Below are 140433 nucleotides of genomic sequence, written 5' to 3'. Positions count from 1 at the left end.
TAATGTGGTTTACCCAATTAGAGCCGGGTTCGATCAGCAATTTCGACGAACTATCAGCCGTATTCTTAAAGCATACTCCATCCTTATGGATAAAAGCGTTTCGGATGCCGATCTTTGGAACTTATCGCAAGGATCTAATGAGTCGCTTCGAGTTTTTATCACCAAATTCAAAAAAGTGCTATCAAAGCTCCCAAGAATCTCGCAGCAATCAGCTTTATCTGCCCTACGAAAAGGATTGCGACATGATTCAAGGTTTAAAGAAGACTTAATACTTCATAAACCAGACACAATTCAGGATGCACTCTTCCGCGCGAATAACTGGATGGAGGTAGAGGACGAAAAAGAAAGTTTTGCCAAAAGGAATAAACAAGAAAAGCCGGCAATCACCGTCCCTACCAAGAAGTTCGAGTCTAGGGAGAGCAAAGGACCAAGGAAATTTGGGTCGCACCCTTCAACAGTACCGTCGGAAAGCAATTCCAAGGGAAAGGAAGATCAAACACTTGGGTCCGTGATGAAAGTCTATATTGCGATATTCATAAAGTAACCGGGCATTTAACCAAGGATTGCAGCGTTCTTAAAAAGCACCTCGCAGAGCTTTGGGCCAGTGGAGATCTTTCCAAATTCAATATAAAAGATTTTGTGAAGGAATACAACGAAGCGAAGGAAAACTCCAAAGATCAAGATTCCAAAAGACCAAGGTTATCCAACGAGGAAGAACCAAGGAGTTCGAAGGGTAAGATTAATGTGATTCTAGGAGGTTCCAAGTTTTGCGGAGATTCGATAAGTTCCATCAAGAAACATAGACGAAATATCCTACTCAAAGCAAGCTTAAACGAGGAAGTCGATTTTCAAGGTGCATCGATATCATTTAATGAAGAAGAAACGCGGTACCTCGAAAGGCCGCATGACGATGCTCTAGTCGTTACCCTTGACGTGGCTAACTTCGAAGTATCAAGGATCCTTATAGATACAGGCAGTTCGGTCGATTTGATCTTTTTAAGTACTCTAGAAAGAATGGGAATCAGCCGAGGAGACATAGTAGGACCCCCATCTCCATTAGTTGCGTTCACAAGCGAGTCAGCAATGTCTCTCGGAACAATCAAGCTACCGGTCCTTGCCAAGAAGGTATCGAAGATCGTGGACTTCGTTGTCTTCGATAAACCCGCAGCTTACAACATCATCCTTGGGACTCCCTGGATTCATCGAATGAAAGCAGTCCCCTCTACATACCATCAATGTATCAAATTTCCAACATCAAATGGGGTGGAAACAATTCGGGGAGATCAAGAAGCTTCACGGACGTGTTACCTAGCTAGCCACCGTATGAAGATTCAATAGCAACTAACGAAGCCCGTAAAAGAGGGACTAAGAACAAAATTTCCTAGCGGGCAGAAGAAAGATGATGTAGTAATCGAAGTGGTGTTGGAGGAAGACAAGCCGGACCGGAAAATTCGAATTGGAGCAACTCTGACTGGCCAGATAAAAGAAGCTTTGATCGAACTTTTAAAGAGAAACAAAACATCGTTTGCATGGTCAGCAGCAGACATGCCTGGTATAGATCCAATTATAATTTGTCACGAGCTAAATGTAGATCCGAGCTTCAAGCCGGTGAAACAGAAAAGAAGAAAGCTCGGAGTGGAGCGAGCAAAAATAGTAAACGACGAAGTGGATAAACTTTTGAAGATAGGGTCCATAAGAGAAGTGCAATATCCGGAATGGGTGGCAAACACTGTCGTTGTCAAAAAGAAGAATGGGAAAGATAGGGTTTGCATCGATTTCACAGACCTAAATAAAGCATGTCCCAAAGATAGTTTCCCGCTCCCACATATAGATCGCCTTGTAGAGTCCACCGCTGGGAACGAGCTGTTAACATTCATGGACGCCTTCTCGGGTTATAATCAAATAATGATGAACCCCGAAGATCAAGAAAAGACGTCATTCATCACTGATAGAGGTATCTATTGTTACAAGGTAATGCCTTTTGGTTTGAAAAATGCAGGAGCAACTTACCAACGTTTGGTTAACAAAATGTTCCACAATCACCTCGGGAAGACAATGGAAGTCTACATAGATGATATGGTTGTTAAATCGTTAAAGAAAGAAGATCACGTTAAGCATTTGGAGGAATGTTTTGATATTCTCAATAAATATCAAATGAAGCTGAACCCGGCGAAGTGCACATTTGGAGTCCCATCTGGAGAATTTCTTGGCTATATCGTGACAGAAAGAGGGATTGAAGCCAATCCAAATCAAATTAACGCCTTTCTAAACATGCCGTCTCCAAGAAACTTCAAAGAAGTACAACGGTTGACGGGGCGGATTGCGGCTTTGAATCGTTTTATCTCGAGATCAACAGATAAGTCGTTACCTTTCTACCAAATTCTAAAAGGGAACAAAGGATTCCTTTGGGATGAGAAGTGTGAAGAAGCTTTTGGGCAGCTTAAAGCATACTTAACCACTCCGCCTATATTGTCCAAGCCGGAAGTGGATGAAAAACTTTATTTATACGTGTCGGTTTCGAACCACGCGGTTAGTGGAGTCTTGGTTCGGGAAGACCGTGGGGAGCAGAAACCAATTTACTACGTGAGCAAGTCAATGACGGATCCGGAGACCAGATACACAATGATGGAAAAACTCGCACTCGCGGTGGTGATATCGGCTCGGAAGCTGCGCCCGTACTTTCAATCCCATCCGATTGAGGTATTAACCAACCAGCCACTCTGAACAATACTTCATAGTCCAAACCAGTCCGGACGATTGGCGAAATGGGCGGTGGAATTAAGCGAGTACGACATAGAGTTCAAAAGCCGGATCAGTATGAAGGTTCAGGTCTTAGCAGATTTCCTGACCGAACTACCAATACTTGGAATGATAGAACAACCGGAGAACCAAACTTGGAAATTACACGTAGATGGGTCTTTAACAAAACAAGGATCCGGAGTGGGAATCAAGTTGGAGTCTCCAACGTCAGAAATTCTAGAACAGTCATTCCGGTTGTTATTCAATGCTTCCAACAACGAGGCAGAATACGAAGCCCTGATTGCCGGACTTCGATTAGCACAAGGAGTTGGAGCTAAGGAAATATTGGCTTATTGCGATTCGCAATTAGTAGTTAACCAATTTAATGGAGACTATGAAGCCAAAGACTCAAGAATGGAAGCGTACCTCGAAGTGGTGAAGGATTTATCTAAAAATTTCTCGAAATTTGAACTAATCCGCATACCTCGGGGAGAGAATACAACTGCGGACGCACTTGCAGCATTGGCATCAACATCAGATCCTGAGTTGAAAAGAGTTATTCCAGTAGAATGCATTTCGGAGCGAAGCATTCAAGACAGCAAAGAAACCCTCGTCGTTACAAGGTCTCGAGCAGCGGCACGCGACCGTGGCGAACCAGAGATCGAACCGCCACCCAATAAACGGAGGAAGTCAAGGGGATCAAATACATCTAATAAGGAACCCGTTGCCTCAACTGAAGATGTAATTCCAGAAACAATATTAGAAACCGAACCGTTAATCGAGGAGGATGTTCTTGAACCAAACGAGCATCCCGAACCAGAGCCACGAGTATTTCACAAGGTTCACCAAATTCCGGCTAAAGACTGGGGGGCTGACTGGAGGGAGCCAATAAAGCACTACATCATGACAGGTGAACTCCCAAAGAATAAATGGCAGGCCAGGAAAATGAAAGTCGTTAGCGCGAAATTTTGTCTGTCAAAGGATGCGTTATATAGACGAGGCGTCAGTGACCCTTACCTATTATGCATTTTTGGGCCCGAAGTCAAAATCGTCATGAGCGAGGTGCATGAAGGATTATGCGGGAGTCATTCATCAGGAAGAGCTATGGCTTTTAAAGTTAAAAGAATGGGGTATTTTTGGCCCACTATGATCACAGATTGTGTTAAGTTCGCCCAAAGATGCAAGCGCTGTCAACTCCATGCACCATTGATCCATCAACCGTCGGAATTATTCTCCTCCATTTCCGCCCCATACCCGTTTATGAGGTGGTCAATGGACATCATTGGACCATTGCACAAATCAACTCGAGGTGTACAGTACCTTTTAGTCCTTACGGACTACTTTTCAAAATGGATTGAAGCTGAGGCATATGTTGGTATCAAGGATTCGGCGGTGAAAACCTTTATTTGGAAAAACATTATATGTCGACATGGAGTTCCATACGAAATAGTCACTGATAATGGACCACAATTCATTTCACACGAGTTTGATGCCTTTTGTGCGGACTGGGGAATCAAAGTTAGCTATTCTACTCCACGATATCCGCAAGGAAAAGGTCAAGCTGAAGCCGCGAACAAGACAATATTAAGCAATCTCAAGAAACGCTTAAGTCATCTAAAGGGAGGATGGTATGAAGAACTCCAACCCGTCCTGTGGGCCTATCGTACAACCCCTAGGCGACCTACAGGAGAAACTCCATTCTCTTTGGTTTATGGCATGGAGGCGGTAGTACCAGCTGAACTCAATGTGCCCGGACTTCGCCGAACAGAAGCACCGTTAAATGAGGAAGAAAATTCAGCAATGCTTAATGATTCACTAGATACCATAAATGAAAGGCGTGATCAAGCTCTAATTCGGATCCAGAATTACCAGCAGGCAGCAGCCCGGTATTACAATTCCAAGGTTAAAAGTAGGCCGTTCTTCGTGGGAGATTATGTATTAAGGCGCGTCTTTGACAACAAAAAAGAAGAAGGTGCTGGTAAACTTGGTATTAATTGGGAAGGACCTTACATTATTACCGAAGTGGTTCGGAACGGTGTTTATAGGCTGAAAGACTTAGAAGACAATCCAGTCAAGCGACCTTGGAATGTGATCAACTTAAAGAAGTTTTATGTTTAAAGCTTTATGCATTGTTTTTGTACATGAACTACGGTGTGGCTTGATCCCGAGATGGGTACGTAGGCAGCTCGGAAACGAGTTCAGCTATTAATAAAAATTTGTTTTATTTCTTTATTAAAGGAAAAAGGTTCGATTGTGCGAACAAGTGAAGCAAATAAAGGTTCGGCTATGCGAACATACAAGAGATTGGAAATAAAGCGTTATTTAAAAGACGGAATGTCCCTCATCGTACACTTCGGATTATGGAAATCTTGTTGACGAGCAGAACACTTCAACTCCTTGACCAGCAAGATCGAGGATCGGCATCATGCAGTCCGGAATTCGAGCAAAGTCAGAAATTCCAAGCTCAATCCACTTTCCGGGGTGAGATTCAAGGATGTGAAGATCTCTTGACACCGTAGTAAGCCTGCGTTGCATCCGGTTAATCCTCTTCCGAAGTCTCCTCTTTTCCGACATAAGCTTCCGGTGTTGAAGCTCAAGTGTCTCTATGAACGCCGTCGCTGTTCCTTGGTCTCTGATTGGGAGATCCCTGATCAAAGCACATGGGGCTCGGATCTGAGATCTCAAGAAACCGCGAAGTGGAGGAGGCTGCCTGCTTGGCTCATTTGGAACATCTTCGTTTATCATTCCGATTCTGGAGAAGTCGGGCATAGATTCTGAACAGCGAAGATTGAACTCCATACCTACTAAAATGAAAAGAATGGTGAGAAGTAAAGGGAAATTGAGACTATAATTTATAAGAACGTCATATCCCTAACAAGCTGCGGATTCTATCCAAGGAATGGAGTGATTCGCGGAGAGATTTATGCCCTCGAACGGATCCTGCATTAAAAGGCGCATCTCCGAGAATATTTGAAAAGAAAGGAAAGTTGTAAATATTTCCATAAATAAAAAGGGGCCGAAGCCCATTACGAGTTTAAAAAAAAAAAAGAAAAAAAAGAGAAGAAGTGAAGAAGTTAAAGAACATTTATGGGAGAGGCTCAGGAACAGGCTCCTTCATCGCCGGTTTAGTCTTCGAAGTGGACGCCTTGTTCTTGGCATCCACTTCGGAACGATCCCGAACGCGTTTCCGGCAGTTGCTGGCCTCCTCCTCCAAATCCTCTTCCTCTTCACTGTCAGATGGAATGGCGCAGACAGGGGCGTTCACGGGACCCGGGACTCCTTTAGCGCGGAGATACATCCGAAGCATCTTCGGGATCTCAGCGACGGAGTCGAAGTTCCGCCACTCCCATTGAAAGGGATCACTCTCCAAGGCCCGTATCTTCCTCTCCACCCGAGCAATGCGAGTCTTGAGTGTTTGTCTTTTAAGGCCCAGCCGTTGCCTCTCTTCACACAAGCGACGGTGTTTGTCGGCAACCTAGCATAAAGATGAATGAATAAGATGAAACAAAAAGTTTCTAATCAAAAACGACAGATATTTACCTTGTCGATAAAGTCGCAAGCCTCTTTCTTCTCCTTTGAAGGAAAGTGAAAGATGGCGTGAGGGAAGAGAACGCCGGCCGGTTCAAAGCCGTCGCCAGACAAGAAGAGTGGGCTGCCGGGATCGATGGGGGCTACTGTTTCGTTTTCCATTCTCGAAAATATTTCTCAAGTAAGATTCTAAAATCGTGTTTAAATAAAGCTTGGAGGTAGGTAAGCCTTTATTTATAATGATTTAGGGTTTGTCTTGGAACCATAAATCCATTAATGGTAACGTGTCCGAATGGTTTAAACCATTTTTGGAAAATCGAGAAAAGGCAGTTATTGCATTAAAAGATGAGCCGTTTTCCTTAAGAAGGGAAAGAGCAACCGTCGCATTAACTACAAAAGTTTCTAAGGCCCAAGCCCAATAAATTTATCGAGTTGACTAAACCCGAAGTGGGGAACTCGCTTTAAGCCGAGCTCAGTTCTCGCATTCTAAAGAGAAAGGTCTGATCAACCTAAAAATCTCAAAAGCATAACCACAAGGCCACAAAAGGTTAAAAAGCGGACTTTGCAAACCCGCATTCAAATTTTAACCAAACCCCCTTGGGTCGTAACCTAGAAAGGTTTAAAAGCCTCCTCAGGCAAATATCTTGTTCAAAAGAAATTATAAAGCCTCCTTAGGCCAAAAAACAAGTTCGAGATTGAGTTTAAACTAAATGGGACAATCCCCAGTTTAAAGTGGACACAGCCACTACGGATTGACCTCCACCTCGGATCCCGGCTCAGCTTGATCAGATGAAGCTCCCTGACCATCCTCCGCGGTACAACCAACCTCCGGAGTAACCTCAGGTACCACAGGAGCTACGGGCGGGACAACGCCTTCCGTCTCACTTAAGCCTAGAAATAATAATTCCAGTTAATCAAAGGTACAAGTTAAGAAAAAGTAAGCGTCAGGAGCCAGGCGTTACCTGCCCAGTCTAAACCCGACTCGCTTATAGGAGGTGATTCAGTAAAGAATTCCTCGAAGTCAAGCGGGTTGAAGGTCGAAGTGGGAAGAGCTGCCAAGCGACTCCGTTTTTCAGAAAGATTAGTTGACAGTTCGGTCCTTTCTTGCTCCTCGGAGAAGTCTGCTTCATGGAATTGATCCAACAGAATCAGGTTGCTCTCATGCTCCTTGATGTCTGACTCCAATTCCGACTTAGCCTTCTCAGTTTGCATGAAGCGAATAGCCCCTTGGATCAACTCCATCCCGCGTCCCTTAACCTCCTTTCTGGCCTTCGATGCCGACCTTGCTAACTCGGAATCACGCAACTTGGCTAGCGCCTTGTACTTCGCGTCAAGCTCGATAAGTTGGTTGTTCAGGGTATCGGCGGATGATTCGGATTCATGAAGTCTACCCTGAACACCAGAAAGCTCATCCTGGAGTTTGTAATTCCGGTCGTAGTAGTCTTTCAGCTCCCCCTTTACCTGCGCTAGCTCGAATGTTAAATTGTCGACTTTGTCCTCCAGATCGTGCTTGGAGCCAGCCGAAGAATTGAGTTCAGCCTCAAGAGCTGAGAATTTCTTCTTCCACATGTCAATCTCCTTCTCCCGTCCAAGGACCAACCCTTCGTAATGTTCAACCATATCATTAAGTTCGCTATGAGCTTGGCATTATAAACCCGGGATGGCGAGTCAGTTTAAAAAAAAAGACAGCGTAAAAAAAAAAAAACAAACGGAATTAACCCGAGTTGAATGATAAGCGTGAAGCAAATAGCTTTCACGGATCGCAGGGCGCCATTTGTTGAAGTCTAGCAAGATCGAACCCGATCGGGTCTTGAAGCATCGGAGGACATTGCCTTCTTTCTCCATAGCTGCGAAGAAGGAAGGGTTGTAAAAATTGGAATTTTAATAGAGACAAAAAGTTTAAGTATGTATAAGTCACCAAACCTGAAAGCGATTTGACTTGAGGGACAAGAGCAGGCTTCAACCTCGAGGAGGCATCTCGAGATTCAGAATCTCCCCTTTTAGGGGATGCACTCCGAGCAGTCCTTTCGCTGACGGGTTGGGAAGAAGAAGACATGTCAACAGGTCGGGGAGGACCCATTGGTTCAGTAGGAGGGAATGATCGAGGTGAACGGTCAGTCCGGGCCCTTGATTTCTCCCTTCGCGAAGACGAGTCATCACGGGATGACTTGTCCCTCTTCTTACGAACCAAATTCTTAAGTGGTTCGTTGCTGAAATCGTCTCGGGGAGGACGAGGGGAATCACGACGAGGAGACCGCTCTCTCCGAGGAGAACGTTCGTCACGGCGTTCGCGACGAGGTGTTAACCTGTAAGCAGCAACGGATCTGGCTCCCTCGGAGCTGTTGTCATCAACCAGCAGGGTCCTGCTGTAATCTTTCTTGTCGATGGCGGCCGCAAGGAACGCCTTGTTTTCATCACAAGCCTCTGCTATAGGCTTGGAGAGTTTCTTACGCTGGGCAGCGAGGGCCCGAGCTGACATTCCCTGAGTTGAGGGAGGAGGCGGAAGACGATGAAGTAGATTGGGAGGACTCATCCTGAGTTTCCGGTTGGCCTCGACAAACCGGTCGAGGGTGAAAGAATTCCAAAGGGTTTCCCCTTCAAGGATTGTTTTGAAGAACTTGACAAATTCTTCGGTCGGGAGAGTTGAAGCGATGAGAGCTGCGAAATGAAATAACGAATTTGGTCAGTAAAGAAATAATAATGAACAATAAAGGAATATACGACCTAGTCTCTACCAGGTTTCGCAGACCACTTCGATGGGAGTATATCGGAAAGATTCCCAATCGAAGCAGGAGTTTTCTTAATCAGAAACCAAGGATGGTGCCAGTTCTCATCCTTGTTCGGGAGATGCGAGATGACGTTTCTATTGGCATTTGGGTACCCCGAGAAGTACCCAGTTTTCTTTGATGAACTCCTTACGCTTAGAAGTTCATTCAGCTCAGGGACTCCAATGACGTAGCTAGCCTCCGCCGCAACGGTTATGATCCCGAGGATGGTTCGGAGGAGATTGGGGGTTAATTGAGGTAAGGCTATCTCGAGAGCCGCCAAGAATCGAACTAGGGCTTCGGGAAGGGGGAAGGTCAATCCGCAGCCCTTGAAGTAAATTTCGTAAACACAAAAGTAGCCGACACGGTGGCTCTCCGGAGATTCCGTAGGGTCGGCTATTTGTGCTTCCGCTATGATTTCAGGAGGAATTTGACAGAGCCCCTTTAATCGCTCAAGGGACTGAAGAGTGCAGGTGGATTTATAATGAGGACCGGCAATATCGTTAGGACGAGTGCATTCATCGTTACTAGAGCGCCTCTCGTCGTAAGAAGGAGATTCAGGTCTCTCGGAATCGGAAGCCATCGGAGAAAAATGAAAAATTCAAGATCCGGCGAAGAGAGGTTTTGTGAAGAAAAATAGAGAGAGGTTTTGATTAAAGCGCAAAAGTAAAAGAAGAGAGTAATGGTGAAAAGAAGTTACCTCAAGCTAATGATGAAACCGCCTCGGAAGTTGTGTGGAAAGTGGGAAGGTTTTTCCCGTTTTAATAGTAATTAATCAATATACGGTCATAATGATGACAGATGTCACTCAGTTAAAAAAGGCTAGTGCCGAAATTAAAGGAGTGATGAGATTTTCGGCGAGAAATCAGAAAGATTCTCGAGCGCAATCTTTGGCCACTTGAGCATTTAAAGTCCTCCGAATTGGAATAGCACTTCGAAGAACTTGGGGGGCTAATTGTTGGTGTCGGATCCCGCACCAGAAGTACGAGACCAACCAAAGATTGCCACGTAGTCAAGATAATGGCCCATAAAGAATGAAGCCCATCGGACCCATGAGCCGAAGGAACGGTCGAAGTGGTTGTCACCACTTCGAGAATCCGAAGTGATTGCATTGAGACATGAGTTCGATGTAGAAGGCATGGGTAAGATGGTTCAAGGACACTTGGGCCGAAAAGGCGAGGCCCACGAAGATCAGAGTCAACTCAAATTCAAACGTTGAGCATTAAAGTCAAGGAATCAAAACGGACACATTTAAGAAGGAATAATTGTACTTAATTACTCATTTTAATGTCGTTTCTCTAAGTATAAATATAAAGGCCAATGGCCATGTAAAGGGGATCATCTTCTCAAAAAAAGAAATACTATAGCAATTTTCGTAGCAATTTACAAACTTTTACATATTCATTTTGTCCCTCAAGAATAATTTTTCCTACTTAACAAAATACTTGAGTGTGTGAATCCGACATCCACAACTTTGTCTTTCTAAATTTTTTAATATTTTTTTTATATATTTAATTTTAGTTTTGTTGTATTTCGTTTTGCTTTGACAAATTAGTTGTTCAAATAAAATTCTAATATTTGCCTTGATTATTAAAAAAAACTTTTTGCCTTTGGGATAGTAACTTAATAACATGTATTTCATTAGTAAAAAATATTTACCCATAATTCATAACTATAATTCATAATCTACACTAAACTTAGATTTTAGTTGGTTTTAATTATAACTACATAGTAAACAACATCTGTATATTATTACTTTATCATAATAAAAACATTACAAATTTATGTTTTTAAAGCAAACTTTTAAATTGATTCGAATTATATGTTTTTAAAATAAAAATATTAATTCAAAAGAAATATAACAAAATGATGTTTAATTTCACGGGACGGAGTTATATGGTGGAACGGGTTTGGATCGATATTAATCGGGACGGTATACTATGGATGAAATCCTAGAATTAACAATCAAATACAATTATATAATCTTAAACACTAAATAAAACATACAATATTAACAAAACAAATACAACTTCAAATTAAAAAAAATTAGTTATAAAAAAATCGATCAGAGGTGTACCGCCGGATATAAATAGTATAGGATATACATATATAAATACATTTAGTCAAACAAAACTATAGATTATATCTATAGATAATCTTCAAAAAAATTAATTGTCAAACTTTTTTTTTAGTATTATAGCCCCGCGGTGTACCGCGAGTTAAAATCTAGTTAACTATAAAATTTAATATTTTGAAATAATTATTGGTGGGATCTATCATATCCCCTTACTATTAGAAGGGAAGTACAAATTGAAAAATGGTCAAATTTGGCCTCAATTTCAATTTCAATTTTGGATTTTGTTCTTTGTTAATCAAAATCGTCAAGGGTAATTTGGTCAAAAAATTTCATTAAATCTTATACGATCCCCGTGTTAATTACTCGGGTGAGTTAGGAATAATTACTCTTAATCACATATTCAAGTTCCTAATCGGGTTTAGCATCCAAATAATTCAATCTTAGCCGTTCAACAATTTTTGTAAATTTAGCTCATTTTTGGTATCTAAATATGAGCATATTCGATCCATAATAACTATATATTCGATCTCTAATAACTGAACATTCGATCATATATTGCATAATCCCTCAAAAATCGTAATTACTAATTCTCTTAAAAATAATCCTAACCATAACCAACTATACAATATTCACCATTTATCTAAATATAGCCAATCATTCAATTCTATTCCAAATTCGAATATATATTGTAAATAGTATCTTTGATTTTATGCTTTTTCTCCAAGATATTTTTCTAGATTTTCAAAATATTGGAGCCAAAAACCCTAGCATCCTTCAACGCTATAAATATCAACGTCATTCTCATTTCCAATTCATCACTCAAATTCCTCTTAGCTTAGCAACTCAATCGTAGTATTTTTCTTATGGTTGTGAGATTCTATAAGAAAACAATAAGTTTTTTTTGTTATGTCTTATTAATTATCCATATAGGATTTATTTCTTATAAACGTTGTGTTTTAGCTTCATTGTTTAGAGTTACGAATTAGATGGATGAAGCCATGAAGGTGATATAACTAATATTTGATTTCTTTTGTTGTTGTTGGTGTGGTTCTTCTTTTGCGCAAGTAGCTTTAGTTCTTATTACAAGTCGGCTTTTATTGGTTATGTTCATAGAAGAAGTTTGATCATTTGTTAGACAATTATTATTTTTGAATTTGGATTATCATGTTTTCCTTTTCATTGATTATGAGTTTTTTCTTCTTTGTGCTTCCTTATCGCTTCATTGTCAATCAATGGTAGAAGAGTTTCTTCATTTATCTTTACTTTGTGATTGTTATATGACTGTAGGAGTTTTCTCCAGCTGCGGGAAGGTACCATGTCATGTGGGTATCTTTCCTCGACTCGCTAAAGCTTCTCCTGATTCTATCTTGATCATTGTTTCTTATCATGTCGATGTTTTGACTTATGTTGCTTGAAAACTCTCTGGTTTTCCGGTGAATCGAATTCTTGGATCTGGTACTAATCTCAAATCCTCTCGGTTCCGATTCTTAATTGCAGATCATCTCGATGTTAATGCTCTAGATGTACAGGTCAGTTCCAACCAAAATTAGGGATTTGTGTAATAAAGCTGTGCTTTTTTTGGTTAAAGATTGCGATTAAGGAGTGATTTTATATGGTTTAGTTTGATAAAAAATCTATGCTTTAGTGGTTTAATACTGCAGCTAAAGAAGTGTAGAGGAGTTTCACAGAGACTTTCATCTCAAATACTGATGGTTCTTTGCCTTATTCGTTTGCAGGTTATCTTTTTTTTTAAAGCTAAGAAAGAAGACAGAGATTTTGTAAACGAAAAGACAGCTGCTAAATATGGTTTAGTTGCAGCTCCTATTATTGTGGAAAAGACTGCATCTTCCACAATGGTTGCCGAGCCAGTGGTGGTCAAGGCATGTGAGCCAATTCTGGAGAAACAACAACGTGAGCTCTTCAAATAGATGTTGGATGAAAAAAAGAAAAGTAAATTCGAATAACGCATAAGAGAAGAAACGGATTGACTAAGAGAAAGTGATTATGGGCAAGGTTAGTCAAATTTCAGCAAAGTATGAGTTCAAGTATATGAACATTTGAGTCCCCCTTTTTTTATCTCTCCACATAAGTATAGGCTCAAGTATATGAACATGTTTTATGTGTTCAGTTTTGTTCAATATTTATTTTTTATGAGTTTGAATTCATTTTGTTACTTATGTTCTTGAACCAATCTATATCACATCATCCTCTTATTGTTTTATTATATGTAGTTATGTTTTTTAGGTTTTGGTTGTCTAAGTTGCAAGTTTTGATTAATTAATTTGCAGCTTTTTATTGTCTAAGTTGCATGTTTGGTTTGTCTAAGCTATAGATTAAAAATTTTGGTGAATTAATTTGCAGAATTTGGTTGTTAAGTTACATGTTTTGGTTTTTAAGTTGAAGGTTTGGTTTGAGAAAGTGCAGGTTTTGGTTTGCTAATTATTAATTGTAGGTTTTGGTGAATGAATTTGCAGATTTTGGTTTGAAAAATTGCAGTTTTTGATTTTTTGAGTTATAGATTGCAGGTTTTTTTTTTTTGAATTGAATGTAAAATTTATTCAACCAAAAAACTTTTTACAATAAACGCATCTGTTTGTTCTTAATTTTTTGAAAGGAAAACAGAGTGTAAAGTTCTGAAAAGAAATGCAGAGGAGCTTTGACTAAGGTGGAGGTCGCATGGAGAACCAGAGCATTAGGCATTCGTCGTAGCTATGGTCGCCCACGTCTCTGATCGAACTAATTCTGTTCCGCACATTCTTGTCGATAAGCTTTATAAGGCGAGTTGAAGGTGAGCTGATTTCACCATGTCTTCTCGCATTTCTCTCTCGCCAAATATGATAGAGTGAGGCTTGAAAGACGTAACGGAAGAGGAAGAGAAGATCCTTGGTCAGAGTTGAGTTGCAGAGCAGTGCTACTAATTGATCCCAATCAGTTGTGTAAGCATTGGAGAGGAGCCGTCGGGTAAGATTTTCCCAGATTTCAGAGGTGTATTGGCAAGAGAAGAATAAGTGGTTCCTTGATTCCTCGACATTGCCGCAGAGAATGCACGTAGCCTGTTGGCCGGAGCTCCATGCTTTAATACGATCCCCTGTGGATAACCTGTGCTGAATTGCTAGCTAGCCACGATAGAAAGGAGTATTTAGGTGTGGAATAAGAGAACCAAACACCTTTAGACCAGTCCCTTTTTGGATGGTGAGTTCGAACATTGTTCAAAGTGACTTTTGTTATGAACATTGTTCTTGAATTTATCGCCAATGCGAGACGTCATTACCTTCCCCTCTCACCCTTTGACGTAGATTCTGAATTTCTGTCTCGATGGTGTTAAAAATTTCAGCTCGATGTCTACGCCTCCTATGTGTATTCAAGACTGTTTCCACTGTTGCTTCTGTTGGTATCCCCATCTCAATGACTCTGCGATTATTCGTTTTGTCAATAAGTCGACCAAGCTTTGACCAATGATCCTACCAAAAAGAAGTGGAACTTCCATTTTTAACTTCTACCTTATGCATTGTTTTAGCCACTGTTCTATACTTGAGCAACTTCTTCCACATCCAAGATCCCAAGCTAGATTTTTCATTTGCAGACCAGAATGAACCTTTCCTGATTAAATATGTCCAAATCCAAGAAACCCACAAAGATGATTGCAGAGAAACAAGTCGCCATATCAGCTTTAAACAACAGACCTTATTAGCTTCCTTAAGAGACTTAATACCCAAACCTCCCTCTTGCTTCGGTTTACAAATTGATGTCCATGCTATTTTTGCTTTCTTGGGGTTAAGGTCAGGTCCTGACCACAAGAAAGCAGAGCATAGTTTCTCAATCTCTTTGATACATCCTGCTGGTAGACGATATGCAGACATCCAAAAATTCGACATGCTTACAATTACTGAATTGATAAGTGCTAGACGGCCTGCGTAAGAGAGTGAACGAGCTGTCCATGAACTTATCTTTGATCGCACCGACTCTAGGAGAGGGGAGTAATCTGTAGTGGTCATCTGTTTCGTTAGCAATGGGAGTCCCAAATAACGGACCGGTAACTGACCGGTTGCAAAGGGAAAACTAGAGAGGATTTGGTTTCTTTCCGGATCAGGAACACCAGCAAGATAAATAGTTGATTTCTCCAGACTTATTTGCAGCCCCGATCTGTCTGCAAACTCATGGAAAAGATTAATGATCCCTTCAATCGATCTCTTCTGACCATCAACGAACACCATCAAGTCATCAGCAAAGCACAAGTGAGTTAAGCTGATGTTTTTACACTTCGGGTGATAACCAATGTTTCGACGAACTGCTGCAGCATCAATGTGACAGGACGTTCATGCAGATAACAAATAAATACGGTGAGAGAGCGCAACCTTGTCTCAAGCCTCTCGAACTAGCGAAGAATCCCGCCAATTCACCATTAACTTGAACAGAAAAGGTAGCTGTCGAGATACACAATTTTATCCAGTGGCGGAATTTTTCCGGAAAGTTTAGAGCTTCTAGCGTGTTCAGTAAGAATGGCCATTGTACAGAATCAAAAGCTTTAGATATGTCGATTTTCATAGCACACCGGGGAGAGACTGTTTCTTTGTGGTAATCCTTTACTATTTCTGTGGCCAATAGCACATTCTCCATCAAGAGCCTTTCTCTAATAAATGCAGACTGATTTTGCGAAATAAATCCGGGCAACAAAACTTTAAGTCGATTGGCAATTATCTTAGAGATTACCTTATATATCACGTTGCAGCATGAGATAGGGCGGTAGTCTTTCATCTCAATAGCTTCATCTTTTTTCGGGATGAGTGCCAGAATAGTTGCATTTAGCCCTTTTGGGAGAAAGCCTTTAATAAAGAATGACTGAACTGCAGCGATAAAATCTTTACCAGTTATTGACCATGTTGCCTTGAAGAATTCACTTGTATATCCGTCAGGACCCGGAGATTTATTGTTTGGCATGGCAAACAAGACTTTTTGAATTTCCTCTTCAGTGACCTCTTTTGTGAGCATATCCTGATCAGATGCAGAGCATCTAAAGGACAACAAATTGCTCAATTCTTCCACAGACATCCCCTGAAAGTCACTTGGCTTGTGATTGAGAAATGCGTTGAAAAAACGCTCTGCTTCTCCTTTAATCTCCTCACTCGTCTGCAAAGTTTCATTATTAGGACCCTTTATCTCTCTTATAGAGTTCTGCATTTTCCGTATCTGCGCTGCCTTATGGAAATATGAATTATTTCTGTCACCAACATTCAGCCAGTGTAGTTTTGATTTTTGTTTCATGTAGCCTTCTTCCAAATCTGCAAGCTATTGCCAATCCGCGTATGCTCTCAACTCCTCTGCAATCACCTGTTGTGACGGATTTGCTAATGTGTTCGTTTGTTTTTCACAAAGTAACTCATGAGCCTCACGTGTCCTCTTTGGTAAGTCCCCCAATTTCTCCTTTCCAAGATTTCTCAAACACGGTTTCAATGTCTTTAGCTTCTTCGAGAAACGATACAAAGCTGAGGTAGAGATGAACAAAGGAGCAGTGTCGTTCCAATGGTTCTCCACTACGGGTAAGAACTGGGGCAGCTTTGTCAACACGTTGACAAATTTAAATGGTTTTCGACCTCCCACTGCTGCAGCCTCTAACATTATCCGTCCTCTAGCATGATCTGAACAACCACCAGCTTCAAATACACTATAGGAATGCGGATAAATAGAACACCAAGTATCGTTAACCAAGAATCTATCAAGTTTCTTACAGATTAGACCTTCCTCCCGTTTGTTACACCATGTGAAACATGGGCCATGGTAACCAAGATCAGTAAAAGAACAATGCCTTACAACCTCCTGGAAATCTCTCATCCCAAGAGGGATGAATGGAGAGTTATCATAATCTGAGTGCTCTCCACCTTCAAGGATTTCATTGAAATCACCACAAATCATCCATGGTTTATTTCGAAACAATGGTGAATCATGATGATATCTGATATCTTCCCACAAAACTCTCCTTTCTTCTACAAAATTTGAAGCGTAAATAAAGGAGCAAAAGAATTCTTCCTCCCTTCCTTCCAACAAAATCGAACAGGTTATCATTTGACTACTCTTGAAAACAGGGGTTAGCCGAACATTTGCACTCCACACTACCCAAATGCGGCCCAACCGATGTGATTCGTAATTAGTTAATGATGACCAACCGTTATAAATAGACGAAATTATGTTTGGTGATCTTCTTTCTTTGACTCGCGTCTCCAAAAGACAACCAAACTGCATAGAACTTTGATTTATCCAACTCCTAATGATGGAGTGTTTTGAAGATTTATTTAGACCGCGGACATTCCAAAAGAAACCCGACATAAAGATTATTTCTTTTTGGGGACTCTGTGACCTGAAACACTAGGATTTCCCCTAGTCTTTTGATTAGCAGAGCCTTTGATCACCTTATGCTTAGACTTGGAAATTCGCGGAATAGATTGACGAGTCCCCTGAATCTCAACCAACTCCAATTGCGTCGCAGCAACAATTTCCCCTTCTTCATGATCTGTCTCAACCGTGTCCTCTTCTACGGCTAGAATCGTGAAACGGGATGGAGAGACATGATCCTGTAACTTTTGATTTTTAGGACTTCTCTGCCTTCCTCCCTTAGCAGGTGAGACCGAGTGCCATTTACCTTCGTCTTGCTTCTTTTCTTCCATAACATCCACCACATTCTTCTCCTTATTTTGCAGAATAACCAGACCTTCCTCTGAAGCATTCTGGTTTTGGGATTCATCTTTTTAAGAATATGAAGCACTACCTTCTTTCCATTAAATTAAGGATAATGAAGATGGATGTTGAGTTGTAGGTTTCATGAGTTGCAAAATTTTTAATGAGTTGCAGTTTTTTTGAGACTTTGAGTAGTTGCAGATTTTTGAGACTTTGAATTCATGTATCAATGTTCCAGTTTGTTTTTGCAATGTAAGCCATATCTTAACAAAGTTTAAAAATCTTGAGGTAGTTCTTTGTGAGGCAGAGTAAGTATTTCGACTCAGATATATTATCAGATGCAAAGATGGCTCCAAATCTTTCCCTAGAGACCGTATCATGATTTTATTACACCATTGGGTTGTTTATTAACAAAATCAATGCAATTTTTTACACTATTACAACAATTACAAATATCAAACATTTCAACTTTTATTTTTAACATTTGTTCAATACTTTTACTATAGACTCATAATTTAACACAAAAAAAATACACATGTAAGTTTTAACACTTTTATCATACCAACTTAAAATGGCTACTCCTAACTAACACTGTGTGTTAAAATAATCACTTATACATTGTTAAATATATAAAACGCAAACCGAGATAAAAACCAACATCCGCGGTTTACCGCGGGTTGAATCCTAGTTAATTTGGTGATGATATGGACACCCCAAGAGGAGAGAAAACTTTCCAAATATATAGATTTGTTGACATATAGATTTATTGGGGTTTTTTTAATTTTTAAGAAAAGCCCATTTTTGTTTCAAACGACAAACCTAAAACCAAAAAACCCTAATGTCTAATTGTAGCCGACCTCTCGCATTCTTTAACTTCATTTGAGAGATATCACAAGAGGAAACACAGAAAATGGCGGCGATGTCAGATCTTCCACGTGAATTGTTAGAGGATATCCTCTCTAGGATTCCGTCCGAGTCTCTAAGAGAATTGAGATTTACATGCAAACTATGGAACGCTTTATATAAAGATCGAGGGTACATAAAAGAACGCTTCCACAAAAGAACAGCAAGGGAACTGATCACCGTCGTGTTAGATGGAAGTGTTTATTCATTGGACGTTGATTACCTTGATATCAATGAAAGACTCGACAGCGACGTTATAGGCGGAATTCAAGTCAGCCGCTTTAATCGTACTTGCGATCTTGACTTCGATGATATATGTGTATCTGATGTCTTTCACTGCGTTGGTTTATTGTTGCTTCGTACCGAAGTAACTAACATGCTTCTTGTTTGGAACCCATGTTCGGGTCAAACCGGTTGGATCCAACTTATGTACCATCAAACGACCAGCATCTTTGCCCTTGGATACCATAAAGAATTGTGCGATAGCTACAAAATCTTGAGTATTGAGGAATATCCAATATTGGGATTTTCAAAGTTTGAGATAGGCCTGGGCAAAAAACCCGGACCCGATACCCGAACCGATACCCGGACCGAAAAAATTGGGTTGGGGCGGGTTAGGGTATTAGAAAATTACCTCATTGGGTAGAGTATTGGATTACCCATGGGTATCGGGTCGGGTCGGGGATTACCCGTTACCCATTTAGGGTACCCACAAAGCCGAAGAAATACACATGTTTATATATGTATATAGATAATTAGATATATAGTCTTATATAGTTATATACTTATATATATGTCTAGGTTTTAGGTTTTGTGACTTTTGACGTTTGAGTTTATATATGTATATAGATAATTAGATATATAGTCTTATATAGTTATATACTTATATATATGCAATACACATATATATGTTTATATATGTATATAGATAATTAGAATCTACTCTTAACACTTAAGAGTGAAATAGTCATCTTTGTTATTTTGGATTGGATTTAGTATTTAAATGTCATGTTTGATGTTCTATTTTCTTTATTTGATCATTTGAGTATGTAAAGTGATTTTAAACTTCGGGTATTACCCAAACCGACCCGAACCCGACAATACCCGAACCGGACCGGAACCGAAACCATATGAATACCCGAATGGACCATAAATTCATTACCCATTCAACCCAAACCCGAATGGGTTTTACCCGAACCCAAACGGGTTACCCATATGCCCAGGCCTAGTTTGAGATCTATGAGTTGAACTCTAATTCATGGAGGGCTCTTGATGACGTCCTCGATGATGTGACCCTCGGCTGCATCATACAATCTCGTGGGATGTCTTTAAAGGGAAATACTTATTGGATTGCGTCACAAGTCAAAGGCTTTGTACTACTAAGTTTTGATTTCACAACAGAGGGAATTGGACGTCTTAATCTTCCCTCTCAGAGTCTTGGCTATGAAGTTTTGGCACTATCTCTTGTTAGAGAAGAGAAACTTTCGATTTTGCAACAGAATCAGGATGCGTCAAAGGTGGAGATTTGGGTGACAACTAACGATGAGATTGATCAGACCAAAGCCTTGTCTTGGAGCAAGTTGTTGGCAGTGGATTTTAACTCTTGTTTTCACCTTAAACTTACGTGTGATGTAAGTTTCTTCATCAAGGACGAGGAGAAGAAAGTTGCCATATGTTGTGACAATAAAGGAATTGCATACATTTTTGGAGAGAATTGTGACTTTGGAAAAGTCGAGATTGGAAGTATACGGGCCTTTAGATTTGCAGCTGTGTCCCAAGCTTGGTTCAAATTCAACCTGGAGGCACTAGGCAACATTAGAGTCCTATATTCTAAACCAGTATGGAGAATAGTTAGTTAAAAGGATATATGTAGTAACTAACTACAAAAGAGAAAACAAACTTAGTAACTATGTTCCTATGGCTTCAACAGTACGGGCGCACATGGATTTTTGTACAAGATAATATTACATCTTTTTCCCTCGGATACCATAAAGAATTCTGAGATATCTACAGAGTCTTGAGGATTATATAAAAAGGGTTTTCCAGAGTTAAGTATTTCTGCGTTTAGATCTGATTCATGTGGGGCTCTTGATGAGGTCACTCTCGGCTGCGTCATTCTATCTCGTGGGGGTACTGTCTTTGAAGGGGAATTATACTTATTGGATTGCTTCAAATTATAAAGTAAAAGAGGTCAAAAAGAAGAGAAAATTAAAAGTAAAGTAGAAGATTTCTTACTACTAAGTTTTGATTTCACAACAGAGATTTCGACGTATGTGTCTTCCCTTTCAGCCTCTCAGTTCTTGGCAGTGGGTTTGAAACCTAATTATGACCATAAGTTAACGTGTGATGTAAGTTTTTCCATCGACGAGGAGAAGAAAGTAGCCGGATGTTGTGACAAAGGAGATGAATACATTTTCGGAGAGGAGTATGATTACGGAAAAGGAACTGCATTTTGGAAAAGAGCGTCACTACAGAAAAGAGTCGAAAGGCCGTTTGAGAGGAATTGGAGGCAAATCCTTTTGTCCCAAGCTTGGTTCAAATTTAACCTGAAGGCAAGAGGCAACATTCCCAAGCTTTGTAAAATTGTAAAGTCAAAACTTAACTCAAAAACATGGAAATTTTCATGAATTAAAATTTGGTAAGTCTAGATTTTAATTAGAAGAATAGATTTCTTTGTCTTAACTCAATTTGAATAAAGGGAGAAAAAGTTGTAGAGGAGATATTCGGCGTCAACTTTGAGACTGTTTTACAATCTACTTGCAAACGATGGAACGCTTTATTCACGATTTTTACAATACTCAACATGAGATGTGATAGTGATAGTTGCATATGATGGGCCTGATTGGCAAGTGTTTTAGAGTCTTTACAAAGCAAAAAAATTTCTAAAGATTTGAAATACATCCAATCAAGCTTTAGAAGCTTTGGCTTTCCTTTTTTTTCTCACAGCCAAAATATTTCCTTAATTCATTTTTTTGGCTGTAGAAAGCCTTTTTTCTTAAAGCACATAATTTTCAACTTTCCAAAATTTTAAATTCTACAGCCAAAATACTACAGCAATAAAATCTACAGCCACAACAAATAAACCTACAGTCATATCTCTACATCAAAAAATGTAAAGCTACAGCTGTTACCAATCAGGCCCGATATATGTATGCTTTAAAGTGCTAACTAAGATAGTAATTTTCAAAATTAAGAACATGACTGAAACTCTTTTAACTAATATTTTTAATTTGCAATATTCGTCAAACTCGAAATTCAAAGTTAATATGTACATCGTATACGGTTTCACAAATATTTTATCTTTCAAAAAAATTTAGCAAAAACAATGTGTCCTTTCTTCTTTTACCTTCTTTTTTTACAGATAGAAGTACCTTGTTGGAGTTGGATCCTTGATTAAATCCTACGACAGGAAATAAGCATCAAGCGAGAAGAAGAACAAAGCGAAGCAGAAGTGAAGAAGAAGAAGTTGTCATGAAGTGAAGTCAACGACAAAGAAGAAGGAAGCAAAGTCAACAAGAAGTAGAAGACTAATGGGCTGCGGATTATTGAGGCCTAAACAAGGTAATAAGAAGACTAATGGGCTACGGATTATTGAAGTCTAAAGACTAAAGTATAACCTTGCTTGTGAGCTTGGTTATAATCTTAGGATAATGATGTCTAGAAGTATGGTCTAAAGAAACTGTGTAGTTAGTAGTAGAAAGTATGTGTGAGTGTTGTAATGAAAAAGCAATCCAATGTTATCAATGTAGAAGATTAAAGATTTCTCTCTTCTTATTTATGTCTTTGTTAGACCAAGAAACTTAACAAAGATAAAGAGAGTTGAGAGAAAGGAATCAGAGATATACTAGAGAGAGAAGAAACAAACTTCAAAGAGTGAAGAGAGGTCAGAAATGCAACACACCTACATGGAGAAAAGGGTCAATTTCAACTCGAACAAATTACAAAGTGCGTTTTTATACCTCAACAAATACACAATGTCATTTCCAACCCTAACGCTAAAATAATTCAAATAAACTATCCAGACTATTAAATTTGAACGTAAAACTACATTGACTTAAACAAAATTAGTCAACCGTATGTATTCGCTCACTTAGACGACACGATGGCGACGATGTATTATGTTATCTTAATCAAATGACTTTTTTGGTCATTTGAGCCCATAAACTGAGCCGAACGACGTCATTTTGGTTATTTGAGTCCATAAACTCAACAAAACGACGATGTTTGGCTAAGACAAAATAGTATTGGTAAAGATAAAATGACACCTTGTTATGACCGTGTTGAGTTTATAGACTTAAAATGACCAAAACGATGTTACTCTTCGTTGTCATCGTGTTGTCTAAGTGAGTGAAAACAAACGGTTGACTATTTTTAAAAAACTAATATAGTTTTATGATCAAATTTAATAGTTAGATGATTTATTTAAATTATTTTAACGTTGAGGTTGAGAATGATATTGTATTTTTGTAGAGATATAAATAAAACACTTTTGCAATTTGTTTGGGTTGAAATTCATTCTTTTTATGAAGAAATGTAGCACAATATTTAATTAATTCAGATACCTTTCAATGAAACTGTAACATTTTATAATAATTGAGTGCACAGGTGAGTAAGAGCAGGTGCAATGTGTCCTTTCTTCTTTTTACCTTCTTTATCTTTTGTCTGAAAAGTGATGATTGAAAAAGAGAAAGAATGTAAAAGAAGAAACGACACATTGCACCTACTCTTACTCACGTGTTGACCTCCTCTCTTTGTAGGGGTTTTAGTTTTCCTTTTGTCAATATTTGTTTTTGGTCAAGAGGCAATGTTATCAATGTTTGTCCTTGGTGTCTACTGTCTACACTAACTTTTAAAGTTCTTAAAAATCAAATATTTTTACTATTGAAGATGTGTAGAGTGTTATAAAAAATTTCAATTAGTATAGAGAATTTACAATAGTATGTGCATTAGACTAGATAAAAGATTACCCCCGTTTGTCCAAAAAGGAAAAAAAAAAAAAAGATAAAAGATAACCCCCGAAATATCAATCCTTTTGGTCCAATTTTATAACAAATAGTCAAATACCATCGTTTCGCCATTTTGGAGTTGCTAACTACTTTGTGTTGGCATTTCCATCAAACGAAAAACACAAAGAACAATATATAAGATATCGTGAGAGTCAAAAACTAAATGAGTAATCTATATTTTTTTTAGTGGATTTTGTGTCGTGATTCGAATTAATTATATCCTGATCAATGGTTGAAAGTTGAAACTCTTTACTAATAGTAATATGTCTTAAATTTTTGGAAGAGGACCAGACAAGATTGGAATTCACAATGCTGATGTTTGTACCGTGCTAAACCAGCACGTTGAAGTTATCCCCATAATGCCATGAGACTGGTTTAGTCATTTATCGTCAAAACCATCGAATAAAAAGTCAATTATTAAAGATCAGTTCATTATTCCACCGGTTTAGATGGTCTTAATCAACTTTTCAACTAAACCAATTTATTGAAGATCAAATAACATACATAATGAATATTGGTTTTGGTCTAAACCAGGTTCAGTTATCCAATCCAGCAATCCTCAGTCACTCAACTTATACGCACCGTTTGGCTCTTTACTCTTGCACAACTCCTTAAGAAGCAAATCTAAATTCTTCCAAGACGAACCAGTCCCTTCGACCAAAGCTGCTTTTGCCATTTTTGAGTATTCTTTCACATTTTTTCTTGCGGTTTTTCCCGTTTTTCCTTCCATTAGTTCTTTAACCTGTAAAATTAAAATATTTGTAAGACTTGAAAACCCAAAACGTGGTTAGTTACCATAAAAATTAGTGTAACAATATTTCATATTCACTGATAAAAATAAAATAAAACATTCATGTTGTTCTCGATACCTTTCGACTTAGTTCCTCTCTTGTCACGAAACCTTTTACACTCCCATCTTCCGTTTCAACTCTTACTCCGACCTTGATCTCCTCCACAACCATCTTCGCATTGAGCGGTTGGTCGGCCATCATCGGCCAAGCCAGCAATGGGACCCCAACGCATATGCTCTCTTGAGCTGAATTCCATCCACAATGGCTCAAAAATCCTTTGACACTTTCATGTGACAATATCTCCCATTGGTCCACCCAATCTCTCACTATCATCCCACTCTCTCTTATTCTATCGTTGAATCCTTCTCCAATAGTCTCTTCCACGTCTTTTCTAGTGACCCACAGAAAGTTCACCTTTAAGGAATTAAATACGTCATGATATGAAACACTTATTATTGACTCGACATGTGCATACCTCACAATAATGCCTAACTTGTAATAGTTAACTTATTGTATAGTTTTCCGATCCATTCTAGACCATGTATTTAGGTCGACGGAAAACGTAACGTAACGGTAGAAAACAACTTGCGTAGTTAAAGTCATTATATCATTTCAATATTAAAGTCATTATGTCATTAAAGTAATTAAAGTCATTATGTCATGGACATGGCTCCCCAATTTCAATATTAAAATAAAATGAAATATGGTCAAAATCTGTCATATAAGATTAAAATAAAATAAAATGATAGAGAAAACCAAAGTTTTCGACTAAAAAAAGATAGAGAAAACAAAGTTTTAAATAATAGTGAAAATGTTAAGTATTGGTTGGTAAAGACTAAAGATAAATAAGTTTGTTACCAAAAAAAAAAAAAAAGAATATAAGTAAAGATTAAGAGTATTAAACATAGAGTTTGGACGCCCTAGCTCTCGTGGCCGACACAATGTCTTAAACTAAAATATAACACCTAATTAATGTCTGAAAACCTCCTTGAACGATTCAATAAATTTCATGTGGTATGGACTACACATAATTACTTATTATTTATGACCTTTATTTCTAGTACGTACCTTGGAATCTTCCAAGCCTAAAGCTAGTTCCTTGAGCTGCTTGTCCGATATCTCTGCCTGCGTTCCAAACGCCACGTACAAAACCGGACGCCCCTCTTCTCGCTTCCGGTCCAACCAATGAATCCAAGCCGGTTTAGCACTCTTCGATTTAGGAGGATCGGTCAAACACAGTGGCCCAACACACCACGACTTTGGTCTACCAGAGTGGTTATTGTTGTTATCAACAAATGCTGACTCGAGCTCGTAGAAACTATTGACTAAAAACCCATGGCTTGTGGTGGTCGAAATCATTTGGTCTACGAATAGTTCGTGCGCTGGACCTGATTGTTTTGGATCGGTAAGAACATGGTCGAGATCACACTTCTTAACATGGATCCATGGAAAGTTCGGTACAGTGACCGGTTCGGTATCAGATTTAATTTCCGGTTCGGTAAAGAGTTTGTGTTGGAAAGTAGAGATGACGACGGCAGAGGCGTAAGAGTTAATACCGTAAAAGACCAACCTAGGAATCTTGAACTTAGCTGCGGATTCTGATGTCCACCAGAGGAATCCATCGGAGACCATGAAAGAAACTTGAGGAAGATTCTTGAGTGTTTCTTCGAAGAAAGGTTGGAGAAGCTTCGTGGCGCGTGTGAAGGGGACGTAAAGTGACATGGAAGGGAGCTTGTCGGTGCTCTCGACGCCGGGAGGGATTCCGGTGATGTTTTCCGGGAAAGGGAGAGAAATCACTTTGATCTCCGGCGCGTCCGAGAGGAAGTCTGAGATGAAAGGTTGGTTCTTAGGAGTGGTGAAGACGGTGACGGTGAAGGAGATGGTTGGTTCTTTGCGGTGGTGACGGAGGAGGAGACGACCGAATTGGAGGAGAGGGATGATGTGGCCTTTTGACATGTAAGGGAAGAGGACCACGTGATGATGTGCTGAGACTGCCATGGAAAACTATAAGTTGTTTGTTATCTTAGATGTGTAATACTATGTGGGTTCGGCTCGCAAGTCTCTATATATAGGAAATTAATACTAGATAAAGAACCCGCGCTCTGCCACGGGGTATTTTTTTGTAAATTGGCTTTGTTTTAATATAACTAGGTTATGAACCCCCGCGACATCGCGGAAGAACTCATTTTTAACAAATATATTTGATTGTGTTTATGTATTAAATTAATTATTATGATAATATATTCAAAAATTTGAATTATTACATAAAATTAACTATGTTTTAAAGCTATATCGTAAATATTTTCCAAAGATGTTAAAACAATTTATGAATAAAAATGTAAAAAAGAAGAATTATGATTAAAAACACTTTTGAAACAACTTTCATAAATGTAAAATTATTTTAAGCGACAATATACATAAAAAAGAGTTATCATATAGAGATGAGAAATCTAGCGGGTCAAAACCCAAAAATTCGGATGAAATCGGTACTCAGCACGACTTGTGGGTGACTAAGAACGCCCAAGAATTGGTGTTATTTGTTTGTCCACCGTTCTTTAAATATAAAATTAATATTAATTTTATTATATATTCGAGAAGATATAAAATTTGATGACGTAAATTACATCTATTACAAACAAATAAGCATATACACGTGCTCATAAATTTGTATTGATTAATTAACTGAGTAAAAAAACTTCTTCTTTGAACATTATGTGACGAATTGAAATTATTGCTTTATTCCTAATAATGAAGATGATTTCTGGATTACTATACTATTTGAAACTGTTTATTTGACGCTTACCACATTTAAAGCGCCCAATCACAAGCGTCACATGGAGATGTCTTCTGATATTCGAACTTTGTAATAGTGCTAAATCAGAATCAATATTTCGTTCTATACAACCCATATATATTGCTTTAAGATTAAAAAAAGACATTATTGTTATCATATAAATAGCTAAATAAAAAGTTACTGTATACTCAGTCCAATTCTAAGAACAAAATTGTCGGTATCTCCATTAGAATTTTATATTTAATGTTGATTAAAACTTCTCTCTTTTTATAATCATTCCAAAAAACTTTGGTCAAATAAAAAATCGGAAGAATTTTTTTAATATTAAAATGATGTATGTTTAGAAATAGTTTATAGAATTAAGAATTTATAGCCATGTTACAGATTTTTTTTTTGATTCATCATGAAACAAATAATCTATGTTAAAGAACAAAAATTTGGGAACTACTTAGAAAGAAAGACAATTATTTAGAGTTCAGAAGTCACGAACATTTAAATAGACAATTATTCATACAAAAAACTTGTGACGAAAAAATGCAATGAAATATAGTGAAAAAACGTAATTTTAAATAAATAGATGCAACTATAAAGATACAACCTTTGTCCGCGGCATCTCCGTAAACAGAAAAAAAATATGACTATAATTGAAAAAATAGAACTGTCTCAAAAAAATAACCGTCACTATTTCAACGAAAAGATGCGATTTTAAAAAATACAATTTAGAAAAAATAACCGTCAATATTTTAACGCAAAGTACCGATAAAAAAAACATAAAAGAAAAGAAGTTAGAGTAAATATTTTAACGGAAAGTTGCGATAAAAAGACACAACCTAAAAAATAACCATCCCCGAAAAAAAATAACGGTCAATATTTTAACGAAGAGTTGCGATAAAAAGATACAACCGAGAAAAATAACCGTCAATATTTTAACAGAAATTTTCGATAAAAAAAAATACAACCGAGAAAAAATAACCGTCAATATTTTAACGGAAAGTTACGATAGAATGACATAACCGAAAAAAGTAATCGTCAATATTTTTAACGGAAAGTTACGATAAAAAGACACAACCGAAAAAAGAACTATCAACGAAAAAATATAACCGCAATTATTTTAACGAAGAGTTGCGATCAAAAAGACACAACCGAGAAAAAATAACCGTCAATATTTTAGCGGAAAGTTGCGATAGAAAGACAAAAACAAAAAAAGTAACTGTCAATATTTTAGCGGAAAGTTACGATAAAAAGACAACAAAAAAATAATCGTCAACGAAAAAAGTAACCGTAGTTATTTTAACGACGAGTTTCGATCAAAAAGACACAGCCAAGAAAAAATAACCGTCAATATTTTAACGGAAATTTACAATAAAAAGACACAAACGTATAAAGTAACCGTCAATATTTTAACGAAAAGTTGCGATAAAAAATATACAACCGAAAAATAACCGTCAATGAAAAAAATAACCGTCAATATTTTAACGAAGAGTTGCGATAAAAAAACTTAACCGTGAATAATAACCGTCAATATTTTAACGGAAAGTTGAGATAAAAAGATACAACAGAGAAAAATAACTGCAATATTTTAACGGAAAGTTGCGATAAAAAGACACAACCGAAAAAAATAACCGTCAATATTTTAACAGAAAATTATGATAAAAAGACACAACCGAAAAAACTAACCGCTAATATTTTAAATGTTACAATAACTCAACCAAAAAATAACCGTCAATAAAATAGTAATCGTCAATATTTTAACGAAGAGTTGCGATAAAAACACAACCGAAATCTCGATGTTAGCAGAAAATCAAGGAAACACTACTTTACTATTATTTTATAACGCAATTACACCGTATAAACGTAGATAAAAATACAAATATTTGTTATCATTAATTTTTTTTATTTTTTATTTGATATACTCAGTTAACATCATTATTATGTTTATAAAGTCAGACTATAATTTACAAAAATGAAATATCTAAAAATAATATTGAACCAAATCAAACAAAAAAATGGAATAGACAAGCTTATTTAAATATATATATTTGTATTATTTAGTGATTTAAAAATCCTTACAATTAGGAAAATGAACTATTCGTCCAATTAAGATATTTTATAAATTTTATTTAATAAATTTTGTTAATGTTAATAAAAGCTGATGTGTATATTTATTTTAATTTGATTGATTTTACTTTTTAAATGAAATATCAGCTTCTAGTAAGACATAAAGTAATAAAAGTGATTAGTGGCTTAATTAAGAGTATAATTATTAAACACAAATTCTAGTAGTACAAAATCAAAATTTTGGTAGACGTAAATATCAAAAAAATTATGTGTAAACTGAATCGGTACATGTTGATTGTTGAGTTATATAGTAATTTTTTTCTTATAAACGTCTTAAATATAATTATGTTATGTAAAAATAACTATAGATATAAAGTTTATATTTAGATATTTGATAAATTCCGTCAAATAATAATAATAATTTTTAATGTGTCAACATTACATAAGCTAATGTGTATTCATTTTATTTATAATTTGATTATTTTTTCTTTGAACAAATTAGAAATCCATGTATCATTATTATTTAAAAAAAAAGTATGGGCTTTTGTAAAAATCCCACTTTTTCAATGTCACTTTTCAAAAATACCCCTTTTTTAAAACCTTATAAAAAATGCTCTTTAAAATATAAGATTTACCCAAATATGTATGTAATATTATTAAAACATACACAAACTACATTTCTATGTATCTAAAATCTTATAAATACTTTATAAATACCTTATAAATGCATTTTAAATACCTTTAAAAACCTTTGAAATATCTTGTAAAACCTTTGAAAAACCTTAAAAATCCTTTAAAATAACTTGTAAAACCTTTAAAAACACCTTATAAAACTTTATAAATATTTGGATCGAGTCTTCAAGTAGTAGTTACAATCCATAAGTACCTTATAAACCTAATAAAACTTTATAAAAATTTCAGATTTAAAAAGAGGCACTTTTGAAAATGGACATCTAAAAGGAGCATTTTTGAAAATGGGCACACCAAAAGGGGTATTTTTAACAATTTCCCAAAAAAGTATGTGTATTATATGTTTTAATTTGATTGATTATCTTTTTAAAATGATGTATTTTTTTTAATAGATAGATGATGTGGCATGGAAAGCTGATGTGGCATGCTGGAGAGATGAGTTGTATCAATGTTATGTTTTGATTGGGTATCATTTTTAGTGATGTGTCATTGCTGGAAAGACTCTTAATAGTTTTATTGTATTGATTATATATATAAAAAAAAGTAATAATATTGATTACGTATCAAATAACATATATATCACTAGATTTAGTGCATAAAATAATGTGTGACACAAGTCCCCCATTTGCTCACCTTTTTTGCATGCAAGAATCCAAGCTCGCCATTACTAGTGTTGTAACCAATTATGACATCTATATGAAAACACTTTTCAAAGTTTCTAAAGCGATAATCCGTGCATTAAAACTAGTGTTCTATAAAATGGTCTAGTTGGTCGCCTAGGTCCGTCTAGATGCTAGGCGCTCAAATGACGTTTAGTCGACCGGACGACCGCTTTGTCTGTCTAAAATTACATAAGTTCCGCTTTAGTATATATATTAATTTTTAACTATATAAATTTAAGTTATAAGTCTTCACTCCATATATATTGTTTGATATGAATTAAATATTTGTTTTTGTCTAATTTTTGTTTATGATTTCACATTTTTATTTTTCTAATAAATAGTTTTATACGATTTTTATCTTTAAAAAGTATTATCATAAGAATGAGAATTTAGGTAAATGAAATTAAATTAGATGAAACAGAGAAATGGTCATTTTGAAAACTACCATGTTTTTGAGTTATACTTTGAAAAATACCCTCTTTTTATCTTATATCTAACTAGAAATTTGAACTCTACACCATCATTATAAAATTTTTGAGATATATCTAATTTTGATTTTAAAATTATATTTTTACCCTTTTAATAATTAAAAATCAGAAAATATAAATAAGCTAATTTTTATATCTCTACTAATTTATTCAAAAGTTTCGAAAATATATATATCTTCAATTACAATTTGTATATACATATCTTAACTTAAGTTAATTGATAATTTGAAATCAAGATAACTGATCATTTAATTACACTAAATCTTTTCATACTAATTATGAATATAATTTTATAACCAAAATTTAATTTTTAACTTAAATTATCAATTATCTCGATTTCCAAAAAATCAACAATCCAAAAAAATCTATAATGTTTAAAATCAATTAAGTGATGGAGAAAAAAATTAAATTGACAAAACTAAAATATAAGTCGATAGTTCAAAAAGTACACCTTATTAGTTATTAATGAATCAACATAAAATAAAATAAGTCTAGCAAGAATAAACAAGTCAACGGAATAAACTATAAAATCAATAATCAAGAAAAATAAGTCGACATATTAAAAGGTCGACTATGTTAAAATTTAGTCAACCTAAATATAAGTTGAATGTTTTAAAATAAGTCGATTGAAATAAATTTAGTCGACGAAATGAAGTTTAATTCTCGAGTTCAAACAATCGACCTTACTAATAAGTCCATGTAGAATGAAATAAGTCTACGATCAATAAACAAGTCGACTGAAAAAACTATAAATCGGATGAAAAAAAAATAAGTCTACGATGAATAACTTGACGGGTGTTTTGTAGCTCAATAATAGACTTACGAGTCCAGTGGAACTAAATAAGTTCAAAGGTCATGGGAGATGATCGAACCTGGTTTTGATGTGGAGATCTTGCTATGGCAAGAATGAGTTTTGTGTTATAGTTTTGCATAGTGATGCAAACTATATGAATGTTGTGTCTTTTTCTATGTGATAGTTGTTTGTTGTTTAAGAGTAGAATCGTGTCGTCATCGTGTTTCCAGTGGGCGGAAAGGACCCTCTCACTGAGTAATTCTTTACGCACCCTTTTTCCCTTTTTCCGAGATCAGGGTGAGAATCGTGAGTAGTCGCGCAAGTCTGTCTTGCTTGTCGTGTATTTCGGGAACCTCTGATTTATTTGGCTTTACCTTTATTTTCGTATATTTCTAAACTTTTTTTTTTTTACGTTCTAGCAATGGTTTTCAGCTAATTATGATATTATTTTTAAGACAACTTATTGAGTTTTAATATTAAAAAAAAAAAAGATTTTCGGAAAAATATGAAATAATGAATTAGAAAAGTGGAATAGAGGAAAAGATAAGTAAGGTGAAAGCACGCCGTCTCAATGTTGAGAGAGACGGGTGTGACACTTGGTAACAAGATATATATAGTTTGATGTATAATATTTCTATATATTAACCTTAATTTTTTAATTTTTACAAGAAACATTTATCTCTTAATTTTAGTCCTTTTAAAATTGGTTTTTGGCACTTTATTCAAATTTAATTAATAAAATAATTATAATTCAGATTAAAATATTATTAAAAATTTTTTTTAAAAAAACTATATTCGGTTAAACCAAGTGTGTTTAAAGTATATGATTTAAAAGTTTCCAAATTGTAGTCTAGTTCATCTATTTTTTTTTAACGTATGGACTTATTAATTGCAAATTATGAGAACTGTTACATAGAAGATTCTACAACTGACAATTCCGACCCTTACTAGATCCACGACAGGCAACACTTCCTTCTTCATGTTCTTAATGGACACCTTCAATGATACATGACCTGACGAGACTTCCCTCTCTACATAGAATCCTGGCGAACGGCTACACTTTACTTTTTGCGTAGAATCTTGGCGAACGGCTATAATTGTACATCGCTGGAGATCTCCTGCACACTTGCCTCCATTAATCTGCAAATTTGTTAATAAATTGCAGTATCTGGGATTCGAACCCCAGACCTCTTGATGTAGAAGCATTAATTAACCCTTGGTCAACCATTGGGCCAAGAGGGCTTTAACTCTTGGTCTAGTTCATCTATTTTTTTGGACAGTTAAAAAGTTCTTTTTATTTTGGTGCAATAAATGTTGTGAATAAAAAGATTTAGGAAATTATTTCTCTATTATTGATGTATTCCATAAGATATAAGATATATACATATAAGGATACAATATTAGAGTTTAGCTTGAAGATCAAGTAATATAAAATATTCTAGAATTTACTAATAGGCCAATATTAGGCATCCCTATAATACACATAATATTCATAACATTAGATAAATTGTTTGTCAATTTACACAAAATCTTTTGGAAGAAATATGTTCTTAAGTACTGGGTGGATAAAAGTTAATTTTCATAGTGCTATGTTATTTTGGTGGAAAAAAAAAGACATAACATGTTAAATGGGTAATCGAACCCATCCAACCATAATCTTAACAGATTAATTAATAACGAATTATGAGTTCAATGTTGATATGTTAGTGGAATACCCTTATTTGCGTTGGATTCCAAACTTCCAAGAGCCGTTGAAATTTTCTTCTCAATTTTGATTCATCTTTGGTTAGATTTGAATATAAATATATTTCCAGTTTGATGTTGTTGATATTTAGTGGAATAATTATGGATTTACGCTTAAGTCCAAAATTTCCAGATATACTAAGATTTTGATCTTAATTTTGATTCTTATTTTGGTTATATTTCAGTATTCTGAGTGCATTGAGTTCGTCAATGGACTTTTCCTAGATTTGTGATAAGTCTAGATTTGTAAAATGTTAGGAAACTGATGCTATATATAGGTCTTACTTATCTCGCTAAAAAGAGAAAAAAACAAATATCTATCTCAATCATCCTAATGGATTTACAGGCAGTGAATTGGGAGGTGGAGGTAGTGATGGACAAATTCTTTATAAATTACCTAACATAGAATACATAATCTAATTCATTTGGAAAATAAAGTATAAAAACTTCAAAACTCAAAAAGAGTTGATTAACCACCAAAATGTTTACTTTCACGAAGATAGAGAAAAATATTATTTTTATATCAAATTTCCTTAATTTTAATTATTCTTTTAAAAATCACATAGATAAAGAAAAAAAAAATACAAACATCACTTTATTCGGAAAGTTAAAAAAGCACAACATATACACAGGATCCATATTATCAGCCATCTAGATCATTTTACTTCTATCAGTCCAAAGGTAAATATGATATGATAAGTCTTTGTACAACATAAGCACTCTAAAATCTTGCACATCATGTACCACAAAAGTAATCTATATGTTTCTTTGATGTAGAGAGATTTGAATTTTGTATTTTGTGGTATCTAATTTGAATTGGTTTTGATATGTGTTCTTAAATTGTATTCTAGCTCTTGATCTTGGAACTTGTGGATCGAGTAATTGGATTTTTGAGGGGAGAGTGTTCACTGAAACTGAGTTGTTCATATGTGTGGGTTGAGCAAAGTTACAAATTAAGGAACTTGCAAAAACATTGGCAAAATAAAAGGTTTTTGCAATGTTAAAAAAATTGTTAAGGAGTAGCTATGTGTTTAGTAGTGACCTATCGCCTAAATAGATTAATCGTAATTTAGGCAGGGTTTAGGTGTTAGTAAATTATTTACTTGTTTTTAATACTAAAAATGTTATGTATTCGAACTTGTATATATATCCACACCTACTTTATGAGAACTAAAATACCTTAGTCCCATTATACAAAACAAATTACCACTAAATAAATCATAGTTTACCATTTTAGTAATCAAGCATCTTTTTCTAATTAATTTTTCACTTATTCAAAACGATAATATATTATTAAATTGGAGATAATAAATTAACCGATTTGACCGATTAATACCAACGTTGAACTTGTACACCAATAAACTGATTTGAATCAACGATTTAATTAAAATCAGGACGCTTGAAAGATCATGAATCCTTAAGTGGACACCTAATCGCCGCCTAAGCTAATTTGTGACAAAAAAAAACTGGATAGGGGAACTTTGTCTCCAACTCCATGTGCACATGCTACATTTAACTGGGCAAAGCTTCAGAAAGGAGAAGCACCGGATTATTGTCAGAGGTATTTCTCTACGAGACCGATTCCTTGAGAATTGATCATGATTCTGCCTCTCCATGGAGATTAAATCGCTGCGATATGGGATTCTAATATGTTGCAACCCAATCTCTTTCTAGATCTACGTGATATGTTTGACAGTCTAATTGGAAGACTTAGAACTATAAACCCAAGTTATAGATTTTGCCTTGGAAGAATTTGGTGTCTGGAGATTTAAGTATGTTTACTATCTCATAGATTGATATCCTTAATGAACACGGTTTCAGGAAACACAACAGTGTGGACAGAAGGAAGCTCTGTAGTTCTTGTACAATTTACCATGAACCAATTGATAAAGGTGATGCACCTGAACTCATCATCAAATCAACAATACTAGGTAATGCGTTGAATGGGTTACTACCGCGTACCCTACTGCTTTTAACTGCGGATGCCAATCTCGAAGCTGTGATGGAATATTTAACAAGGCCAGGTTTCATTTGTACAAAAAGTGTTCCTTCTTATGCTTCTTGGAATTTTGAGGATCTATAGAGAAGAGAGGCAATAAAGTAAAGATAGTTGGGAGGTAGTGATATTGTGTTTTTTTTTCTCTGTTTTCATCGGTGAGTGATGACTGCTTAATTTATACTAAAAGGTAGATCACATAATCCATATTTACATATCTGTTTTATCGTCATTAGTAAATGTATTGAACATTTTACCATCATAAGTATATGTATTGAATCTTTTACCGTAAGCTTGTTCCCACTTTCACGTTGAGAATCATGTGCTAACGTAAGTAGTTTTTGATTCTCTAGAAAGAGATGTGGTTGAGAACTAATAGGATTGGTGATGTTAATGTATGTAGCTAAACATTTCTTAAACTTTCAAGAACTTGTGCTTATTGGTGTTAATGCAACACATATGAGTTTAGCAGCAATTGCTTCAAACTGGAACGATTAGCCCTTAAAAATATTTTCTGAAAAAATGATAATTTGGGTAGATACAACTAGATGCAAAAGAAAAAAGAGTCACAAAGATTTTGGACAGCACACTTTCTCATTGAAGCGAAGTCCATATGTTCTTCAAAATTCTTTTTTTTTTTTTCCCTGAAAGATTATATATTGAGATTGAAACGGGCCAAAAACCATTACAACATACAGGTTTAGGCAAGGAATGTATTCATAGAATATACCATTCACCAAAAGAATATAGACAAGATTGGATCGAAAATGAAAGAAACCAAAAAGAGCTCAAAAAGCTACAGAGAGACACTTTCCTCAACAAAGAGTAAGGACAGCCATCGAGGAGGACCAATAGCCACATATGACTGAAACATGTTCTCTTTAACCACAGTTTTTGCAATCAATGAAGCTCCCCTATTTGCAGCAAACTTCTCCTCAACCACATTCCAAATCACAATCTTTTCCAAAAAATGATGTAACTCCGAGACTTGGTAGCTAAAGGATGGCCAAGCTTTGGGACGGCTGAAGGCTGAAGATAAGTCTCCTGGCTCAAAGGCAAACAAAACACAAGAGAAATGATGGCTTTGCATCGCTTCAATGGCCCATTTAGTGCAGATGAACTGAGCCTCATTTTTACATTGCACATCACTAAAAGCTCTCCGACTGTGCAAGAGCACATCACCCGCCGCATTTCTCAGAACCCATGACCCTCCTGCAGTCCTGGTTTTACTTGACCAGAAGGTCCCCACATTACATTTTACCCAATCCAACACCGGAGGCTCCCATTTACAAGAAGTAGTTTTAACACATATAGTTGCCTCTGATTCTTCTGAATGAATCTGAGATTGTGCTAAAAACCACTCATGAGCATCCTCCTTAACCTTTTCCACTGTGTTTGAGGGACAAAAAGTAACACCATCAAAACACAACTTGTTCATGTTTTTCCACAAACGCCACAAAAGCCATGGCCACATCTGCCTCACTTGAATGTGGATGATATTGTTCTTCTTTAGCTCACAAAGGTATTGAAAGTTAGCAAAGAAGGAGTTGTTTTGAAACCCTTGTTCAGGAGTGGGAATCCCAGAAAGAGCCCACACTTGCCTAGCAACAGAACAAGTAAACAGGACATGGTTACTGGACTCACCATCGTCTCCGCAGATTTGGCAACGATTATCACACTTCATACCCCTGTGCAATATCTGATCTGCCACTGGTAAGGCAGCACTTAGGGCTCTCCATAAGAACATTTTGATCTTTGGTGCTGTTTGAATGGACCACACCTTCTCCTTTAATCCATTAGTTGATGGTTGAAGATTAGATTCTTTTATTATATCAAGTTTGTTAACTTGGAACGCTAACTAGTAACATGTCCTAACAGAATATTCACCTGATTTGGTATGCATCCAAACCCAGAAATCATCCTTATTCACCACCGGTTTGCGCCTTAAAATGATCTCCACATCCAAATGATAAAAAAGATCATCCAGCAACTCTCTATTCCAGCTCCTTGTCACCACATCTATGAGATCTGCCACCTTTAAATCCAAATTTACAGAGAAATGCCTTACCAAAGGCATCCTCGGGCCATTGTCATAGATCCATGGATCCATCCAGACACATAAAGAGTTGCCATTGCCTACCTCTTTCCTTAGACCTTTCATTAGGAGATCTCTTCCATGAATAATACTCCTCCAAGCATAAGAAGGTCTAACTCCTATATCAGCATCCAAAAACTCATCATTAACAAAATATCTGCTCTTGAAAAACTTAGCAAAAAGGCTAGAGGGATTATGCAGCAAGCGCCAAGATTGTTTTGCCAAAAGAGCTTGATTAAAGCTTTCAATATCCCTGAAACCTAGACCACCGTGCTCTTTGGAAAGACACATCTTCTCCCAGCTAACCCAATGAGTTTTTCTTTTATGCTCTAAGGCATTCCACCAAAAATCAGTCATCACGCTTGACAAGTTTTGGCAGGTGGTTTTAGTTAACTTGAAGCATGACATCGCATACACCGGCATGGCCAAAGCAACCGCTTTCAGAAGAATTTATTTCCCTCCCAAGGACAGTGATCTAGCAAACCAACCAGAATGTCTTGCTTTAAGCTTATCCTTGATATAAACCAAAATCTGTACCTTGGAACCACTAAAACATTCAGGTAGCCCAAAGTAGGAACCCACTCCTCCCTCATTGGTGATCCCAAGTTCATTTTGTATCCAGCCTTTGCAGTCCTCCTTGACTTTATCTCCAAAAGTGATGGAGGATTTTTCATAATTCACTCTTTGGCCTGTAGCCTCTCCATAAACCTTGAAAATATTCTTTATGATGGCCACCTCCTGTTTATCAGCCTTGCACATGAACAGACTGTCGTCGGCGAAAAGGAGATGATGAATAGCCGGACCATCAGGAGAGAATCTTATACCACTTATCAGCCCTTGATTCTCAGCACGGTTCATCAAGTGTGTGAGACCTTCTGTGCACAAAACAAATAGAAATGGTGATAAGGGATCGCTTTGGCGCAGTCCCCGTGTTGGAACTATCTTCCCATAAGCTTTGTCATTGATTAAAACAGTGAAAGAGACTGCTGTAATCGCAGACATAATCCACTGCACCCAAATAGGATGGAATCCCAGAGCCTTCAACAGGGCCTTAACATAATTCCACTCAACCCTAGAAAAAGCTTTTGATATATCCGACTTTATGGCCATGAAGTCCTTGGAAATGTCTTTGTGAGTGCGCAGCCCGTGGACAACTTCATGTGCAATGAGGATGTTGTCTGAAACCAAACGCTCAGCAACAAAAGCAGACTGATTAGGTGCAACAAGATCAGGGAGAAAAGGTTGAAGCCTCCTAACCAGAATCTTGGAAATGATCTTATAAAGCACAGAGCATAAACTTATGGGGCGTAAATAAGTCATTTTAGAAGGTTTCTTGGTCTTTGGCAGTAAGCTTAGCTGAGTGAAATTCCAATCAGCAGGAAAAGAACCAGAAAGAAAGAAATTTTGAACCTCCACTGTGACTTGTTGACCAATGATGCTCCAGTATTTTTGAAAGAAAAAACCAGTGAAGCCATCAGCTCCTGGAGCACTAGAACCCTTGATAGCAAAAACAGCTTCTCTGATTTCATTCTTAGAAACTGCAGCAGTGAGAATTTTATTCATACCTTCAGAAACTCTAGGCTGAAACTCATCAAAAATACCTTGGAAAGAACTGTGATTTGAGGATTTAAAGAGTTCAGAGAAATAGGCCACAACAATAGCTCCATTTGAAGCTTCATCTTTAAGTTGAATACCATTGATATCACTTAGCTTTTCAATGTGCTGCTTCCTGCGATTGTCCTTTACTGAATCATGGAAAAATTTCGTGTTTTTGTCACCACCATGATTCCACTTAGCTCTACTCTTTTGACTCCAAAAGGTTTCTTCATCCAAATTTGCCTTACACAAATCGTCTTTTAAGGAATTCACTACCAAAGCTCTTGGAAAACCAGAAGACTGCTCAATTTCCAAAGCTGCACGAGCTTGTGTAATCCTTGTGAGAGAGTTCAAGTTGTTTTCTTTCTTCCATTTGCTCAAAGCCGATCTGCATTTCTTAAACTTGTCCAGCACCTTCAGATTATTCCCATGATTACTATTCCAAGCATTAGCAATGGCTTGCTTCACATTTGGTTGATTGAAAAGCCTTTTATCAAATCTGAAGTTTCCTCTATATTCCTCCCTGGAATTAGATAATCTGACCAAAACAGGGCGATGGTCAAAACCTCTTTTATCCAAAAACTGCTGGTTAGACTCAGGAAATAGAGAAAACCAACTCTTATTGCCAAAACAGCGATCCAGCTTGCTTTGTATCCATAGGGTCCCTCTTTTTCCCCCCAGGTGAAAGGATTACCTTTACTAATCAGCTCTGTCATGCCACAAGTCTCTAGCATATCTTTGAAAGGTAGAAAGGATGCATCACCCCTCCTTGGACCTCCAAGCTTCTCACCATTATGCAATATAGCATTAAAATCTCCCATCATGCACCAAGGAACCTTCCTTTGAATCCCAATCCTTGAGATTCTTTCCCAAACCAAATGTCTAGAACTATACACCGGGTCTCCATAGACACAAGAGACATAAAATTCAAAAGAACCAAATTGGATGTGAAAATCAATAAGGTTTTTATCCGCAAACTTCACCTCAATATCTACACCTTTCTTCCAAAACAAGGCTAAACCTCCACTAAGCCCTTCTGGATTCACCGTAAAAACTCTCTCGTACCCCAACCATTCTTGCAAATCAACAACAACATTCCAACAATTTTTTGTTTCCATTAAGAACAACACCTCAGGGAAATGATCACGTCTCATCTCCATGAGTCTAGGAATCGTCAATTCATGAGACCGTCCCAATCCTTGACAATTCCAACTGAGAAGACTCATTAGATATTGGACGGTCCCTCATTTGGGACCACCAATTTGGGGTTAAGCTTTGTATGTTTTGCAGTGCCTTTACCCTTATCATCTGTTTTCCTCTTCTCTTTTGTACCAAAATCAGAACCTTCTTTAAGACTCTGGACTACACCAATGTTGTTCCCAACTCTAGGCTTCGTTTTTCTAGCATTCTTTGGATGTCTGCCTCTCTGCTTAACCTTTTTAGAGATAATTCTGGAAGGCCCGGCTTCAAAGAAACCTGGCTTGTACACCGTAGAACTATCAGAAAATGGTTGCGAGAGAGCTAAGAAATTACCAGAACTGCTAATGGAAGGTGTAGCCGTAGGATCCGTTAACCAGTCTCTATGACCTTCAATTTCCAGACCAGACATCCTCTCAGTAGTCACCTGAGTCCCATCTTTTCCTTTTAAACTTGAAGATCTTTCACTTGCATAACCAAAAACTCTTCCTTTTTCTTTATCTAGATCTAAGTGCACTATTGGAAGAGGCTCCAACCTCAAAATAGTTTTCTTAGCCATTGGATCTTTTTCTACTTCACCCACAGATTGAATAACTCTGTCAATCCTTAGCAGCCTTTCTTCATCACTTGCAACTCTGAGATACTGCCTCATACCTTCAAGCACAACAGGAGCTATTCAGGGTCTTCCCGTATTTGGATCAACTCCCACTTGACTTTCTTTTAGCACACCAAACAAGGGATCAGATTCACTCAACACCTTGACAGGAGGAGGTCTAGCCTGAGGTTGTCCCTTCCTTCTTGCTTCTGCTTGGTCCTGTCTCGCTTTGATCAGAATGGGACATAAATCTTTCTCATGGGTAAGACGTTGACACTCATAACATCTTTTCTGTACACGTTCATACTAAAACCTGACAGTGGCTTTCTCTCCATTGCGAAGGTTCACTTCTTTAGATCTTCGGAGAGGTCTTGAAACATCAAAGATTACTTTGACCCGCACAAACTCCTGAATCTGTTGCACATCAGGATTGAAAATAAGCTGAGTCTTACCGGATTCACATCTCTTCCGATAAGACTCAGCTTATTTCTTTCGCAAGACATGAATTCAGGAAGGTCGGGCATGTCGAAAGGTTCATCTTTATCTTCCAGAGACAATTCCATCAACGCTCGATCCATTGCTGATGACATTTCAAACTTCTGAAACTTTCCTTGAAAACAGAAAACACCGAGACATGGGATTTAAGAACTCTAATCTTCCGCAAAGCTTCGACCAACAAAACCAAAGAGAACCCGACTCCAGAAAGACTATAATCAGACAATAAACGAAGAAAATTGGACCAAACCCTAGAAAGTTTGAAGATTAGATCGAGAAACTTGAAGTACACAGTGAAAAACAGTGAATTGCGGCAAGAGGGAAAGAGGAATATTCCAGTCTGAAGCTCTATTCTACCCTAGTGGAAGACACTCAGAGAGAAAGAGGGTTCTAAGCCCAAAAGAGGGGAAATTTTTGTTCTTCAAAATTCTTCTAGAAAGATTATTATATATTTGAATAAATATAAAAATCAAAGAACACGAAAAGTATCCAAGATTCTCTTCGGAATCTTTCTGATTATATCATCTCTATATTATTAAAAGAGAAGTACAAATAAAAATGGGTCGGGTTAAAATTAGAAAATTGACCCGAAATTCTGAAATCGGATCTTTGAAATTTTTTTGGAATATAAATTCGAATTAATAATGAAAAATCGAAATAAAATCAAATATTTATGGAAATAAAATAAAATCTGATTGTACTTATGGTAACTAATAATAAAAGCATATTCCGAACAATATTATACATTAATTACTTATAATAAATTTGTTCATATATTTTTGGGACTAATTCCATAACAATCAACGTTTTTGTCATTAATTTCGCTCATTTTAGCCAATTATCATTAATTGAAAGATATTTTATTTGCTTCTAAAGATTTCTAGAAAATTAATCACAAATAACCCATCTGTTTTATAAATTAAATTGATATTTTTATTTTGGTCGTGTAAATTAAATAGATATGAAATCCATGTAACTAATTTTAATTTTTAAATCGAAATTATGATATTTTCATACCTATAGCTTACCAAAGAAGTTTAATTTTCAATTTATAAAGATTTTTTGAATATGATTTTAGAATTATTCAATAAGATGATAAGTATTTATTAAATTTTGTGAATCATGAAAAATAATAATTAATTTTTAATCATTATACTTCATCTTTCAATCTCTCATCTAACAAATAAGATACATATTCTATTATTACTATGTCCAAACTTCATTTTGTTGTATGACTAAATAACATTCCCATTAGAACTGTCAAAGCGAGTTGATTCGTCCCGTTGAGTCCGTTTTGCGATAGACAAAAAATATTTTGACTTGTGTTAGTCGGTCCGCACGACCCGCGAGTAGCATATATGAAATACAAACCCATCCCACGAATGTATGCGGATTTGCGGGATTGTCCATGGATTTTGTTTAAATAATTTTAAAGTAACCAAAATTTAAAATACTACTAAAATAAATAAATAAATAAAAATACTATTAAAAGTTTGTTTAAATTACCACATGTTGAATAAATTATAATTTTATCAATAAATACTAATATGCGGGCTGATCCGCCAACCCGCAGATGAAAACCGATTAAACCTATGACCCACTGCGAATTAATCCATGTGGCCCGCTTATTTGCGGGTTTAATATATTTTCCCAAATCTGCCCCATAGTGAGATGATGTGGGCTCGACCCGCGGTTTTTGACCTATTTTGACTGCTCTAATTCTCATGAATCATCTAATTTTAGAATTTTAAAACACAAAATTCTATTTTGTAAATCATAATTAATACGATGGGTATATTTATAAACAATTTTACATTTTCTCTACAATTCGTTATTATGAATATTTATAAGTATACTACACGATTCGTTCTACTAAAAAACACATACAATATTAAACGCAACGTATGTAAACCAATATTCTCCCTGCGGTGGACCGCGGATCCGATCCTAGTTAGCCTTTAATTGGATACTAATTATTAAATGAATGCATTTACATGACCCAAATGGCCAAATCTGCTCACTTTCGAGAAATTATGCCCATAATGGCATGATGAGACTGCTTAGCTTCATCGGTAAATATTAATCATAGTCAAAATTATCAAATGAAAGTCATTTATTGTAATCAAGATCAACTTTTCAACTAAACCATACAAGACTTACACATAGTGTATATTGGATATACTGGTTTTAGTAAGCGAACCGGTCTAAATCCGGTTCAGTTATCCAATCCTTAATCACACTCTACTCATTAGCACCGTTTGAATCTCTACTCTTACATAAGTCCTTAAGAATCAAATCTAAGTTCTTCCAAGACGAACCAGTCCCTTCGACCAAAGCTGCTTTTGCCATTTTTGAGTATTCTTTCACATTCTTTCTCGCAGTTTTTCCCGTTTCTCCTTCCATTAGTTCTTTAATCTGTGAAATAAATAATACTTTTAACCACTTAAAAAAAAAAAGAGCATGATCTTGAACTTACAAAATCAATTTTTTTTGTTTGTATCTCGATACCTTTCGACTTAGTTCCTCTCTTGTCACGAATCCTTTTACACTCCCATCTTCCGTTTCAACTCTTACTCCGACTTTTATCTCCTCCACAACCATTTTCGCATTGAGCGGTTGCTCGGCCATCATCGGCCAAGCCAGCAATGGGACCCCAACGCATATGCTCTCTTGCGCTGAGTTCCATCCACAATGGCTCAAAAATCCTTTGACACTTTCATGTGACAATATCTCCCATTGGTCCACCCAATCTCTCACTATCATCCCACTCTCTCTTATTCTATCGTGGAATCCTTCTCCAAGAATCTCCTCCACGTCTTTTCTTGTGACCCACAGAAAGTTCACCTAAAGGGTCTAACACGTCATGATTGATATTTCATATTTGATATAAAAGTATATTTGACTCGATATGCATTTATAACCATACCTTTACATTTATTTAATGCCTAATTTGTTTAGTGTCGAATTATAGACTTAAAGTCAATGAATTAGGTCGACGAAAGTGCGATATGGCATTAATATATTAGAGTATATGAATAAAAAATTTATCAATCTCTTTTTTAACTATTTCATTGCATTGATTAAACTCTTAAATTTTAGCTCTTTTACGCCTGTTTTTGTGATCCACAAGAAGTTTACCAAACACGTCATAAAATAAACACTTTTTACCTGCACCCAAAAGCCAACTTGTGTAGTCACACTGTAAAATAATCATGCATGTAATTAGGTTGACAAAAATACTCTGTCTGCTTAAGTGTATAACACCTAATTTATGTGTCGAAAACCTCCATGAACGGTTCAATAAAGTGCTTTTATCTAAATGAATACACATCTAACTTTTTACTTTTGTAACCATTTCATTTGGTTTGTTGTGGTACATACCTTAGAATCTTCCAAGCCTAAAGCTAGTTCCATAAGCTGCTTGTCCGATATCTCTGCCTGCGTTCCAAACGCCACGTACAAAACCGGACGCCCTTCCTCTCGCTTACGATCCAACCAATGAATCCAAGCCGGTTTAGCCCTCCTCGGTTTAGGAGGATCTGTCAAACACAGTGGCCCAACACACCACGACTTTGGTCTATCATAAGAGTTGTTGTTATAATCAACAAATGTTGATTCGAGCTCGTAGAAGCTATTGACTAAAAACCCAAGGCTTGTATTGTTCGACATGATTTGGTCCATAGTTAGTTCGAGGGCTGCACCTGATTCTTTCGGATCGGTAGTACCATGGTCGAAATCACACTTCTTAACCCGGATCCATGGAAAGTCCGGTACAGTGACCGGTTCGGTATCAGATTTAGTTCCCGGTTCGGTAAAGAGTTTGTGTTTGAAAACAGCGATAGAGACAGCGGCAGAGTAAGAGTTCATGCCGTAGAAGACCAACCTAGGAATCTTGAACTTAGCTGCAGATTCCGATGTCCACCAGAGGAATCCATCGGAGACCATGAAAGAAACTTGAGGAAGATTCTTGAGTGTTTCCTCGAAGAAAGGTTGGAGAAGCTTCGTGGCGCGTGTGAAGGGGACGAAAAGTGACATGGAAGGGAGCTTGTCGGTGCTCTCGACGCCGGGAGGGATTCCGGTGATGTTTTCCGGGAAAGGGAGAGAAATCACTTTTATCTCCGGCGTGTCCGAGAGGAAGTCTGAGATGAAAGGTTGGTTCTTAGGAGTGGTGAAGACGGTGACGGTGAAGGAGATGGTTGGTTCTTTGCGGTGGTGACGGAGGAGGAGACGACCGAATTGGAGGAGGGGGATGATGTGGCCTTTTGACATGTAAGGGAAGAGGACCACGTGATGATGTGTTGAAACTGCCATTATTTTATTTTTTAGTTTGCTTGTTTTCTTGGGTGTTTCTTAGTTCTCACGATATGTTCTGTCCGCAAGCATATATATATAGGAAGTGAATCGTGATATTGATTAATTATTTGGATATGATCAAATAGCATAACAATTGAGTTGGTGCTTTAAATAACATTTTTAATACATACGTACAGTACACAGTTTATTTTCAACGACGACATAAGTTAAAACTCGAGTTTGAAAACCAAACCGAGGGAAACATTAGTGTCAAACATTAATCAGCTGAAGGACTGAAAAAAAAAAAAAAACAATCTTTCGGAAAAGAGAAATGTCATCGTTAATGTTAAAGCTTTAAACAAAAAAAAATACATATACATAAAATTCATATTAAGTTACAAGTTATTGCTTGAGTTGAGTTGTCATGTATTAGGAGATAAGATACGATCAATCTGTTTGTTTATTATACTTAGGATATTCCCTTGTATCTAGGAGTATCGAGGAGATCTCGAAACAGTTTGTAACTGTAATGTCTTTATATTCAAGTGAATACACAACGATCTCCTCAAGGGAGACTTTCACAATCTTTCATGGTATCAGAGCGCAGCTCAATCTAAAACGCTTCTCTAAATTATCTCTTTTTCTTCCTCTTCTTCTTCCTTCTCTTCTCTTCTCTTCCAACCTTCAATCTCTCTTCAATGGCCGCCGCAGCCAACAATTCCGACAAAATTTACGGAGTCAATAACATCAAGACTCACATCCCTGTGATTCTTGATCTTGAAGAGAGTAACTACGATGCGTGGAGAGAGCTTTTTCTCACCCACTGTCTCAGCTTCGATGTCCTTGGCCACATCGATGGCACTCTGCTCCCAGCTAACGCCGACGATGTCGCATGGAAGAAACGTGATGGGATTGTGAAGATCTGGCTCTATGGAACTCTCACACCCAAACAGTTTCAGGGTTCCTTCGTCTCTGGTTCAACCTCTCGTGAGATCTGGCTGCGGATCGAAAATCAATTCAGGAATAACAAGGATGCTCGGGCCTTGCGTCTTGACAACGAATTGAGAACCAAGGAGATTGGTGACATGAAGGTAGCTGACTACTGTCGTGAAATGAAGAAACTTGCTGACTCCTTCAGTAATGTCGACGCTCCGGTGCAAGATCGTACGCTTGTGATGTATGTGTTAAATGGCTTGAACGCTAAATTTGACAACATCATCAACGTGATTAAGCATCGCCAGCCCTTTCCCAGTTTTGATGATGCAACAGCAATGTTGCAGGACGAGGAAGAACGTCTAAAGAAGGCGATCAAACCGAACCCTACACATGTTGATCACTCCTCATCGTCAACTGTCCTGGCTGTTTCTGAAGCTCCACCCGTCAACAACTTCCAACGATCAGGAAATCAACAGTTTCAGAACAGAGGCCGTGGCAAGGGAAACAACAAGTTTCGTGGAAGAGGCCGGTCGTCATACAACTCACCACGTCCATCTTACCAGTCCACTCCATTCAACGCTTGGAACAGTCCATTCTACCCGCCACCATACCCGATGTGGCAGCAGCCGTGGGGGTTTCCGCCTCAACTAACAGCTGCAGGAGGCAGTGGTTATGGGGTTCTTGGACCACGACCTGCTTACAACACACCACACAACAACACTCAAAATGTTGGAGGGAACAAGTATGAAAGCACAGCAGATTTTGCCCAGGCATTCAACACGCTGACACTGCAAGATCCCACCGATTCCCAGTGGTACATGGACTCCGGAGCTACCGCTCACTTAACGTCAGGCTCAGGTAATAATCTCCAAACTAATTTTAATCCTAGCATCAGAAAGTCTGTCATTGTGGGCAATGGTGGTTGCATACCTGTTGCTGCTACCGGATCCTTAACACTTGTTAATAAACCTCGTCCCTTATCGCTTCGAAATGTTCTTGTCACTCCCGATATCATCAAAAATCTTGTTTCAGTCCGTCGTTTCACTAAAGATAACACCTGTTCTATAGAGTTTGACCCATTTGGTTTTTCTATTAAGGACCTCCACACCAAGGAGACACTTCTCCGCAGTGATAGCACGGGCGACCTCTATCCAGTTTTTTCTACATTCAATAAGAGCCAAGCTCAAGCTTCGGCGTTTCTCGCTCAATCGTCTGAAATTTGGCATCAAAGATTAGCTCACCCTAGCAATGATGCCTTAAGGACGTTAATTTCCTCTTCTTATTTTCAGTCAAATAAAAAGACTCTCCCTTTGTCTTGTAATGCTTGTCAGCTTGGAAAACATGTTAAGCTTCCTTTTTATTCTTCCACATCTTCTGTTTCTTCACCTTTTGAAATAATACATTCGGATTTGTGGACCTCATCTATTCCTAGCATATCGGGAATTCGTTATTATGTTCTTTTCTTGGATCAATTCTCTCATTTCTTGTGGGTTTATCCTCTTCGTAACAAGAGTGATGTCTTCTCTAAATTTTCACAATTTCATAGCTATGTGAAAAATCATTTTAAGACCAATATTCGGTCTCTCCAATGTGACAATGGAGGTGAGTACAACAACTCACAGTTTCATGATTTTTTTGCCAAAAATGGTATCACCTTCCGCTTCTCGTGTCCATACACCTCGCAACAGAATGGAAGATCCGAACGCATGATTCGAACTATCAATAACGCTGTTCGAACCTTGTTAATTCAAGCTAATCTTCCCACTTCTTTTTGGGTGGAGGCCTTAAACAATGCTGTTCATATTCTAAATCTTCTTCCATCTTCTTCGATAGACAACAAAATTCCCTTCTCTGTCTTGTTTCAAAAATCACCTTCTTACACTCATCTCCGAGTTTTTGGATCTCTTTGTTACCCTCATACAAACTATCAAAACAAACTCGAGCCACGGTCTACACCATCAGTTTTCCTCGGCTATCCTCTTCTTCATTCAGGTTACAGATGCTTTGACCTTAAGACAAGAAAAATTGTGATCTCTCGTCATGTCACGTTCAATGAGAAAGTCTTTCCGTTCAAGGCCTCAAACACTCAATCAAGTTCTGTTTATAACTTTCTCCAAAACGAAACAGAACCTTCTTTAATACAAAAACAAATCCTTCTCTCACCATCGTCTCTTTCTCCTTCTTCTTCCTCCGAGCAACCTGCTCCTCCTCTAATAGAGCAACAAACGTCTCAGCCACCTGCTGCAATTGAGCCGACACCACATCACATGGTTACTAGGTCAAAGCAAGGTATTAGAAAACCAAAACAAATTCTTTCCTTATCGGTCGAATCTGTTTCTTCAATTCCTAAAGGTTATCGACAAGCTCTTTTGGATCCAAATTGGAATCCTTCAATGACGGATGAATATGATGCTTTGATTAAAACTAACACTTGGAGTTTAGTGCCTAAACCTGCAGGTACAAATATCATAAACTCAATCTGGCTCTACAAACACAAGTACAACGCTGACGGGTCTTTAGCTAGATACAAATCAAGGCTGGTAGCCAATGGTAAATCACAAGAACAGGGTATCGATTTCGACGAAACATTTAGCCCCGTCGTGAAGCCTGCTACCATACGTGCGGTCCTCAATTTTGCTGTTGAAAGGGATTGGCCGGTTCACCAGTTAGATGTTCAAAACGCCTTTCTACACGGGACTCTTACCGAAACAGTTTACATGTATCAACCTCCCGGGTTTGTTAGCAAAGAACACCCAGATTTTGTTTGCAAATTAAACAAAGCGTTGTACGGTTTGAAGCAGGCTCCACGGGCTTGGAATGCAAGGTTTGCTGCCTATGTTAAGACGATGGGGTTTATTCAAAGCAAGAGTGATACTTCGCTATTCGTGTATAGGAAAGGATCGGATATGGCATATTTATTGTTGTACGTCGATGATATAATGGTCACGGCTTCTTCTTCACAGCTGTTGCAGTCCATCATCTCGACATTGAAACAAGAATTCCCAATGTCTGACTCGGGAAAGCTAAGTTTTTTCTTAGGCATCTCAGCTACCTTTGATAAAGATGGTGTGTTCTTATGTCAAGAAAATTATGCAGCTGAGATTTTACTTCGGGCTGGAATGCAGGATTGTAAACCATGTCTCACTCCCGTCGATCTCAAGTCTAAGCTAGAAGAAGAAGCTGGTCCGAAAGTGAGTGATCCAACGCTTTACCGAAGTTTGGCGGGTGCGCTACAATACTTAACATTTACGAGGCCAGATATCTCTTATGCTGTCCAACAGGTTTGTTTGTTCATGCACGATCCAAGAGAAAGTCATTTTCATGCCCTGCGACGCATTCTACGGTACATCCAGGGAACAAAGAAGCAAGGATTGCATATTACTAAGTCACCCTCAACCAAACTAGTAGCTTATTCCGACGCCGATTGGGCAGGCTGCCCGAACACTCGCCGATCAACCTTAGGGTACTGCGTTTTTCTTGGTGATACACTGATCTCCTGGTCTTCAAAACGTCAAGGTTCGGTGTCACGTTCAAGCGCAGAAGCTGAGTATAAAGCAGTTGCCAATGCCGTAGCAGAAACTTGTTGGCTACGGAACCTATTACTCGAACTGCATTGTCCGTTATCTCAAGCAACTTTGGTCTTCTGTGACAACATCAGTGCCGTGTACCTTTCAACAAATCCCGTGAAGCATCAACGCACAAAACATGTCGAGATAGACATACACTTCGTCCGTGAGAAAGTGGCAAAAGGTGAAGTTCGCGTGTTTCACATTCCGGCAACACACCAGTACGCTGACATTTTCACTAAAGGCCTTACTTCTTCATTATTTAATCAGTTCAAGTCCAGTCTTGGCGTCGTCACAAGACCGCCGCTACAACTGCGGGAGGGTATTAGGAGATAAGATACGATCAATCTGTTTGTTTATTATACTTAGGATATTCCCTTGTATCTAGGAGTATCGAGGAGATCTCGAAACAATTTGTAACTGTAATGTCTTTATATTCAAGTGAATACACAACGATCTCCTCAAGGGAGACTTTCACAATCTTTCATCATGAAATTCATATTAAGAAATAAGAACAGTGTAATCTTATAATACTTTATGTATGTAATGTTCAACTCATTTTAGTTTACGAACTTAGTTATCGACTTGAATTTATGTGGAGAGACATCGATGATGATAGCCAAAACCATTATACTAGGGTAAATTAAAGTCCAATATCTATGTACTCTAAAATCAATATACATATAATATAATACACATATCATAATGTATGTATATGAAATTAATTTAAATTTGTGACAAAAAAATGAAATTTTGATTCAAAGATTAACATTTTAAAATACTCATTTGTTACATATCAGTGAAATCACCTTCAAATCAAATTTCATATGATCATCGTCTTTTTCGCATGCAAGAATCCGACCTTCCCATTTAATAGTTTTGAAACCAATTATGACCATTTAATTTATGCAACACAGTAAAAAAAAAAAAGTGATAATCCATGCATCAAATTTAAAATCTAAAACTAAAACATTAAGTAATTTCCCATATATTAATAATGCTTAGAGCCTTATATATAAATATCACTCATACATGCGTATGTTATTTTATACTTCAACATTATATGAAAAGAAAAAAAATCACGAAGATTTTTGGACAAGACAGCTGGTGTTACGTATCACTTTCCAACGGAAGCAAGTTTCTTCTAGAAACCAATACTCTAGAAAGACTATAAATTAAACAAATACAAGAGAGAAGATATCCAAGATTCTCTTTGGAATCTTTCGTATTATATCATGAAAATTTGGATATACTGTATTCATAATTTCATTGAACAAATATATGTACATACTTTAAGAGAAGAAATAACGTACTTATTATATATTCAGTTAATAAAAAGATTATAAGTACGATATTTCTTCTCTTAAAGTATATATAGTTGTAAAGAATTATGATTTTTATAAACTTTATGTAGTAATCATAATTTTTTTTTTTTTTGAGTTTTTCTTTTATAACTTTATAGAAAGGAACACTATGATGATGCAATTGACATGGACATAGGTCACTACGACGGTTTATCGTTTCACGCGAAGTATTAGCCGACAGTTGGTGTAGGAATTAGCACCTCCGACAATATCGATTTAAACCGGACGAATTACAAATTAATCTGAGAATTCAGTTAAATCGAAAAATTCTGGTTACGCCTGTTAATGGGCTAAAAGAGGAGATTGTCAGGCGAGCTCGGTCCAAAGACGGGAGATCGCCTAAACCGACTTCTTCATTCAAGAAAAAAGAGATTTTCCTAGGAAGAACAGGAGAATCCCGAAAGGAAAGGAAAATCAAAAGATTCAAACCCTAAAAAGGAGGAAATTGAACTTATCTTTAAACCATCTTAGTTTTGTATAAATAGGGAGGGGGGGGTTGTCCTCTATTCAAAGGATCCGCAACTTTATGTAAAAACCCTAATTGTTCTTGAGCAAAACCCTAACTTTGTCTTCAAGCAATAAAATTCATGTTTCTTTCGAGTCTTTGATCATTAATAACAAGAGAGTTAATTGAATTTGTTTTTCCCTTTTAAACAAATTTATTGTGTGATTTTTAGAATCAACACCAACCTCTTGCCGTGACAATGTCGTTCTAGGCAATGTCCCGCCGTTCGATTTTTTTTTTTTTTTCATTTTATATTTTGAAAATTTGTTTCTTGTCTTTTTCACTTTTAGTCTTTAGACTTACTTTTTTGCACTACATCAACACCTATCTATATGATATTTTTGTAGATACGTATAAACTATACACTTATGACTTACTTGTTTTTCTAGAAGCTCAATTTATAAGCAAGCATCTTAGCTTCATGTCATGTTGGCTCGTTTCGTTGTCGTCGACATATAATGCTTCTTCGAAACTTAGATTATATGTTGCTCAATAATTGAATTGTAAATGCTTATATTTGGGTCGTGTTGGGCCTTGTTAATATGTCTAGCCTTATTAATTGTAATTAGGTTAAGTATTGTCTCATGTAAACACTTGTATATAAAACTAATGCCTTCAATCAATTAAGGCAAGAATCCTATTCATAACTACTAAGGCTACTTAACATGGTATAAATATTAATTTACCACGGACAAAACTTATAATCTAGTGGTTTATACAACTTTGAATTTAGAGGTTGATACAACTTTGAGTTTAGTGGTTTTGTATTCGTCGTGTTGTTATTGTATCATCATCGAATCTAAATGCAATAGAGTTCGTGTTTGTGAATTATAGTGATAAATGAAAATTTTACTTATTTATAGCTTAACATTTCTCAATCGTTATGTTGTAAATTATAATTAGGGATGAAAACACAAATGCAAAAGTTACTTTTTGTTGGAAAATAATCATTACATTTCTCATCTTTTTTATTATTTTCTAAATTGTTAAGTAGTAAATTATTTTTTAAAATTTGCGTAGTCTATGCAAAATAAGGTTTTGGAGAAATATCAATGTCATACGGTAAACATCTAAATATTGGGATCCGTACAATGGAAAACGTTGTAAAGACTGCGCTGCAGATCAAACGGAAAACCGAAAACTCTACATAGCTAGGAAGCAGCAGTGATGGAACAGATCCCTTGAACCTGCCATAGTTAATAGCGAAATCTATTTAGTTGTTTGAAAAATTGTTAGGCGCTAGTCGGACGCTCGGTATGGGCCTAACGATTAATCGGAAAATAATTGGATTAAAATCGGGGATTAATCGGGGGCTAGTTTCAGGGTTATTTTAATATTTTTAAAGCATATTAATCTAATATTGTTTTCAAAACTGCGGTAAATATATAAATATATTTTTGAGATAATTTTTTATGATTTTTATTAAAAATTTATGATTTTTATTAAAATTTGAACATAAGTTATTGTAAAACATCACAAACTCCCAATTCAAATGATTGAATAACAAAAATAAAAAGTTTTTTTTATACTTGGAATTTCAAAATAATTGGAATATGTAAGATTAGGCGGGGAGTAATCGGATTAGGCAGAAAGTGATCGGATTAGGCGGGAAGTAATCGGATTAGACAGAGAATAATCGGGTAACTGATTTCTTTAGGGGATTAGTCATTATTCGAGGCGGATAGGGTGAGCTTAGCGATTAAGCAGAAGTCATCGGGCTAGGCGGATATTTTTAAAACAGGTATATAACACATTCTCTGTTAATTTTCGGCTTTCAGTAGCAATTTTTTTTACTTTAGAAGTAACATTCCTCCAACTCAGAACATCTAAATATATACAATAATAATTAAACTAAATAAATCTGTTTGAATTTATTGATCCAGAATTTTTTTAATTTAATTGATAAGAAACTAATTATGCAAAAAGTCATGTGTATGCATGACCAAAACACTTGAGAATGAAATGATTTTTACCAAAAAAACAAAAATCGTGAAACGACAGTGTCCAATTGCGTTTGGTTAAGTATACAAACCGAGACCTCCAATTTCCGGTTCAGGGTAATCCCGGTTTAATTTACAGTGAAAAGCTTCTTCTTCTTCTTCTTCTTCTTCGAGACGATGCAACGAGGATGATCATCAAATCAATTTCCACTGATTACCAACAAAAATGGCGACTTTGAAGCCACTCGAATCTCAATTACTAAAAACCCTAACATCAATCCTCACATCAGAGAAAACCCATTTGCTCGAAACCCTAAATCCCTACATTCCTCAAATCACACAGCCTCTCCTTTCCTCTCTCCTCTCTTCTCCTTCACTCGCTAAGAAACCAGAAACCCTAGTTTCTTTCTTCCAATGGGCTCAATCTTCAATCCCCGAAGCATTTCCATCTGATTCACCTCTTCCGCTTCTCTCCGTCGTCCGTTCTCTTCTCTCTCACCACAAATTCGCCGACGCCAAATCTCTTCTCGTCTCCTACATTCGCACCTCCGATGCATCTCTCTCTCTTTGTAACTCTCTCCTTCACCCGAATCTTCATCTCTCGCCTCCACCTTCTAAAGCTCTCTTCGACATTGCTCTCAGTGCTTATCTTCATGCGGGAAAGCCTCACGTTGCGTTACAGGTTTTCCAGAAGATGATTCGATTAAAGCTCAAACCAAATCTTCTCACTTGCAATACTCTTCTCATTGGTTTAGTCAGGTACCCTTCTAGCTTCTCTATCGCGAGTGCTAGAGAAGTGTTTGATGATATGGTTAAGATTGGTGTTTCGCTTGATGTGAAAACTTTCAATGTTTTGGTTAATGGGTATTGCTTAGAGGGCAAGCTTGAGGATGCTTTAGGAATGTTAGAGAGGATGGTTAGTGAATTCAATGTTAATCCTGATAATGTTACTTACAATACGATTTTGAAAGCGATGTCTAAGAAAGGGCGTTTGAGTGATGTTAAGGATTTGTTGTTGGATATGAAGAGGAATGGATTGGTGCCAAATAGGGTTACTTACAATAATTTAGTGTATGGTTACTGTAAGTTGGGTTCGTTGAAAGAAGCATTTCAGATTGTGGAGCTGATGAAGCAAACTAATATATTGCCGGATCTTTGCACCTATAATATTTTGATCAATGGGGTTTGCAATGCGGGAAGTATTAGGGAAGGTCTTGAATTAATGGATGTGATGAAGAGTTTGAAGTTACAGCCCGATGTGGTTACTTACAATACATTGATTGATGGGTGTTTCGAATTGGGGCTTAGTTTGGAGGCTAAGAAGTTAATGGAGCAAATGGAAAATGATGGAGTTAAACCTAACCAAGTGACTCATAATATATCTCTTAAGTGGCTTTGTAAGGAAGAGAAAAGGGAAGAGGTTACTAGAAAGGTTAAGGAATTGGTGGAAATGCACGGGTTTTCTCCTGATATAGTAACGTATCATACTCTAATTAAAGCGTATTTGAAAGTAGGAGATTTGAGTGGTGCCCTTGAGATGATGCGTGAGATGGGGCAAAAAGGCATTAAGATGAATACTATTACCCTTAATACCATTCTTGATGCTCTATGTAAAGAGAGGAAAGTTGATGAGGCTCACAATTTGCTGGATAGTGCGCACAAACGAGGATATATTGTTGACGAGGTTACTTATGGCACATTAATCATGGGATACTTCAGGGAAGAAAAAGTGGAGAAAGCTTTCGAGATGTGGGATGAGATGAAGAGGATAAAGATTACTCCTACCGTGACCACGTTCAACTCTTTAATTGGAGGTCTCTGTCACCATGGAAAAACTGAGCTAGCAATGGAGAAATTCGATGAGCTTGCTGAGAGTGGTTTGCTTCCTGATGACTGTACTTTCAATTCAATCATCCTTGGATACTGCAAAGAAGGACGAGTTGAGAAAGCATTTGAGTTTTATAATGAATCCATCAAACACTCTTTCAAGCCCGATAACTATACATGCAATATTCTCCTCAACGGTCTTTGTAAGGAGGGTATGACAGAAAAGGCTCTCAATTTCTTCAATACGCTTATAACGGAGAGAGAGGTTGATACAGTTACATACAACACAATGATCTCGGCTTTCTGCAAGGACAAGAAGTTAAAAGAAGCATATGACCTTCTATCAGAAATGGAGGAGAAAAGACTAGAGCCTGATCGGTTTACATACAACAGTATTATCACTTCACTTATGGAAGATGGTAAGCTGAGTGAAGCAGATGAATTGTTAAAGAAATTTTCCGGAAAGTTTGGATCGATGAAGCGGAATTTACATTTAGAGACAGAGAAAAATCCAGCAACAAGTGAATCAAAGGAGGAACTTAAAACTGAAGCTATTGCTTATTCAGATGTAATAAATGAACTTTGTAGTAGAGGAAGATTAAAGGAGCATTCTACATCTTACACTGGGTGAAGGAGAGACTTTTTTAGATTTCTTTTTGTATTTCGATTTTCTCAAAGCATACTTATTAGTTGTTACAGAAAGACATTTGAATGTAGTTTTCATGTGATGATGATGATTATTATCTATACTATAAATTATGAGAAAGTTTTATCTCCTCTTAAGCTGTCCACATCATCATGTTAAACATCCAATTAAACAAAGCCATGTCACTAATTAATATTTTTATTTTTTTTTACATTAAATTCTAATTACAATGTTCATTTAATTCATATTTATTTATATTGAACAAAAATTTAATTAAATAAAAACGATTTAAAAATGAAATTTTAAAATAGTAAAAGTAATACTATGAAAATTTTATTAGTAATAATAATATAATTCAACTTTTATCATAAACACAATTGAAAATGATCATACTTCAAATTTTTGAGTGTTGAGTTTTAGTATGGAAGTAAAATTTAAATGCATGGTAGAGTAAAAAAAAAAATTATGTTACTGTATTTTTTAACATTTTAAAGAGAAAAAATAAAATTTAAAGTGAAAAATTAATTTGTAAGAGCAATATATATAATATGTGTAATATACAAAAAAAAAACAATAAACAAAAGAGGCTAGTGATAGAAGAGTGTATCCAGATTGTATAAACACTTCGAATCATTATTATATGTGTCGAGTATTGCTTAAATAAAATTGCTGAAGCAAAGGCGGGAGATGATGGAATTTTCTACGATGTTGAGAACTGCAAATTTGGTTCAACTATTGAAGATATTGTTACGAATGTTGAGCATGAGTATGTTGTTGGTAAAAAAAGGGTTTATAATGGTCACCGAGCCATTTTGACAGATACTCAGCATGCTCCTCATCAATAGGTAGGTTTCATATACCTTAAAGCCCCTTTAAGACGCTAGATTTGTTATTGTGGCTTTCTAGCTAGATATCGTGATAGAGAAGCTAAGCTGAATATGATCAATTCGCAAGAGCGTTGGATGTAGCAGATTCGTTGCTCAACGACGAGTTGTTAGGTCGTGCTGTTGCTGGCGTCTTACTATGTAACATTGTCTTAATATCATTTTGAGTTTTACCTATGACTACATGCGTTAAATTTTTAAAATAAATATAAGTATAACCATATTAATATTCTCATCAAATATTCAAAAATTTATTCTTATAAATTAACTTCTTTTTCAAACTTTTTGTGTTTTCTTTTAACGAATAAAAACACTATATTACAATGATAAATACAATTTTTATCCAACTAAATTGATTCTTATTACAATTTTTATCCAACAGTTCTAATAAATACAATATTACAATTTTTATTTATGCTTCAACTATTATTCTTTATTAGTTAATATCCATGTTATATAAATTTTTAAAAAATTATACATACCAAATCGGAGCTTTTTGTGACAAACGGGTCACAACGGCAGAGAAAAAAGAAGGATGCCACAGAATATCCTATGAATTTGAAGAATGAAGAAAATACCAAATTTTTGGAGATCCTTCTTCATGGGTTGCATTGGGCCTTGAAGCGTACAAAATTTGGGGAGTGGAGGGAGTGAACATCATGAAGAAAGTGGTGAAAACATGACCGGTAAGTGAAAAAGTAGACATCTTTATGTATGAACTGCTGTTAATTTTGGACATTTATGATCTTTAATTTTTGGGTGAAAGATTATATCATTTTGCAATCAATCTCATGGATTGTTATTATCAAGTTCGATATCAATATATGTTTTGATCAAAGTTATTATTTTTAGTCTATTTCTCTAAAGTTTTCATCTTTTCATGGCAAAATATCCATTCTTCTTTAATTTTCTTTAGAAAATGTGATTTTTTTTTTTTTAAAAAAGTGATGTGATGTGATTGATTTGTGAGTCCATACAAGTTATTAATAAAGAAAAATCATATCTAGATAAAATAAAAAATAGCATTCCTTTCTTGTCTCTTGTCTTTTAGTATCTAGATATAGATCTGTGTATAATTATCAAGATTTGTATTTTAAAATTTAGAACAAAAAAATGGGAAAAAATCATATACATTAGCAAACAACTGTCTAAGATATAGAGGAAATTTTATTAAATGCCAGCAAGATTTTATAAAACAGTACTTATTAGATACTCCCTCCATTTCATAATATAAACCGTTTTAGCTAAAAGCACGCAGATTAAATATCTACTTTTAAAAAGTTTAGACAATCATAAAAGACACTGCATAATAGAAATAGTTATAAAATATTAAAGTAATATACAATTTGCATAGAAACTTGAAAACGACTTATATTGTAAAACAAAAAAGTTTATTCAAAACGACTTATATTATGAAACGGTGGGAGTAAATATTTTAATCTAAATATTTCGGTTATATAATCTTATTAGATATTATTTACACGATAATTCCTTTTTACGATTTTGTTATAAGCTAATAGCATAGTTGATATTTCCTTAATATTTAATATATAAATTGGATATGCGTTTAGTCCATGTTTACTATTTTGTTAATCTAAGATATATAACATTTTGAACAAATTTATAAACAAATTGTGTCATAATCATCAAGATTTTGAAGAAAAAAAAACTAAAAAATGGTAAAAGTTGTCATGTAACTCGAAATAAATTAAGATTTCATACTTGTTATGTCGATATAGTATTTTCAGTTAATAATATTCACATACAGAATAAAACAATATTCATAGACTTTTATTACTAAGTACGTAGTATTGAAAGTCTTTTTTTTTGTAACCAGTGGGTGGGGTTTTAATCCGAACGTATACATAACCTCTATTTTGACTCCGATTTATAGTGATTTTATTTATTAGGTTATGATTCTACAAATTTCCCCCTCCTATTTTAGGGTTTGAACAGATTAGCTTCAAATTTGCATCAAATTAGAAATTTTTCATTGAACCTAGTTAAGATTTTTATTTTCATCGTCTTAATGAGTGAATTGTTTGTGTTGTTATTAGGTGCCTATATGTTAATGTTCGTAAATCTCAATGCTGTGTTGGATAACTCTAATATTTTGGTTTACATCCTCTGTTCTTCGAATCTCAGCCATCCATCTGATAAATTGGTTGAAATTTGCCGGAAGTGACTTGAATACAACATATAAGATTCTTTCAATAGTATCAACATGTTATTGTAATAGCGGCAACTACTAATAGAACCATGACTTTGATCTTACTAGTGTATAGAGCAATCCTGGTTCTCTGTGGATTATATATCGAAATTACCAAAAATGAACCGAAATTAAATTTTTGTTATAAACCGAACTTCGCTTTCAATTCAGAATTATTTTCTCCAAACCGAACTGAACCGAAATTTAATTTGTTTCAATTTGGAATTTATTTCCTCAAACCGAAGAACCCAAATTACCAAATTTCCAAACCGAACCGAACCGTTTAAACCGATTGCCCATGCCTAGTTGCCTCCTAATAAAAATTGAAAATTCACATGTTACGAATCATTGAAAAAGCAAAGAAACTAACTTCATCGCTCTTTCTCAAACGTCAACGGTGAATGAATACGCCATTTCCATTTTCTCCATTTTTGTACATCTGAGCTCCAACTTTTCTCTCTGCTCTCTATCTCATGGCTTCTTCTTCATCTTCTCGCACCTGGACATACCGCGTCTTTGCGAGCTTCCACGGACCAGACGTCCGTAAAAGCTTTCTGAGTCATTTTCGCAAACAGTTCATCTCCAATGGGATTACAATGTTCGATGATCAAAAGATCGTGAGAAGTCAAACCATCGCTCCTTCACTCACGCAAGGGATTAGAGAATCGAGGATCTCGATCGTGATTCTCTCCAAGAACTATGCTTCTTCTACTTGGTGTTTGGATGAGCTCTTGGAGATTTTGAAATGCAGGGAAGATATTGGGCAGATAGTGATGACTGTCTTCTACGGAGTAGATCCATCTGATGTCCGCAAACAAACCGGTGAATTCGGGACCGTTTTCAATAAAACTTGTGCTCGTAGAACAAAGGAAGAGAGGCGAAATTGGAGCCAAGCTTTGAATGATGTCGGAAACATAGCCGGAGAGCACTTCCTTAACTGGTTTGTGTTTTGTGAAATATGTTACCTCTATGCTTTGATGGAAACAATATTTATGTTTCTCTTTTGTTAGGGACAATGAAGCGGAAATGATCGAGAAAATTGCGAGAGATGTATCAGAAAAACTGAATGCGACACCGTCTAGTGATTTTGATGGCATGGTGGGAATGGAAGCTCATTTGAAAGAAATTGAGCTTTTGCTAGACGTTGATTATGATGGAGTTAAGGTTGTTGGAATATTTGGTCCTGCAGGTATTGGTAAGACAACTATTGCGAGAGCTTTGCATAGTCTAATCTTTAATAAGTTTCAGCTTACTTGTTTTGTGGAAAATCTTAGTGGAAGCTATTCCATTGGTCTTGATGAGTATGGTTTGAAGTTGCGTTTACAAGAACACCTTCTTTCAAAGATTTTGAAACTAGATGGGATGAGGATAAGCCATTTAGGAGCGGTAAAAGAGAGGCTATTCGACATGAAAGTGCTTATCGTTCTTGATGATGTGAATGATGTAAAACAATTAGAGGCTTTGGCTAATGACACCACTTGGTTTGGTCCTGGAAGTAGGGTTATTGTGACAACAGAAAACAAAGAGATTTTGCAGCGACATGGTATCGACAATACGTACCATGTGGGCTTTCCTTCTGACGAAAAAGCTATTGAGATCTTATGTAGATATGCTTTTAAACAAAGCTCTCCACGTCGCGGTTTTAAATATCTAGCCAAAAACGTAACATGGCTTTGTGGTAACCTCCCTTTGGGTCTACGTGTGGTTGGTTCATCTTTACATGGGAAGAATGAGGACGAATGGGTATCTGTGATACGCAGGCTAGAAACTATTATTGATCGAGATATCGAAGAAGTACTAAGAGTCGGCTATGAAAGTTTACATGAGAATGAGCAATCTCTGTTTCTCCACATTGCAGTCTTCTTCAACAATAAAGATGTTGATCTTGTGAAAGCCATGCTTGCTGACGATAACTTGGATATCGCGCACGGGTTGAAAATCATGGTAAACAAATCTCTCATATATGTATCTACCAATGGGGAAATAAGAATGCACAAGTTGCTACAACAAGTGGGCAAACAAGCCATTAACAGACAAGAGCCTTGGAAACGCCTGATCTTAACTAATGCTCAAGAGATTTGTCATGTCCTTGAAAATGATAAAGTAAGTTATTTCTTAGGATTTGGTTATTTCTAAAGAAATCTTTACACTTTCAAAAAAAAATCTATTTTGCTAACAGTTTCTTTATATTGAAAACATGATTTTAGGGTACTGGAGTTGTGTCTGGCATATCATTTGATACATCAGGAATTAGCGAAGTGATTTTAAGCAATAGAGCTCTTAGAAGAATGTGTAATCTTCGATTCCTAAGTGTTTACAAGACAAGACATGATGGGAATGATATAATGCATATACCAGATGACATGAAGTTTCCACCTCGCCTAAGGTTACTACATTGGGAGGCATATCCGAGCAAGAGTCTTCCTCTTGGATTTTGCCTGGAAAATCTTGTCGAACTCAATATGAAAGATAGCCAGCTCGAAAAGCTGTGGGAAGGAACTCAGGTTAGTTTTTTGTGTTTTCATTTTATCAGCAGTTGAATAGCAAAATATAAAATAATACTATTGAAATTCTGATGTTCCTCCTCTCTTGTATGATTTGACATTCAGCTGTTGAGAAATCTCAAGAAGATGGATTTGTCAAGGTCAGTTCATTTGAAAGAACTCCCAGATCTTTCAAATGCTACAAACCTAGAGAGACTGGAACTAGGTGATTGCATGGCTTTGGTAGAGCTTCCAACGTCTATTGGGAATCTTCATAAACTAGAGAACTTAGTGATGAGTAACTGCATAAGTCTAGAAGTCATACCAACTCACATCAACTTGGCATCTCTTGAGCATATCACCATGACTGGGTGCTCACGATTGAAAACATTTCCAGATTTTTCTACGAATATTGAGAGACTCCTTCTACGCGGCACATCGGTAGAAGACGTGCCTGCATCAATCAGCCATTGGTCACGTCTTTCGGATTTTTGTATAAAAGACAATGGAAGTCTTAAGAGCTTAACACATTTCCCTGAGAGGGTAGAGCTGCTAACTCTAAGCTATACTGATATTGAGACGATTCCAGATTGCATCAAAGGTTTTCATGGGCTAAAATCTCTTGATGTAGCCGGCTGCAGAAAACTCACATCATTGCCAGAGCTCCCTATGTCGCTCGGACTCTTAGTGGCTTTAGATTGTGAATCACTGGAGATAGTAACTTACCCTTTAAACACTCCAAGTGCGAGACTCAATTTCACCAACTGCTTCAAACTTGATGAAGAATCAAGGAGACTAATCATCCAACGATGCGCGACTCAATTTCTTGACGGGTTTTCATGCTTACCGGGAAGAGTAATGCCTAATGAGTTCAATCATAGAACTACAGGTAATTCCTTGACCATTCGTCTTTCTTCTTCTGTATCCTTCAAGTTTAAGGCTTGCGTCGTGATTTCACCTAACCAGCAACATCATCCAAGTGAACACACTGATATACGGTGTATCGTAGGCAGTTACAATAAAGTTATTTGCGTAGAACACCCAAGTGAATCTACCAGAATTCGAACCGAACATCTGTGTATATTTCATGGCAGCGTGTCTGAAGTTAGCAGCAGCGAGGCATTGTTTGAATTCTGCATCGACGACTCGAATCCATTTGATAACTTCAAGATTCTTGAATGTGGTGTACGAATCTTGACGAATGAACCGGAGAGAAGCAGCAAGACCGTCTCTAGGGGGCTCAAGTCACATGCCAAAATTTTTAAAACTAGCTTACGTAAAAGGAAACAGAAAAAAATGATTGGTTATTTACTAAAAGATCCCCGGAAATTTGGTTTGCCAAGAGATAGAATTATTGAACTCCACGACTCTGAAGACAACAACAATGATCATATAGTGAGCTATATTGAAGGAAAGAAGAAACCTATAGATTGTTGGAGTTGGTTCTTCATCTGCTTTGATCTATCCAAAATTGTGAGGAACATCGGAAAGCTTGTGTTGGGTAAGGAAACGACAGATTGCATAGATCGAGGAGCTCTTCACGAATACAGCATTAGGAAAGAATGATAATGTGGTGGTGGGTCATTTGGCAATGGTCCTAATTAAATGTAATCGCGATCGAACCCATTCTATTTTTAATGTCTTTCACTTTTCTTTTGTATTTTTTGTTAAATTGTATTCAAATAATAATGTCTTTCACTTTGTTATTGTACGAGGATTTTATCTACGCTTTTTACCTGAATTTAGTTTATATATTTCGAATTTAATTATATTTTCTATCTAATAAATTTATTTTTTTGTCAACTATCTAATATTTATATTTGTTATAAACATTTTCGAATTTACCACGTGAATATAGTTACTGTTTCTATAAACATTTTCGTGTATATATATAGACAAATATTACACTAACATTTGAAAAAAATGATTGGAAAAGATAAGTGTGCTAGCTAGTTTTTTAAAAATTGTAGGAGTGAGAATGCCGTTATATGGATTTAGAAGGATATAATCATAAAAAATACAAAAATGTTAGTTTTTTTTCTAGCACCCTAGAAAAACATATTTGAGCATATTAAGACTATTTTTTTTAAATTCCATATAGAGATACCAATACTATAATTTTTTTACTTATGCGAACATGAAATTTATTAAAAAAAATTCTTCCTGTTATTAATAATAGTATAACTAAAAATGCATTTTAAAATTATCCAGCACGAACGAAATATACTTTGAAATAAATATTTATATTTTCTTATGTAAAGAAATTTATAAATAAAATTAATATTAACTATTTAATATTTTTTTTTTTCAAAGACTAATTATCAGATTGTTTTACTTTTGCTAGCATTAATGTCATACTTCCTTAAAATTTTTGTTGGCCCAATTCAAAGTTAAGAGGCCCATCTATAGCCCACCAAATTATCAGTCTTATAATTATTTTTATTTTCCAATATTTTTTTCTCCTCAGTGGAGAAAAAAAAAAAATTATCGTCCGCGAAATATCTGGTGTTCTTCTCATACTTGCAGATTCCTCCGAATTGTTTCTCCACAGGTTGGTTTCTTGATTCGATTTCAGTCACAGTGTTTTTTTCTTCTCTGTATTCTAGGGTTTTAATTGTTTCATCGATTAGGTTATGATTCTTACAATTTCCCCCTCCTGGTTTAGGGTTTGAACAGATTAGCTTTAATGTTGAAGTGAATTTGCATCAAATTAGGAAATTTTCGTTGAATCCAGTTAAGTTCTTGTTTGCATCAACTTATAGTGTGAATTTTGTTGTCATAAGGTGGCTGTGTTATATAGTTTAGCTTCAAATTTGCATCGAATTAGGTGTTTATCATTGAACCCAGTTAAGATTTTTATTTTCATCATCTTAATGTTTGATTTTATTGTTATTATAGTTTTGGGATGTAATATCAACTTATGCGTCTTTTGTTATTATTCTTCAGTGCTGTATTGGATAACTTTATTTGTGTTTCTGTTGGTTTATTTTGCAGTTATCGTATCGCTTGGAAGTATGGTTACTGAGAGAAGAGTGCATCCGGACTGTATCAACGCTTCAAATCCTTATCACGAGTGTGTTGAGTATTGCTTTAAGAAAATCGCTGAAGCAAAGGCCAGATTCGAGAAGCAGAATTCTGGTTTGTGTTCTTTTTCTATTCTGTCGCTACCTGCAATTGATGTTTCTATCGTCTATGTTGTTTCGCATGGTCTATAATTTTGATGTGTAGTAGTAGCTGATTGAGTTTTAATGATTATTTGCTACTTTTTAGGTTGTTCGCTTAGAGAGCTGTTTGTGAATTTGCACATTAAGTTTCTAGTGATGCTACAATGTTACTGAGTTTCGATTCTGTGATACACTCACTATTTAAAAATTAGTGAAGGAGTAGTTATTGCTTGATGAAAATTGCTGCAAAGGCCAGATTAGAGATGCAGAATACTGGTTTGTGTTCTTTTTCGATTCCGTAGCTTAGCTGTTCGTGGTGTATGTATCATCTGTATGGATTTGTTTCTCGTGATTATAGTTTATGATTTTGATGCGTAAGCGTACCAGTAGCTTTTTTGAGGTTTATTGTTAGAGTTGTGTGGAAATTTTTACATAAAGCTCCTGGTGATGCCACATTGAGACTTAGTTTCAATTTTGTGATGCACCCACTCTGTGTAGACATGGATGGAGACATGTTACTTGTCATTGTGCTGTCCTGTCAGATGAAAAATTCATGTAGTTTTGATAAGAAGCGAGTGTGAATTGCTATTCTGAGACTTGTTTCTCTTTTTCATGTGCCAAAAGGATTAGCTACTGGTGATGGGCGTGGTTATCCTAATGCTAAAGTTCACGAGCAGACGAGGGAGCCACTCGATGATAAACGAATAGAGGAAGATAGTTCAGAAGAAGAAGAGGAGGAAGAGGATAACCAAGAACCTCAAGTAGACGTGACTCAACTTACAGGGAGGCAGAAGAAGTTGTTTGAGTTGAGACTTAAGATGGTAAGTCTTTTTGTACAGTCATTAGTAATTCTTTAAAAAATCCAAAGATCGGTTTATATCATTAGTAATTCTTCCATAACGCTTTCTTTTCAGAATGAAGCAAGAAAATCCAATCAGACGGATGTCGGGAGTGAAAAGAAGAAAATGGAAGCACCAACAGAGACAAAAGGAATCTCAAAACAGAAATGGTTGGAGGGGAGGAAGAAAAAGATTGGGAAACTTCTCGATGCTAATGGTTTAGATATGACAAAGGCTTATATGCTCGATACTCAAGAAACAGCAGAAACAAAATACAAAAAATGGGAAAAGGAACCTACGCCTGCTGGTTGGGATGGTACGTGGAATTCTTACTGAATTGTTACTCTGCTCTCTTATCATTTGTTATGTTTCACGTCGATGATAACTCAATTATTGGGAGGCTAATGTTGTGAAATGTTGTCTTTGTCTTCAGTCTTTAACCAGAAGACATTATACAACGCATATAAGAAACGGACAAAGAACATTCAGGTTGATCTAGAGGAGTATAACAGAATGAGAGCAGCTGATCCAGAGTTTTACCGTGAGGCCTCAAGCTTGCAATATGGGAAGGTTTGTGATTTACCGTTTTGGTCAATTGGAGACTCAAATCTAAGTAAAGAGTCATAGAAAAGCTCAATCCTTTGTTAAACTTTTGCAGGCTCCAAAAACTTCGCAAGATAAGATAGATAAGATGGCAAAAGAGCTCTTAGACAGAGAGCAAAAGCGACAAGAGTTTAGCAGGAGGAGAAAGTTCAGGGAAGAGAAGGATATTGATTCCATCAACGACAGAAACGAGCATTTCAACAAGAAAATCGAGCGTGCATTTGGGAAATACACGCTGGAGATCAAAAACAACTTGGAACGAGGAACTGCATTACCCGACTAAACTACTTGAGCTCACATGTTGGAAACAAGAGAATGGATTTCTGGTTCGGAAAGTAAACTTATATGCTGTTGTCTGCTTAATTGTCCTTAAATTTATCCTTGAGAGAACTAAGTTGTAGAATGAACTTTTCTTTAGCCACCTTAAGTCCAAACAAATTTCTGTACCAGTAAATTCTCTAGCTAGACAAATGTGAAACTGGTCTATCTTAACCAAACCAAACAAAACCAAGCCAAATCAAACCAAGCATATACTAACGGTTACATTGTGAAGGGTGTGAAAAATGGAAGCGTGGGACCATTTAGTGTGGTGGTCCTTTATCTTTTTCTCCTCCATGTCCGTCTGCTTTCGAGCCCTTTTCGAAATTTTTGACCTCTTTATCAAAAGGACCACACACTTCTCTGTCTCTACAATTCTAAAAAGACGAGACGTGACAATGTTTATTGCTAAACTCCATCCTTATTCCATGCCCCAAGGCTTAAGCTATTAGTCTATTATTACTTCTAACTAAGGAACATGTGTCAATCTGTGAGTAGTTTATGATCCGACCACCGGATAAGAAGAATCAAGTACCATAAGACAAAAACACCAAGGAATGTTTTTAAAGAACATGCATGTGGGTTCATATAAAGTTTTAACAAATGTTTTAATTCGGACTGTAATATAAAAGTAAATCATAAGATGTCCTATAGGAGCAGACATCAAACCGCTAAAAGCACATACTTGGCAAGTGCAGTGTCCACCTAAGATACGCCATTTTTTGTGGCAAATTTTAACGGGTTGTATACCGGTTACGGAAAATTTGCGGAAACGAGGAATTGACTGTGATACAGGTTGTGCCAGATGTGGTGCACTAGAGGAAACGATTAATCACACACTCTTCCAGTGCCACTCGGCACGACAGATTTGGGCGCTTTCACAGATTCCCACGGGTATGAGGTTTTTTCCCACACAATCTATTTTTGCGAACTTGGATCATTTATTTTGGAGAATACCTTCAGAATTTGATTGCTCAGTTTTTCCATGGATTATTTGGTATATTTGGAAAGCAAGGAATGAAAAAATATTTGAAAATATAGACAATGATCCACTAGAGGTATTACGGTTAGCGGAAAAAGAGGCACAATTGTGGCATGCAGCTCAAATCGAGCTTATTAACGAAAATCAGGGTTCTGTGGATTTGGTAACTCGATCTCGAGTGAGGGATGCTTCACTTGATTCGACTTATTCGGGGTACCGTTGTTTTCTGGATGGATCATGGAAAGGAAGTGATAAGTTCTCCGGTACAGGATGGTTCTGTACATCATCAAGTGGAGAACCGCCAACCATGTGAGCTGCCAACCTCCGTAGAAGTCTATCTCCCCTACATACAGAAGCCGAGGCCCTTCTCTGGGCGATGAAGTGTATGATTGGTGCAGATAATCAAGAGGTAGCGTTCTTTACAGACTGTTTTGACCTGGTGAAGATGGTGTCTTCTCCAACCGAATGGCCGGCGTTTTCAGTGTATTTGGAGGAATTTCAGAGTGACAAGGAAGAATTCTCTTCCTTTTCTTTATCTTTAATTTCTTGTAGCGCTAATGTAAAAGCGGATAATCTGGCACGAAAAGTTCGTACAGAACCGCAACATATCACATATGTAAACAACATTCCTCAGGAATGATTCTTTTGAATTTTAATTAATTTCGGATGACAAAAAAAAAAGATGTCCTACATGAAAGAAAGCAACGGTACAAAGATGAATTAAACCAAACTAAACTATTGAAAATGAATAAATCCGATAACACCAAATTAAAACACACAAATATCTCTCACTAAGCACACAAAACAGAGCTCAAATTGTTAATAAGCTCATGCATCATCAATTGGTTGGGTTGCTGCGGAATGAAGCCAAGGCTTTGATTGCTGCAGCTCTCAAGATGTATTGATGGTATGCTGCTGCTGCCAATGCTCCCAAGAACGGTCCAACCCAAAAGATCCACTATTTCAAATCCATTAACCCAAAACTTAATTAATAATTATTGAACAAAAAAAAAAAACTAATAAAATTGATTGTTATGAGAGATTATTATACTTACATGGTCGTCCCAAGCTTTCTCATTGTTGTAGATAACAGCAGCACCAAAGCTTCTAGCTGGATTAATTCCAGTTCCAGTGATGGGGATAGTAGCCAAATGCACCATAAACACAGCAAACCCAATAGGTAACGGAGCCAAAACCTATAAACATTAAGACATTCAAAAGATGTAACTTTTATAGAAATTACACAAACCCATGTGAAAACATATGAAAAATACTCCAAAGAATTAAATATTGTAGAAACTCATGCAGAAAACTCTTTTAAAAATTACATAAACCCATTTTGAAACCTACAAAAAGTAGTCAAAAGAATTCAACTTTATTCGAAATTACACAAAACCATTTGAATACCAAAAAATTGTTCAAAGATTTAAACTTTTATACAAACCCATTATGAAACATATGAAAAAGAATAAAAAGAATTCTACTTTGTTAGAAATTACATAAACCCATTATGAAACCATGAGATAACATTCGAAAGAATTCAACTTTAGAATAAATTAGACAAAAATGTTCTACTAACCGGGACGTGAGAGTCACGCGCGCTTCTTTTGGGGTCAGTGGCAGAGAAGACAGTGTAGACCAAGACAAATGTGCCAATAATCTCAGCACCAAGAGCAGTTCCGGTGCTATAATCATCAGCTACGGTGTTAGCTCCACCACCTAGACGTTTGTATGGAGTCATCATAAAGGCTTTAACGAGTCCAACTCCACAAATGGCTCCAAGACACTGAGCCACCATGTAAGCAACTGCTCTAGGGAGCGACACTTTACGAGCCAAGAACAGACCAAATGTCACTGCTGGATTAATATGACCTCCTGCATAAAACCAACATATTTTAGTATCTTGAAGATTAAGGATTTAGTAATTTTAGGGCAAGTTTTCTTGAAATATTCTACCACCTTGGTAAAGAAATTTAACACTGTTTTTAACCAAAAAATAAATTGTATCATTGTATTAGAAGTGTATCAGTGCTAACAACTTCATCTTTTAAGATCTTGAATAGTTAGGTTTAGGGAAGTTTTTGTGGTTTTGTGGAAATATTTACCGGAGATACCGGCGGTGCAATAAACGAGGACAAAGATCATGCCACCAAAGGCCCATGCAATGCCGAGTAAACCAACACCGTCACAAGGACCGTTTTGGTTCTTGTGGCCAATGACTGTAGCTACGGTCACGTAGAGGAAGAGGAGAGTGGCGATGAACTCTGCGATGATAGCTCTGTAGAAAGACCAGAGCTTAATCTCAGCCATGTCTAGGAGTGGAGCTGGAGGTGGATCAACGTAGTCTTTGCCATGTCTTCCTTCTTCACTCACTTCTTTTGACATTTTTCTTATCTTAGCTCACTCACTGAAAAGATTGGTTTCTCTCTCTTGTTATGGAGATTTTCTTGCTCTTTTGTGTTGCTTTATAACAAGAGAAGGGTACTTTTGGAATATAGGTAATAAATACATTTTGTTTTATAATCAAATGGAGACCAACAAAACCTAAAAAGCCAGTCATACCGTACCACAATATCCAGGTTGTTAGAAATGTAACTCAACTCATGTATTTGTAATACTCTCAATTTTGTGAAATACAATCATACATTCTCAAAAATAGTTGTCAATACTAGTTGTACAAAATAATAACCAATGAATGAAATAGAATAATATCTAAATATGTAATGTAGCATTAGTTAAGATAAATATATCATGAAGATAAAACAAATGTCATGTTGTATTGGAGCTTTGGTGTAATGAATAAATAAAGTAAAGGAGATTGAGAATACAAAATGGTGGGACAAAGAAGCCTTGGACCATGTGAGAGTGAGATTTGTTGGCTTCTATGTCAGCCTGTCATCCAACTAATCACCAACGGTTATATTTTTGTCTTTTCCCTATTTTTTCTTTTTCTTTTCTTTGGAATTTCGTAGTTAAGGCACTTCCCGATCTATCTATTGTTGGTGTCGGATCCCGCACCAGAAGTCCGAGACCAACCAAAGATTTCCACGTAGTCAAGATAATGGCCCATAAAGGATAAAGCCCATTAGACCCGTGAGCCGAAGGAACGGTCGAAGTGGTTATCACCACTTCGAGAGTCCGAAGTGACTGCTCTTCGACATGAGTTCGGTGTAGAAGACACGGGTAAGACGGTTCAAGGACACTTGGGCCAAAAGGCGAGGCCCATGAAGATCAAAGTCAACTCAAATTCAAACATTGAGCATTAAAGTAAAAGAATCAAAACGGACACATTTAAGAGGGAATAATTGTACTTAATTATTCATTTTAATGTCGATTCTCTATGTATAAATATAAAGGCCAATCGCCATGTAAAGAGGATCTTCCTCTCAAGAAAGAAATACTATAGCAATTTTCGTAGCAATTTATAAGTTTTTACATATTCATTTTTGTCCCTCAAGAATAATCTTTCCTACTTAATAAAATACTTGAGTGTGTGAATCCGACCTCCACATTTTGGCGCCGCCTGTGGGTATAGAAGGTTCTTGAGTGGTCAGATTTTTTCTTTATCACACTTCCGAGATAAGCAACAATGTCCGGAGGAGACGCCGTTGAGACATCATTGGCCGAAACCCTCAAAGCTATGCAGCAAACCATGTCGGACATATCACAAAAGTTCTCGGATGTGGAAAAGGCCGTCGATACGTTGCAAACATCCCATGTATCTCTTAGTCAAAACGTCAATACTATACAAACTCGTGTTCGCTCTTTAAGTGCAGGAAACCTTGTGGGAATCCGAAGAGGGATATTCAACTCGCCAAGCTCCGCTGCGCGAAATAAAACCAGCGGACAAACAACTCCCGGTGCTACTAATAATGTAGCGCAGACGTTGGAAGAAGAGGCACAGCTCGGAGATGAAGAACAACTCGCAGCTCAGTACGAGCAGGAGAACCTCGACCAGTTCGAGACCATGAGGAAGGTTAGCCAGGAATTAAAAGAAATGAAATCAAAATTTCATCAAGCTACAAGCTCGGAGCCAGACATCAATCGAGTCATTGAAGAAGCTAGGCGAACACCTTTCATCTCGCGAATTGCAAGTTTGAGGATCAAGGATTCCCGGAAACTCAAGTTGGACCCTTACAGCGGATTGGAGGATCCAAAAAGCTATCTCGCAGCTTTTCTGATCGCTGCTGGAAGAGTCGAATTGGATGAAGCTGATGAGGACGCAGGTTACTGCAAGCTTTTTTCGGAGAATCTATGTGGCCAAGCTCTAATGTGGTTCACCCAATTAGAGCCGGGTTCGATCAGCAATTTCGACGAACTATCAGCCGTATTCTTAAAGCAATATTTCATCCTTATGGATAAAAGCGTTTCGGATGCCGATCTTTGGAACTTATCGCAAGGGTCAAGTGAGTCACTTCGAGTTTTCATCACCAAGTTCAAAGGAGTGCTATCAAAGCTCCCAAGAATCTCGCAGCAATCAGCTTTATCTGCCCTACGAAAAGGATTGCGACATCATTCAAGGTTTAAAGAAGACTTAATACTTCATAAACTAGACACAATTCAGGATGCACTCTTCCGCGCGAACAACTGGATGGAGGTAGAGGACGAAAAAGAAAGTTTTGCCAAAAGAAATAAGCAAGAAAAGCCGGCAATCACCGTCCCTACCAAGAAGTTCGAGCCTAGGGAGAGCAAAGGACCAAGGAAATTTGGGTCGCAACCCTTCAACAGTACCGTCGGAAAGCAATTCCAAGGGAAAGGAAGATCAAACACTTGGGTCCGTGATGAAAGTCTATATTGCGACATTCATAAAGTAACCGGACATTTAACCAAGGATTGCAGCGTTCTTAAAAGGCACCTCGCAGAGCTTTGGGCTAGTGGAGATCTTTCCAAATTCGATATAAAAGATTTTGTGAAGGAATACCACGAAGCAAAGGAAAGTTCCAAAGATCAAAATTCTAAAAGACCAAGGTTAACCAACGAGGAAGAACCAAGGAATTCTAAGGGTAAGATCAATGTTATTCTAGGAGGTTCCAGATTTTGCGGAGATTCGATAAGTTCCATCAAGAAACATAGACGAAATATCCTACTCAAAGCAAGCTTAAGCGAAGAAGTCGATTTTCAAGGTGCATCAATATCATTTAATGAAGAAGAAACGCGGTACCTCAAAAGACCTCATGATGATGCTCTAGTCATTACCCTTGACGTTGCCAATTTCGAAGTATCAAGGATCCTTATAGATACAGGCAGTTCGGTCGATTTGATCTTTTTAAGTACTTTAGAAAGAATGGGAATTAGTCGGGCGGATATAGTGGGGCCTCCGTCTCCATTAGTTGCATTCACAAGTGAATCAGCCATGTCTCTCGGGACAATCAAGCTACCGGTCCTTGCCAAAAAAGTATCAAAGATCGTGGACTTCGTTGTCTTCGATAAGCCCGCAGCTTACAACATCATCCTCGGTACTACCTGGATTTATCAAATGAAAGCAGTCCCCTCTACATATCATCAATGTATCAAATTTCCAACGTCAAGAGGAGTGGAAACAATTCGGGGAGATCAAGAAGCTTCACGGACGTGTTATCTAGCTAGCCACCGTATGAAGATTCAATAGCAATTAACGAAGCCCGCAAAAGAGGGACTAAGAACAAAATTTCCTAGCGGGCAGAAGAAAGATGATGTAGTAATCGAAGTGGTGTTGGAAGAAGACAAGCCGGACCGGAAAATTCGAATTGGGGCAACTTTGACTGGCCAAATAAAAGAAGCTTTGATCGAACTCTTAAGGAAAAACAAAACATCATTTGCATGGTCAGCAGCGGACATGCCTGGCATAAATCCGAGTATAATTTGTCATGAACTAAACGTGGATCCAAGCTTCAAACCGGTGAAACAAAAAAGCAGAAAGCTTGGAGTGGAGCGAGCAAAAATAGTAAATGACGAAGTGGATAAACTTTTGAAGATAGGGTCCATAAGAGAAGTGCAATATCCGGAATGGGTAGCAAACACTGTCGTTGTCAAGAAAAAGAATGGGAAGGATAGGGTTTGCATCGATTTTACAGACCTCAATAAAGCATGCCCCAAAGATAGTTTCCCACTCCCACATATAGATCGACTTGTAGAGTCCACCGCTGGGAACGAGCTGTTAACATTCATGGATGCCTTCTCGGGTTATAATCAAATAATGATGAACCCCAAAGACCAAGAAAAAACGTCATTTATTACTGATAGAGGTATCTATTGTTACAAGGTAATGCCTTTTGGTTTGAAAAATGCAGGAGCAACTTATCAACGGTTGGTTAACAAAATGTTCCATAATCATCTCGGGAAAACAATGGAAGTCTACATAGATGATATGCTAGTTAAATCATTAAAGAAAGAGGATCACGTTAAGCATTTAGAGGAATGTTTTGATATTCTCAATAAATATCAAATGAAGCTGAACCCGGCGAAGTGCACATTTGAAGTCCCATCCGGAGAATTTCTTGGCTATATCGTGACAGAAAGAGGGATTGAAGCCAATCCAAATCAAATTAACGCCTTTCTAAACATGCTATCTCCAAGAAACTTCAAAGAAGTACAACGGTTGACTGGGCGGATTGCGGCTTTGAATCGTTTTATCTCGAGATCAACAGATAAGTCGTTACCTTTCTACCAAATTCTAAAAGGGAACAAAGGATTCCTTTGGGATGAGAAGTGTGAAGAAGCTTTTGGGCAGCTTAAGGCATACTTAACCACTCCGCCTATACTGTCCAAACCGGAAGTGGATGAAAAACTTTATTTGTACGTATCGGTTTCAAACCACGCGGTTAGTGGAGTCTTGGTTCGGAAAGACCGTGGGGAGCAGAAACCAATTTACTACGTAAGCAAGTCAATGACGGATCCAGAAACCAGATACACAATGATGGAAAAACTCGCACTCGCGGTGGTGACTTCGGCCCGAAAGCTGCGCCCATATTTTCAATCCCATCCGGTTGAAGTATTAACCAACCAACCACTCCGACTAATACTTCATAGTCCAAGTCAGTCCGGACGTTTGGCGAAATGGGCGGTGGAGTTAAGCGAGTACGATATAGAATTCAAAAGCCGGATCAGTATGAAAGCTCAGGTTTTAGCAGATTTCTTAACCGAGTTGCCAATACCTGGAACGATAGAGCAGCCGGAGAACCAAACTTGGAAATTACATGTAGACGGGTCTTCAACAAAGCAAGGATCCGGAGTGGGAATCAAGTTGGAATCTCCAACATCAGAAATTCTAGAACAATCATTCCGGTTGTTATTCAATGCCTCCAACAACGAGGCAGAATACGAAGCCCTGATTGCCGGACTTCGATTAGCACAAGGAGTTGGAGCTAAAGAAATATTGGCTTATTGCGATTCGCAATTAGTAGTTAACTAATTTAATGGAGACTATGAAGCCAAAGATTCAAGAATGGAAGCGTACCTCGAAGTGGTGAAGGGTTTATCTAAAAATTTCCCGAAATTCGAATTAATCCGCATACCTCGGGGAGAGAATACAACTGCGGATGCACTTGCCGCATTGGCGTCAACATCAGATCTTGAGTTGAAAAGAGTTATTCCAGTGGAATGCATTTCGGAGCGAAGCATTCAAGACAACAAAGAAACCCTCGTCGTTACAAGGTCTCGAGCAGCGGCACGCGACCGTGGCGAACTAGAGATCGAACCGCCACCCAACAAACGGAGGAAGTCAAGGGGATCAAATACATCTAACAAGGAACCCGTTGTCTTAGCTGAAGATGTGAGTCCAGAAACAATATTAGAAACCGAACCGTTAATCGAGGAGGATGTTCTTGAACCAAACAAACATCCCGAGCCAGAGCCACGAGTATTTCACAAGGTTGACCAAATTCCGGCTAAAGACTGGGGGGCTGACTGGAGGGAGCCAATAAAACACTACATTATGACAGGCGAGCTCCCAAAGAATAAGTGGCAAGCCAGAAAAATGAGAATCGTTAGCGCGAAATTTTGTCTGTCAAAAGACACATTGTATAGACGAGGTGTAAGTGACCCTTACCTATTATGCATTTTTGGGCCCGAAGTCGAAATCGTTATGAGCGAAGTGCATGAAGGATTATGTGGGAGTCATTCATCAGGAAGGGCTATGGCTTTTAAAGTTAAAAGAATGGGATATTATTGGCCCACTATGATTACAGATTGTGTTAAGTTCGCCCAAAGATGCAAGCGCTGCCAACTCCATGCACCATTGATCCATCAACCGTCGGAATTATTCTCCTCCATTTCCTCCCCATACCCGTTTATGAGGTGGTCAATGGACATCATTGGACCATTGCACAAATCAACTCGAGGTGTACAATACCTTTTAGTCCTTACGGACTACTTTTCGAAATGGATTGAAGCTGAGGCGTATGTTGGTATCAAGGATTCGGCGGTGAAGACCTTTATTTGGAAAAATATTATATGTCGACATGGAGTTCCATACGAAATAGTCACTGATAATGGACCACAATTCATTTCACACGAGTTTGATGCCTTTTGTGCGGACTGGGGAATCAAAGTTAGTTATTCTACTCCACGATATCCGCAAGGAAACGGTCAAGCTGAAGCCGCGAACAAGACAATATTAAGCAATCTCAAGAAACGATTAAGTCATCTAAAGGGAGGATGGTATGAGGAACTCCAACCCGTCCTGTGGGCCTATCGTACAACCCCTAGGTGACCTACAGGAGAAACTCCATTCTCTTTGGTTTATGGCATGGAGGCGGTAGTACCAGCTGAACTCAATGTGCTCGGACTTCGCCGAACAGAAGCACCGTTAAATGAGGAAGAAAATTCAGCAATGCTTAATGATTCACTAGATACCATAAATGAAAGGCGTGATCAAGCTCTAATTCAGATCCAGAATTACCAGCAGGCAGCAGCCCGGTATTACAATTCTAAGGTTAAAAGTAGGCCGTTCTTCGTGGGAGATTATGTATTAAGGCGCGTCTTTGACAACAAAAAAGAAGAAGGTGCCGGAAAACTCGGTATTAATTGGGAAGGACCTTACATTATTATCGAAGTGGTTCGGAACGGTGTTTATAGGTTGAAAGACTTAGAAGACAATCCAGTCAAGCGACCTTGGAATGTGATCAACCTAAAGAAGTTTTATGTTTAAAGCTACATACATTGTTTATGTACATGAACTACGGTGTGGCTTGATCCCGAGATGGGTACGTAGGCAGCTCGGAAACGAGTCCAGCTATTAATAAAAATTCGTTTTATTTCTTTATTAAAGGAAAAAAGGTTCGACTGTGCGAACAAGTGAAGCAAATAGAAGGTTCGGCTAAGCGAACATACAAGAAATTGGAAATAGAACGTTTATTCAAAAGACGGAATGTCCCTCATCGTACACTTCGGACTATGAAAATCTTGTTGACGAGCATAACACTTCAACTCCTTGACCAGCAAGATCGAGGATTGGCATCATGCAGTCCGGAATTCGAGCAAAGTCAGAGATTCCAAGCTCAATCCACTCTCCGGGGTGAGATTCAAGGATGTGAAGATCTCTTGACACCGTAGTAAGCCTGCGTTGCATCCGGTTAATCCTCTTCCGGAGTCTCCTCTTTTCCAACGTAAGCTTCCGATGTTGAAGCTCGAATGCCTCTATGAACGCCGTCGCTGTTCCTTGGTCTCTGATTGGGAGATCCCTGATCAAAGCACATGGGGCTCGGATCTGAGATCTCAAGAAGCCGCGAAGTGGAGGAGGCTGCCTGCTTGGCTCATTTGGAACATCTTCGTTTATCATTCCGATTCTGGAGAAGTCGGGCATAGATTCTGAACAGCGAAGATTGAACTCCATACCTACTAAAATGAAAAGAATGGTGAGGAGTAAAGGGAAATTGAGACTATAATTTATAGGAACGTCATATCCCTAGCAATCTACGGATTCTATCCTAAGAATGGAGTGATTCGCGGAGAGATTTATGCCCTCGAACAGATCCTGCATTAAAAGACGCATCTCCGAGAATATTTGAAAAGAAAGGAAAGTTGCAAATGTTTCCATAAATAAAAAGGGGCCGAAGCCCATTACGAGTTTAAAATAAGGGAAGAAGTTAAAGAACATTTATGGAAGAGGCTCAGGAACAGGCTCCTTCATCGCCGGTTTAGTCTTCGAAGTGGACGCCTTGTTCTTGGCATCCACTTCGGGATGATCCCGAACGCGTTTCCGACAGGTGCTGGCTTCCTCTTCGTCTTCTTCTTCGCTGTCAGATGGAACGGCGCAGACGGGGGCGTTCACGGGACCCGGGACTCCTTTAGCGCGGAGATACATCCGAAGCATCTTCGGGATCTCAGCGACAGAGTCAAAGTTCCTCCATTCCCATTGAAAGGGATCACTTTCCAAGGCCCGTATCTTCCTCTCCACCCGAGCAATGCGAGCCTCGAGTGTTTTCCTTTTGAGGCCCAGCCGCTGCCTCTCTTCACACAAGCGACGGTGCTTGTCGGCAACCTAGCATAAAGATGAGTGAATAAGATGAAACAAAAAGTTTTTAAATCAAAAACTTTAAATATTTACCTTGTCAATAAAATCGCAAGCCTCTTTCTTCTCCTTTGAAGGAAAGTGAAAGACGGCGTGAGGGAAGAGAACGCCGGCCGGTTCAAAGCCGTCGCCGGACAAGAAGAGTGGGCTGCCGGGATCAACGGGGGCTACTTTTTCGTTTTCCATTCTCGCAATATTACTCAAGTAAGATTCTAAAAACGTAGTTAAATAAAGCTTGGAGGTAGGTAAGCCTTTATTTATAATGATTTAGGGGTTGTCTTGGAACCATAAATCCAATAATGTTAGAGTGTCCGAGTGGTTTAAACCATTTTTGGAAAATCGAGAAAAGGCAGTTATTGCATTAAAGACGAGCCGTTTTCCTTACTTATAAGAAGGGAAAGAGCAACCGTCGCATTAACTACAAAAGTTTCTAGGGCCCAAGCCCAATAAATTTATCGAGTTGACTAAACCCGAAGTGGGGAACTCGCTTTTAAGCCGAGCTCAGTTCTCGCATTCTAAAGAGAAATGTCTGATCAGCCTAAAAATCTCGAAAGCATAACCACAAGGCCACAAAAGGTTTAAAGCGGACTTTGCAAACCCGCATATAATTTTAACCAAACCCCCTTGGGGTCATAACCTAGAAAGGTTTAAAAGCCTCCTCATGCAAATATCTTGTTCAAAAGAAATAATAAAGCCTCCTTAGGCAAAAACAAGTTCGAAATTAAGTCTTAAAATTATTGGGACAATTCCCAATTTAAAGTGGACGCAGCCACTACGGAGTGATATCCACCTCGGACCCCGGCTCAGCAACCGAAGTTTCATTCACCTCCTTAACTGGTGCTTGGTCGGATGGAGCTCTTGGTCCGCTCTCTACAGAACAACCATCCTCCAGGATGACCTCCGGTCTCACAGGAATTTCGGGTGGGACGACATCTTCCGTCTCACTTGAGCCTGGGAAGGACGGTTCCAGTTAATTTTTAAAAAAAAACGTAAGGTAAGAAAAGGGTGGTAAGCGTCAGGAGCCAAGCGTTACCTGCCCAGTCTAAACCCGATTCACTTATAGGAGGTGATTCAGTAAATAATTCCTCGAAGTCAAGCGGGTTGAAGGTCGAAGTGGGAAGAGCTGCCAAGCGACTCCGTTTTTCAGAAAGATTAGTTGACAGTTCGGTCCTTTCTTGCTCCTCGGAGAAATCTGTTTCATGGATTTGATCCAACAGAATCAGGTTGCTCTCATGCTCCTTGATGTCTGATTCCAAATCTGACCTTGCCTTCTCGGTCTGCATGAAGCGGATGGCCCCTTGGATCAACTCCATCCCGCGTCCCTTAACCTCTTTTCTGGCCTTCGATGCCGACCTTGCCAACTCGGAATCACGCAACTTGGCTAGTGCCTTGTACTTCGCGTCAAGCTCGATAAGTTGGTTGTTCAGGGTATCGGCGGTTGATTCAGATTTATGAAGTCTACCCTGAACACCAGAAAGTTCGTCCTGGAGTTTGTAATTCCGGTCGTAGTAGTCTTGCAGCTCCCCCTTTACCTGCGCCAGCTCGGATGTTAAACTGTCGATCTTGTCCTCCAGATCGTGCTTGGAGCCGGTAGAAGAACTGAGTTCAGCCTCAAGAGCAGAAAATTTCTTCTTCCACATGTCAATCTCCTTCTCCCGTCCGATGACCAACCCTTCGTAATGTTCGATCATGTCGTTAAGTTCGCCGTGAGCCTGGCATTGTACATAAACCCGGGATGGCGAGTCAGTTCGCAGAATGGCAATGCAATAAAAAAAAACACAAACAAAAACGGAACTAACCCGAGATGAGTGATGCGCGTGAAGCAAATAGCGTTCACGAATCGCAGGGCGCCATTTGTCGAAGTCTGGCAAGACCGAACCCGATCGGGTCTTGAAGCATCGGAAGACGCTGCCTTCTTTCTCCATAGCTGCGAAGAAGAAAGAGTTGTAAAAATTGGAATCTTAATAGAGACAAAAAATGTTTAAGTATGTGTAAGTCACCAAACCTGAAAGCGATTTGACTTGAGGGACAAGAACAGGCTTTAACCTCGAGAAAGCATCTCGAGATTCAGAATCTCCCTTTTTAGGAGATGCACTCCGAGCAGTCTTTTCGCTGACGGGCTGGGAAGAAGAAGACATGTCAACAGGTCGGGGAGGACCCATTGGTTCAGTGGGAGGGGATGATCGAGGTGAACGATCAGTCCGGGCCCTTGATTTCTCCCTTCGCGGAGACGAGTCATCACGGGACGACTTGTCGCTCTTCCTACGAACCAAATTCTTAAGTGGTTCGTTGCTGAAATCGTCTCGGGGAGGACGAGGAGAATCACGACGAGGAGACCGCTCTCTCCGAGGAGAACGTTCGTCATGACGTTCGCGACGAGGCGTTAGCCTATAAGCAGCAACGGATCTGGCTCCCTCGGAGCTGTTATCATCAACCAGCAGGGTCCTGCTGTAATCTTTTTTGTCAATGGCGGCCGCGAGGAACGCCTTGTTTTCATCACAAGCCTCTGCTATCGGCTTGGAGAGTTTCTTACGCTGGGCAGTAAGGGCCCGAGCTGACATGCCTTGAGTTGAGGGAGGAGGCGGAAGACGGTGAAGTAGATTGGGAGGACTCATCCTGAGTTTTCGGTTGGCCTCAATAAACCGATCGAGGGTGAAAGAATTCCAAAGAGTTTCCCCTTCAAGGATTGTTTTGAAGAACTTGACAAATTCTTCAGTCGGGAGAGTTGAAGCGATGAGAGCTGCGAAATGAAACAACGAATTTGGTCAGTAAAAAATAATAATGAACAATAAAGGAATATACGACCTAGTCTCTACCAGGTTTCGCAGACCACTTCGATGGGAGTACATCGGAAAGATTCCCAATCGAAGCAGGAGTTTTCTTAATCGGAAACCAAGGATGGTGCCAGTTTTCATCCTTGTTTGGGAGGTGCGAGATGACGTTTCTATTGGCATTTGGATACGCCGAGAAGTACCCAGTTTTCTTTGATGAACTCCTTACGCTTAGGAGTTCATTCAGTTCGGGGACTCCAATGACGTAGCCAGCCTCCGCCGCAACGGTTATAATCCCGAGGATGGTTCGGAGGAGATTGGGGGTTAATTGAGGTAAAGCAATCTCGAGAGCCGCCAAGAATCGAACTAGGGCTTCGGGAAGGGGGAAGGTCAATCCGCAGCCCTTGAAGTCAATTTCGTAAACACAAAAGTAGCCGACACGGTGGTTCTCCGGGGATTCCGTAGGATCGGCTATTTGCGCCTCCGCTATGATTCCAGGAGGAATTTGACAGAGCCCCTTTAATCGCTCAAGGGACTGAAGAGTGCAGGTGGATTTGTAATGAGGACCGGTAATATCGTTAGACGAGTGCATTCATCATTACTAGAGCGCCTCTCATCGTAAGAAGGAGATTCAGGTCTCTCATAATCGGAAGTCATCGGAGAAAAATGAAAAATTCAAGATCCGGCGAAGAGAGGTTTTGTGAAGAAAAGTAGAGAGAGGTTTTGATTAAAGCACAAAAGTAAAAGAAGAGAGTAATGGTGAAAAGAAGTTACCTCAAGCTAATGATGAAACCGCCTCGGAAGTTGTGTGGGAAGTGGGAAGGTTTTTTCCCATTTTAATAGTAATTAATCAATATACAGTCATAATGATGACAGATGTCACTCGGTTAAAAATGGCTAGTGCCGAAATTAAAGGAGTGATGAGATTTTCGGCGGGAAATCAGAAAGATTCTCGAGCGCAATCTTTGGCCACTTGAGCATTTAAAGTCCTCCGAATTGGAATAGCACTTCGAAGAACTTGGGGGGCTAATTGTTGGTGTCGGATCCCGCACCAGAAGTCCGAGACCAACCAAAGATTGCCACGTAGTCAAGATAATGGCCCATAAAGGATAAAGCCCATTGGACCCGTGAGCCGAAGGAACGGTCGAAGTGGTTATCACCACTTCGAGAGTCCGAAGTGACTGCTCTTCGACATGAGTTCGGTGTAGAAGACACGGGTAAGACGGTTCAAGGACACTTGGGCCAAAAGGCGAGGCCCATGAAGATCAGAGTCAACTCAAATTCAAACATTGAGCATTAAAGTAAAAGAATCAAAACGGACATATTTAAGAGGGAATAATTGTACTTAATTATTCATTTTAATGTCGATTCTCTATGTATAAATATAAAGGCCAATCGCCATGTAAAGAGGATCTTCCTCTCAAGAAAGAAATACTATAGCAATTTTCGTAGCAATTTATAAGTTTTTACATATTCATTTTTGTCCCTCAAGAATAATCTTTCCTACTTAATAAAATACTTGAGTGTGTGAATCCGACCTCCACATCTATAAAGGAGGCTGGGAAGGTTGGGAAGGGAGGAGGGGAACACAAGCTAACGGGTAATAAGTTTCAACTATCTCGTTGTATATTACAACATGTTAAGGGTTTGAATAGATGTTGCGGGCGGAACGAACTAAACTATTAACGGACTAAACCACTTTATTTTTGGGATGAACAACATTTGTTGCGAACCAAGTTTATTTCTATGTAAAAGGGGTTTGTAATTGGCATGCGACGGATTACTTCTATTATTCTTGATTCGCACTACTAAGGATCATAATTTATGAATGGTAAATAAAAAGCAATCCAATTCACAAACGGATTTGTCCGTCCCAACCGCTGCAGCCATTTGATCCGATCCCTAAGTTTTTTTACAAAAGTTAATTAAGAACTTAAACATTGGTTTCTAGGCAATACGACCATCTCTAATGGTTAATTTTTATCTTTTTACCATGAAATGAAGCAATTCTAAAACAGAGTCGTGATACAAGTCGATTGAACTACACAAGGACTTAGTAGTGAATACTAAAATATATACCGTATCAAAAAAAAAAAAAAAAAAAAAAAAAAAAAGAAAAAAAAAAACGATTTAAGAAAATAGAAAAATCGATCTGATTTGGTCAGTTTTAAATGTTTTTGTTTTTGGCCTCTTGGTTGAGTACTTGAGTTTATAGGATCAAAATCTGTTTTTCTTTCTTCAATCTTTAGTCTATGTACAATAGAGAGATCAATTGGTTATGTTATGTACCTCTATCAATGATGCTTTCTCCTCCAAACTCTATAAACAAAACTCTCAATCACAATTCATAAGTCTTTCCCATAAGATTACTCAACTAGATTTTTATCTATGCCTCTATTTTCCATTGATATGTATTTTTTTGGCTTGGACTGATTCACATACTTGTATGCTTGTTAGTTTCGACGTCAGGTCGGAAGAGTTCAATATGATGCAACTGCAAGTACCACGCAATGCTGGAGACACACTACCTAGATATGAGAAAGGCGTGGTTCCAATAGAGTATGGTGAAAATGTAGCTGTTTTTGATTTCACCTATCTCCTAGTGAATGGTAAGGTGGATTTGTGGGTTGTGGAAGATGCTAAGAAGAAGGAATGGTCGAGGAAGACTTTGGTTTTGCAGCCCTCTCACATGCATTTAGTCACTGATAATATATAGGTAGCAAAAGGTACATCTATAAAAGGCAAGGTCATCTTGGTACCAAAGAACTTGATTTCTCCCTTTTTACTTTCTCTACTATGATCTGCAAATCAATGATTTGAAAAAGGTTGAGATCAAAGGAATACCAGATGCTGGTTTAGTAACCCTGAAAGGACCAGATATTTGGACATGGAGTTTATGGGTCCAAGTGAGAGCATCATGTATCTAGAAACTTGAAACTTGGGGATCAAGCGATAGTTAGAGTTTAGCTATAAAATAATTTGTGGATTCTATCTAAAATTATAATTATTTAGGTAGTATTTTTTTTTAACTTTTGTGTAATAATAGTGATGCATTAACTTTACAAAAATTTAACCATTCATTTATCATAATCATTCCAACGAGCAAATCAACCTTAAGAGAGAAACATGACAAAACATATATATTTTGTATATAGCATTCATGGTTTACATTAGTTTGGTAAAAATCTTGGCAGAATAGAAATTGGGGAGCCAAACTCAAACTTCTATTTGATGGAAGGAAAAGATTATGAAGCAAGATACAAATTTTGTTGGTACAAGCAAAAATCTTACCAATTTTACACTGGCTTCTAGAGAACTACAAGATTGTCGCATCACAAGAATCTTTATGTGCAAATTTACACACATCTCTCCAAATTTACACTGTGATATTTGGCATGGGCAATGGGTCCATTTTATGTTTCGAGGGCTATCACTACCAAGCCGCAATGGAAGCTTCACAACCGTGTACATCACGTAACCTATATCACAATTTGGCCGTGGGGGATAAGGGAACGGACGACGGAGAAAAGGAGAGGCTATGGTGATTTTTGAGGGATTTATTAGGGATTCTAGAAAATGGGCTTTCTACGATGTGAGACTATCCTGAACTGGAAATTTAAGACTCAGTTTGTATGCTTAGTTTTTTTATTTCTTGAGAAATTTAAGACTCGGTTTGTATTTATTTACTCAAAAAGTACGTATATACATTGGTCAAAAACTAAGGATACAAACGGAGTCTTAAATTTTCAAGAAATATTCCTTTGTTCAAAAAAAAAAAAAAAAAAAAAAAAAAAAAAAATTCAAGAAATATTCATGTAAATATATTTTAGTAACTAAAACTTAAAATTTTCTTTATGAAGAACTCTAACAGATAAATGCGACCGTAGACATCAAATATACCAAAGTTACAACAATTTGTCAAATATACCAAATGTTGTAATTGTTCGTCAAATAAACTACAGATTACAACAGTTCATGAAACAAAACTAAAAATTGCAATAATTCGTCAAATAAACCAAATATTGCAACGGTTCAATTAAACAATTATAATTGATTTAAATTACATTTTTAGTAATGAAAAATAATAATATATGAAAGTTATACAAATAGACGCGATTGTATATAATTAAATGTTATAACGATTTACAAAGTAAACCAAAAGTTGCAATTATTCGTTAAATCAACTAAATATTACGATGGTTCAAGCGGTTACAACCGTTTAAACCAATAGTTGCAACTGTGTGTGAAATAAAGTAAATCTTGCAATTGTTCAACGAGTTACGATGAAAACGCAGTCTATTCGGATTGCAACTCTATTATAAAACCACCATCGTAAAATATATTTTTAGTAAATAATCAACGAAAAGTTACGATTAAATGACACAACCGTTCACAAGTGCAAAAGACATTTATTGAAATTGTTATTATTATTAAATTGTTTTTTTTTATTTTCTCATCATAATAGACTAATATTGAATTGCACATATCAATACATAATTGTGAATACATAATTGTTGTTAAAACCAATTTGACAGGTCATGGCTTACAGAATTGGAATAGCAATATGAAATTTTAGAACCAGTTTTTATTTGGAACAAAATAAATATATGAAATTCACCTAAAATCATCTTAATAATCTAAAATTCATTAAAACTCAAACTGATTTAACATATATGATTGAATACACTGTTTCATTTAGTGATATCTTTTAAGATGGTGATGTTATATATATATATATATATATATATATATATATATATATATATATGTATAAATGTAAATCTAACAAAGATATTTAAAATCTAAATAGTGTACATGACGTGCACATTATCAAAATTTAATTGTGTATTGCCACCGTGGCAGCAAAAGTAAGATTTTGCATGAAATCATAACTTTAGTTATTATTTTTGAATTAATATTTTATTGAAGTATGAATTAACACGAAGATATACTCTTTGATTATGTGTGTATTGTAATATCAAATTGTTTGCGTGTAACAGCACGGTGGGTCTCAAATCCATTAATCTCTTTGATTATATGTGTATTGTAATAAGTATGGAACCTAATTGAGCATACACCTCACATTCTTTCACTCCAGCATTCTCCAATTTCTCGACCCTAGTCGGGAATGATTTCAAGTGCCTTCACATACGCATTAGTAACCCTTGCCACAGCTAACCTAGTTGTTGTCTTTGAGAAAGCCAAAGCTAACAGCTTTGGCCTATTGAAAGGAGTAACTGCAGAATATTGACATCTTGAATTGCGTAGTAGGCGAAGCATCAGTTTAGCTTTGGTCCTTTGTGTCCAGATAGTAACATGGAAAAGACTAGCAGAAATTCTCTCATTCTCAATCCCTTTTTGAGCACCACGAAAAACTGCCTCTGACAGAGCTGCAACAAAAGCTTTCCTTAAAGCCTCCACGGGAGCATCACCAACATTGGTGGGATTGGGTCTCCACTTAGCAAACTAGTTTTAAAATAAATAAATAAACAAATATATTAATTTAAATTAAATTTAAAATATAATAATAATATAAATTTGATACTCTATTTTAAAAACATTAATAGAAATTTCACTTTTAAACATATTTTTAAGTTTTTTTATGTAATACAAATAGAAAATAAAGTCATAACATTAATTTAGAGTGAAAATTATGATGAATTTTTTTTTCTTCAGTTTATTTATATAATAAACATATGAACATATTTGTATATAGAAATATTAATATTATCATTAGAATATTAATAATCAATTTTTTTTTAATTTTGTTCCTCCTCATTCCTCTACAATTTTGAAGAAAAACATTTTTGTTCTATCATTCTTTTTTTTTAATGGAGAATTGAAGAGTAATAGTGTAGTTCCCACCTATCTAAAAAGTGGAAAAAGAATTCGATTCTTTTTGCTTCGGTTTCGGTTTTGGTTTCGGTATACTATAAGTATACTAATAAGGTACTATAAGTGACCATATCACATCTCTCATCTTTTAATTCAAGAGCATAATCATCTACATGTTATAGGTGTGACGATCCAGCAACATGTTAGTTTGCTTCATCAGCTACACAATCTGAAATGCTTGTGTAGGTGTGACCACATCACATCTCTCATCTTTTAATTCAAGAGCATATTCATCTACATGTTATAGGTGTGACGATCCAGCAACATGTTAGTTTGCTTCATCAGCTACACAATCTGAAATGCTTCCCCTTCAATGAACCTAGCTTACGAAAACCATACACAAAAATTATTGTAATATAGGAATATAGAATGCTCACCAAATAGGGGAGCCAAACTCAAACTTCTATTCGATAGAAAAAAGAAAAAAAAGATTCCGAAGCAAGATACAAATTTTGTTGGTACAGGCAAAAATCTTATCCTACAGAGAGCTACAAAGACTTGACGATGTTTGTCTCAATACAGGCTGAATCCAAAGAACTGGCTGACAATAATTGCCAATCCAAGTCCAATGGCCACAAGAGAAGATGCCCACGTTAGTTTCTCTGTGATCCTAGGAACCTTCTCTTTCAACGCTTCGCTACACGACCCGATAAAAACTGTGTAGCTTCCCATCGCAATCACCGTCCCAATCAAGAACATGATGAGAAATGAAGCACCAGCTATCCGAGAAGGAAGAGCGAGTGCAGGCAATACCATCATAAGAGCATCCGGTTGCAGGCCGTGAACAATCCCAGTCGCAAATGTCGCAAACCCTATCTTTTTCTTCTTTGAGCTTTTCTCATCTGTTTCTCCATTCTCCAAGGTAACAACACATGGTTCCGGAATCTCAGAAGCTTCTTTAATTCCCATAGCACCAATCACAAGGAGAGTCAAACCAACGACTCTTGTACCCCAAGTTCTTATAACTTCAATATGAAGCCTATCTTTTAGAAGCAGAAACAATAGACCAAAGATAAGTTGACCAGCATCATGACCACATCCCCAAAGAGCTCCAACTGCAGCACTCTCCATTCTCGTCCGTCCAATCGAAAGTGGAGCCAAAGCAGCAAGATGATCAGGTCCAGATAATGTGTGTAAGCAACCAGCAAAGAAACCAGTCCAAGCACTTGTCAGTACTTCAGTCCTGAGGAGCTTTCCGCCAACAGCAGCTCCACCAGAATTAGTTGCCGTTTGAAAGCTAGCGAAAGCAGGCGGCGTAAGAATGGGATTAAGCAAAAGCGCAGCTACAGCGGAGACTAATATAACCATTCCAGCCGGAATGGTCTACAAGAAACACAAAATTGCACAGATCAGATATAGAACAGTTAATCTGAAGGTAAAGTACACAAAGATAGTTACTTGATCAAGAAACCCTAAACTACTACTAGTGAATCCAATGGTTCTTGAAACCTATAAACATCGAAGCTCTTCTTCGTTTCATGTTATCTTCTCCACAAAACCCAAATCCAGTAACTAAAACCAAAATCGTCTAAGCTAAAGATTTAACAAACATCAATATAACCAATACACAGACGTAAATGCAGAAGAGTCATGGTCGTGAATTACCTTGCGTTGCTCAAAACTGCTCACGATCCGTTGGATAAATCCTGGATTAGGTTTCGATCCATCGGTTTGAGAAGAAGCAATCAAGAAATTACTACTCTGATTCAATCCTGGAGATGAATCCGGCGATGGATTCTGGCGGAAGAAGCAGGAAATGGAGCTGATTCGGCGTGACTCGAGACGGTGAGAGGAGGTAAAGCTAATACTCGGCGAGTGGAGACGGTGGAGTAACGGAGATGGTCTTGATTGTGGTTTGGAGGGAGCAATAGTGCGAGAAGACGGTGGTTGCAAAAGCCTATCCATGGCGGCGTCTACTTCTCTTTAGTCCGGTAAGCTCTCGGAGCTTTGCTTAGAGAACTAAGGGCAGAGAGTGAGAGACTCTGCTCTCAATCGGTGAGGATAAAATTTTTCTAATAATATATATTTTTTTGTTGCTTCCTTATCAGTCAATAAAGTATTAAGGCCTCGAATGGTTCAATGGTAAGCTCATACCAACATTTTAGTATAGAGATATGCATCATATTTTGGTATGCACTAAACAACGGTATGCACTAAAGCATAAAATAGTATGCTCTAGAATTTATCACTTGAATGGTTAAAAGCGTATTATAGTATACGATAGTGTTTACAAAAAAACAAAATAAATTTTAACAATTTTCTAATAATAATTAATAACATGTCTTTATAATAAACACTACAAAATATTTTTTAAAATTATAAATCAAAATCTATTATTTTAATTTTCCCATAACATATCGATAATACTTTTTCGGATATTTGCCATATATTTTTAAAATATATGTTTTCATTCCTTGTTCGACCTCGTGATAACATATCTATAATTACAAAAAAAAAAAAAAAAAAAAAAAACAAGTTAGCTAATAAATATGATGATCACATATGTGTAATCAATTCCATCACTCCAAACTAGAGAATTATACAACAAAATTTTTTAAAATACCTTTTCAAACTTCATAGTTCAAAAGAAATCCCACTAATTCTCAATATCTTCTATAAACTAAAGAATATTACAAAAAAGATCTAACAATATCCTTTCAGACTTCACTAATAACTCTCAAATATCTACTATAAACTAAAGATTTATACAACAAAATACTAAAAATACCTTTTCAAATACTAAATCTAAAAATGTTTTCAAACTTCACAACTTCAAAAAACATTCCACTAATTCTCAAATATCTACTATAAACTAAACTATAAAAGTTTGAGATGAGGAATTGAACTTACTTATGAATTTGAGATGAAACAAATGATTGATTCAAAGCAAAAAAAAAAGAGTCACTTTCAAGAATTTAAGAGAGTTCTCTCTTCTCTCTCTTTTTTTTTTTTTGGAATAAATGATTGTTTTTGTGAGTTTTTACAATTGTGAATGATCATATATATAAATATTTTTGAAAAGTACAAAGAAACACAAGTTTAACCAATGAGAAGAAAGTACTCGGATCCAACTAGTTAAAAAAAACACACTTTGGTCTTATTTTTACTATTGGTATGAAGTTGGTATGGAGCTTGGAAGGAGTAAACCAAAAAGTAATAGAATTGACATGATATGGAGTTTTCTTTGAAGTGCATACTAGTATGGAGTTTATTAGTCCGAAATATTGCATACTAGTCCGATTTGTTGAATGGTAAATTTAGTGCGGACTAGTCCGACTTTAGTCCGGTCCGCACCATACCCACCAACCATTCAAGGTCTAAATCAATTATAGGAAATAGAAATGAACTAAAGTAAATGTTGATCATGACAGTCAAGACTCAAGACTTCGCCTTTTTTCTCTTTTCTAGGCACTCTAAAATCTCGCACATCATGTACCACAAAACAAAAGTAATCTATGTAATATATGTTTCTTTGATTTGGAAAGAGATTGGATTGCAACATATTAGAATCAATATTATTTAAAAATTATATAATTTTATAAATATGTTAACATTTATATTAGATAATTTAAAAATTACTATAACATAAATATAAATAGTGATTTATATTATGTATTATGCATAATAAATCTATTCAAAATAATTAAAATATGGGAAATTGTTAAAAATACCCCTTTTGGTGTGCCCCTTTTCAAAAATGTCCCTTTTAGATGTCTATTTTCAAAAATGCCATTTTTTAAATCTGAATTTTTTATAAAGTTTTATTAGGTTTATAAGGTACTTATGGATTGTAACTACTACTTGAAGACTCGATCTAAGTATTTATAAGGTTTTATAAGGTGTTTTTAAAGGTTTTACAAGTTATTTTAAAGGATTTTTAAGGTTTTCCAAAGGTTTTACAAGATATTTTAAAGGTATTTAAAATGCATTTATAAGGTATTTATAAAGTATTTATAAGATTTTAGATACATAGAAATGTAGTTTGTGTATGTTTTAATAATATTACATACATATTTGGGTAAATCTTATATTTTTAAGAGCATTTTTTATAAGGTTTTAAAAAGGGGTATTTTTGAAAAATGTCATTGAAAAAGTTGCATTTTTGCAAAAGCCCCTTAAAATATTGTATTTTCTAAAATTAAAACATATTTGTTTATATATGTTGATATTTTGTAGCAAAAATTGTATGGTGAAAGAGAAATATTTCTAATTTTTTTAAATATTTTTTCTCTTTCACGAGGCAATTTTTGCTATGGAATATTTTCTTCTTGTATTTATATGAATCAATTAATTTATTGATTAGAAGACCAAAGAAATTAGAAAAATGAAGTTCCGTCATTGGTTGAAATTAGTATTTTTTTTATTTAATGAAAAAAGAAAAGAAAACAGATATTCTGCTGCAGAACGCCAATGAATTATAATGTTTTGCGTGTTCTCAAACGTTATAAGACATGGCAAATCTAACTGTAAAAATTGAATAACATCAAAACTAAAGAAAGAATTGTAGATCGTCTGCACATGATCAGTAGCTGCAGGTGCTCGTCTCCACCCTCTTGCATTCTTCCTCCTTTTCCTTGGAGAGAAGGGTTGGGTACACAAATTCCGACAGAAGCCGAAATAGGTTGTCAATAAAATCCTCATACCTACGGGTCGTAAGGCACATCATCATTATCTCTATTGACACCTTCGTGTATCCAGCAACGCTAAGTTTCAAATCGCTGCTTGATTTCGCCCAAACAAACTTATCACCATTCTTCTCTTCTCCCACACCTGTAATATTAATGTTATGCATATTACAATGTTTTCAAATAGTAGAAGTAGGGCTCTAGTAGATGTTCTGCAAAATCAACAAAGGCATAAATAAAATAAAAATTACACAAATATGTTTGTTCTTTCTTTAAATTAAAGAATTTACCTCTCCAATGCTTGAGTACTCTGGCTGGAAGAGAGGTATGGTAGCTGCAACATGATGCTTCTTCAATACTCTAAGTGTATCTTCAATGCTCTCCAATTTCACCACATCGTCGATGTACGCTAGGGTCAGGAAACTCCGCTCAAAACTTTTTTTGTAGAAGGTATAATCAAAGGGGCGTGCTGCTTCCGTTTTGATTTTGTTAGCTTTGTTCTCTCTAGAACGTGAATTTACTCTTGTGAAATCAACAAGATATTGATTCTAATACGTTGCAACCCAATCTCTTTCTAGATCTGCGTGATATGTTTGATGGTTTGATTGGAAGACTTAGAACTACAAACCCAAGTTGTAGATTTTTGCCTCGGAAGAATTTGGTGTCTGGAGATTTAAGTATGTTTACCACCTCACAGATTGATGTTCTTGATGAACACGGTTTCAGGAAACACAACAGTGTTGACAGAAAGAAGCTATGCATTTCCTGTACAATTTACCATGAACCAGTTGATAAATGTGACGAACCTGATATATACAGTAAATTAATATTCGATAAATTAATACCTCGATAAATCAATATATTTCTTCGGTCCCAAATTTGGTTTCGAAGTAATTAGTATATCGATAAATTAATAAAATATTTTAGTCCTAACTGTATTAATTTATAGAGGATTTACTGTATATACACGTCTAAACCAATAAATCGATATGTATCATGGATTTAGTTAAAATCGAGACGCAATAAACCGATATGTATCATGGATTTAGTTAAAATCAGAACGCTTGAAAGATCATGAATCCTTAAGTGGACACCTAATCACCGCCTAAGCTAACTTTTTAAACATTGGGTTTTCGCAAGTTTTGAATATGTTCACTTATGTTAAATTGCAGGTGTGATATTGATATAAGTTTGTTTTGTGAAGAGAAATTTTATTATAAATTGACAAAAATATTTTTTTGATAAAAGAATTATCAATTAATATTACAAAAAGATAAAAAGAATCATCAATAATTTGTATATTTATATGATCATTTTCCATCTTTGGTCCTCTCTCTCTTTCTCTCTCTCTCCAAAGTTACGTGTTTCTTCCTCTCAAGTTTCACTCACCCCATTAATTCGTTTATTTTTATTTTTATGTAACTCTCAGAATTTTATTAAAATTCCAATCCAATTTTATTTTGCATTTTCGAATATCTAACTATATTTCAATTAATTGCGAATTTCGTGAATTTCGTCTCTTTGATCAAGAAGACTCCAATTGCTCCACCCTTGGGTGTTGTGGAGTCAAGAAACAAACAAAAATCTCAGTAAGTCTCTCAGAGTAATCCAAATTTTGCTTAGGAAGCTTCATATTTCTTCAATTGCAGTAAGAATGTGAAACGTATAACCATTGATCCGTATCAGCTTTTTGTTCTTGATTTCAAAATTAGGGTTTTTTTTCTTTCATCGATCCTTATGGAATATAAGTCAATGGTCATTGGTTAATCATCATCTCAAATTGGTTAAGCATCATTAGCTTGAAACGAGTGAGATATAGTTCTATGTTGAACAATCTCATAATTAGCTAAGATTTGAAAGATTTTTAGCTTTGCAAATTGTTGAAATTAGGATCTACTTTAAGCAAGATCATATATATAGTTCTCTTATGTTTAAGAATCATAAACTAAGATTGATATTTAATAGATATGTTTGCTTTTCTTGATCACAGATTGTTTTCTTCAAGAATCACCAAAAACCTGTTTCATCAAGCATGTCGGCTAACAATGACGGTAAGTCTTCAACATTGTACTTATTTTGTCAATGATCTCATCCGTTTTGTCGCTGATTCTTGTTAGTCATAGTGGCAGGTAAAGTCATTGTGATTATGGGCGTAAGCGGCGCAGGGAAATCGTAAGTTGTTCTTTATTACTCTTCTGATTTGTACTAGATATTGATGTTTATTGTGTTGTTTCACTTGGTTAGTACCATAGGTAAACTGTTGGGGAAAGCTCTATCTTGTGATTTTCTTGATGCTGATGATTTTCATTCTTTATCGAACAGAGGTAACAAAATCAATATACTTTGACGAATTCGTTGGGAATAATTCATGTTTTAACACTTTCTTGCTGCTTATTGTTCAACTAGATAAGATGCGTCAAGGCATTGCTCTTTCAGACGAAGACCGAATGCCATGGCTTGAAAAAATACAAGAGAGTTTGCGAAAACGTTTACTCGATGGAGAAACCGTTGTTCTCGCATGTTCTTCATTGAGAAAACAGTATAGAGAAATCCTGAGAGGCTCTGATCCTGATTACGAACAAGGAAGCTATACGAGTTGCAAGGTTAAGTTTGTATTATTGGAAGGTAATGCAGAGGTGATCGCTGCTCGGTTACAGAAGAGAGCTTCCGAGGGAGAACATTTCATGCCTCTTACTCTTCTTCAGTCTCAGTTTGATCTGCTTCAAGCTGATGAATGTGAAAAGATATTCAAAATCAGTGTGATTCTAAGCCCTGAAGTTATAGTCAATACAATTCTTGAAATGCTAGGAAATTCTTTGAGAGAAGGTATATGAAATTCTCAGCACATTTGTATTATTACTATTCATCTTTGTATTCAACATATACAAATAAGCAAAAACTTACTTCCTGAGTATACAAGTTTATATGTACAATGTTTCATCATCTTCTACAATTTGATTTTAACATACAGTTGGTACTTGTTTTTTTTTTTTTGTTTTTGAACAATTGGTACTTGGTTTAGCTAATTAATTTTCTGAACAAAAAAAAAAAGTTTGAGCAAGTAATTTAAGAAATGGGCTTTACAGGCCCATAAACTCATAACCAGCATCCACGTCACATGTATGCCGTTTTCGCGATAGTAAACGGCAAAGCGTTCAATTGTGAAATAGCAAAACAGCATCACAGCTAGTATCTGCATTCACCGCCGAGGTTTTGTAGCCCTTGATCAGCTCTGTGTATTTTTGGCGGGAAAATTGACCAGAAAACCCTCGACGACAGAGATCAGCGAGAGGAGAGAGAGAAGTAGATTGAGAGGCGAGAGAGATAATGGCAGATGAAGGTAAGGAGGATACGGGAATGGATCAAGTGGAGGAAGATTTCTCAGTGTGGAAGAAGAACACACCATTTCTCTACGACCTTTTGATCTCTCACCCACTCGAATGGCCATCTCTCACCGTCCATTGGGTTCCATCGACGCCGAGTCCTTACGCGGCGGACCCTTACTTTGGTGTCCACAAGCTTATACTCGGGACTCATACTTCCGGTAGTGCTCAAGATTTCCTCATGGTCGCCGACGTCGTTACCCCGACACCAAACGGTGAACCTGGGTTAGGCGGCCCTAATCAGGATCCTATTATTCCTAAGGTATTTGATTTTTTGACGATATTTGTTGCTGATGTTTTACGCGCACCAAGTGTTCGATAAAATGACGAGCTGAAATTGTTAGAATCTTGTTACTGTCTTCGGGAAATGAATTGATAAGAACAAGATTAGTGAGTTTTAGGGTTTTAGATATGAAATTTGGACTCTTTGGTTTAGGATTTTGAGTTTTTGTATACTACTAAACCATGTTTCTTCAATTTCCTGATTTGTTTCAGGTGGAGATTAGACAGAAAATACGTGTTGATGGAGAAGTGAACAGAGCGCGGTGCATGCCTCAAAAGCCGACGCTTGTGGGTGCAAAGACAAGTGGCTGTGAAGTGTTTTTGTTTGATTACGCCAAACATGCTGCAACACCACAAACGAGTGAGTGTGATCCTGATCTGAGGTTAGTAGGACATGACAAGGAAGGGTATGGACTGTCTTGGAGTCCTTTCAAGGAGGGTTATCTTCTGAGTGGTTCACAGGATAAGAAGATCTGTCTTTGGGATGTTTCAGCTACACCGCAAGATAAGGTTTTGAATGCAATGTTTGTGTATGAGGTAAGCGGAGCAGTACAGTTGGTATCTTTCTCCTGTTTTCAGAAAATGGGGTTTGCTGTATCTGATTTACTCTTTTTGTTTTGTTTTAGGGACATGAAAGTTCTATCGCAGATGTATCATGGCACATGAAGAACGAGAACCTCTTTGGGTCTGCGGGTGAGGATGGCCGATTGGTGATATGGGACACACGGACAAACCAAATGCAACACCAAGTGAAAATTCACGAGAGAGAGGTAGAAAACCACCATCTTAATATCACTGCTTGTTTGAAATAATGTTTACTTAAATGACTTGGGTCTGATGTCGCAAGCTCATCTATCCTGTATTTACACAATCTCCCAATCAAATATTCCAACTGTATGACTATGCTTTCTTCTGTTTCTCAGGTCAACTATCTATCTTTCAATCCGTTTAACGAATGGGTATTGGCCACTGCTTCCTCAGACTCCACTGTTGCCTTGTTTGACCTCCGGAAGCTTAATGCGCCATTACATGTCATGAGCAGCCATGAGTACGTTTCCTTTACATTTTTTCATTGCCTCTGCGCCATCTATAAATTGTGTTACAACTAAATGTTGATACCTGTGGACACCTGTGGAGTGAGTAACTGTAAAGGACTGTTTGCTGTAAAATCCACCTTTTTAATGAAATATTCTGATTACAGGGGAGAGGTTTTCCAAGTGGAGTGGGATCCTAACCATGAAACAGTACTCGCATCTTCAGGGGAGGACAGGAGGCTGATGGTCTGGGACCTGAACAGGTATGTATCATCATCTACTTTGCAGAACTCAAAAACTTCGACTTTTAAATCTGAAGATTGTTCAACGTTGAGTAATGCTTCTTTTTTGGGGTTTACAGGGTTGGAGAAGAGCAGCTTGAGATAGAGTTGGATGCAGAAGATGGTCCACCAGAGTTACTCTTCTCTCATGGAGGCCACAAGGCTAAGATATCAGACTTTGCTTGGAACGAAAACGAGCCTTGGGTCATTGCAAGTGTAGCCGAAGACAATAGTCTTCAGGTGTGGCAGATGGCGGAAAGCATCTATCGCGATGAAAATGATGCTGAGGACATCAAAGAAGATATTACACAACAGTCATAAAAATGAAGAAATGATTTGGTCTCTCCATTACTTAAGTGTCTTATCTTGCTTTAGCCAGTTTCTGAAAGACAAGCTTTGCGTCTGTATTAGGACTAACATGATCAGTTCTGTTTGTTAATGTAACCATGTTTGGATTTTGTTGGTTTCCTATCATTCCTGTGTCACAAAATCGAATTTAGTCGCAAAATTCAACTCTAGAACTCCAAAGCCTGACAAAAGATTCATTGAATAAGGAATCTGGGATTGAATCATTGGCAGTAATTTAATAGTCATCCAGTCAAACTGAGCGTGCAACATATTCTATTTGGGAATCGTTCGTGTCTTTGTTCTTTTAAGCATAGTACTCCCCAGAACTCCATAGAGCATCAAGGAAAATCTCATACCTAATCGAGAATTAAGGCAAGGGTATAAGTCATTTCAGAAGCAAGAGACTCTACCAGACTAACGAAAAGTCAAAAACAACCAAGCTACTAATCGTCGAGATGGCTTCCTATAACTTACTTTTCCAAATGCAACATTCAATCTCTTCTACAAGAACTTAAAAAAAAGAAAGCTACTAAAGTACAAAACCAAATGGAAAACTCAGATTTAAATATTAACAAGTCTTATTTCTAGCTTCAACGAGCTCAACAAGGAAATGCAAAGAGATTAAAAAACTGATGATAGCACAAATGGACTTGAAGGAAGCTGGTGATGCAGTTGAACTCTACTACTTATTGGAAGAAAATTAACTACCAACTTGAAAATGGGGTGAATGATTGATAGTATCACATGATTGATGATACTTCAAACTGCTTTCGCTGCACGAGGCCCACCTGTTGCAAGATCAAAAACTATTAGTTCATAAACTAAATATACGCAAACCACAAGTTTAAACAAAAACGTTGAAGGAGCCTCAGAAATGATACAATTTCAGGAAAAGTAAAGTGACGATATGGAAGTAACTACGAAGAAAACCGTATAAAGATATAGTTGTAATGGGCAACCTCTAGGAAAAAGATCCAAAGGAACTAGAACTTCACCTTTTCTCTTATTAGCTCCCGATCCATTGACAGTGAATGTTCCAATCCCATTACTACAGACAGGGATCTCCTTGCCAGCTAAATTCGGATTAGCCAAGCACTCTAGCTGATCAAACTCACAACCATTTAGCCCTTGATCATTCATCGATCCACCTTCTCCATTATTCCCATTTTGAAGGCAGTACAAGTTATCAACATCGCATTGCATATTGCAAGGATGCATCATGTATGAGTAAGGCACGTTTGTAACCGCAGGCTTCTGATAAGGAAACGCACCAATCTCTCCATCAATTCTTCCTCTTATATCAACAAGCAAACACTTGAGCCTTGTAACCTCAGCTTCCAATACAGCTTGACCTTGCAACCTCTTTAACAACTGATTATTGACCGCCTTAAGCCTCATAACCTCATCCTCCAACGAAGCCGCTTTAGCCTTCTTCTTCTCCCTATACTTTCTAACCGCTTCTCTATTCCCCAAAGGTCTCTTCTTCCCTGAAGATTCCGATGTATCATCGGTAGAAACTTTATCCTCGCTCTGTGAAGGAAGAATCTTGGTGTGCACATGAAGACATGTGTGAGTATGTGTGTTCTCTGGTCCCGGAGGATTACAAGTATGAGTATGAGTACAAGCATGAGAATCCCTCAAAAGCTCATCGAAGAACGAATCCATCGAACAACTACTAGGTGGTAATTCACCACCCATGTTTGAATTCGAAAACTCAAGCTCACCGTCGTCCATTACTAAAAACCCAGTAGTAAAGAAGTAACCTTTGACTCTTGTGAGTGAATCTTAACCAAAAAGTATGAGACTTTGTGCTCAAAAACCAAACAACAACCTAATTGCAGAGTGAAAACACAATTCAAGCGATTCAGAAGATTGAATTATCAATATCTAATCATTGGATGATACTCAATTGAATGAAAAAAAATCGTACCTTTAAATGATCAGCAAGACGAAAGCTTTACGAGAATCGCCATTACGGCGAGAAGGGTTTTAGAGAGAATAAGAAATGGGGAACCCTAGAAGTGAAGAGGTGCAACGAACATTGATGATTGAAGAGTGTTATTAACAGATGGCATTATTTCCATGGCGGAAAGACATTGACGTACTAAAAGGGATTGCGAATTGCAGAAGATTCCTTTTTTTCCTAATTAATTTCGTATAAAAACTTTTATTTTTTGTCCCCAAAAATAAAAAAACTATGATTTGAATTTATAGTTCAAATTTTTAAAGAATCAATTACGGATTTGCCAATTTTTTGAATGACATTTGTGGATTTTGTTTTTTTAATAGTTTGTGGATTTTGCTAATTTTTAAACTATAAAAATATGATTTAACATGCGATTTATCCGTTATGTTTGAGTTTCGTCGGTTTCATTTGTTCTTAGGATTTAATATTTGGTATAAAATACGTATTTTTGCCAAAATATCGTAAATACGTACATTTTTAAGTGTTAACAAAATAGTAAATCCGTAAGATTTTAGTGAAAATGGCATTTTCAAAAGATTTAGATGAAAAATGGCAAAATCAACAATAATACATTTTTAAACCTGTTAAGTCAGCTGCAAAACTTTAAGAACACATAAAAGAAAAAAAATGGAACCAATTTTTTAAAAAATAGAATGAATTATAGGAAGTCACTAATTTAAGTTTTGGTTGAAGTCTTCTAATTGATATTTGTAAATAGAATGATGTCAAGATCTTCTAATGGATGATTATCCAATAGATTAACAGAAATTTGAGGATTAAAAAGTTTTACATCAGATCTCAATAGAATCATATAGAGATCATTAGCACACAATTTAAGAAGAGATTTAGAACTAAGACATCTCTAAAACACAGCCTCTACAAGTACGTGTTTCTTTTTAGACCCAAATCCAACAATGTGGTTTAAATAAACTCTTCCTTCCTTCACTGTAGCCGACGAGACTAACCGATGAACCATACCGCTGCTGAACCAACCCGTCACAGAAGCGGTTCTCCACCCGTCTGAACTCTCCACCAGTTTCGAAGACGAGCTACCTGAAAACACTCACATTCATTGGTATAAGCTTAAAAATAATAACTTCACTAAAGATGTTAAACATTACCTGCAACAACAATTTTGGTTGGAGACAACAACTCAAGCCCATCTCCAAACCTCAATGTACCACCAGAAACATCAATGACAGTAACTTGATTACTAACATCCCCATTGGTTAAGTCAATTTTGTATAAGTAACCAGAGAAAGTGTGAATAACGATAAGGAAGCCGTCGGGGTGATAAACAATGCCGTTTAGAGTAACAAGGTTATTGTACCATCCAGGTGGAGTAAAGAGAGAACTTGTAATAGTGTTCACAAGCTTTCCATTAACATCAACTTTCCAAATTTTACTAGCTTTTGCATCAGTCACATAAGCATTGCCTTGTTCATCAACGGCAACATCGTCTGCAAACGTTTTCTCTTTACCTACATTGATCATATATATTCATAGAATGTTAATCTATTATACAATTGTTTCATTCAAATTGAACATTGTTTGGTTTATTACTAAGACAGTAAGACCTAACCCACAATACATTATGAATAGTGGTGTATGAAGCTAAAACCTAATCTATAATGGATTATCTGGTACAGTTTTGGTTTCGGTTTGGATTCGTGTTTTAGTCAAATATGTATATCCTTAATTTTTAAAAAACTTCGGTTTTAGAAAGTTTTTTTTTTTGGTGCGGTTTGGATTCAGATTTGTTTTTTTAAATAAGAAAAAACAATAAAGGAAATAAATCCATTTAAACCAAATTAATATATAGTTCGGTTTTTGGATTGAGAATTTTGGTTTTGTTCAATTTGAATCGGAACATAACCGTAACTTTGGTTCCGTTCGGTTTAAATCGGAAAAAATCTCTAGCAAATTTTTTTTATATAGAAAATCACTAACGGAGAGTTGATGAAATCGGACGGTTAAGAATCTTACTATGACCACTAAGCTCGGCGAGGAAGAGACGACGCCACGTGGACAAATCATAGGCTGCTAAAGCACTATACCGGTTTCCAAGCAAGTCGGCGACGGCGACGAGGAGACGGTTCCTAACACGGTCGATAACGATTCCTAGGGAAGCGTTACCGGCGAGGTCAACATCTTTGACCAAAGTGACTTCTTCAAGAACGTCGTCGGAATCTTTAGGAACAATCTCGCCGACTCCGCCACCGTCCATGAAGGAGACGAGGAATCTCCGACCAACATCGTCCCATTTGGCGCACTCGCGGAAGAAGCCAGAGCTTTGGTAAGAGAAGACGTGTGTAGAAGGAACGGCTAGCTCTAAGGAGATGAGGTAAGCTATTGGAACGGCGGAGATTACGAGGAAGAGAGCGGCGGAGCATCGGCCGGAGCAAAACGACGGGGACATTTTTTTTGAAATAAGAGAAAAAACGGGTAGAGAGAAATAAATTGGGTACGACGAAGACCAACTTATGGAAAAGAAAGTTGGTGAGCGAACGTTAAACATTTGGTGATGCACACGTAGTGAAAACTAGTATTTGGTGGCCCGTTAAATGTATTATTGGGCCCAGAAAGTGTACTTTAATAAACACTTTAACATATAGTAGTGGGAGCTTTAAATTCAAATTCAACGTTTTTGTTTGTTTGCATGTTTTGTTCAATTGTTCCAAACTTGTAGCTTTCAATTTCTATAAAATGCTTAAGGGTTTCGTTTTTTAAAAGTAATAACTTGAATAATTGAAGAGTATTATTAACAGATGGCATCATTTCCATGGCGGACAGACATGGACGTACCAAAAGGGATTTCGAATTGCAGAAGATTCTTTCTTTCTTTTTTCCTAATTAATTTCGTATTATAGCTTTGATTTTAATTTATAGCTCAATTATTTAAATCTCTTCAGTCACTGCAAAATAGTTTTTTTTTTCCTTTAGTTTTAAAATTTGTTTGAGAGAAAGAATTAGTCTCGATGATACAGTCACCTGATGAATGACCCGTTTTCTCCAATCTGCTGGATGAGTTTGGTTTACACCGCGCTTATTTTCCTTTCTTCTCGCTTTCTCTTATTTCTTGTTTATGTAATGTTAAAGCGGACTGCTTAGCCCGTTCTTCTAGACTTTTATTCTCTGAAATATCTTTTGTAAACTCTTTTTCTTCTAATTGGACAACCAATCTAGGAGTTATTTATTAATTAATGTGTGGTTGACAAAAAAAAAAAAAAATTTGTTTGAGAGGAAGAAGAAAAAAAAAGGCTGTTGTTACTCTCTCCAAGCTACTGATTCACACAGAATCATTATCCTCCACGTTGGCCATCGCTAGGCTCAATTGTAATTCTGTTTTCGAATTTGGGTAAACCTCGTCGTCGAAACAATCTTCGTCTACTATCTTCACCCATTTCGTGACATCATCTTCTTCTTTTTTATCTTTTTTTTTTTTTTTTTTTTTTTTTTTTTTTTCTAAGAATGTAAATATTTCATAAAAATTAAAACAATTTAGGTTAATCAATAATTAGTAACCTAGACAAAGGATTCCATGGTAAAAAGATAAAAATACGGAACCATAAAACAAAACAAGTAACCACACTTTCGGTCCATCCACTCAACTATAGCGATGATACTACAGGAGTTGAATGAAGCGATGACGAATTTGTTGTTTTTCTCGGATGCGGTGCAAAAGGAGAAGGGCGACTGCGAATTATAAACGCCAAGATGCGAAAGAAATTTAGCACTAGAAGTCTTTTACATGAAGCCCGAGACCGAACTGTCAACGGTGTAGAACGTCAAACCCTCGATCACATTCTCTCTGCGACATGTGAGAGCGATTCTTAGATCATATCCATGAGCTTTACCTTGAACGGAACTTCAAACGCCAAATGAAGCCAACGATGCGTGCTCCCTCTACCAAGTTCATTACCCGAGGTCCGCCAGCGCAGAGCAAAGTTAACGTTATAAACAAATCACCACCACATCGAAAGCCATTAGCCTTACTACAACCTCTATATAGCCTTACTTCGTGACATCATCTTCGCCTCTTAGCAGCTTCAACATCTGCAGAAATGTTATTGGATCTGTTACTAAAAGATTAAAGAGGGCCGGTCCGAAGTTTCCAAATGTCCTAACAGAAAAATAGAATGTTTTTACTAATTTTTAATTTTTATGCAAAAAAAAACAACAACAATAATAAGATAAAGTTTTCATATTAAAAAATTCACAAAACAGTTACCAAATCTATAAACATTTCTTAAGAAAGAAAAAACACTTTTGTCATTGTTTAGGCTTTTTTACCCAAAACCAAAAATTTCACTAATAAAAAATAGTTTTTTTTTTTTGTCGTCAAGATTTATTATTAATTGCAAATTATGAGAACTGTTACATAGACGACTCTACAACTGACAATTCCTTCCGACCCTTACTAGATCCACGACAGACTACACTTCCTTCTTTGTGATCTTGATGAATACCTTCAATGATCTACGACCTGGCGACACTTCCTTCTATGCGTAGAATCCTGACAAACGGCTATAATTGTACATCGCTGGAGATCTCTTGCACACTTGTCTCCATTAATCTGCAAATTTGTTAATAAATCGCAATATCTGGGACTCGAACCCCAGACTTCTTGGTGTAGAAGCATTAATCAACCTTTGGTCAACCAATGGGCAAAGGGGAGTTCCACGATAAAAAAATAGTTCAACTTAAGAAATATTTTGTTAACTTAAAGCCCACGAATATAGTTATAAAAACCCATCAAAAATTGCACTATTTAAAACCCGATATTAAGTTTAGTTCTTGCTAAGAATTTTTGTGTTTTAGGGTTTGAGTAATAATGGATGCTGAAGATAGAATCAGCCGTCTACCAGATGAGCTTATTGGATGCATCCTATCCTTCATCTCCACAAAACAAGCAGCTTCAACCTCAGTGCTCTCGAAGAGATGGAGGAATGTTCTTGCTTTCGTTTACAATCTCGATCTCGATGACCACGAGGCTAAACGAAACAGGCACGGGGGTGAAACTTCGAAGAGATTCACGGCTTTCGTTTCAAACTTGCTTAATCTGCAAGGCGGTTCGTGTTTAAAGAAGGTCACTTTAAAGAGTCATGTTGGTGTTCGAGGATTTCTTGACCGAGCTCATGTTCAGAACTGGATATGTAATATTCTCGACCGTGGTGTTGTGGATCTTGATCTGGTCATCACTTTCCTTGGAAAAATTCCACCAGTGTTTACGTTGAACTTGATGAGCAAGACATTGGTTAAGCTGAGACTAGGAAGTCGGTTTATAATCAAGCTTTGTGATCAGGATGTTTCTCTTCCTATGCTTAGGAAATTATGTCTTTACTCAGTTGATTTTGATGGAGATAATAATTTCGTTGGAACACTTCTATCTCGTTGCCCTCTTCTGGAAGAATATTGGGCCTACTTGGGCTTTGTATATATCGACAAATATAAGTCGGTTTGTTGGATTAGGTTAACGCGCACTCTCTTGTATATAAGGCACTTGGCCGTCGCATATGATCAATAAGAAATACCTTTTACAACTACTAAGGTGTTCTTAACATGGTATCAGAGCAAACCTAAACTACAAAAGGGTTTGTTTCGATCTCTGTGATCTTGAAATTCCGCTACACATAAAATCTCTGTTCTTATTTTTTTCGATTTCTTGGACCTAAGATTCTGACTCTATTCCTAGTCAAATCTCTCTTGCGATGGCTACTGCTTCAAACACCTCGTCGGCTACTTCATCAGCTCTCACCGATGTGGTCACTGCAGCTCGTGTTGAAACTCGTCGCAGGATCTCACCGTATGATTTAACTTCTGGAGATAATCCAGGAACCTTGATTTCCAAGCCTTTGTTGCGTGGCCCTAACTACGACGAATGGGCAAACAATCTGAGGCTTGCGTTGAAAGCGCGAAAGAAATTTGGTTTCGCCGAGGGCTCTATACCACAGCCCGACGAGACATCACCAGACTTTGAGGATTGGATAGCGAACAATGCACTCGTTGTTTCGTGGATCAAGCTTACAATTGATGAAAGTTTATCCTCTTCCTTGTCCCACACTGATGACTCCCATGAGCTTTGGACACACATCCAGAAGCGTTTTGGCGTGAAGAATGGTCAGCGGGTCCAACGTCTCAAGACTGAATTGGCGAATTGCAGACAAAAGGGACTCGCTATCGAAGCTTATTATGGGAAACTAACTCAGCTGTGGAGGAGTCTTGCCGACTACCAACAGGCAAAGACAATGGAAGAAATAAGAAAGGAACGTGAGGAAGACAAGCTTCACCAGTTCCTTATGGGACTTGACGACTCTCTGTACGGCGCCATCAAATCAGCTCTTCTCTCTCGGGTTCCTCTTCCAACGCTTGAAGAAGCGTACAACTCTCTGACCCAAGACGAAGAATCGAAGCTGCTGGGCCGTTTGAATGATGAAAGAAGTGACGGAATGAGCTTTGCGGTGCAAACCACTTCTTCACGAAATTTCGGAGCCGATTACAAAGGAGGAAAAGTAACATGTTCAAACTGTGGTCGAAATGGACATGTGGCTGAGAATTGTTTTAGGCGAATTGGTTATCCCGAGTGGTGGGGAGAAGGAAAACCACCTCGTAATAAAAACAGAAACAATTCGTTTAAAGGCAATCAGAATTCCGGTGGTGCTGGGCGTGGAACATTGACGATTTCAGCAGGCTCGACGATGAGCAAAGGACCTGAACTAGCTCGTGCAAATCATGTCTTGACAACGCCTGCTGCTGTCTCTGGTTTCGGGCTTAATGTTGCTGCATTGCCAAATAATCCACCATTAACGGATGCAGACCGGGTCGGGATTAGCGGTTTAAGTGATCCGGATTGGAAGCTGCTCCAACACATGCTTGCGGAGAGGAAAGCCACTTCTACACAGCCACTCTCTGGTAAGTATTTTTTTGAATCTTGGGTGATTGATACAGGAGCTTCAAATCACATGACGGGTACGCTTGATTTTTTGATTGATGTTTGTGAAATGGCACCACTTCTAATAAAACTTCCAGACGGTCGATATACGTCTTCTACTAAATATGGACGTGTTGTTTTGGGTTCTTCTCTACGGCTTCAGGAAGTTCTTTTTGTTGATGGACTTAAATGTCACCTTATATCAGTCTCACAGTTGACTAGAGATAGAGGATGCGTGTTTCAGATAACTGACCGGGTTTGTATTGTTCAGGATCGCATCACGAGAACGCTGATTGGCGCCGGTGAGCAAGAAAATGGGCTATATTTTTTTAGAGGAGTGGATACAAAAATGGCGACGGTTCAATCAATGGAGTCATTACCAGCTGACGTTTGGCATCGTCGTTTAGGACATCCTTCTTCTAAGGCTTTGGAGATGTTGCATTTTTCTAAATTTAGTAGTAGTAGCTTTGATTCCACGGCGTGTGACATTTGTATTCACGCTAAGCAGACGCGAGATTCTTTTCCTTTGAGTAGTAATAAAACCACTTTTCCATTTGAATTGGTTCACTGTGATCTATGGGATCCTTATCGGACATCGGCTATTTGCGGTTCTAAATATTTTCTTACTATCTTGGACGACTACTCTCGTGCGGTCTGGATATACCTACTACCATCTAAGAAAGATGCACCAACTCATCTCAAGAATTTTCTTGTGTTAGTTGAAAGACAATTTTCCGCCAAAGTCAAAACTATACGAAATGATAATGGATCCGAATTCATTTGTTTATCCGATTACTTCATGGCAAATGGTATCATTCATGAGATTTCTTGCGTTGGAACTCCTCAACAGAATGGTAGGGTCGAACGTAAGCATCGTCACATTTTAAACGTAGCCCGTGCTCTCATGTTTCAAGCTGATTTACTGATTGAATTTTGGGGATATTGTGCTCTAACCGCTGGTTACTTGATCAACCGTACTCCCACTGCAATTCTTAAAGGAAAAACGCCATTTGAGCTCATCTACAATCGGCCACCACCTTTGAATCATCTTCGTGTTCTTGGCTGTCTTTGTTACGTCCACAATCAAAAACACGGCGGTGATAAGTTTGCACAACGTAGCACGAAATCAGTTTTTCTTGGGTATCCTTTTGGAAAGAAGGGATGGAGAGTTTACAACATTGAAACTGGGAGAATTTCTGTGTCAAGAGATGTTATTTTTAGTGAATTTGAGTTCCCCTTTGCGAATTCTTCACTGTCTTCTCAATTCTCTCCGCCGGAGACTTCTTCTTCTCCGCTTATCTTTGATGATTTTGACGACAGCTCTCCGGAATCTGTCGCACCACCTACTGTGATTCCGTCATCTTCTTGTCAGCTTGAGAACACGAATTTGCAACCTGTTACTACTACTACGCAGCCCGAGACTGAATCTCCAACAGAAACTTTGTCTACTGAAGTCTCGTCGTCCTCCACTTCTTCCGATGATGAACAACATAGTGATTCTGAAATTATCACGCTACCAGTCACGACTGAATCATTACCTGTATACGGACCTGAACCTGAACCACTTGGTGTTGGTAAGCGACCGAAAAAATTGCCTACAAAACTTTCTGACTATGTGTTGATGTTGCTTCACGATCCGCCACCAACGAATACTCCTTACCCGTTGGACAATTTTGTTTCATCTTCACAGTTTTCTCCCACCTATCAAGCATATCTCGCAGCTATTAGTTCTGGATATGAGCCTCAACACTACAAAGAGGCTGTCCTTGATGAAAATTGGCGATACGCTGTCAAAGATGAAATTGTAGCTCTTGAAGACAATGGTACATGGACAGTTGAAGATCTTCCACCCGGAAAGAAAGCTCTCGGTTGCAAATGGGTCTTTCGCCTCAAGTTCAATGCTGACGGAACGCTAGAACGTCATAAAGCGCGTCTCGTTGTTCTTGGCAACCATCAAACCGAAGGTATTGATTATGAGGAAACTTTTGCACCTGTCGCTAAAATGATTACAGTAAGAGCATTTCTACAACAAGCAGCTTCTTTGGACTGGAAAGTTCACCAAATGGACGTCCACAATGCGTTTTTACACGGTGACCTTACCGAAGAAGTTTATATGCAATTTCCTCCCGGGTTTCGTACTGATGACAAAAGTAAGGTTTGTCGCCTACGGAAATCTCTATATGGACTTAAGCAAGCACCGCGTTGTTGGTTTGCTAAGCTTGGTGCTGCTTTGAAGAATTTTGGCTTTGAACAAGACATGTCAGACTACTCTTTGTTTATACTTGCGACCAATACTACTCGTCTTCACGTCCTTGTCTACGTCGACGATTTGATAATCACAGGCAGCTCTCTCCATGTCGTCAACGAGTTCAAGGCCTATCTTAGTCAGTGCTTTCATATGAAAAATCTCGGACTTTTGCGTTACTTCTTAGGCATTGAAGTTGCCCGCAGCCCCACGGGGATCTATTTATGCCAACGCAAGTATGCCCTTGAAATAATTTCAGAGACTGGTCTTCTCGGAGTAAAGCCAGCCACCTTCCCGCTTGAGCAACATCACAAGCTAGCTCTCGCAACTGGTGATCAAATGTCGGAGCCGTCCCGTTATCGTCGCTTGATTGGTCGGTTAATATATCTTGGCAACACACGACCGGAGCTCTCCTATGTGATTCATATTCTTGCTCAATTTATGAATGCCCCGAAACAGGACCACTGGGAAGCTGCACTCCGCGTTGTTCGTTACTTGAAACACAGCCCGGGCCAAGGCATTCTTCTCAAAGCTAACACGCCTTTGGTTCTTACAGCTTGGTGTGATGCAGATCACTCGTCCTGCCCTATTACTAGTCGCTCACTAACAGGATGGTTCATTCAACTAGGAGATTCTCCATTATCTTGGAAGACACGGAAACAAGATGTTGTGTCACGATCGTCTTGTGAGGCTGAATATCGCGCCATGGCAGACACAGTGCAAGAACTTCTTTGGTTGCGAGAATTACTTCCGGCTCTTGGTATTGAATGCTCAGCTCCTATCACTCTCAATTCCGATAGCTTATCGGCGATCAGTCTAGCTTTGAATCCTGTCTTTCATGCTCGTACTAAACATGTCAGGAAAGATGTTCACTTCATACGAGATGAAATCAATCGCGGGGTTATTGTCACTAAACATGTCCACACAACATCTCAGCTCGCCGATATCATGACCAAAGCTTTGGGTCGTAAAGAGTTTGAAGCATTTTTGGTCAAGCTGGGTGTGTGTAATCTCCACACGCCACCTTGAGGGAGGGTATTGGGCCTACTTGGGCTTAGTATATATCGACAAATATAAGTCGGTTTGTTGGATTAGGTTAACGCGCACTCTCTTGTATATAAGGCACTTGGCCGTCGCATATGATCAATAAGAAATACCTTTTACAACTACTAAGGTGTTCTTAACAAAGAATTTGATTTTGAGGAATTGATATCTGAGGAGCACCATCCGGTACAAATACAATGGTCGTCTCCATCTCTAAAGAGACTACGAGTCCGATTTAATTATGACCGGATAATTTCATTTGATTTTCCCAATCTTGCCTTCTTTGAGCTTTCGTATGAACTTGGGAGCATGTTTCTAGATGTTAAGTTGGATTCCCTCGTTGAAGCTAGACTCGATCATATGTTGTACCGAGGGGGAATATCGGTAACAACATATGGAATTGGTGTTCACGTTGATATGATACATCTCATCAATGCAATCAGTAACGTTAGGGTCCTTCACTTATCTAGTGTTTTCCTTGAGGTCAGTCTGCTACGTACTTCCTTTTACATTCTTCTCACATTTGTTGCTCAATTAAAAGAAAAGAAAAAGATAAACCATTTAGGAGCATGAGAGTCGCTGTGGTCAGACCCGGTCCTTCACACAAACCCAAGATACATTGGTGTTGGGCCACCAATTTTTAAAACAAATTTTGTAGAAAAAAATCTATTTTAAAGGCCCCAAAAATCAAACAATTATTATTCAAAGGCCTCAAAAGTCTTCCTACAAAAAAAAAGGCCTCAAAAGCCTAAATATGTGCTGCAAATAAACTCAAAGTACCCATCGATATACATCGCCTAAATATGTGCTTCGAAGAGTTTCACCAAAATGCAAGATCCAAGTCATTCTTAACCAAAAAACTAGTGAATAGTAATTCGTCTATGGTTTTTCCAAGGCCTTTTGAATCACTCATGATTTTTTATGTCTTAGTATTTGGTGTTTTACAAAACATGAGATACTGAGTGATTAATTTCAGTCTATTTTTATTTTTCTTGCCAAGAGAGTCTTTTAAACCCTCCTCTACAACCAACATTACGAACTTGAACCAACCGGAAACTTTTGAATTTAATTTTTAATAATGACTAAAATTTGTGTCATATTTGACAAGAGAAACTTACTATAAAAATGATTAATGGTTATGAAATAACCCGTGTTCTAGCTAGCCAAGTCGTAGCAATTGTGCCTTACTAATTCATGAAAATTAATACCTTATATCTGATTTTTAAAATTAGACATTAGTTTTAGTCACGTTAAAAACACTTTTCCGACAATGGTTGCAAAAAGCCAAGTCGGAGAAGTGATATATTGAGTGCAGATACAGTGAGAGATGACGTGATCCTCAAGTGAACTGGAGACACTACGCACAAACCCTAATTAAGACTGAAGCTCCTGAGAGGAAGAAGAAGAAAAAAGGCTGTTATTACTTCTCTCCAAGCTACTGATTGACACAGAGTCATTATCCTCCACATCGATCATCGCGAGGCTCAAGTGTAATTCTGTGTTCGAATTTGGGTAAACCTCGTCGTCGAAACAATCTTCGTCTTCTTCTACTATCTTTACCCATTTCGAGACATCATCTTCGCCTCTTAGCAGCTTCAATATCTACAGAAATGTTATTGGATATGTGACTAAAAGGTTAGAGATCTTGGCACAATTCATGGGTAAAACAGAGGATCCAACATTTAAAATTAGGTTATAAGTCTGCAAAATTAGAGTAATTAACCTCTCTGATATTGGGACGATAAGTGGCTGCTCTTGTGAGACAATGTGTAGCAGCAAGAACCATCTTATGAAACTGATCCTCATCGAAAGTCCCAGAAATATTCGGATCCAAGAGCTCTTTTGCATTGCCTTTTTCGATCATTGGTTTTGCCTGCAACCCAAGTAATCTCTTTTTAAGTTTTCCAATGACAATTGCTTATACTACACGTAAACAAAACCAACACTTACCCACATGACCACACTCTCTTGTCCTCTTGGGCTATCAGATGAGATAGGAGTTCTTCCTGAAATGAGTTCAAGCAAAACTACTCCAAAGGCATATACATCGACTTTATCGCTAACTTTTCCATACATAAAGTACTCAGGAGCAAGATATCCAAATGTCCCCACCACATCTCTTTGTATCGTGTATAGACAAGACTTTGATCCCCACATCGAAAGACCGAAATCCGAAAGCTATTCTCGCAGAAATAGATCCGTTAAAGGTCAAATCTTTATGAGTTCTTAAATAGATTTACAAGTTCTCAATAGTTTTTTGATACCTGAGGTTCGAACTCATCTGAGAGAAGAACATTTGAAGATTTGACATCTCTGTGGATCACAGGATTAGAACATTGGTTATGGAGATAATCAAGAGCTTCCCCTAACCCAATTGCTATCTTGAATCTCTCTTCCCATCTCAATACATGCTTACCTGCAGAAATTGAATCATTAGTGAACTCTTTATGAGATTGTGTGTCAAGATGTTTAAGAGAATAAAGTAGTATTGTGCTAACCCTGAAGAGTTTCCTCCAAACTCCCTTTGGATGAGAGATTGTAAACAGAGATTAGATCGTTGTAATGAACGCATACACCAATCAAAGGAGAGATGTTTGGGTGACTCAAAGAAGATATTATGCTCACTTCATGAACAAACTCCTTCACTGCTTCTTTTACAGATGGTCTCAAGATCTTCACCGCCACGGCTTTTCCATCTTCAAGAAACCCTTTGTACACTTCGTTACATCCTCCTTTTCCGATTAGATTCTCTGTAATCGAAAAAAGAATCCGATTAAGTGGCTGTTAACAAGATAAAACAGAGTAGTTAGTTAGTACCTGAAGAGAAATTTGATGTTGCTATCTTGAGAACATCATAGCTGAACCATCTGTTTATTTCCTTTAGTATGTCTTTAAGTTGTTTATCGAAAAAGCTCGGTTGAGAAGTCATATTCGGATGATGTGGAAATCGTTCAGGCAAGCTCATGACCCAATTGACAACTGATATTTTCCTAGTCTGATGCTGAACCATTGAAGTAGCTAAAGTGGTTGTTCTTAGCAATGGCCAGCCCGGTGTCTGGTCTACTACCTCTACCGATGGAAGAGATAGCGATCTTCCTGAAATCTTCCTCTTCTCTTGACCCGTTGTTTTCGCAAGCTCTTTGCTTTTAACCGTCGATTCTTCGGATTTCAGTTCGCTTTCTTTGTCTGAAAATCCATCAGCAAGTTCAGAACTTGTTCTTGAACTCATCTTTTGAGCTGCAAGAAGAATCAAACCCATTTCTGGTAAACCGATTCGAGTTTGAAGAAAGTTATATAGATTCAAAGATTCTGGTTGTAAAGAGAACCAACGAACCAAGAGGTAGTTGGTAATGGTTGGAACGTCTAAAGACTATACTCCCTCTATGGATGGCCAAAACATCGGTTGTTGAGGGAAGCTCTTTTGCGCAGCCTTTAGCTATTTTTAGACTAATAAAATTATCTAAAATCAATAAGAGATTATCAAGAAAATTAAATAAGTTTCTGCTTAAAGATTTTCTCACCTTAATTTTCTTTGTTGTTTAACTCCAACAACAACTGACATGGCGTTGTATCTCTTTGCCTCTTTAACTATAACCCCTAGAACTGAATTTCCCTTCATAACTTCTCCTTTGAGCTCAATCTGTTCTCAAAAACCAAATATTCTCTGTTACACAAAATCTTGTCTTTACGCGAACTAATCCCGGAAAAAAGAACTAAATATACCTTCTTTGTTGAGCAGAATTCACTGTAAAGATTCAAATACCGATCAAGCGATGACTTGCTTTTCAAGGCACGGTCTATCAAATCATAAATCAAAATCTAGTAAATAGAAACTTCATAAGAACAAAACAAGAAGGAGAAGGAGAAGAGTAAGAGCTTACAAGAAGTAAAACAAACATGGACAACAACAACAAAATCTCCATGTTCTGCAACTTCTTCAAGTGCCCATTTCAAGATCTCTTTGCCACTTTCATCAATTCGAATTCCAACCAATACAATATTCCTCTGCTTCACACTTACATGATCCACTTTTCTGTCTTTCTCCACTGCCATTTTTCTGTTTTGCTCTCAAAACTTTTTTTTTCTTTGTGAGAAGAACTAATACAAAATGCAATTACAAAGTAATCAATGGGTTATCAATATTATTACAAAAAATCCAAACTTTATGTTATTCTCTAAATAATTATTTTATAGGGAGGTTGAAAGATAGAAAAATCAGAAACTTGATGTTGCAACAACTCTCAGATACAAACAAACAAAAAATTCCAGAGTATTGAGAGAGAGACACTTGAAAATTCAAAGGAGATTTGATTAAAAAAAATAAAATAAAAAGAGTTTGATTTTTAAGAGATACACGATGAGCATTAATAGACAACATAGTATCACCTAAATCCTTTGTATTTTATCATTAAATTTTGTCTTTAGGACATAAATAAATTGATAGTTTTGCTGCCATGTGCCATCAGTATTTTGTACCTGCCCTGCCACGACTAATAAAACCAGATTGACACAAATAGAATTATCAAATAAGAAAGTGAAAAAACTTACATTGGAGGACCTGAAATACGTAAATGCTGATCTATCTTCTGGAGAAATTTAAGAAGATTGGCTTTATTTTGATTGATTTTTTTTATATAGTGAAGATAAAAATGATATGATCAAAGAAGAAGAAAGTGTCGGTGAGAAGAAAGAGATAGTATGATTGAGCGAAGCCAAGAAAAGGGTCCAGTGAGCAAAAGAAGACAGGGGACCAATTTTGTTTTTCCGATTTACTTCCTTTTTTTAATTTTTAATTTTTCAATTTTTTTTATAAAGGTAATATTTAAGGGAAAAGAAAGGTGAATTAATGAGGGCTTTTTTTTGTGTGTTGTTGTTGGTTTTATATGAATATAAATGAGTTGGTTAGGAGAAAGTGGCAAGTTTAGCGGGAAAAGGCATGAAATTAGGTGTTTTAAAAGGGCCAAGTCCCAAGTGAATATGTGTGGTCACCGGCTATTTCGGGCTTAGAGCGTAACCAAGACGACCAAAGAGCCTTGAAAGCTGCCACTTATGGCACGGAAACGGCTAGATAAAAAAACAGAAGAGAAAAAAAGAAAAAAAGAAAAAAAAAACTGGTTTGCGTAGAAACTTTCTCTTTAAAGAAATAAAGTAGAGTTATTGAATATGTATATCAGCTTTTTTTTTTTTTTGAACAACGGAATATGTATATCCGCTAACAATGTCTAATAAGTTAGAAAGGTTTTCGAAAAGAATGTGACATAAGAATCACGTTTTGACCACATATTGTATTATCAACTTCCAATAATTCTTTTTTTTTTTTAACATCTAACAACCAATAATTCATTCGACACCTATTCTGAAAAAAATTATCGTGTTATTTTTAATAAAATAACTAGATAACAACCCGCACGATGTGCGGGATGAAGTGATTCAAGTAAAATTATTGATTAAAATTATTATTCGGGATACAGGATCCGTTTATGTAAAACGAAACATCTTACAATTTTTTTTTTGTTTTAATCAAATTTGGGACTATTTCATATAAGAATATGTTTTACCCGTGAAATATTTGAACTTTGAATAAAGCTTCAACGTGATAAAAAAGTATTGACGAAATGTTACAATTTATGGTAATATGTCTTTCCGTATGTTTTAAAGATTTCAAGATTTTGTAGTATAAAAAGAAATTTTTTTTTTTAATAAGTATAAGAAATCCAAAATTTAGCAAAGATGAGATTTGATAGTTTCCAAACTAAGATTTTGTAGTTTTCCAAATCTAAGATTTTTAGATTATGAATGGATTATTTACGAAATGGTTATAATGTGGCCAGATTTTGGTTTATATACAAATGTGGTTATAATGTTTTTTTTTCGAAAAGTTAGAACTTCTCCAAAAAATAGGATTTTAAGTATTCGTAACATATACAGAAAGGAGATTATCTTATTTATTTAAGTAAAAAATTTATGAAAGATGTAAAGATTTTGTAGTTTTGAATTCGAGATTCTTGAACCAAATATATATATTTTATCATTTAAATATAAACATAAACATAAATATAAATAAAAAGATTGTTTACCCATCCGCTAAAGAAAATTTATATAAATGTATATAAAGAAAAATATAGTAATATAAAATAAACAAAAAGTGTATGTTTTTAATTATTAATGGGATATATGGATGTATGAGACTAATGGCAAATTCTGTAAATAGTCTAATAAATATTGGGTAATTATCTAAACAGAAGTCAAATCATTGTGAGAGCGACACATCAGCGTGGCAATCTTGTTAATAACACAAGATGCTAAGGTTTTTTTTTTTAAATGTTTCTCTATTAATATATAGGGGATACTAATAATAAGCCAAGCAAATATTCTCTCAGTCGTAGCCACTGCACAATCTAATAATATATGCGTAGACAGTAGGGGTGAGACCAATTATCCGGGATCCGGGATCCGCTCCTATCCGCTCCAAAAAATAGGATATCCGGGTGGGGCGGATCCGGATCCGGATAATGAAAAAGCGGATCCGGCCGGATCCGGATCCGGATAATAGAAAAATTAAAGCCGGATATCCGGATCCGAGATATTTTATATTATAATAATATTTTTTAATATTTTATTACTATTATTTAAATTTTATTAATATTTTTTTAATATTTTATTACTATTATTTAAATTTTATTAGTAATTTTTATTATCTTTTATATAATAATAATATTTTTACTAATATTTTTAATTATTTATGTTAAATTATTTGTTTTTAAATATGTTTCTTTAATTTTATATTAATAAAAAAGAATTTATATAAAAAAAACCGGATCCGGATATCCGCCGGGTATCCGGTTATTTTTACAGATATCCTAAATCCGGATATCCGGGTGGAGCGGATCCGGATCCGGATAATGAAAAGACGGATCCGGCCGGATCCGGATCCGGATACCTTAAAAAAGCCGGATATCCGGATCCGGCCCACCCCTAGTAGACAGTACATCGATTAACTATTATGAGTTTTCAACTCATGCATGGATCAACCACTGGGAGTCCTAGTCTAGGACGTCTCTCCATTGGTCAGCTCATGCATAGATCATCCATTATGGACCAAAATTGTTTGTACTAGAGTTGCAACAATAATAATATACGAAATTTTTGGGGGTGAACGAAGCTAGTCCCTTTATTAACGATAATAGATATCGAGAGATTACAGATGGTTAATTAGTTTCACCGCGGCGGTTATAGACTATCCGCCGAGCCAAAAAATTAACGTCGGATCTAGAGGTTATTAACTAGCAGACAAGAAGAATCGTTGCCTAGCCCTAAATCGCTGCCTAGCCCGACATCGTCGCCTAGCCCGTGATCGCCGCTTCGCTCATTTTTGTGTTCTCTCTTTCTGTTTCGTACGTTAAGTCCTCGGCTCGCCCGATAGTTTATAGCCGCCGCGGTGAAACTAACCTTCTGTAATCTCTTGATCTCTACTATCGTTAATAAAAGGACTAGCTCCGTTCACCCCCAAAAATCTCGTATATTATTATTGTTGCAACCTAAGTACAAACAAAAATGTTAAGTCAAAGTAACGTTGGGACCTGTTGGTGTCGGATCCCGCACCAGAAGTACGAGACCAACCAAAGATTGCCACGTAGTCAAGATAGTGGCCCGTAAAGAATGAAGCCCATCAGCCGAAGGAATGGTCGAAGTGGTTGTCACCACTTCGAGAATCCGAAGTGATTACATTGCGACATGAGTTCGATGAAGAAGGCATGGGTAAGATGGTTCAAGGATATTTGGGCCGAAAAGGCGAGGCCCACGAAGATCAGAGTCAACTCGAATTCAAACGTTGAGCATTAAAGTCGAAGAATCAAAACGGACACATTTAAGAGGGAATAATTGTACTTAATTATTCATTTTAATGTCAATTCTCTATGTATAAATATAAAGGCCAATGGCCATGTAAAGGGATCTTCCTCTCAAGAGAGAAATAATATAGCAATTTTCGTAGCAATTCACAAGTTTTTATACATTCATTTTTGTCCCTCAAGAATAATCTTTCCTACTTAATAAAATACTTGAGTGTGTGAATCCGACATCCACATTTTGGCGCCGTCTGTGGGGATTGATTAGGATTCTTGAGTGGTCAGATTTTTCCTTTATCACACTTCCGAGATAAACAACAATGTCTGGAGGAGACACCGTTGAGACATCATTGGCTGAAACCCTCAAGGCTATGCAGCAAACCATGTCGGACATATCACAAAAGTTCTCGGATGTGGAAAAAGCCGTCGACACGTTGCAAACATCCCAGGTATCTCTTAGTCAAAATGTCAATACTATACAAACTCGTGTTCGCTCTTTAAGTGCAGGAAACCTTGTGGGAATCCGAAGAGGGATATTCAACTCGCCAAGTTCTGCTGCACGAAATGAAACCAGCGGACAAACAACTCCTGGTGCTACTAATAACGTGGCTCAGACGTTGGAAGAAGAGACACAGCTCGGAGATGAAGAACAACTTGCAGCCCAATACGAGCAGGAGAACCTCGACCAGTTTGAGACCATGAGGAAGGTTAGCCAGGAATTAAAAGAAATGAAATCAAAATTTCATCAAGCTACAAGTTCGGAGCCAGACATCAATCGAGTCATTGAAGAGGCTAGGCGAACACCTTTCATCTCGCGAATTGCAAGTTTGAGGATCAAAGATTCCCGGAAACTCAAGTTGGACCCTTACAGCGGATTGGAGGATCCAAAAAGCTATCTCGCAGCTTTTCTGATCGCTGCTGGAAGAGTCGAGTTGGATGAAGCTGATGAGGACGCAGGCTACTGCAAGCTTTTTTCGGAGAATCTATGTGGCCAAGCTCTAATGTGGTTTACCCAATTAGAGCCGGGTTCGATCAGCAATTTCGACGAACTATCAGCCGTATTCTTAAAGCAATACTCCATCCTTATGGATAAAAGCGTTTCGGATGCCGATCTTTGGAACTTATCGCAAGGATCTAATGAGTCACTTCGAGTTTTTATCACCAAATTCAAAGGAGTGCTATCAAAGCTCCCAAGAATCTCGCAGCAATCAGCTTTATCTGTCCTACGAAAAGGATTGCGACATGATTCAAGGTTTAAAGAAGACTTAATACTTCATAAACCAGACACAATTCAGGATGCACTATTCCGCGCAAATAACTGGATGGAGGTAGAGGACGAAAAAGAAAGTTTTGCCAAAAGGAATAAACAAGAAAAGCCGGCAATCACCGTCCCTACCAAGAAGTTCGAGTCTAGGGAAAGCAAAGGACCAAGGAAATTTGGGTCGCAACCCTTCAACAGTACCGTCGGAAAGCAATTCCAAGGGAAAGGAAGATCAAACACTTGGGTCCGTGATGAAAGTCTATATTGCGATATTCATAAAGTAACCGAGCATTTAACCAAGGATTGCAGCGTTCTTAAAAAGCACCTCGCAGAGCTTTGGGCCAGTGGAGATCTTTCCAAATTCAATATAAAAGATTTTGTGAAGGAATACCACGAAGCGAAGGAAAACTCCAAAGATCAAGATTCCAAAAGACCAAGATTATCCAACGAGGAAGAACCAAGGAGTTCGAAGGGTAAGATCAATGTGATTCTAGGAGGTTCCAAGTTTTGCGGAGATTCTATAAGTTCCATCAAGAAACATAGACGAAATATCCTACTCAAAGCAAACTTAAGCGAAGAAGTCGATTTTCAAGGTACATCAATATCATTTAATGAAGAAGAAACGCGGTACCTCGAAAGGCCGCATGATGATGCTCTAGTCATTACCCTTGACGTGGCTAACTTCGAAGTATCAAGGATCCTTATAGATACAGGCAGTTCGGTCGATTTGATCTTTTTAAGTACTCTAGAAAGAATGGGAATCAGCCGAGGAGACATAGTAGGACCCCCATCTCCATTAGTTGCGTTCACAAGCGAGTCAGCCATGTCTCTCGGAACAATCAAGCTACCGGTCCTTGCCAAGAAGGTATCGAAGATCGTGGACTTCGTTGTCTTCGATAAACCCGCAGCTTACAACATCATCCTTGGGACTCCCTGGATTTATCGAATGAAAGCAGTCCCTTCTACATACCATCAATGTATCAAATTTCCAACATCAAATAGGGTGGAAACAATTCGGGGAGATCAAGAAGCTTCACGGACATGTTACCTAGCTAGCCACCGTATGAAGATTCAATAGCAACTAACGAAGCCCGTAAAAGAGGGACTAAGAACAAAATTTCCTAGCGGGCAGAAGAAAGATGATGTAGTAATCGAAGTGGTGTTGGAAGAAGACAAGCCGGACCGGAAAATTCGAATTGGAGCAACTCTGACTGGCCAAATAAAAGAAGCTTTGATCGAACTTTTAAAGAGAAACAAAACATCGTTTGCATGGTCAGCAGCAGACATGCCGGGTATAGATCCAAGTATAATTTGTCATGAGCTAAATGTAGATCCGAGCTTCAAGCCGGTGAAACAGAAAAGAAGAAAGCTCGGAGTAGAACGAGCCAAAATAGTAAATGACGAAGTAGATAAATTTTTGAAGATAGGATCCATAAGAGAAGTGCAATACCCGGAATGGATAGCAAACACTGTCGTCGTCAAAAAGAAGAACGGGAAAGATAGGGTTTGCATCGATTTCACAGACCTAAATAAAGCATGTCCCAAAGATAGTTTCCCGCTCCCACATATAGATCGACTTGTAGAGTCCACCGCTGGGAACGAGTTATTAACATTCATGGACGCCTTCTCGGGTTATAATCAAATAATGATGAACCCCGAAGATCAAGAAAAGACGTCATTCATTACTGATAGAGGTATCTATTGTTACAAGGTAATGCCTTTTGGTTTGAAAAATACAGGAGCAACTTACCAACGGTTAGTTAACAAGATGTTCCATAATCATCTCGGGAAAACAATGGAAGTCTACATAGATGATATGTTGGTTAAGTCGTTAAAGAAAGAGGATCACGTTAAGCATTTAGAGGAATGTTTTGATATTCTCAATAAATATCAAATGAAACTGAATCCGGCGAAGTGCACATTTGGAGTCCCATCCGGAGAATTTCTTGGTTATATCGTGACAGAAAGAGGAATCGAAGCCAATCCAAATCAAATCAACGCCTTTCTGAACATGCCCTCTCCAAGAAACTTCAAAGAAGTACAACGGTTGACTGGGAGAATTGCGGCTCTGAATCGTTTTATCTCGAGGTCAACAGATAAGTCGTTGCCTTTCTACCAAATTCTAAAAGGGAACAAAGGATTCCTTTGGGACGAGAAGTGTGAAGAAGCTTTTGGGCAGCTTAAAGCATACTTAACCACTCCGCCTATATTGTCCAAGCCGGAGGTGGATGAAAAACTTTATCTATACGTGTCGGTTTCGAACCACGCGGTTAGTGGAGTCTTGGTTCGGGAAGACCGTGGGGAGCAGAAACCAATTTACTACGTGAGCAAGTCAATGACGGACCCAGAAACCAGATACACAATGATGGAAAAACTCGCACTCGCAGTGGTGATATCGGCTCGAAAGCTACGCCCGTACTTTCAATCCCATCCGGTTGAGGTATTAACCAACCAGCCACTCCGAACAATACTTCATAGTCCAAGCCAGTCCGGACGATTGGCGAAATGGGCGGTGGAATTAAGCGAGTACGACATAGAGTTCAAAAGCCGGATCAGTATGAAGGCTCAGGTCTTAGCAGATTTCCTGACCGAACTACCAATACCTGGAACGATAAGACAACCGGAGAACCAAACTTGGAAGTTACACGTAGATGGGTCTTCAACAAAACAAGGATCCGGAGTGGGAATCAAGTTGGAGTCTCCGACGTCAGAAATTCTAGAACAATCATTCCGGTTGTTATTCAATGCCTCCAACAACGAGGCAGAATACGAAGCCCTGATTGCCGGACTTCGATTAGCACAAGGAGTTGGAGCTAAGGAAATATTAGCTTATTGCGATTCGCAATTAGTAGTTAACCAATTTAATGGAGACTATGAAGCCAAAGACTCAAGAATGGAAGCGTACCTCGAAGTGGTGAAGGATTTATCTAAAAATTTCTCGAAATTCGAACTAATCCGCATACCTCGGGGAGAGAATACAACTGCGGACGCACTTGCAGCATTGGCATCAACATCAGATCCTGAGTTGAAAAGAGTTATTCCAGTGGAATGCATTTCGGAGCGAAGCATTCAAGACAGCAAAGAAACCCTCGTCGTTACAAGGTCTCGAGAAGCGGCACGCGACCGTGGCGAACCAGAGATCAAACCGCCACCCAACAAACAGAGGAAGTCAAGGGGATCAAATACATCTAACAAGGAACCTGTTGCCTCAGCTGAAGATGTAATTCCAGAAACAATATTAGAAACCGAACCGTTAATCGAGGAGGATGTTCTTGAACCAAACGAACATCCCGAGCCAGAGCCACGAGTATTTCACAAGGTTGACCAAATTCCGGCTAAAGACTGGGGGGCTGACTGGAGGGAGCCAATAAAGCACTACATCATGACAGGTGAGCTCCCAAAGAATAAATGGCAGGCTAGGAAAATGAAAGTCGTTAGCGCGAAATTTTGTCTGTCAAAGGATGCGTTATATAGACGAGGTATCAGTGACCCTTACCTATTATGCATTTTTGGGCCCGAAGTTGAAATCGTCATGAGCGAAGTGCATGAAGGATTATGTGGGAGTCATTCATCAGGAAGAGCTATGGCTTTTAAAGTTAAAAGAATGGGGTATTTTTGGCCCACTATGATCACAGATTGTGTTAAGTTCGCCCAAAGATGCAAGCGCTGCCAACTCCATGCGCCATTAATCCATCAACCGTCGGAGTTATTCTCCTCCATTTCCGCCCCATACCCATTCATGAGGTGGTCAATGGACATCATTGGACCATTACACAAATCAACTCGGGGTGTACAGTACCTTTTAGTCCTTACGGACTACTTTTCAAAGTGGATTGAAGCTGAAGCGTATGTTGGTATCAAGGATTCGGCGGTGAAAACCTTTATTTGGAAAAACATTATATGTAGACATGGAATTCCATACGAAATAGTCACTGATAATGGACCGCAATTCATTTCACACGAGTTTGATGCCTTTTGTGCGGACTGGGGAATTAAAGTTAGTTATTCTACTCCACGATATCTGCAAGGAAACGGTCAAGCTGAAGCCGCGAACAAGACAATATTAAGCAACCTCAAGAAGCGCTTAAGTCATCTAAAAGGAGGATGGTATGAAGAACTCCAACCCGTCCTGTGGGCCTATCGTACAACCCCTAGGCGACCTACAGGAGAAACTCCATTCTCTTTGGTTTACGGCATGGAGGCGGTAGTACCAGCTGAACTCAATGTGCCCGGACTTCGCCGAACAGAAGCACCGTTAAATGAGGAAGAAAATTCAGCAATGCTTAATGATTCACTAGATACCATAAATGAAAGGCGTGATCAAGCTTTAATTCGGATCCAGAATTACCAACAGGCAGCAGCCCGGTATTACAATTCGAAGGTTAAAAGTAGGCCGTTCTTCGTGGGAGATTACGTATTAAGGCGCGTCTTTGACAACAAAAAAGAAGAAGGTGCCGGAAAACTCGGTATTAATTGGGAAGGACCTTACATTATTACCGAGGTGGTTCGAAACGGCGTTTATAGGTTAAAAGACCTAGAAGACAATCCAGTCAAGCGACCTTGGAATGTGATCAACTTAAAGAAATTTTATGTTTAAAGCTATATGCATTATTTTTGTACATGAACTACGGTGTGGCTTGATCCCGAGATGGGTACGTAGGCAACTCGAAAGCGAGTTCAGCTATTAATAAAAATTTGTTTTATTTCTTTATTAAAGGAAAAAGTTTCGACTGTGCGAACAAGTGAAGCAAATAGAAGGTTCGGCTAAAGCGAACATACAAAAGATTGGAAATAGAGCGTTATTTAAAAGACGGAATGTCCCTCATCGTACACTTTGGATTATGGAAATCTTGTTGGTGAGCAGAACACTTCAACTCCTTGACCAGCAAGATCGAGGATCGGCATCATGCAGTCCGGAATTCGAGCAAAGTCAGAAATTCCAAGCTCAATCCACTCTCCGGGGTGAGATTCAAGGATGTGAAGATCTCTTGACACTGTAGTAAGCCTGCGTTGCATCCGGTTAATCCTCTTCCGAAGTCTCCTCTTTTCCGACATAAGCTTCCGGTGTTGAAGCTCGAGTGCCTCTATGAACGCCGTCGCCGTTCCTTGGTCTCTGATTGGGAGATCCCTGATCAAAGCACAGGGGGCTCGGATCTGAGATCTCAAGAAGTCGCGAAGTGGAGGAGGCTGCCTGTTTGGCTCATTTGGAACATCTTCATTCATCATTCCGATTCTGGAGAAGTCGGGCATAGATTCTGAACAGCGAAGATTGAACTCCATACCTGCTAAAATGAAAAGAAGGGTGAGAAGTAAATAGAAATTGAACCTATAATTTATAGGAACCCCATATCCTTAGCAAGCTGCGGATTCTATCCAAGGAATGGAGTGATTCGCGGAGAGATTCATGCCCTCGAACAGATCCTGCATTAAAAGGCGCATCTCCGAGAATATTTTAAAAGAGAGGAAAGTTGCAAGCGTTTCCATAAATAAAAGGGGGCCGAAGCCCATTACGAGTTTAAAAAAAAAAAAAAGAATTGAAGATGTTAAAGAACATTTATGGGAGAGGCTCAGGAACAGGCTCCTTCATCGCCGGTTTAGTCTCCGAAGTGGACGCCTTGTTCTTGGCTTCCACTTCGGAACGATCCCGAACGCGTTTCCGGCAGTTGCTGGCCTCCTCCTCCAAGTCCTCTTCCTCTTCACTGTCGGATGAAACGGCGCAGACAGGGGCGTTCACGGGACCCGGGACTCCTCTAGCGCGGAGATACATCTGAAGCATCTTCGGGATCTCAGCAACGGAGTCGAAGTTCCGCCACTCCCATTGAAAGGGATCGCTCTCCAAGGCCCGTATCTTCCTTTCCACCCGAGCGATGCGAGCCTCGAGCGTCTGCCTTTTGAGTCCCAGCCGCTGCCTCTCTTCACACAAGCGACGGTGCTTGTCGGCAACCTAACATAAAAATGAGTGAATAAGACGAAACAAGAAGTTTTTAAATCAAAAACTTTAATAGTTACCTTATCAATAAAATCACAAGCCTCTTTCTTCTCCTTCGAAGGAAAGTGAAACACGGCGTGAGGGAAGAGAACGCCGGCCGGTTCAAAGCCGTCGCCGGAAAGGAAGAGTGGGCTGCCGGGATCAACGGGGGCTACTGTTTCGTTTTCCATTCTTAAAATATTTCTCAAGTAAGATTCTAGAGTCATGTTTAAATAAAGCTTAGAGGTAGATGAGCCTTTATTTATAATGATTTAGGGTTTGTCTTGGAACCATAAATCCATTAATGATAGCGTGTCCGAGTGGTTTAAACCATTTTTGGAAAATCGAGAAAAGGCAATTATTGCATTAAAAGACGAGCCGTTTTCCTTGAGAAGGGAAAGAGCAACCGTCGCATTAACTGCAAAAGTTTCTAAGGCCCAAGCCCAATAAATCTTTCGAGTTGACTAAACCCGAAGTGGGGAACTCGCTTTAAGCCGAGCTCAGCTCTCGCATTCTAAAGAGAAAGGTCTGATCAGCCTAAAAATCTCGAAAGCATTGCCACAAGGCCACAAAAGGTTAAAAGCAGACTTTGTAAACCCGCATATAAATTTAACCAAACCCCCTTGGGTCACAGCCTAGAAAGGTTTAAAAGCCTCCTCAGGCAAATATCTTGTTTTAAAAAAAAATATAAATAATAAAGCCTCCTTAGGCAAAGACAAGTTCGAAATTAAGTCTTAAAATTAAAAGGACAATTCCCAATTTAAAGTGGACACAGCCACTACGGAGCAGCAGCCACCTCGGAATCCGGTCCAACAGTCGAAGCTTCATTCGCCTCCTTGGCAGCCGCTTGGTCAGATGGAACTCCTGATCCACTCTCCACGGTACAACCAACCTCCGGAGTGACCTCCGGTACCATAGGAACTACTGGCGGGACAACGTTTTCCGTCTCACTTGAGCCTAGGAATTATAATTCCAGTCAATTAAAGGTACAAAGTAAGAAAAGGTAATAAATAACAGGAGCCAAGCATTACCTGCCCAGTCTAGACCTGATTCACTTATAGGAGGCGATTCAGTGAAGAATTCCTCGAAGTCCTGAGGGTTGAAGATCGAAGTGGGAAGAGCTGCCAAACGACTCCGTTTTTCAGAAAGGTTAGTCGACAGCTCAGTCCTTTCTTGCTCCTCGGAGAAGTCTGCTTCATGGATTTGATCCAGCAAAATCAGGTTGCTTTCGTGCTCCTTGATGTCTGACTCCAAGTCCGACCTAGCTTTCTCGGTTTGCATGAAGCGAATGGCCCCTTGGATCAATTCCATCCCGCGTCCCTTAACCTCCTTTCTGGCCTTCGATGCCGACCTTGCCAACTCAGAATCACGCAACTTGGCTAGCGCCTTGTACTTCGCGTCAAGCTCGATAAGTTGGTTGTTCAGGGTATCGGCGGTTGATTCGGATTCATGAAGTCTAGCCTGAACGCCAGAAAGTTCGTCCTGGAGTTTGTAATTCCGGTCGTAGTAGTCTTGCAGCTCCCCCTTTACCTGCGCCAGCTCAGACGTCAACCTATCGACCTTATCCTCCAGATCGTGCTTGGAGCCAGCAGAAGAATTGAGTTCAGCCTCAAGAGCTGAGAACTTCTTTTTCCACATGTCAATCTCCTTCTCCCGTCCAATGACCAGCCCTTCGTAATGTTCGATCATGTCGTTAAATTCGCTATGAGCCTGGCATTATACACAAACCCGGGAAGGCGAGTCAGTTCGCAGAATGGAGTGTCAAAAAAAAAAAAAAAAATGGAACTAACCCGAGATGAGTGATGCGCGTGAAGCAAATAGCGTTCAAGAATCGCAGGGCGCCATTTGTCGAAGTCTGGCAAGATCGAACCCGATCGGATCTTGAAGCATCGGAAAACGCTGCCCTCTTTCTCCATAGCTGCAGAGAAAGAAGAGTTGTAGAAATCGAAATCTTAATGGAAATAAATAAAAAAAAAACGTTGAAGACTGTATGAACCACCGAACCTGAAAGCGATTTGACTTGAGGGACAAGAGCAGGTTTTAACCTCGAGGAAGCATCTCGAGATTCAGAATCCCCCTTTTTCGGAGACGCACTCCGGGCAGTCTTTCCACTATCAGGCTGGGAAGAGGAGGACATATCAACCGGTCGTGGAGGACCCATTGGTTCAGGAGGAGGGGATGATCGAGGTGAGCGGTCAGTCCGGGCCCTTGACTTTTCCCTCCGCGGGGAAGAATCACTGCGAGAGGACTTGTCTCTCTTCCGGCGAACCAAGTTCTTAATTGGTTCGTTACTAAAATCATCTCGGGGAGGACGAGGTGAGTCACGGCGAGGAGATTGATCCCTCCGAGGAGAACGTGAGTCGCGACGATCGCGACGAGGAGTTAATCTGAAGGAAGCCACAGATCGAGCTCCCTCGGTGCTGCCATCATCAACCAGCAAGGTCCTACTGTAGTCCTTCTTGTCTATAGAAGTCGCGAGAAACATTTTCTTCTCCTCGCAAGCTTCAGCCATCGGCTTGGAAAGCAACTTACGCTTGGCCGCAAGGGCCCGAGATGACATTCCCTGAGTTGAAGGAGGAGGCGGAATTTGGTGAAGATGACCAGGAGGACTCATCCTGAGTCTATGGTTAGCTTCTAGGAATCGTTCGAGAGTGAAAGAATTCCAAAGGGTTTTCCCTTCAAGAATTATTTTGAAGAATTCGATGAACTCTTCAGATGGGAGAGTGGAAGCGACGAAAGCTGCGAAATGAAACAACGGTGTTAGTCAATAAAGATAAAGAAACAACCGGGAAAGATACGGGCAACCTAATCACTACCGGGTTTCGCGGACCACTTCGAAGGGAGAAAATCTGCAAGATTTCCAATCGAAGCGGGAGTTTTCTTAATCAGAAACCAAGGATGATGCCAATTTTCATCCTTGTTCGGAAGATGAGAAATGATGTTCCTGTTGGCATTGGGATATGCTGAGAAATACCCCGTTTTCTTCGATGAACTTCTTACGCTTAGAAGCTCATTTAGTTCAGTAACTCCGACAACGTAACCGGCCTCCGCCGCGATTGTTATAATTCCAAGAATAGTACGGAGGAGATTGGGGGTTAATTGAGGAAGAGCAATTTCAAGGGCCGCTAGGTATAGAACTAGGGCTTCGGGAAGAGGAAAGGTCAGCCCGCAACCCTTGAAATAAATCTCGTACACACAGAAGTAACCATCGCGATGGTTCTCTGGGGATTCTGTGGGGGAAGCTATTTGTGCTTCCGCTATGATTTCCGGCGGAATCCGGCAAAGCTCTTTCAACCGCTCGAGGGATTGAAGAGTACAAGTGGACCTATAGTGCGGACCGGCAATATCATCGGAGCGGGTGCACTCATCGTTACTAGAACGCCTCTCATCGAAAGACGGAGACTCGGGTCTATCGGAATCAGAAGTCATTGGGAAAAACGAAAAATTCAAGATCCGGCGAAGAAAGGTTTTTATGAAGGAAAGTAGAGAGAGTTTTTGACTAAAGCACAAAAGAAAAAGAAGAGAGTAATGGTGAAAAGAAGTTACCTCAAGCTAATGATGAAACCGCCTCGGAAGTCGTGTGGGAAGTGGGAAGGTTTTTCCCGTTTTAATAGTAATTAAACAATATACGGTCATAATGATGACAGATGTCACTCAGTTAAAAAAGGCTAGTGCCGAAATTAAAGGAGTGATGAGATTTTCGGCGGGAAATCAGAAAGATTCTCGAGCGCAATCTTTGGCTATTTGAGCATTTAAAGTTCTCCGAATTGGAATAGCACTTCGAAGAACTTGGGGGGCTAATTGTTGGTGTCGGATCCCGCACCAGAAGTACGAGACCAACCAAAGATTGCCACGTAGTCAAGATAGTGGCCCGTAAAGAATGAAGCCCATCAGCCGAAGGAATGGTCGAAGTGGTTGTCACCACTTCGAGAATCCGAAGTGATTACATTGCGACATGAGTTCGATGAAGAAGGCATGGGTAAGATGGTTCAAGGATATTTGGGCCGAAAAGGCGAGGCCCACGAAGATCAGAGTCAACTCGAATTCAAACGTTGAGCATTAAAGTCGAAGAATCAAAACGGACACATTTAAGAGGGAATAATTGTACTTAATTATTCATTTTAATGTCAATTCTCTATGTATAAATATAAAGGCCAATGGCCATGTAAAGGGATCTTCCTCTCAAGAGAGAAATAATATAGCAATTTTCGTAGCAATTCACAAGTTTTTATACATTCATTTTTGTCCCTCAAGAATAATCTTTCCTACTTAATAAAATACTTGAGTGTGTGAATCCGACATCCACAGGACCTTCAAGTTCATGAGTGATTCCAGCAGCAGCTTTCTTAGTAGCTGAATCATGGACTATTCCTTCATCAATGTTTGTTACTAAGACTAATTACTCTTAAACTAGAAGAAAACCAAATATACTTGTTCTCGCTACTGACAAATTGGGACATGTAGTGGACAAATGTTGGGTCCTTGATGGATATCCTCTTGCACAAAGTGTAAATACTACTCTCTCCGTTCTTTTATAAGAGATGTTTTAGGAGAATGCACATAGATTAAGAAATCATTTGATTTTTGTTTATTTCTAAAATAAAACATCATTTATAATCTAATCAACCAATAAAAAAATAATCTACAGAATATAAATCGTCAAAACCAATAGAAAAATAATTAATTTTGCATTGAAAATTGAAAACATCATCTATTTAAGAACAAAATTAGAAAATTAAAGCATCACTTATAAAAGAACGGAGGGAGTAAAAATAAAGAAACCTTTATAGCCATGTATAAATAGTGGAATTTGATACGTATAATGATAAGTCAGATCTATTGGGCGGTTTTTTTTTTGTTTTTTGACATATTTAGATCGACAAGGCCCGATCCATAGTCAATCCCTACTACGCGGGGTAACACGATTTAGTGGAGTCGAACTTCGGTAGAGAAGGCGGAGTCAAATGGACTTAACCACTTGACTAATGACACATCCCCTGATCTATTGGACGTTTAAAGCAACAGTAAAAACAATTTTTCCCCAGTTTTCAGTATTAATATGCATATCCTTAAATATATATGTAGCATGTGACACATAAATATCTTAATTAATGATTTTTATTAAACACATTATTATGTCACTTATCAATCATATAAGTCTGTAATGAACACACTGTCTTCTAGGCATATAATATTAATTGCATACTCAAATATAGCATGTCGTAGGTTTCATTTTAAATGATGTTTAAAGATTTTCACACAAATTAAAAAAATCCCAAAAATCTTATTTAATTTATCGATTTTACATAAAAGATCATTAGCTACAACTAATTCAACCAACACTACGAAAAACACGCTGGATTACGTCAGTTAACCAAAGTCATTTCGTAAAACGACGTAAACTTTTGAATTAGAAGCAATTTTACGTCGGTTTACTAAACCGACCAAAATATTTGTTATCAATACTTGTGTTTTCTTCTATCGAAAAATTAAATATTTGTTGATGAATCATGTGAGGGTCCCATTAAAGAAAGGTTTATTACATAAATTTAGCAGAAAATGTTTGTATGGTTTTATTTTTCTTATGCTTAGAGACTTTTATTCACTTCTTCGTAAATGACGTTAAAGTTAAAGAATTTTAGCGTCATAGAATATTAAGTCGGTCTATGAACTGCCGGTATAAGTGTTAAGTCATTTTATAACCGACGTTATGTTCAATATTAGTTGTAGCTAATGAAACATACTGTAAAATATAATTGGTCAAAAATATGAAATATATTTAATTTTTTTTTTTTATAAACCCTATCGGCTATCCGGTCGGCTCCGGTAGGAACGCATCGAGGTGCTACATAGTGGACTGGTCCACCGTGTTAACGGCTAGGCCCTTCAGGCTACCACTCTGCCTATCCCGAGTTTGGAATGCCTTCCGACTAAGTGCCAGGGGTAGTCAGGCCGCCTGCATTTCTGACTACCAGGTAAACTAATTGGACCAAAGTCCAACTGACAGACTTCCCACAATAATATTGATAACAGCATGAGGGAGGAATTGATCCATGGGGAGGAGGGAGTTGCACCCATCCACCTTGGGCCTACCAACCACCAGCCCACCATCATGTGGGCATATATATATTTAATTTTTACATTAAAAGTTGAAAACATTATTTGAAATGAAACAAAAAAATTTCCGAAAACATCATATAAAGTGATACGGATGAAGTATATAGTTTGTGGGGTTTCTTTTAGCAATCATGTGAATATGTGGCTATTATAATGTTAAAGTGAATGGCTATTACAATGTTGAACGGAATTAGTTATGGTAGTTGGTTCGGTGGTTATTGTCAATTTATGTTGGATGCACCTACTACTTGATCGATAAATTCATAATTCAGATTTTAATAGTATATTTCAAAGATAAAAATGTGTTTTGGCTTACAATCTCTTGGTTTACTCGTTAATAGCAGATTTCAAAGATGAGTGTTTTTTTTGGTTTACAATCTCTTGGTTTACTCGTTACTAGTAGATCTCAAGTCTTTTTTACAATCACTTAGTTACTAAAAGAAGACGTTAAAATAAATTTTCTACTCAAGGCAATTAGGTCTTTCAAGAAGGAAAATGTTCAAGAGATGTGGATAACTGTAGGTCACGGCAAAATTAGGTCTTTCATGAATTTGTTTAAAATACTAAAATCTAATGGCATAGCAAAAATGTTTTGAAGCCTAGAAAAATTAGAAGGGTTAGCTTTCTTCTCGAAATGGTTCGAGGTCCATCTCATGGTTCAATCAAAATATATGCAGAGATTTCGTGAGTAAATGGAGCAAGTTCAAGAATAAATGGAGCAAAAATAAACGGAGATATCGATCGGGTCCTCTCTAGGAAAAAAAAATCTTCTCAGAATATTTCAGTGTATGCCGACTCATCTCGATCTTTTACCTAGCTGAACTGAAGTGTTTATATAAGCTTATCTTCGTCCAAAGATGCAACATCACACAACCACAACTCATACAACGTACCACCACATCTTAGACGAATCTCTAGACACTTATTTTAAAGTTTTTAGTTTCTAAGAGATTTGATAGAGAAGATCTCGATTTGTACTATTATAAAATATCTATAAATTAATTTATATTTATAATATTTCATTAATTTATAGTTATATTAATTTATGCTATAAGTAATATTTCTTATTTTATAGCGTAAATTAATATTTATTAGTTTATAAAGAGACTTGTTTCAATTGTCAAAATTTTAGAAAAATATAAATTTGAAACAATTTTATCTTAGTAGAATTAATGTTTTTGATGTTATAAATTTTATAGTTTTAGAGTTGAATTCTAATATATATATATATATATATATATATATATATATATATATATATATATTTTGATAAAAGGTTTGCAATTTTTATAAATAAGTGCCCAATGAGCTATTTCCAGATATAGGCCCATTCAAAATCCCTAAGGCCCAACCCACAAACAACAAACCATTAACAAACCAACCAAAAAACCGAAAACCGGCTCGGATTCACAAACCGAACTAAACCGGTCATGAGAAGAAACCCTAATCTTCTATCAAAGAACTTTATAGAAGCCGCCGTCCAAATCTGCAGATTCTCGCCGGAACAGGACCTCCGGCGAGCCTGGACGACGCAAGCCGAACGAGATGGTGATCCAAGATCCGTTGCCATCCCGCTACCGTAGAGCCGTATTGAGAAGGAGGAAGAGATCCGATCTTGACTTTGTCGAGGAGATCTTTGCTCGGTCATGAGAGAGAGAAACAGTAGGGAGTAGAAAAAGAGACCGTCGACGGTGGCTTAGTTTTGCCGGATCGGAGTCTACCTCCCCCATCGACAAAGATCCCGTTAAACCCATAATCTCCGGTCCCCAAATCTAACTGCTTGCCTCTTTCGTTCCTCACCGTAGATCTCCGTCTTCCACTCCGCATCGCTACAACGCCGGTAGAGCTCTTACCGTCATTGTCGAGCAGAAGCTTCTCTCCTCCACTGCTCCCTTGATTCTGGCCAGATTGATTTGCATGATAGCTGTAGCAGGTTACAGATGAAGAACCATGAGCCTCTGGGTCCTCATCGTCGCCGGAATCGACGGAGAACCCGACCGCGGCGCAAGAGATTGTGATCAGAAGAGGTAGAAAGTTTGAGAGAGAAAAATCGCCGCGAGTGAGATCCACGCGCGCGATTTCCTCTCTAACCTTTCCAAATTACAATACAGAGCTGTTCAATTGAATTTGAATTGAACAATTCAATACCCTGCGTCACAATATAGCCAAACAGGTCCATCTCAGTAGCGACCAAGTATGATGAAATAAACGTATAAACAGTCTCAGTAGTGAACAACTGAGTAAGTGAAAAAAGAGGCTAAAGACCAGAAGTGAGTGAACTAGATTCTCACAGATTTTCTTGCGATTTCTGTAGCAACAAGTGACTTCCCGGTTCCAGGAGGTCCAGTCAAAAGCATGTTTCGGAATGGAGCTCGAGTGTCCTTTGTCTTTGCTGTCGTATGAGCTAAGTTCTTTACCCTCTCCATCAAAGAAGCATCCAGTATAACAGAGTCGAGCATGTCTGAGCGGATATGAGATGATTTGTTCTTCCTGAATCCGTATCCCGAGAAAGGCCAGTTAGTCTGGACCATCGTAGACTCATGAATCATAGACACTTTCTCAGCAGGTTTACCTCCAGACAGGGCTAACTGGCCTTTCTTCTCTGAACCTTTCTTCTCTGAAATCGCTTATTGCTCTAATTCGTTCTCTTCTCTCTGTGATCTCTCTGCGATTAGAAGAGAGTGAAGAGTTTGCGAAGAAGAAGAAGACTCGCAGCATTGTTTTTTTTTTTTCCCTTTTCGTAAAACGTCGCCGTTTTAACAACGCTCTCAGTATGAATGTATCATCATCATCATTAACTATAAACTACAAGAACGATGCACAACGACGCCGTTTTGATGTTAAAAAACATCAAATACAGAGTTTATTCTCAAATTTTTGCTATGCAAAATTATATACTCTTATAAAATAGATCACTAATAATAACTAACTAATGAATAACATTTGTGACTTTTTCGCCAAATTTACAAACAACAAAAAAAAACATAAATCCAAGATAAGTCAAATTGCAATTGCAAACTTCACTTGCTTACACATTTCTATGGTTAGAACATAGAATAAGTTGACTATTTTCTCCTCGATGGATTTTATTATGAACAAGAACTAAGAGAGCTTTATATGCACATAATCAAGTGAACCAAAATTATAGGAACAATGCCGTTTCTGTCACCCAAATATAGGATTAATAAACTCTAGCTACGATGTTACATGAGATGGCCAAATTATAATAAATAATAAATTTTTAAAATTTAAAACTTAAAATAAATAATCGGTTAACATTAAACATTACTCAATCAGTAACATTAAACAAAACCCTTCCTTCAATATTTCCTGTATTTAAAATTTTAATCATGACCAATCATGCATGAATATCTATGTCGGAAAAGACGTACATATTATCTCATCTATTCGATAATTTAGGAAACAAATATATTTTCAACTAAACTTGAGTATTTTTCATATCTTGAAGATTTGAAATTGACTTCTAAACCTAACAATCTCTACAATAAATCGCTCTATATATCTTACATGATTAACATAAGAACTAGGATCGGACCCGCGGTCCACTGCGGGAGAATATTGGTTTACATACGTTGCGTTTAATATTGTGTGTGTTTTTAGTAGAACGAATCATGTAGTATACTTATAAATATTCATAATAACGAATTGTAGAGAAAATGTAAAATTGTTTATAAATATACCCATCGTATTAATTATGATTTACAAAATAGAATTTTGTGTTTTAAAATTCTAAAATTAGACGATTCATGGGAATTAGAGCAGTCAAAAACCGCGGGTCGAGCCCACATCATCTCACTATGGGGCAGATTTGGGAAAATATATTAAACCCGCAAATAAGCGGGCCACATGGATTAATTCGCAGTGGGCCATAGGTTTATTCGGTTTTCATCCGCGGGTTGGCGGATCAGCCCGCATATTAGTATTTATTGATAAAATTATAACTTATTCAACATGTGGTAATTTAAACAAACTTTTAATAGTATTTTGATTTATTTATTTATTTTAGTAGTATTTTAAATTTTGGTTACTTTAAAATTATTTAAACAAAATCCATGGACAATCCCGCAAATCCGCATACATTCGCGGGACGGATTTGTATTTCATATATGCTACATGCGGGTCGTGCGGACCGACTAACCACAAGTCAAAATATTTTTTGTCTATCGCAAAACGTACTTAACGGGACGAATCAACTCGCTTTGACAGTTCTAATGGGAATATTATTTAGTCATACAATAAAATGAAGTTTGGACATAGTAATAATAGAATATGTATCTTATTTGTTAGATGAGAGATTGAAAGATGAAGTATAATGATTAAAAATTAATTGTTATTTTCATGATTCACAAAATTTAATAAATACTTATCATCTGGTTGAATAATTATAAAATCATATTCAAGAAATCTTTATAAATTGAAAATTAAACTTCTTTGGTAAGCTATAGGTATGAAAATATCATAATTTCGATTTAATCTAATTAAATTAAAATTAGTTACATGGATTTCATATCTATTTAATTTACACGACCAAAATAAAAAATCTATTTAATTTACACGACCAAAATAAAAATATCAATTTAATTTATAAAATAGATGGGTTATTTGTGAAAATTTTTCTAGAAATCTTTAAAAGCAAGTAAAATATCTTTCAATTAATGATAATTGGCTAAAATGAGCGAAATTAATGACAAAAACGTTGATTGTTATGGAATTAGTCCCAAAAATATAAGAACAAATTTATTATACGTAATTAATGTATAATATTGTTTGGAATATGCTTTTATTATTAGTTACCATAAGTACAATCAGATTTTATTTGATTTCCATAAATATTTGATTTTATTTCGATTTTTCTTTATTAATTCGAATTTATATTCCAAAAAAATTTCAAAGATCCGATTTCAGAATTTCGGATCAATTTTCTGATTTTAACCCGACCCATTTTCATTTGTACTTCTCTTTTAATAGTATAGAGATTTTTATCCACTACGGGTCGCAGGTTCATGCGGATAAGCCCGTAGAAAGTTGCGGGTTTTCGTGTCGACCCGCCAAAAGAGAAGCTATCTTTTGAAACCTTTTGTTTTATTTAGAGGTTTTGAAAAAATATCCCTAAAAAATAATTTTCATTATATGAAAAAGAAAAGAAGTTGAAGAAATTGTAATATCAACATTCCCGATTTTTACATCACTCGTTACTATTAATTTTTTTTTTTTTTTGCAGACAAAAATCAGAAGTTAACTAAGTCGAGATTTTTAAAAAGATTGTGTAGAGATTTTTGGTAAATTGTTGAGAACATATTTGATTTCAAAATCTTTACTTAAATAGATAAGGAAAGATTTTGTATAGACTTTTGCTAAATATATGAGAAATGAATTTCATTTAAAAATCTTTACTTAAATAAAACAAATCTAAATAATTAATGCTAATGGCATGCCATTGTAAATACTTCTCAACTTCAGGATTTATTTGCTAATTATGATCCAAAAATGTATATATAGATTCGTCTACAAACATAACTCTCTTCATAATCGTACGTTTATTTTTATTTCAGTTTAAATATATCTATATATAACAATATTTGAGAAGTGTTTTTGCTGACGTGTCGGACTCTCGGCTCTTGTTGAGTCCTTGATTTTACGTAATTACTTAATTACCCTTAATGAAATCTAATTATTTTTGAAAAAATTAAATTGAATTTCGGAATTAACCAGGAAAAAATAATTTTGGAAACAATAAACATGATAATTAACCAAAAAAAAAAAAGGAACAACGAAGTACCATTTAGGAAGCTTTAATTGAATTCATCGTGTTCTTCGTCGTGTGAATATAAAAAAAAAAAATCGGAAAAGGAAAATATTTATTATAATATTGATATATTTAAGATGATAATGTCAAATATCCGAAAATTATTAATCGGAGCACTAATATAAACATAAAAGAATACTATTCTAACCTTACTCAAATTAATAAGATTTAGATATCCGAAATATATATAACAATATTTGAGAAGTGTTTTTGCTGACGTGTCGGACTCTCGGCTCTTGTTGAGTCCTTCATTTTACGTAATTACTTAATTACCCTTAATGAAATCTAATTAATTTTGAAAAAATTAAATTGAATTTCGGAATTAACCAGGAAAAAATAATATTGGAAACAATAAACATGATAATTAACCAAAAAAAAAAAGGAACAACGAAGTACCATTTAGGAAGCTTTAATTGAATTCATCGTGTCCTTCGTCGTGTGAATATAAAAAAAAAAAATCGGAAAAGGAAAATATTTATTATAATATTGATATATTTAAGATGATAATGTCAAATATCCGAAAATTATTAATCGGAGCACTAATATAAACATAAAAGAATACTATTCTAACCTTACTCAAATTAATAAGATTTAGATATCCGAAATTAATCGTAAACGGCTATTAATTGTTAAACTAATTAAAATAAAGATCAAACATACCGGAATAGATGAAATTTTTGGTATGATCGTTGTGTTCGTCGTCGTTTCAATCTAAATATTTGGAAAAAAAAACGAACAAAAAAAATAATATGTAGATCAATGAAAGAGAACCCACCAATTTAGAAACGGTTATCACGCCATCGTATTGTTTGTCGGATGATTATAAGTCTCTAATCCGGAGATTGACTTGAACCCTGACAAAAACATATATTCATAGCATAAAATCGTAAATAAAAGGTAGAAGACCACCTATTAATCGGTTGTAACCTTGTGCAAACTCGATTTAATTTTGACGAATGAAATGTTGGTGTGGTGTCAAAACTTTCTTGGGGAGACTCGAAGATGAGAGAGCTGAAGTCAGAGATAGGCAGAGAGGTTTACATGTGAATTAAGGTATGGAGTGCTAACGTGAACATGAACTGGAACGGCGGTGATTTTTGCACATAATAGCAATTAGATCGAGTTTTGGAAAAAAATATGGATCAGCTTGACATGACGCATATGGATACCATGCATGTCTATCTATTGTAAATCAAAAATTATATTATTGTTCCGCCTTATTTTTGAAACAGAAAGAAATTTTTCCTTAAATTTTAATATATTTTATAAGATAGTATCAGATATAGTAGTAAATCTAAAATAGTTGTTATTATTCCATATTTTTACGGAAAAAAAGTAAATATTATTTTAAATAAACATGGATAACAATGAATAAATGGCAGTTTTACAAATATTTATTATTATGATAGTGATTTGCTTATTAAAATATGTAAATTTTCTTTTCTTTTTTTGTATTTATCGTCGAAAAATTTAGAAACCCTAAATCATGCACCGCCTCCTATTCAATATAAATACCTTGCTCATGGTATTTAATTTCAGATCATAACTAACCCTTGTTTTTTTTGTTCTTTTTTTTCGAACTTTTTTTTGCTTCTACCTAATTTTAATTTTTCTTTTTATTGTAGGGTGGATGTATGGAGGGGACGATGTGAACTGGTGTATGGAAAATTTGGACCTAATTCAATGAATAAACAGGTGATCTTATAGTTTATTTGTACAAATTTGATTTTTTTTTTTTTGTATTTATGGTTTCACTATTTTCACCACTAATCAATTTTTATAATCAAAAAGTTTGGTTTCAACTTTTGAGAAGGTAATCATCGATGGTTTGGTATGTTTCTTTTTGTTGTAAAAAGATGAGGTACCTCCCGATTTTGTTGAGGTACATGTTCTTATTATTTTCAAATATGTCTTTTTTCAGAAGAAACACTCAACTTTTGATAACACAGTTGCCACAAAGTCAGAAAGATGACTTATTTCAGGGATGAATCTTCAGAGGAGGCTAATTTTTGTCGTTAATACAATTTAAGTATTCTTCTCTTTAGATTAGGGATAACAAACTTGGCTGCTAAATTCAGGAATTACTCTTCGTTGCCAATCTCTCTCCCCAAACTAAAATATTACATATATGGAAGTAGTAACTTAAAGTTTTTGGTATCGAGGTCATTCTAAGGCACTGAGATTCGGACTTTGGTATGTATAGGATTCGTTTTCCATGCACTAAGATTTAATTATTGTTTAATTTATTGGTTTTTAGGTTTCTTTCCATGCTCTGATGCGTTTTCGGGTGTGCCAATGGAAGCTTGCATCACTCTTTACTCCAAGCGTAAGTATGCTCTGCATTAGCTTCTTCTGTTCCATTGGTTATTATGGGTTTTGACTTTTGAGAAATATACAACAATTTAAAACCAGGTTTTGTTGTTGATTGGTTCGGTTTGTATACCATATTTTGCTAAATACATATGATCATAAATAAGACCAAAGGAGCTGGGTTAGCTCCTTTGCCAGCTAGGTTGACTTCGTCTCCTCCCCGTCTTGCGGATTTCCGTTATTCAACGGGTATATTTGAGAAGTATACGGTACTAAAACCACAACCATTGATCTTAGCTTGATCGGTTCTTCCCTAGGATTTATACATAAAAGTAAATTGTTTTGTTTAATAATTTTCCATTGCATGAACTTTCGAGATAACAAGTGGACAGGAGTGTAATGTCATCAAAAGTCAAATCAAACACTGTGAGGAACATAATAGACAACGTTGGCTTCTTTCGCAGCTGCTCAACGTTGTCTCTCCCGATGGTCCCAACACTCTCTTCTTCTTTTTTTGTCAACATTCAAACGTTGTTTAAAATAAATAAAAATGTTTAACCTTAATCATCTTTCTAGATCTTTAAATGCCTAAAACTTCAACTTAATCAGTCAGCAATCCGTCACGTTAATGATTTTGAAAGGAAGACTTTTGTTTTGTTTCGGTTAGTTTTGTTTGTTTAGTATTTTAATCACAAGATAACTCTAATTTCCCATTAGAGTTGTGTTAATTGTGTTGATTATGATTTGGCGTTCTAATTCTGATATTATTTTTATGTTGTAAATCTTAAACTGTTACGTTATTGTTCTATCTTCCTATGTGAGAAAAAAGTAAAATGTTTTAAAATTTTGACATGGATAATAATATAATTGTAAATCTATAATAATTATATTATCATTTTATTTATATTTTTCAAAAAGAAATATATTTATCTTAATAGATTTAATATGATAATGTCAAATATAGTTATAAATCTAAAAGAGTTATGTTATTATTCCATCATTTTATGAGAAAAAAGCAAATATTCTCTTAAACTTTTAAATTAACGTGGATAATAATAAATAAATGATAATTTTACTAATATGATAATGATTCGGTTTTAATCTTACCAAAAAAACAAATAATGATTCTGTTTTAAAAATATATAAATTTTCTTTGTTTAGTTGTAGATATTGTCATATAAAAAATTCTTAGATCCTCCACTGCCTTAATTTTATGTAAATACCTTGCTTGATATTTAATTTTGATTTGATATCATAACTAATCCTTGCTTTTTTTTTCGGCACTAACCATTGAATTTTTTATACTGCCATTTAATTTTTGCATAAAAAATAATAATTAATAGTAGTGTTTATTATGAATGCAGGTTTGTTTTCCATAAAAACTAGATTGGATTTATGGAAGCACGTCATTGTTTCCAGTGCGAGGAAACAAATGTCGTATCACTGCTGTTGTGGCTCTTTAGTACTTTCGTTTCTGTTTATGGCTTTGCTTCGGTTGTATGGTTAGTCATCAATCATTGATCTTCTCATTGTTTGAATATTGTTGCATAGGAAAAATCTTCTTTTTTTA

General features: G+C 37.3%; 14 protein-coding genes and 2 long non-coding RNA genes across 27 annotated transcripts; 8 read left to right on the top strand and 8 right to left on the bottom strand.

The window, feature by feature from the left end:
- Positions 1 to 24069: 24069 nt before the first annotated feature.
- LOC9320089 (UDP-glycosyltransferase 90A1) lies at positions 24070 to 26548 on the bottom strand. Of its 2 annotated transcripts, XM_002883976.2 has the most exons (3): positions 25547 to 26541; positions 24557 to 24892; positions 24070 to 24429 (listed from the first exon to the last, which is right to left on the bottom strand). In XM_002883976.2, exons 1-3 carry the CDS (start codon positions 26474 to 26476, stop codon positions 24247 to 24249), a joined length of 1449 nt encoding a protein of 482 aa, XP_002884022.1. In that variant the 5' UTR covers positions 26477 to 26541; the 3' UTR covers positions 24070 to 24246. The 2 variants fall into 2 exon arrangements, with proteins under 2 accessions (XP_002884022.1, XP_020887315.1); XM_021031656.1 differs by lacking the exon at positions 24070 to 24429 and having other exon boundaries at positions 24723 to 24869; positions 25547 to 26548.
- A 3737-nt stretch (positions 26549 to 30285) lies between these two features.
- LOC110230030 lies at positions 30286 to 30570 on the top strand. Its single transcript, XR_002333281.1, has 2 exons — positions 30286 to 30322; positions 30413 to 30570. It is a non-coding gene; the product is annotated as an uncharacterized LOC110230030 (long non-coding RNA).
- Positions 30571 to 43775: 13205 nt separating this feature from the next.
- On the bottom strand, positions 43776 to 46139 carry LOC9322149 (UDP-glycosyltransferase 90A1). Its single transcript, XM_021031657.1, has 3 exons — positions 45062 to 46139; positions 44189 to 44524; positions 43776 to 44095 (listed from the first exon to the last, which is right to left on the bottom strand). Exons 1-3 carry the CDS (start codon positions 45989 to 45991, stop codon positions 43922 to 43924), a joined length of 1440 nt encoding a protein of 479 aa, XP_020887316.1. The 5' UTR covers positions 45992 to 46139; the 3' UTR covers positions 43776 to 43921.
- A 1057-nt stretch (positions 46140 to 47196) lies between these two features.
- On the top strand, positions 47197 to 48510 carry LOC110230496. The gene is made up of 2 exons (XM_021033698.1): positions 47197 to 47767; positions 48007 to 48510. The coding sequence occupies exons 1-2, from the start codon at positions 47245 to 47247 to the stop codon at positions 48039 to 48041; spliced, it is 558 nt and encodes a 185-aa protein (XP_020889357.1). The 5' UTR covers positions 47197 to 47244; the 3' UTR covers positions 48042 to 48510.
- A 5865-nt stretch (positions 48511 to 54375) lies between these two features.
- On the top strand, positions 54376 to 56888 carry LOC9322147 (pentatricopeptide repeat-containing protein At2g16880). The gene has a single exon (XM_021032793.1). The coding sequence runs from the start codon at positions 54511 to 54513 to the stop codon at positions 56740 to 56742; it is 2232 nt and encodes a 743-aa protein (XP_020888452.1). The 5' UTR covers positions 54376 to 54510; the 3' UTR covers positions 56743 to 56888.
- A 3323-nt stretch (positions 56889 to 60211) lies between these two features.
- On the top strand, positions 60212 to 64104 carry LOC9322146 (disease resistance protein RML1A). Its single transcript, XM_002886034.2, has 4 exons — positions 60212 to 60790; positions 60861 to 61953; positions 62058 to 62354; positions 62460 to 64104. Exons 1-4 carry the CDS (start codon positions 60324 to 60326, stop codon positions 63897 to 63899), a joined length of 3297 nt encoding a protein of 1098 aa, XP_002886080.1. The 5' UTR covers positions 60212 to 60323; the 3' UTR covers positions 63900 to 64104.
- A 670-nt stretch (positions 64105 to 64774) lies between these two features.
- On the top strand, positions 64775 to 67391 carry LOC9320087 (pre-mRNA-splicing factor syf2). The gene is made up of 6 exons (XM_021031827.1): positions 64775 to 64884; positions 65328 to 65471; positions 66122 to 66318; positions 66412 to 66652; positions 66770 to 66906; positions 66995 to 67391. The coding sequence occupies exons 2-6, from the start codon at positions 65348 to 65350 to the stop codon at positions 67220 to 67222; spliced, it is 927 nt and encodes a 308-aa protein (XP_020887486.1). The 5' UTR covers positions 64775 to 64884; positions 65328 to 65347; the 3' UTR covers positions 67223 to 67391.
- A 458-nt stretch (positions 67392 to 67849) lies between these two features.
- LOC9322145 (probable aquaporin PIP2-8) lies at positions 67850 to 70692 on the bottom strand. 2 transcript variants are annotated; one of them, XR_002333292.1, is made up of 5 exons: positions 70345 to 70692; positions 69819 to 70114; positions 69295 to 69435; positions 68924 to 69197; positions 67850 to 67902 (listed from the first exon to the last, which is right to left on the bottom strand). XR_002333292.1 is itself a non-coding variant. In XM_002883973.2 (4 exons), exons 1-4 carry the CDS (start codon positions 70622 to 70624, stop codon positions 69078 to 69080), a joined length of 837 nt encoding a protein of 278 aa, XP_002884019.1. In that variant the 5' UTR covers positions 70625 to 70692; the 3' UTR covers positions 68919 to 69077. The 2 variants fall into 2 exon arrangements, 1 of the variants encoding a protein (XP_002884019.1); XM_002883973.2 differs by lacking the exon at positions 67850 to 67902 and having other exon boundaries at positions 68919 to 69197.
- A 17038-nt stretch (positions 70693 to 87730) lies between these two features.
- LOC9322144 lies at positions 87731 to 89430 on the bottom strand. The gene is made up of 2 exons (XM_021032950.1): positions 89000 to 89430; positions 87731 to 88717 (listed from the first exon to the last, which is right to left on the bottom strand). The coding sequence occupies exons 1-2, from the start codon at positions 89297 to 89299 to the stop codon at positions 87908 to 87910; spliced, it is 1110 nt and encodes a 369-aa protein (XP_020888609.1). The 5' UTR covers positions 89300 to 89430; the 3' UTR covers positions 87731 to 87907.
- A 3933-nt stretch (positions 89431 to 93363) lies between these two features.
- LOC9322143 (thermosensitive gluconokinase) lies at positions 93364 to 94964 on the top strand. 8 transcript variants are annotated; one of them, XM_021031820.1, is made up of 5 exons: positions 93364 to 93608; positions 94010 to 94070; positions 94137 to 94191; positions 94264 to 94343; positions 94426 to 94964. In XM_021031820.1, exons 2-5 carry the CDS (start codon positions 94052 to 94054, stop codon positions 94851 to 94853), a joined length of 582 nt encoding a protein of 193 aa, XP_020887479.1. In that variant the 5' UTR covers positions 93364 to 93608; positions 94010 to 94051; the 3' UTR covers positions 94854 to 94964. The 8 variants fall into 8 exon arrangements, with proteins under 8 accessions (XP_020887479.1, XP_020887482.1, XP_020887485.1 ...); XM_021031823.1 differs by having other exon boundaries at positions 93365 to 93608; positions 94149 to 94191; XM_021031826.1 differs by having other exon boundaries at positions 93365 to 93608; positions 94143 to 94148; positions 94272 to 94343.
- A 277-nt stretch (positions 94965 to 95241) lies between these two features.
- On the top strand, positions 95242 to 97473 carry LOC9320085 (WD-40 repeat-containing protein MSI2). Its single transcript, XM_002886030.2, has 6 exons — positions 95242 to 95664; positions 95898 to 96221; positions 96311 to 96454; positions 96608 to 96732; positions 96886 to 96981; positions 97080 to 97473. Exons 1-6 carry the CDS (start codon positions 95347 to 95349, stop codon positions 97318 to 97320), a joined length of 1248 nt encoding a protein of 415 aa, XP_002886076.1. The 5' UTR covers positions 95242 to 95346; the 3' UTR covers positions 97321 to 97473.
- Positions 97474 to 97788: 315 nt separating this feature from the next.
- LOC9320084 (basic leucine zipper 23) lies at positions 97789 to 99476 on the bottom strand. Of its 2 annotated transcripts, none has more exons than XM_002883971.2 (3): positions 99278 to 99476; positions 98343 to 99178; positions 97789 to 98135 (listed from the first exon to the last, which is right to left on the bottom strand). In XM_002883971.2, exons 2-3 carry the CDS (start codon positions 99079 to 99081, stop codon positions 98107 to 98109), a joined length of 768 nt encoding a protein of 255 aa, XP_002884017.1. In that variant the 5' UTR covers positions 99082 to 99178; positions 99278 to 99476; the 3' UTR covers positions 97789 to 98106. The 2 variants fall into 2 exon arrangements, with proteins under 2 accessions (XP_002884017.1, XP_020887477.1); XM_021031818.1 differs by having other exon boundaries at positions 97789 to 98126.
- A 557-nt stretch (positions 99477 to 100033) lies between these two features.
- LOC9322142 lies at positions 100034 to 101869 on the bottom strand. 2 transcript variants are annotated; one of them, XM_021030216.1, is made up of 3 exons: positions 101300 to 101869; positions 100618 to 100794; positions 100034 to 100366 (listed from the first exon to the last, which is right to left on the bottom strand). In XM_021030216.1, exons 1-3 carry the CDS (start codon positions 101829 to 101831, stop codon positions 100176 to 100178), a joined length of 900 nt encoding a protein of 299 aa, XP_020885875.1. In that variant the 5' UTR covers positions 101832 to 101869; the 3' UTR covers positions 100034 to 100175. The 2 variants fall into 2 exon arrangements, with proteins under 2 accessions (XP_020885875.1, XP_002884016.2); XM_002883970.2 differs by having other exon boundaries at positions 100435 to 100794; positions 101300 to 101863.
- Positions 101870 to 104147: 2278 nt separating this feature from the next.
- Positions 104148 to 110106, top strand: LOC9320083 (F-box/LRR-repeat protein At2g42730). The gene is made up of 3 exons (XM_021032157.1): positions 104148 to 104593; positions 107466 to 107818; positions 109853 to 110106. The coding sequence occupies exons 1-3, from the start codon at positions 104148 to 104150 to the stop codon at positions 110104 to 110106; spliced, it is 1053 nt and encodes a 350-aa protein (XP_020887816.1).
- A 618-nt stretch (positions 110107 to 110724) lies between these two features.
- Positions 110725 to 114381, bottom strand: LOC9320082 (probable receptor-like serine/threonine-protein kinase At5g57670). Its single transcript, XM_021032341.1, has 11 exons — positions 114082 to 114381; positions 113415 to 113631; positions 113257 to 113330; positions 113055 to 113173; positions 112868 to 112980; positions 112351 to 112770; positions 112032 to 112283; positions 111798 to 111949; positions 111484 to 111711; positions 111257 to 111406; positions 110725 to 111135 (listed from the first exon to the last, which is right to left on the bottom strand). The coding sequence occupies exons 2-11, from the start codon at positions 113584 to 113586 to the stop codon at positions 110908 to 110910; spliced, it is 1908 nt and encodes a 635-aa protein (XP_020888000.1). The 5' UTR covers positions 113587 to 113631; positions 114082 to 114381; the 3' UTR covers positions 110725 to 110907.
- A 17609-nt stretch (positions 114382 to 131990) lies between these two features.
- Positions 131991 to 133668, bottom strand: LOC9322141. The gene is made up of 2 exons (XR_002333345.1): positions 133018 to 133668; positions 131991 to 132875 (listed from the first exon to the last, which is right to left on the bottom strand). It is a non-coding gene; the product is annotated as an uncharacterized LOC9322141 (long non-coding RNA).
- Between the last annotated feature and the right edge of the window lie 6765 nt (positions 133669 to 140433).

Source organism: Arabidopsis lyrata (assembly GCF_000004255.2).
Source record: "Arabidopsis lyrata subsp. lyrata unplaced genomic scaffold ARALYscaffold_3, whole genome shotgun sequence".
NCBI lineage: Eukaryota > Viridiplantae > Streptophyta > Magnoliopsida > Brassicales > Brassicaceae > Arabidopsis > Arabidopsis lyrata.
Note: the sequence above shows the minus strand (reverse complement) of the source record. Positions and strands in the feature narration are given on the sequence as shown.

What these genes read in the sequence shown, in the direction of transcription:
- LOC9320089 (XM_002883976.2), bottom strand. Translation starts at nt 26,476, where the DNA reads ATGGCAGTCTCAGCACATCATCACGTGGTCCTCTTCCCTTACATGTCA. An exon ending in TAGGCTTGGAAGATTCCAAG is followed by an intron (nt 24,893 to 25,546) that starts GTACGTACTAGA and finishes AATTCCTTAAAG; the next exon opens with GTGAACTTTCTGTGGGTCAC. An exon ending in GAGAGGAACTAAGTCGAAAG is followed by an intron (nt 24,430 to 24,556) that starts GTATCGAGAACA and finishes TTAATTTTACAG; the next exon opens with GTTAAAGAACTAATGGAAGG.
- LOC9322149 (XM_021031657.1), bottom strand. Translation starts at nt 45,991, where the DNA reads ATGGCAGTTTCAACACATCATCACGTGGTCCTCTTCCCTTACATGTCA. An exon ending in TAGGCTTGGAAGATTCTAAG is followed by an intron (nt 44,525 to 45,061) that starts GTATGTACCACA and finishes TAGACCCTTTAG; the next exon opens with GTGAACTTTCTGTGGGTCAC. An exon ending in GAGAGGAACTAAGTCGAAAG is followed by an intron (nt 44,096 to 44,188) that starts GTATCGAGATAC and finishes TTTATTTCACAG; the next exon opens with ATTAAAGAACTAATGGAAGG.
- LOC110230496 (XM_021033698.1), top strand. Translation starts at nt 47,245, where the DNA reads ATGTTGCAGGACGAGGAAGAACGTCTAAAGAAGGCGATCAAACCGAAC. An exon ending in TCACTTAACGTCAGGCTCAG is followed by an intron (nt 47,768 to 48,006) that starts GTAATAATCTCC and finishes TTTTCTATTAAG; the next exon opens with GACCTCCACACCAAGGAGAC.
- LOC9322147 (XM_021032793.1), top strand. Translation starts at nt 54,511, where the DNA reads ATGGCGACTTTGAAGCCACTCGAATCTCAATTACTAAAAACCCTAACA.
- LOC9322146 (XM_002886034.2), top strand. Translation starts at nt 60,324, where the DNA reads ATGGCTTCTTCTTCATCTTCTCGCACCTGGACATACCGCGTCTTTGCG. An exon ending in ATGTCCTTGAAAATGATAAA is followed by an intron (nt 61,954 to 62,057) that starts GTAAGTTATTTC and finishes ACATGATTTTAG; the next exon opens with GGTACTGGAGTTGTGTCTGG. An exon ending in AGCTGTGGGAAGGAACTCAG is followed by an intron (nt 62,355 to 62,459) that starts GTTAGTTTTTTG and finishes TTTGACATTCAG; the next exon opens with CTGTTGAGAAATCTCAAGAA.
- LOC9320087 (XM_021031827.1), top strand. Translation starts at nt 65,348, where the DNA reads ATGGTTACTGAGAGAAGAGTGCATCCGGACTGTATCAACGCTTCAAAT. An exon ending in ATTCGAGAAGCAGAATTCTG is followed by an intron (nt 65,472 to 66,121) that starts GTTTGTGTTCTT and finishes ATGTGCCAAAAG; the next exon opens with GATTAGCTACTGGTGATGGG. An exon ending in TACGCCTGCTGGTTGGGATG is followed by an intron (nt 66,653 to 66,769) that starts GTACGTGGAATT and finishes CTTTGTCTTCAG; the next exon opens with TCTTTAACCAGAAGACATTA.
- LOC9322145 (XM_002883973.2), bottom strand. Translation starts at nt 70,624, where the DNA reads ATGTCAAAAGAAGTGAGTGAAGAAGGAAGACATGGCAAAGACTACGTT. An exon ending in TTGCACCGCCGGTATCTCCG is followed by an intron (nt 70,115 to 70,344) that starts GTAAATATTTCC and finishes GGTTTTATGCAG; the next exon opens with GAGGTCATATTAATCCAGCA. An exon ending in AGAAAGCTTGGGACGACCAT is followed by an intron (nt 69,198 to 69,294) that starts GTAAGTATAATA and finishes GATTTGAAATAG; the next exon opens with TGGATCTTTTGGGTTGGACC.
- LOC9322144 (XM_021032950.1), bottom strand. Translation starts at nt 89,299, where the DNA reads ATGGATAGGCTTTTGCAACCACCGTCTTCTCGCACTATTGCTCCCTCC. An exon ending in GCAGTTTTGAGCAACGCAAG is followed by an intron (nt 88,718 to 88,999) that starts GTAATTCACGAC and finishes TGTTTCTTGTAG; the next exon opens with ACCATTCCGGCTGGAATGGT.
- LOC9322143 (XM_021031820.1), top strand. An exon ending in GTAAGCGGCGCAGGGAAATC is followed by an intron (nt 94,192 to 94,263) that starts GTAAGTTGTTCT and finishes TCACTTGGTTAG; the next exon opens with TACCATAGGTAAACTGTTGG. An exon ending in TCATTCTTTATCGAACAGAG is followed by an intron (nt 94,344 to 94,425) that starts GTAACAAAATCA and finishes TTGTTCAACTAG; the next exon opens with ATAAGATGCGTCAAGGCATT.
- LOC9320085 (XM_002886030.2), top strand. Translation starts at nt 95,347, where the DNA reads ATGGCAGATGAAGGTAAGGAGGATACGGGAATGGATCAAGTGGAGGAA. An exon ending in AGGATCCTATTATTCCTAAG is followed by an intron (nt 95,665 to 95,897) that starts GTATTTGATTTT and finishes GATTTGTTTCAG; the next exon opens with GTGGAGATTAGACAGAAAAT. An exon ending in TGAAAATTCACGAGAGAGAG is followed by an intron (nt 96,455 to 96,607) that starts GTAGAAAACCAC and finishes TCTGTTTCTCAG; the next exon opens with GTCAACTATCTATCTTTCAA.
- LOC9320084 (XM_002883971.2), bottom strand. Translation starts at nt 99,081, where the DNA reads ATGGACGACGGTGAGCTTGAGTTTTCGAATTCAAACATGGGTGGTGAA. An exon ending in GGGAGCTAATAAGAGAAAAG is followed by an intron (nt 98,136 to 98,342) that starts GTGAAGTTCTAG and finishes ATCTTGCAACAG; the next exon opens with GTGGGCCTCGTGCAGCGAAA.
- LOC9322142 (XM_002883970.2), bottom strand. Translation starts at nt 101,831, where the DNA reads ATGTTTAACGTTCGCTCACCAACTTTCTTTTCCATAAGTTGGTCTTCG. An exon ending in CGCCGAGCTTAGTGGTCATA is followed by an intron (nt 100,795 to 101,299) that starts GTAAGATTCTTA and finishes TGATCAATGTAG; the next exon opens with GTAAAGAGAAAACGTTTGCA. An exon ending in AACCAAAATTGTTGTTGCAG is followed by an intron (nt 100,367 to 100,434) that starts GTAATGTTTAAC and finishes GAGTGTTTTCAG; the next exon opens with GTAGCTCGTCTTCGAAACTG.
- LOC9320083 (XM_021032157.1), top strand. Translation starts at nt 104,148, where the DNA reads ATGGATGCTGAAGATAGAATCAGCCGTCTACCAGATGAGCTTATTGGA. An exon ending in AAGCTGAGACTAGGAAGTCG is followed by an intron (nt 104,594 to 107,465) that starts GTTTATAATCAA and finishes TGTTATTTTTAG; the next exon opens with TGAATTTGAGTTCCCCTTTG. An exon ending in ACCTGAACCACTTGGTGTTG is followed by an intron (nt 107,819 to 109,852) that starts GTAAGCGACCGA and finishes GCATGTTTCTAG; the next exon opens with ATGTTAAGTTGGATTCCCTC.
- LOC9320082 (XM_021032341.1), bottom strand. Translation starts at nt 113,586, where the DNA reads ATGGCAGTGGAGAAAGACAGAAAAGTGGATCATGTAAGTGTGAAGCAG. An exon ending in CCATTACCAACTACCTCTTG is followed by an intron (nt 112,771 to 112,867) that starts GTTCGTTGGTTC and finishes TTCTTCTTGCAG; the next exon opens with CTCAAAAGATGAGTTCAAGA. An exon ending in AACATCAAATTTCTCTTCAG is followed by an intron (nt 112,284 to 112,350) that starts GTACTAACTAAC and finishes TTTCGATTACAG; the next exon opens with AGAATCTAATCGGAAAAGGA.